At 46.9% G+C, this 142,755-nt stretch overlaps 3 protein-coding genes and 1 long non-coding RNA gene across 8 annotated transcripts in view; 2 read left to right on the top strand and 2 right to left on the bottom strand.

The window, feature by feature from the left end:
- Positions 1-535, bottom strand: part of CWC15 (CWC15 spliceosome associated protein homolog) — a 16,163-nt gene extending 15,628 nt beyond the window's left edge. The window contains exon 1 of one of the 3 annotated variants that reach the window (XM_040544210.1): positions 454-535. The gene's annotated coding sequence lies outside the window, so the exon portion shown is untranslated. Of the gene's footprint in view, positions 1-300 lie in introns of all 3 variants that reach the window. The other 2 variants (XM_040544212.1, XM_040544211.1) reach the window with 2 other exon arrangements.
- Positions 536-15,838: 15,303 nt separating this feature from the next.
- ENDOD1 (endonuclease domain containing 1) lies at positions 15,839-26,617 on the top strand. The gene is made up of 2 exons (XM_040544209.1): positions 15,839-17,251; positions 23,422-26,617. Exons 1-2 carry the CDS (start codon positions 16,907-16,909, stop codon positions 24,553-24,555), a joined length of 1,479 nt encoding a protein of 492 aa, XP_040400143.1. The 5' UTR covers positions 15,839-16,906; the 3' UTR covers positions 24,556-26,617.
- A 6,092-nt stretch (positions 26,618-32,709) lies between these two features.
- SESN3 (sestrin 3) lies at positions 32,710-78,174 on the bottom strand. 3 transcript variants are annotated; one of them, XM_040544206.1, is made up of 11 exons: positions 77,874-78,150; positions 53,596-53,661; positions 50,409-50,606; positions 49,481-49,663; positions 48,855-49,091; positions 47,155-47,323; positions 44,803-44,918; positions 42,022-42,212; positions 41,464-41,608; positions 40,543-40,665; positions 32,710-40,281 (listed from the first exon to the last, which is right to left on the bottom strand). In XM_040544206.1, the coding sequence occupies exons 1-10, from the start codon at positions 78,009-78,011 to the stop codon at positions 40,579-40,581; spliced, it is 1,530 nt and encodes a 509-aa protein (XP_040400140.1). In that variant the 5' UTR covers positions 78,012-78,150; the 3' UTR covers positions 32,710-40,281; positions 40,543-40,578. The 3 variants fall into 3 exon arrangements, with proteins under 3 accessions (XP_040400140.1, XP_040400142.1, XP_040400141.1); XM_040544208.1 differs by adding an exon at positions 75,101-76,314 and having other exon boundaries at positions 32,710-40,665; positions 77,874-77,957; XM_040544207.1 differs by having other exon boundaries at positions 32,710-40,665; positions 47,155-47,302; positions 77,874-78,174.
- On the top strand, positions 53,680-78,421 carry LOC121063617. The gene is made up of 3 exons (XR_005816094.1): positions 53,680-56,009; positions 59,253-59,256; positions 78,408-78,421. It is a non-coding gene; the product is annotated as an uncharacterized LOC121063617 (long non-coding RNA).
- Positions 78,422-142,755: the final 64,334 nt, after the last annotated feature.

Raw genomic sequence — 142,755 nt, 5'->3', positions numbered from 1 at the left:
TTAGGTCCTGTCTGTGCTAACTCTGTGTAAGGGGGATCTGTGCGCTCAGGTGAAGGACCAGGCCCAACCCGGAGCCCCAGCACCCCCCAGCAATCACCCCTGCTCCTTCCCGACCCCAGCCCGCATTTACCTTGGCCTTAAAAGCCCCACACCCCACCCGAACCCTCGGGGGCCGCCCGATCTCGGCAGGTTTTAGGATCGCAGCACTGGAGAAGCCGCCTCAGGGCCCACAGCAAGGCAGGGCCGCCACGCTGCCTTCCTCAGCTCCCTCCCAACCCAAGCGGCAACGAGGGGGCTTACCCCGATGTTAGGATGCCCCAGAGCCCTCCCGGCCCCTCACAGCCCCTCAGTGCCCCTCTCACAGCGCGGCCTCCTCTCGCAGCGCGGCCCGGCCCTACGCCGCCGCCATCATCCCGCCCAGCGCCCAGCAGGCGGAGCGCCCGGGGGCCCTACCATAGAGACGGCCCCGTCCGCCATCATGGCTGCGCGGGGCAGGGGCACGCCCCAAAATGGCGCCGCGGCGTGTCCAGCAGTGGAGCCCGCTGTCCTCGGCGCTGGTCCTTTGCCGGCTGTTCCTCGTTTATACGCGAGTTCACAAATACAAAGTACAGAAACAGCTACGGGAGTGGTAAAACCTTCCAGTTCTTCCCTTTGTTCAGCCGTGTGCATCGGCAACGTTAGCCTCAGCCTGCCATTCAGCAGTCTCCCCCCTTACAAATCCCCTCAAACTGCCGTGTTTTCACTGCTGTCCACCCAAATCCACTTGAACTGCTCTGTTTTCACTGCTGTCCTGTAAAAGTACCCTCAAACTGGTGTGTTTTCACTGCTGTCCCCCCAAAAATAACCTCAAACTGATGTGTTTTCGCTGCTGTCCCCCCAGAATACCCTCAAACTGGTGTGTTTTCACTGCTGTCCCCTAAGAATACCCTCAAACTGGTGTGTTTTCACTGCTGTCCCCTAAAAATACCTCCCAAAAAGCCAAAGTGTGAATGAGTATCATTCAGTTATTAAACACAGTTTCTCTCTTGTGCTTGCCCTTGCTTTTAAATTGCATCTGGTTGCTAAACCTTTGTGAATCACATGAGGATATGTGAAATAAAAGGTTCTTTTTTGTATCTCGAGACCTCATAAATGTATATAAATGTCTGAGGGGAGCGTGTCAAGAGGATGGAGGTGGTCTCTATTCAGTTGTGCTCAGTGACAAGATGAGAAGCAAGGAGCACAAAGTGAAGCACAGGAGGTTCTGGATTAATGTGAGGGGGCACTCCTTTACTGTGAGGGTGATAAAGGACTGGGACAGGCTGCCCAGAGAGGTCGTGGGGTGTCCTGCTCTGGAGATATCCCAAACCCGCCTGGATGCCATCCTGCGCAATGTGCTCTAGGTGATCCTGCTCGGCAGAGGGTTGGACTGGGGGATCTCCAGAGGTCCCTTCCAACCTCGGCCGTTCTGTGATTCTGTGATTCTGTGATCTGCAAATTAACACGGAAACTTTCCTGAGCTACTCTTCACCCAGTATGTAATTTAGAAGAGAGCCCGCAAGAGGTCCCCAAAGACATTGCTATGCAGAGAGCTACAGCAACTGATGCAAACGACAGCCTGTAGGCAGCAAGCCATCAACGAAAGCACTTGGAAGAAGTGGGCCCTCCTTGTACAAAGAAACCACGTCCTGTTCTTAGTTTGTATGAGAAGAATTTATAAACCAGCTCCGAGTCACACTGAACCTCGAGGAAGTCCGTGTTGTTTCCATTTGGATTGGAAGACACGTCTAGGGACAGCAGGAAAACACTCCCAATTGAGTACCCTGCCTCTGGGAATTTTGCTTTGATGAGTCTCTTTGTCTAAAGAGGTGCAAGGCATGTTTATTTACATTGTCTTTTATTATTTTTTGGGTTGGTTATTTCTTCAGAGTTTGTCACGTACAGTGTTGCTCCAGTCCACTTTCCCCTTTGCATTTCCAGTACTTAGAAAATGACAGACTGGCAGCTATCCTTTTGGCTGGCAGCAAAGAAAATTTTCTACTCCTTCTTGACAATGGTAGAAGTTTTACATAGGTTATTTTAGGCAACTTGGCAAAAGTTTTAAACTTCAATCAGCACATGTAGGTAGTAACGATAATTGCTGTGTCACTTTGTATGTCAATACTCAAGCATCCACAACTGCATTTTCTTATCTCCAATCCTCAGTCCACATGCCTGGTTTGCTATTGATTTCTCTACAGGCAGCTTAGACTCAAGACCAAACCTCTCAGAGTGGTCTGGCTTCCCAGTTGGGCAGTCAGGAATTCAGTGATGTCAGTCAGCAGACTACAGATCACAGCAACCTGAAATCAGTGCGTCATCCTGTGATGGTGGGTGTTATTCATAAATTTATAAATATCTATCTATGGACTTCAAATCAGAAGGAACTGCTGAGCTAATGTGACCACCTTGATGCAGCAGAATGTTGCATTCTCCTCTGTTACCTGTCCTGAGGGCAGAGGCTACTGTTTGGTTGTAATGATCTGTCAGAAGGTATCAAGTCCTGTTTTAAAGACTTCAAGCACTGAAGAGACTTCTCTTGCTGTCGGGTATTAGTAAACGGCAAGAATCATCTAACCATCTGGGTAGGGGATTACTTGAAGATGAGAGCTAAAAAATTGGCACAATCCATGCTCTGGATAGATACAATAATTCTTTAAATAAAGGAATGGCTTTTCTTCCCTTTTTTTTTTTTTTTTTTTTTTTTTTGGCCTTTGGCCAAATTGTTCCCCACAACCCTGAGGTGCTTCCTCCCAGCTTGTGTATATAGATGTGAATTACAAATAGCTGTGGGTGCATTTTGTGGTCAAGGGTCTGGATTCCTTAGAAGACTTGGGCAGTGAAGAAGGACACCAGGAGAGATGAGGTGCTTGAGTCCAGATTCCTGAAAATCCCTCCTCTGCAGCAACACTGAACCTTCACAGGTCCACAACTTTTGATTTTAAACATCTCTAAATAACTATTTTTTATTATTTCTTTATTTATAATTATTAAAGATCTCTCAGTAATCATCGGATAAAAGCTGCCTGCACACTCGAGCTGGGGAATATATCTTATTTTTGTTAGGTGATGGTGTGAGCAGGATGCTAAACTTCTAAGACCTGAACTATTTCCAAACAAGTTCAAGATTGGCCAAAACTCCATATGCTTACAGAATCACAGAGTGGTTGAGGTTGGAAGGGACCCCTGGAGGTCATCTGGTATAACTCCTGTTCAAGCAGGGCCACCTGGAGCTGGTCCTGGGCTTGCCCCTTTTTCTTGCACTGGTGAAGGTCCTCACAGGGCAGTCCCTCTGCTGCATTCCCCTGAGCTCCTGGGATGAAGCATGCATGTCTGCATGAATTGTTGGGACACAGTGACATGAACCCTGTCTTGGGTTGTCACAGCACAGAGAGAGGGATGGAGAGAAGGAAAGCAAACTTGGGGGGTTCTCCTCTCATAGCTCCTCCCATCCCACAAGGACAGGAATAGAAGATTAATTGAGAAAGAGAGTATGTATGTAGAAGGGAGCACCAGTCAGTTCACTGGTATGGCCGCTTGTCTGCAGGTGGGAATTCCTGGACTCCAGGCCCTGTTTACAGCATTATGCATCAAAGCACTGTCAGATAAGGTAAACAACCAGACAATGACAAAATCCCAGGTCTTCCCCCTTTCTGTGCCTGCTTCAATCACAGACCAGCTCAAGACCATAGCTTTCTTTCTTCCCGTGTCACATTGAGCCTCAGACTTCTCTGCACACAGTAATTTACATTGCGGATTTGGTTATTCCTCTGTTGAGCATTTTGGCTGTGGCAACTCTCAGGAAGAGATTCTGTATTGCATGGGTAACATGAAAAGCAGGAAAATTCACAACTTCCCTTAATAATTTCCTCAAGTGATTAATTATCCTCGCAGTTTAAAATGGCACCTCATTTGTTTTTAATTTCAGTTTGCTTGGCTGTATTCCCAACCATGAGTGCCTGCTGTGTTTTTCTCTGGTAATGTGGAAAGCCCATTTTCTCCCTAGGTATTTACACTTTGCAATCTAGTTTTGCAACTACCTTTGCATAAGGAAAGCTGACTGGCCTCTTCTAGTCCCTTCCTTCTTCCCACCAGTTAATTGCCAGCTCTTTTTTGCTCTGTGCCCAATTTATCAACATCAGAAGTATAAGAACTATTTCAACCTTGGCCCCAAAAAGGTGAACTAGAGAGATAAGATCACTTTCCTCCCCCAGCTTTCTACACAGTAGTTGTTTATATACCCAAGGATCTCACTGGCTTTTCTTCCCACATCACTACACCGGGTGCCTGAGTGCAGATGCATGGCCTTAGTGATTCTTAAATCCTTCCCAGGGCTGCTGCTTTCATCATTAAAAATTTGCATGCAGTCTTTGATTCGAGATGAATAGACTTGTTTGGTTGTGTTAAGTGCATCTAGCTTGAAAAGAAATCCCTGCTGGTGTCACTGGCATGGTCTCTTAGTCACCATCCCAAATTCTTTATGGTACATGTATGGTACATGTTTTTAGGGTGATTTTATACTTACTTGCAGATCACTGGTGCAAATGCAGAGTAGCAGAGACCACTACACCAGTTCCTCTGGGGTTCTGTTAGAACCCCCTGCTTTTGGAGATGTCTCAGGGTCTGACACACTTGGAAAGGGATCTAACTCCTACCGCACAGTGCCTATTTTGTAATAATGACACTACAGAGCAGACATTTCATAAGCTCTTATCATGTTACATTAACAGGGCAACTTTACCAACCAAGCTCCTGCTTCTGATGAAGAATGACAGTTCCCCAGGATCCACAGCATTCTGGTCTCTGGAGCTTCTCCCGTGTTCAAAGATGTATTAATGTTCACACCAGGAGACCAATATTCTCTGGTTATCTCGGTGCTCCAGGATGCATGTACTTTAGCAAGTATGAGTTCCTCCTAAATGCTGGTCTTTCTCTGAGCGTACTGAAGGGCTGCAGAATACATCACTTCCTAAAGGAGAACAGAAACACTTACAGAAACCTTGTGCCTGTTTGGAAACTTAATAATGTTTTTCTCATCAACTTCTTGGCCTATAACATTAGGAAGATCTCTTATATTCCTAATGGACATTAAAAACTCCCTCTTAGCCTTGCCAAGGCAGGGATTTTTCCCCCCATTTCCTGTGTTATTTTTCTGTTCTTTTAAGCTTCTCATTTATACTCTTTGCTATCTCTTTCCCCTTTCTTCCATTTGTAACATTACTTCTATTTTTAACTGTTGCTTTTCACTGACTTTTTCTGACTTTTTCACTGACTGGGAACTTAGGCAAGGCAATATTCTTCCCTGATCCCTGGGTCTCGTGCTGTAGGCTCTGAGGCCATCCTCTGCCCACCCTGAAGCACAGCATCAGGGCTGTATGTATGATCTGTGCTTTTAAAGCAGTGTGGGACTGCAAACAGTGCACGAGCATGTTTCCTGAGCAGGGCAGAGATTCAGTGCCCGAATGGAAATTTCTGTGCTGGAATTTTTCCCTTGCCTCCCTTCCTGTAAGAGCTTGTCTTTTGCTGTCCAGAGTGTGGATTGCATGGCTCAGAAACTTGATTTCTGCTTAGTAGGGGCCACAGCACATTTCCTCCCTGGGGACGAGTGTGCTTTGAAGGATCAGGCCTCCCACTGGGCCAGCGATGTCAGAAGGGATCGTCAGGAGTGGCGGCTTAGCGCAGGAATGCTCAGCATCCAAACTGCAGCCTTAAAAGCAGTTGGTGAGGAGTTGCTGTTTCCTTGATTGGGAAAAGAACAGAGGTCTGGCAGGGCTGTGACTCAGTCAGTGAGTCAGCGCAGGGCTGCTTTCCGATGAGGACATCTCGCAGGGTTAGCTCTCCGTCACACCCTCTCCTGCTCCGGTGCCATAAAACCCTTGTGCTGCTGTGAAACCCTTGTGCTACTGCTTCTCCACACGCTCACGGAGTCATCCTGTCCCTGAACCTCCTCCCTTCTGCCTCCCACCCCACTGGCCCTGTGCCGGTTTGCTTCTGTGCTCAATTGCATACCCTGCACTGCTGACTCCCATTGCTCCTTCAGGTTCAGGGTGGCATAACCAGGTGTCAATGGCTTTGCACTGAGGAAGAGACCTTGTAACTTGTTCACTACAGAGAGAAAATCCCAAGAACTGGCAGGAATCCCCTGCAAGAAAAGGCACAGGGTGAGCACTTGATCTAGACCATCTCCGAGGTGTGACCACCTTCATCTAACACTGCAGGCTCTGAAATGGGCTGGAGCTGCGCTCAAAGTCTGACACAGTGGCTTTGAGTGTGCTGTTTGAGACTTATGTGGCAAGAGTTTGGTAGTGGGGGGGCTGGGAGAGTTGGGGAGGCTGCAGGGGTGGCCTCTATGAGCAAAGCCCAGCAGCTGCCCCAGGTCAGATCAGAGCCAGCTCCAGACGGCTCCAAAAGGGACCCGCTGCTGGCCAGAGCCGAGCCATGAGTGAGGCTGGTTAGGCCTCTGGCAGAGCAGATTGAAAGAAGGGGAAATCTGCTGTGCTACAGCAGCTGGGAGAGAGGGGTGAGAGCTGAGAGAGAAGCAGCCCTGCAGCCCCCAAGGTGAGTGCAGCAGGAGGGCAGGAGGTGCTCCAGGCACGCAGCACAAGTTCCCCTGCGGCCCGTGGAGAGGCCCCTGGTGGAGCAGGCTGTCCCCCTGCAGCCCATGGGTCCCACATGGAGCAGATCTCCACGCTGCAGCCCGTGGAGGAGCCCCCGGTGGAGCAGGTGGATGTGGCCTGGAGGAGGCTGCGGCCCATGGAGAGCCCCCGCAGGAGCAGGCCCCGGGCCGGAGCTGCAGCCCGTGGAGAGGAGCCCACGCAGGAGCAGGGGGTCTGGGGGGAGCTGCCGCCCGTGGGGGACCCGTGCTGGAGCAGTTTGCTGCTGGGGGATGGACCCCGTGGTACGGAGCCGTGTGGGAGCAGTTCTTGAAGAGCTGCAGCCTGTGGGCAGCCCCCGCAGGCTCAGTTCGGGAAGGATGGCATCCCGTGGGAGGGACCCCGCGTGGAGCAGGGGCAGAGAGTGACCGTGAAGGAGCGGCGGAGACGAAGCGTCAGGGACTGACCGCAGCCCCCATTCCCTGTTCCCCTGCGCTTCTTGTAGGGGAGGACATGGAATAGGGTGGATGGGGTGAAGGTGGTTTTAGGTAGCTTTTAGTTCTCACTGCTCTAGTCTGTTAGCAATAGGCAGCAAATTACATTCATCTTCATTATGATGAGTCTGTTTTGCCTGTGATGGTGACAGGTAAGTAATCTCCCTGTCCTTATCTGAACTCACGAGCTTTTCTCATCATATTTTCCTTTCATCATATGTTCCTTTGAGGAGAGGCTGTGAGTGAGCAGCGTGGTGGTGCTGAGCTGCCCATCGGTTGGAACCACCACACATGCCTCCTGTTTGCTGCCTCTTCCACTCTCTGCCTCCCCGTGCATACAGCTCCCTGCTGAGATCCCAGTGCACTTCCCACCCGAGACGTGATGTCAACCGAAAGGCACTCAGCAATGAAGGGAGGGAGGGAGGGTGCTGGGAGCACGGGTGACACTGAGGAGCACACAGCTCGTGCCTCTTGGCCTCGGTCTTGGATGCATGCTCATTCCTGTGGAAGCTGCCTTGTTTCTACAAAATCGAATGTTTTCTTTGAGCTTGGACAAAGCAATTAATTTTAGCCATGTGATATTTACATACAGATGAGCAGCCAGGCCATACCTCTGTCTATGGCTGCATCTAGCATTAGGCAAAAATATCCCGCTGTTTGATTCATTAACCAAACAGCTCCACTAATAGCTAAGCTAATTTTATCCTTTTCTCGGCGCTGGCTGACAATGACAGTCACGGCCTGTCGGGGAGGACCATAAGTACCGCTGTTCCCAGACTCAAAAACTGGCATTTTATTGCCCAGCCAGAAGGCAGGGGCTGCCACCCACGCACCACTGTGGCCTATCTTCAGATTTCCTCTCTTTCTGTCCTTTCTGTGTAGACATAGTACAAAGGAAACCAGTGAAATACCCCACAAGCCACATTATCAGGCAGGATGGCGTGGCTCTGTAAAAGCCAGGCGCAGCTATAGCTTCCAGTAACAGCTCTGCATCAGGAACTAGTACCTATATTGTGTGACAAGTTTTGTCTGTTTTAGCTCCTCATCAATATTTATCGAGTCCTCGGTTTATGTGCTGTTCTTCCCTACCTTTAGACGCTTAAGTGTTGGGTAGGATTACTCTTACAGGGCTCCAGGCTAAGTGCATAACTAGTCTAAGCAAATCCTTAAGGCTCCTTTTCTGTCCAGTGGGCAGTGACATGGAGATCTGGAAGGTATCAACCAGCAGCGAGCCCTCTTCACCTGTAAGAACCCACCTTTAGCTCCTGAACCAACACTCCGCAAAGTGTTTGTCCAGTCCTGAGGCACTGCGGGGTCTGGAGGAGTCTCAAATACCCGTGTTGTTCCTTTTGGGTATGAGCAGAAGCCAGCTCACTCCCATCCAACTGGAAACAAAGAACAACAGCTTGGAAAACTTCTATGATTCTATGAAAACAATGCAATCTTGACACAGAAGTGGGAACCACCAGGTTGATTCTCCATTAGCTGTTGGCTCACAGTATTTTAGCTGCTGGGGCCTCAGGGGAGCCCTTTGCTTATGGGGACTTGCAGAGAGCAGAAGAGAAGGAAACTCGTATTTTCTCCCCAGCATGGCTCCTAGTTTGGGGACCTTGAAAAAGTAACCCCCTCTGCTCAGGTCCTGCACATTTCCTTCTTTATAAAAGGATGGATAACGGACCAAAGGCTTTTGCTTTGAGACCTACAGATGCAACATCCCATATAGCAGCATCATATGAAATTTGATTTCCTGTATTACGAAGCCCAGAGGGCTTTCATAGAATCAGTCACAGAAAGGTTTGGGCTGGAAGGGACCTTAAAGCCCACCCAGCTCCACCCCCCTGCCATGGGCAGGGACACCTCCCACCAGACCAGGTTGCCCAAAGCCCCATCCAGCCTGGCCTTGAACACCTCCAGGGATGGGGCATCCACAGCTTCTCTGGGCAGCCTGTGCCAGGGCCTCATCGCCCTCTGAGGGAAGAATTTCCTCCTTATATCCAATCTAAATCTCCCCTCTTTTAGTTTAAAGCCATTCCCCCCTTTAAAGCCTGCACCCCCTGACCAAGAGTCCCTCCCCAGCTTTCCTGTAGCCCCCTTTAGGTACTGGCAGGCCACTGTAAGGTCTCCCCGGAGCCTTCTCTTCTCCAGGCTGAACAACCCCAACTCCCTCAGCCTGTCTTCACAGGCAGAGGTGCCCAGCCCTCTGATCATCCTTGTGGCCCTCCTCTGGACCTGCTTCAACAGATCCATGTCCTTCTTGTGCTGGAGGACCCAGAGCTGAGAGCAGCACTCCAGGTGGGGCCTCACGAGGGCACTTTGCCTTGTAGCTTTACCATCAGAGCCGTAACTTCTGGTGGAGCCAGGCCTGACACTGAGCCTTGCTGTGGGACCCAGACTCGGGGTGAAGCAGCCTTCTCCTACAAGATCAGTTACAGACCATGACTGAAGCCTTGCCTGGCAGAGATGAGCCTGGCACTGTTTGTTCCTCTCCTGTGTTTTGATCCGTATTTTTTGGAGGGGTGGGCATTGTTCAGGTGAAGTTTGAGCAGTTTGTGTTAGTTAGGAGCATCAAACCCAGGTTAGCAGGGTTGGCTGGGGGGGATTTGTGGTGGCCAGTTGCTTCAGCAGAGGGCTGAGCCCCGCAGGGGCATGAGCGGCCTCCGAGCAGCCTTCCTGCAGAAGTGGAGGTGCCTGAGCAGGGCGCTGCACACAGACATGGCAGTGTCTCACTTGTCTCGGCAAGACGCTGCCTGTTTCGTATCATCACTGCTGAGCAGCGGCGACTGAAACTGAGCTTTGTGCTCGCCTCCCTTTCCTGTTCTCCCTGGCCCGCAGCGCGATGGGCTCGTGCTGCTCAGACGCCAAAGCACACACGAAGCGGCTGCACCCCGTCGCTCCCCTCCATCCCTGCATTAGCATGCCCGTAGTAACTTCATCTCGCCATCCTCGTGGACAAAATGTGAAGTAGGGGTAGAGGAGGAGTAGCCCAGTCCTGTGCAGGGTGCCGCATCCAGCTGGAGGGGAATTCCCCCACAGCTGCAGGGGGGGCACCGACCAGCTGGTGCCGCGGACGTGGGGCTGCGCAGGAATGTTTGGAGCGTGGTGAATGTGCTTTCTGCATTGTTCCCGTCTCTCCCCGCTTCAACTTCTCATTCTCCGCTCTGTCCAGAGCCTGCCTACTCCCGACTGCTTCTTTGCCAGCTGCAAGCCGCATAATCTGTGCTAGACGGGCTCACAGTGTTAAAGTCCCCTAGAGAGGTACTGCGCTGCCTTGTGCTCCATCACTGGGATTGAGGTGAGAGCCCAGCTGTGGGGCCTGCTGCCCACGGCCAGCGTGGCAGCTCTGAGACCAGATGTTCTCCAGGAGGTTCCTGTCCCTGGACCTGGAGAGCAGCACGCCATGGCACAGGCACAGAGGGTGATGCTCAAAGGGACTGCAACGGTCCGGGCTGGGCCGTGAGTCTCTCCCTCCTGTGCTTTAACTGCAGAATTTAAGTGCAGAAGGTGTTTTGCCTTTGGATTTTGTGGATAGGTGACTTTATGCACAGCCGAGCGGCAGGAGCAATTGCTCAGGGCAGCAGGACGGTGACTGGAGCACTAGGATGGGAGCAGGACTGCTGACCCCAAGCCCTTCCTGCCTCCTGGTGGAGGAGGGACTGCAACCTCGGTCTCCTGGCTGCTGCTGCTGAGGTTAGGAGAGCAGGAACAAACTGAGCTACGCTGTGTGCCTGCACCAGGAGGGGAGTCATGGCTGCAAAGCTTGAGGATAAGCAGGATTTCCATGCTCTTTCTGAAGTATGGCACCTGGACACAGCCACAATGGGTTAAAAGCACCTCCCAAGAAAGTCAAAACAGTCAAAGTAATCAATTACAGTTACGTAGCAGATCCCAGAAGAGAGGTTGCAAAGCCCACCTCTTCTTTTAAGCTGATTTAAAATCACAAGTTTGCCAGGTCTGCTCTCCAGAGACCTAGAACATTGCACTTGTAATTTAACCTGCGATCCCAATCAGCCACCCATTTACTTAAAGCACAAATTTAATACTAGTACTTCCTTCCACCCTGTTGTCAGTTATTGTGCCTAAAAGCACTGCTGCTTTTGTTTTTAAGGGGAAGAGCCATGGCCTGGCCGTAGCACACGTGCTGTCGTGGACACACGGACAGCAGAAGCTCTGCTGTGTACTCAGGGCAGCGACGGGATCCCGGGGCTGGTGGCTGTGCTCTTCGCATTTGAATCTGTCCCAAGGCAGTATTGGCCAAGAGCAGCACGGTCAGAAGTAACTTGTGGAAAATATGATATTACATATACGCCTAGCAGCAGTCTCTAGGTGTATTTTAGCAACGAGGTGCGGATAAGGACCTCCTTGCCTTCCCTACCATGGCCGTCTTTAAGGAGGTGAGTTCCTGCAGAGGCAGGAATGTGTCACAGTCTGTCCAAGCTTTGTCTGACCAGCTGTAGCCATCCTGGGTTCCCTTCACAGCCAGTGCAGAGCTTTGTCTCAGGGATGCCATCTCATCCTCACGTAGCCACATGGGATGAGTCCCCACATCCTTGCAGTGCCTGTTTCTCTGTGTAGACTGAAGGAGTTGCTCCATCTCCATCGTTTATCCATGAAGGCAGGTGAGGAAAACCCCACCGACTGGCCCCGCAGGGCACACAAAGCTATAACTGTGTCCCCCCATCTCGTAGTGCTGCCTGGCCAAGCCTTTAATGCAGAATATCTCACTCCTCCTCCCACCGCTCAGTTCCCAAACATTGCTGTTGGAGACAGGCAGCCCTGGGTGCGGCTGCTCTCTTGCCTCCTGATTAAAGCTGGGTCCTGCCAGCAGGTTTGGCTTTCTCAGGGATTATGGCTTTCTCATTCCCTCTTCGGAGATGATGCAAGCGCAACAAGCCTGTACCTAAATTCGGTCCCACCCATGAGTCTTCTGCCAGCACAGACTGCAAGGCATAGCCACGGCTTGTTCTCAGGCAGCACCTGGCACAGGTCTCAGCACGGCCTGAACCACACAGTGCCTGGAAAATATCAGATACTGACAATTAGTAAGTAATAATACCTAGAAGAAAAGCATGCAAGTGACTGACTTCCCTGTCCAAAGCAAATTTAAGGTGTGAAGGACCTATTGTGGCTATGACAAAATGACAGTCTGTAAAGCAAAGGTCATACAAGGCATTGTTTCTTTCTCTCTTGATTTAAAGAATTGAAGTGTTGGAGTTTTCAGCACATCTCTAAATAACTCAATCCAATAGTTAAACATTCACACTGTTAAAAAGACTGACTTGTGCTGTCTAACTGTGGCTGTCACACACAGGATCATTTTTGTGCTTGTTTCTAACAGTCTGGGGATTATCACAGACTCATAAAATCACTTAGGTTGGAAAAGGCCTTGAGGATCATTACATCCAACCATCACCCTGACCTGCCGAGTCCCACCACTAAACCATGTCCCTTAGTGCCACGTCCACACTTCTCTTACATACCTCTGGGGATGGGGACTCCACCACTTCCCTGGGCAGCCCATTCCAATGCTTGACCACCTTTTCCATGAAAAAATCTTGCCTAAAGTCCAGTCTAAACCTCCCCCGGCACAACTTGAGACTGTTTCCTCGCATCCTATCACTTTTCACCTGAGAAAAGAGACCAGCACCCCTCCCACTGCAACCTCCTTTCAGGTAGCTGTAGAGAGCCATCACGTCTCCCCTCAGCCTCCTCTTCTCCAGACGAAACAACCCCAGTTCCCTCAGCCACTCCTCATAACTCCTGTTTTCTCGTCCCTTCAGTTGAAGAGATATTTTGAGTCTGAAGGCTGTGATAAGGTGCTAAAGGATGTACCTTCTGGATTTCATTAGTTATATCCAGTACTTATGCAATGCATTAAAGATTCCTGGTTTGGTCCTGTCAGGACCAGACTCCCGCTGTGCAAGCTTTTCTACAGACCTAGAACTGGTCCCTGCCCTAAGAGGGACGCTATAGTTTAAGAACCAGGTCAGCACCCCTGGTGGTTCAGGGGGTTTGGTGGCCTCTTGCTGGCCCACCCTGTTCTGTAAGCATCACGGCAGAAGGAGAGCAATGAAGCAGCTCTCAGTGATGCTGCTTCTTCACCAGCATGAAGGGCACCATGGGGAAGGCGGGAAGGTGTCTGGGTGAACATCTAAGAAGTAGAATCACAGAATCAGAGAATGGTTTGGGTTCGGAGGGACCTTAAAGCCCACCCAGTCCCACCCCTCTGCCATGGGCAGGGACACCTCCCACCAGACCAGGTTGCCCAAAGCCCCATCCAGCCTGGCCTTGAACGCCTCCAGGGATGGGGCATCCACAGCTTCTCTGGGCAGCCTGGGCCAGGGCCTCACCACCCTCTGAGTGAAGAATTTCTTCCTAATATCTAATCTAAACCTCCCCTCTTTTAGTTTAAAACCATTCCCCCTTGTCCTATCACTATCTACCCAAGTTGCTCTCCATCTCCTTTATAATCTGGAGAGTAGGCAGCAGAAACTGTCAAAAAGACCTGGTTTAAAGTGGGACTTAAAATTGCAACAATGCGCTGCTAACACAGACCCTAAACACAAGTCCCTAAAGAGTTTATTTTCCTTCTGCATCCTCTCCCTCCCATCAATGAATCTCTTAGTTTTAGCCAGAAAACATTTTCGCTCCTGCTTTTCTCCCTAGCTCAGCACTGGGCTTCTTTCCCAGACTGAGTTTTGAAGCTAATTTTAAAAAGAGACTCCATCCCCATGAGACAAGGAAGAGACAGAAGTGCTCTCTGAGATGCCGTGGCGTGTCTGCTGGGACTGCCTTGCTCCAAGCCAAATCTTCGGCAGCGGTGTCTCCACTGAATCAAATGGTGTTGCTTCCAGCAGGACCGTTTGCCCTCGGAGTCACTTTCTTCTTTATTTTCTTCCCAGAAGAACAGGACAGCCACATACAGCACCCGGAGGTCATGGCAGGAGGCAGGAGATCCAGCCTGGAGAAATATTTAGAGTCGAGTATGTTTTGAAAGACCAGCCTAGAAGGGTCGAGCATGTGAAGAGAAAGGAGTTATTTGCAGCAAGTCCAGTGTCAACCATGTGAACAGAGAGACCGGGCCACCAGGCAGACAACCCTGGTGGCTTCTTGTTGCTACAGGGTTTGGATGCTGGCATGGTTTTTAGGTTCGTTTTGCACATAGAGATATTGAGCTTGGTGCTTGAGACCCTTGGGGAGGAGGTCATCCTCATTAGGGTAATAAAGATGGATGAAAGCTGCTTTTCACTTTCCTTTCCCCCTTCTTCTCATGTTCTTCTCATTTTCTTCTCGCAGAAGGAGACTTCTTTCCTCAGCAGTCTCTTATCTCTTCACTTGACCTGTCCTATTCTCCAGTTTTATGCAATGCAATTGGGGCAATTATTTCGCCCCAATCTCCTCCTTCTCCCCCCTCCCAAACATTGGTAGAGCCTCACCTTTTTTTTCGTGCCCTTTCCTCTCTCCAGTCTCTCTGTCTTAAATCTCTTCTCCCCCATGCACCTTCTGGTACGCCTTGCCAATTCAGTGTGCAGGGAATCTCTTGTGTGCAGCCTTTCCTCTCCTCCCACACACCTTCTCCTGCTGCTGAGACATCGCTTTTCTTCCCTTTAACCACATCACCTGCCTCTTTGCATCTTCCACGCATCTTCTGCGGGCTCCCTCTTCTCCATCACATCAAACACAAGCGTTTGCCTTCACTGCCAGCCCTCTTGGGCTTATTGTAGTGTCACCCCTTGGTCTGTGTTGGGTTTCACATTGATGGTCTTCATGGGAAAGGAGATCCCAAGCTCTCTTCGGGCTGAGCCAAGGGCTACCTATTTGCTGGTAGATAGAAAAAAAGGCAGGTGTAGCCCAGCCTCACATCCTGAAAGGAAAGAAAGGTCCAGAAAAGCAGATAAGGGACCCTTGAGGCTAGGAAGGCAGTCTGGGGCTGTGCATCCCGGTGAGGTTGAGGTGCCCTTGGAGGCAGGAGGCAGATGTGCAGGTCCAGGAGAGAGGCAGGATGTCCCTGTTTGCTGGTGGGAGTCATCCATCTGCTCGGCGTGCTGCTTGCTGTCATGCCCGTCTCGAGACACCTCAAGCTGCTTTCCACTGCCTTGGGACCGTGCCTAGCTTGGGATAATGCAGAGCAGTCCTGGAGTGGGATATTTAAAAGCATTGCCTCACTTTCACCGGGCTTACCGCATGTGTGAAAATATTTTCTTCTGCTGATAATTGCAAGCCAGAGTTCAGATAAACATCAAATAGTTCAGGTTTAGCTTCAGTTTTCAATTTCCCAGGAGCTTTTTTTTTACATTCGGGAAAACGAAATGTTCAGCCTGCCCTTTGGAGCTGCTGTGTTCTGGCTGGGCTGCGTCTGTGTTTTCATTCCCATCATCTTTCCTGCACATGACTAACTCTTTCTGCCAGGGCTGGGTGACCAGGCATCTGCCTGCAAACCAAACAAGCCACTTACTCCATTTCCTGCCATTCCCCAGCCTGTCCAGCCCGCCTCTGTCTCCCCCAGCTGATAACATCACAAAAAATGGCACTGACGTACTTCCTCGCCGTGCTACTTAAGTCATCCCCCAGTGCAGGAATGAGAGTCTTAGAGCCCGGATTATTTTTAGCACTTTTACAGGCTCCTTCTCTGACCTTGGGCAGGAGCTTTAGCAACCCTCCGTCCCGTTGCGTCACATACAATATGGGCTATATTTGCAATATAGCCTCATTTGCAGCTGAGAGCTGATTGAACGTGGGGACTGTTGCTTGGAAATCGCTGTAATGATATGAGACAGCTTTGTCTGAAAACAACCTGTGAGCTTTCAGCACCTCGTATTTTTAAGGTGCTGTTGGCAATACATCTGATCATATTTAACTACTAGGGTGGGAAACTGCACATTTTCTTGACCCTGAGGAAATGCTGTGCAGCCTTCTTTCCATCCCCACTATTGTGAGAGCATTAATTTTCCCAGTCACCGAAGTAATACAGCCTTTTGCCCAGAAGAAGTCCGGTATATGGCAGGTGATAGCTCTGCTGACCGTAAACTTGAGCAGTGTTTTCATTCCCTTTAGACAGATTTTTTTTTGGTCAGTTCTATGTTTGGTCAGGCATCCAGAGATGGCTGTGACTGGGGCGTGTGATCCAAGGGTCTCTGCCTTTCTGCCTCCCCCAGGGCAGGTTCTGCCAAGGTGTGCTGATGCTGCTCTGCAGGAGGATTTCGGATGCCCCATCCAGCTCCAGGAGAGTGCCATTCCCAGGCTCCTGTGTAGCACAGTGCTGGCAGCAATAGCGATGATAGACACCCCAAGAAGGGGCAAAGTGCATTCCCAGCACCATTAGTAACCTGCTGCCTCTCTCTTTCCTCTCCTCTCCCTTCCTCCCACTCCCTCGGCCAGGCTCGTGGCTGGGCAGAGCAGCCCACACCTTCTTCTGGGCGGTGGATCCGACTTTGCAGCATCCCCCCTGGCAGCCCCAGGAAGATTTCTGGCTGCGTCAGCCAAAATTCCTCCCGGGGACTGTGCTGCAATGCAGACACCACACCCCGCTGGTGCTGCTCAGCTTCCGACCGGCACCGCCGAGGGCTTTCCTCCTCCTCCTCCCTATTAGCCCCGATGATTTTGGGTTGGCCGGCATCACCTCCTCGGGACCGCGGTGCCCGCAGCGGGTGTCGGTGAGGCATCGCTGGCATTCGGCGGTGCGGCTGCTGCCTGCAGAAGCGCTCGCTCCCCGCAGGGACCCACGGGTTTCAGATTTCATTTCCCTCGCACGCTACACCCCAATTCCAGACCCTTTCTGGCTCCGCCGTTGCATGGACGCAGAGCATGGGTCCTTCGCCGTATCCAGCGCAAACAGAGAGCTCCAGGGAGTGGACCATGAAGACGTCAATTTTATTTTGGCTTTGCATCTCAGTTTTCCCCGGCTTTTCCCAGGGCAGAGTCGTTGGAGAGGACGAGGCTGGTTTTGCTGAGTGTAACGTGTTTTTCCCCGGACAAGTCCCACCAGAAGGATTCACTGAGCCCTTCCACGTGAAAATCTGTCAGCAGTACAACAGGGAGCCGCGCTTTGCAACTCTCTACAGTACCAAGGACAAAATCCCTCTTTATTCAGCTTTTAAATACACAAAAGCAGCCCAAAACGAGGAGGAGAGCTGGCTGGTCGAGCCACAGGTAAGTCAGTGTTTCCTTCGCTGTAAATCAAATGTTTTCTGGGCACATTTCCTGGTGTGCAGCTGTTAGCAGGGGGGAGGATTTTAACAAAAGATCCCGGAGCTCCATGGATATTTGTGACCCCCCCCCTTTGGATATTAATTTCCCATGAGCAGAACTTAGATATTTTAGTGCTTGGAACTGAAGAAACAAACAGTTCCTGGTCCCACGGAGCTTGTCAGGAGAGCTGTGAGGCTTTTGGGTGTGAAACGCAGCGCGGGGGCAAGGAAAGCCACCCCTGCGCTAGATGTCCCTCTGCCCTGCCTCGCTGGCCGGGTGGCACTGCCGGTGGGTGACGGGGTTAAACATCTCAGTGCCAAGCTGAAGTTTGCTCTGCTGCCAGCCCGATCCCGGTGCTGATAAGAGCTGTTTAGCCTCACGGCGCGGACAAAGTGTGTGCTTGTGGCTCACCACCTTGACTCGCAGTGTTACAGTGTGCCTCGGCTGCAGATTTGGGCAGGGAAGGGAGGTGCCGTGTCCCGCAGCCAGGTGTGTGGTGCAACCCGAGTGTTGCTGCAGCCTCGGTGGGGTTTGTCTCCCCTGGCATTCACCGTGTTCAAGCGGCTCCATGAGTCTGTTATATTTAAAAGAAACCCTTAAAAAATTGCTGGTTCCTTATGGGAACAAGTATGCCTCACCTGAACTCTTCCTTAACTATTTTTTCCCTACACTTCAAAATTTCTAGCAGTGATTGTTTTGTAGCACCCTAGCTGAGCTCAGAGCCGAGGCAGGTGCAGGGTGAGGGCAGGGTGCTGAGCTGGGTGCTGGGGTGTGGGCGCTGTATGCAGGCAGGATGGGAGACCCCCCCCCCCCTTGTCCCAGGAGAGTGGCTGTCATGCTGGTGGCCCCCATTTGGGTGATGAGACACCAGGACCAGAAGGTAAGGGGAAGGGGAGACTGAGAGCTGGTGTCCCTGTCCTCACCTCAGACTCACCTCAGGGCTAGGCTGGTGTGCTCTCCTTCCACCATGCGTATGCCTGTGAGAGGTGTCCCCTTGCCCTTTGGAGACAGAAGATAGATTTTAGCAGACTGCTGTTATGGAGATGAGGAAGGGTGAGGAGTTTTTAGAGCACAAACTGCACCTAGCCGAGTGAGCAACTGCTGTCAGAGTGGAGACAGCGAGGCAAGGTGGCCAAGATGGCGTCCTTGAGGGCCATCGTCACCTCTGGCCACCATGCCTCCTCCGGCTCCTCACGGCCTGACTCACTGACCTGCTCGGGCAGCCTTCCAGCGGCTGGCAGTCCTGTCACCGCACCTTCCCTGCCCGCTTCTCCAGCACCTCCTTTGTCCTGCTCACCTGGCCCTCACGCCTTGACCACCTTGTGGTTGTCCCTGCTAATGCTCCTGAGCCCCAAACCTTGTGTTTCTTGCCTCAAAAACTTGCCTCAGCCCCAGAAACAATTTTCTCAGCTCTACGTCCTATGAAGACAGGCTGAGGGAGTTGGGGTTGTTCAGCCTGGAGAAGAGAAGGCTCTGGGGAGACCTTACAGCGGCCTGCCAGTACCTAAGGGGGGCTACAGGAAAGCTGGGGAGGGACTCTTGGTCAGGGGGTGCAGGCTTTAAAGGGGGGAATGGCTTTAAACTAAAAGAGGGGAGATTTAGATTGGATATAAGGAGGAAATTCTTTACTCTGAGGGTGGTGAGGCCCTGGCCCAGGCTGCCCAGAGAAGCTGTGGATGCCCCATCCCTGGAGGTGCTCAAGGCCAGGCTGGATGGGGCTTTGGGCAACCTGGTCTGGTGGGAGGTGTCCCTGCCCATGGCAGGGGGGTGGAGCTGGGCGGGCTTTAAGGTCCCTTCCAGGCCAACCCATTCTGTGGTTCTATTCTGTGATTCTACCTTGAATTGCTGTGGCTTCTCACCAGTACAGCCCTGTGGGATGTTCCTAGCTGGCACTCATCTGTGCTGATCAGTGACAGTGTGAGATAGCTGAGAGCTTTGAGAACTTTTCTTGCATGGAGCAAGCTGCTCTCAGCTGTGCTAAACAGAAAAAAATCTCCTGGACTCTCTCACCTCCCTCCTTCCTCCTTCCTGTTGTTTTCTGAGTAATTTGTTTGCTTGTTTTGTTCTTTTTTGACACAAATGCATCCTTTAACTGACACCATGGCGCACATTTGAAGGGATGCTCCACATTTTCCCTTGTCTGATTCCTGATTAAGATGTAGATCTGTACTGGGGAACAGTGAGCTCCAGGTGAAAGAAGCCTCAGCGAGTGAAACGAGATATGGTCTTGGACTATGGTGAAGCTAAGGAAAGATCCCAGTATGGGCAGCTTGCAGGAGGCTGCACTGTGGATGGGGACATCACTGAGCCCCGTGTCTGAAAGCCCCTGTGCCACATCAGGTGGCTTTACTGGGGAAAGAGGGAGGACAGAGCAAAGATCATCTCCCTCCTGCCTACCCAAATCCCCCACGGGAGCCAGTTTCATGGTGGTTTTGATCAACAGCGTGTAGTGGAGAACTTGTCCCTTGCTAACTCAATGCTGAACGCCTTATGGGGCTGCAGACTCCCCCAGGTAAAGGCTGGAGGGGGAGGAAGGAAGGCTGGGACAAGGCTGTCAGCTGGTGGGACAGGGCTCTTGTGTTCTTTCTGGCTCAGAGGGACCGTGCCTTAGGTGTGCAGCAAGGCTCAGGTCAACACTGATGCAGGAGGGGAAAGTGGAGAACAGATTTTGTACTTATCACGTGCATTCCTATCAAGGCTAAGCCAGGTAATGAAGAAAGGTCAGCTGGTCCCTAAAGGGAACTCTTCACAACATGGGCTCTGCAGCAAGGCCCCGAAAGATTACACTGTCTGTTTTCTGCATAACTTCCTCGTTGAGACAGGGATAGCCGGGTACAAACAGGCTGAACTGTGCAGTGACATGCGCTTATTTCTGTGTGCATGCACACCCACACGCAGCGATACAGCAAGCAGGAGGAAATCACTATAAAAATGCTCTCTGCATGCTGGTGAGTGACTCAGGGTTGTCATGTGCTTTTTTTTGTTGTTTTTATAACAGATCGTGATCTATGTTGTGAGGGCACTGTCTCGCTCCCTGTATGCCTACCTCCTCAGGAATGCGTGTACCAGAAACAAATGCCAAATGTAGCACCGAGGTAGTCATCGGATGAGAAATAAGAGGAATGTCAGCTACACCCAGTGCTGATTGGCAGCTGGAAACAGTGAATTAATCCAGGAACCAGGACTGTTGAAAAATGAGAGGCCAGGAGTGTCCTGATGAGCAGGACACTGATGGGAAGCCCCCAGGCTTTGGTCCCCAAACCTGCTCTATTGCTGACTTGTTAGGGTTAAGAGCAAGCCACTACGGTGGCTTTCACCTTGTCATGTTTTGGTCTTCTGAAGGATGACCAGGTCAGAGTCTTGGCTTGAGAGAGATGGAGAACACAGGAGTTGCTTTTCCTCTCCCAAAATAGGACAGGCTGGGTGAGTCGCCTTGTGTTTCCATCTGATTGACGATTTCCATCAGCCAGAGGACCAAGGTGGGATTTGCATCACCCAGCCATAGCTACATCTGAGCTTTCCTCTCAGCCTTGGCAGACCATCCAGAGAAGCAGGTGCTCCTGGAGCCACCCATGAGCGTCCTGCAACAGAGCCCTCAGCATGAGGTTCACCCCCTTCTGCAAAATGGCAACCCCCACTTTACGAGGCACATTTAATATTGATAGGTGCTTGGACTCGATTCTGCACAGGTGCTTGGATGCATAATTTATTTTTACATCCCCCTGGGAATGAGGTGTTTACTGTCTGCTTGGATCTTGCCCCGAGCTCTCGCAGGGTATTTCAGCAGGTGGATTGCGGCCGGCTCCGTGGACACAGCTAGGCTCTTGCTGCGACACAACCCAAAGGCTTTTTGGAGCAGTGAGGAGAGGCAGCTTGCGTGCAGGTTAGATACAGCGCAGGAGCCGGCATGCCTTTGGGGCTGAGTTACAGGAGGCACGAAGCACTCAGCAATGCGTGAGTGATTACAAACCACACTGTGAGTTATTATAAGCACCAGCGCGCGGTGATGTCAGAGCCGTACGCATGCACACAGCCACATTTTTTGTGTTCTTTCCTAACTGCGCCCAAACAATCCCAGTGGTATGTGCAAATCCCTGCAGCCGAACAGGTAACCGGGCACATATTTGCTTGATAGGCACCTCCAGGAATGCATGCATCAGCTCCTCACCAGAGAAATTCAAGTCTACGCCATCTGCTGCTTGCAGGCTGGGATTCCCTGCAAGGAGGCAGAGCTGAGCGGTCTCAGCTCTCCATGTTGGGGGTACAGCACCTTGGTTCGTCGTCCCCTTCTTGACAGACTAAATGCCCTTCAGGCTGTCAAAAAGGCTGCAGGGTCCTGAGCAGGAAAGGGGCTGCAGCACTGCAATGGGAGCAAGAAGGGACGAGAGTTCTCACCCTGAAAGGGTGTTAGGCTCAGAAGGGGGCACAACCCTGTGATCTTATCGAGACAGGGAGGGTGGCAGGGAGGGCCTGTGATCCTGTGGTGTGCAAGGCAGCAAAACGTCTGCCCAGCTGCAGCCCAGAAGCTCTAGGGCGAGCTTGTGGTGCCTGAGCAAGGGGTGCGGAGTAAGGCAGAAGGCTTTTTAAGTGCTGCCTTCAGAGAAAGCTAAGACTTGTGCATCCGCACGTAGGAAGCCTCCCAGTCCCGAAGCAATAAGCATCGGCTGTTTCAAAACGAAGCAAGAACCCTCCTAGCAGGCAGCCGGGGGTAATGCAGCCCTGTGAAACGGCTTGTGTCGGCACCGTGACCGGCCCTGCTGCAGAGGCGGCCCTGAGGCCAGCCTGCAGGGGCTTGCCTGATGCGAGAAGCGACCGAACCACGGTTTGTACAGCGAGGATGAGGGATGGCTGCCTACACTGAGCGCAGAGTGCAGGGGAGGTGATGCAGGAGCTGTGGCACCGAGAAGGTGCCAGCGCCGTGTAAGTTTAAAGGACGTAAGTAGTGGACATCTGTCCAGCTGCAGGAGAGCCAAGGGACCAGGAAGGATGATGGGGGTGATTCAAGGTAGAATATGAACTTTTTGCCCTATATGTCTCCAAAATATGTATTATGTAGTGCAGTGAACAGACTAGAGGCCAGGAGCAAAGAGAACAACTTAATCGGGCCAGCACAATGTTGGGAGCAGAAACAGAGACAGCAAGAGGCGGTGACTGCCGGAGCCCGCCTGCCACCCCTGAGTTGCTACCAGCACGCTCACCCTCTAATGTGGGGAAGAAAAAGGCAATCTGGAGAGGCTGCGGTGTCGAGAGGAGTGACTAAGGAGCAGGCAGAGCTGCGGCCACCTGAGAAAGCCCTGAGCACGCCGCGGTGCCCAAAATCTCCTGCTCCCACCGCTTATTACCTCCTGGCCCAGCTGCGTGCAAGGCGCCAGGAGGGGTTGTTACCGCCTCGGGGTCTGGCGGGTGGGAAGGACAGACACAGACACATAGCACGGATTCCACTGAGGACCTGCGGTGACAGTGTCCTCGCCCACGTGATGCTGGGAGGTCATTAAAGACGAGGTTCAGACTGCTAATGATAAGCCCTGAGCTCGCTGGCACGTCTGCGGTCAAGGCAGTGAAATTCAGGTCACCCGCCACCGTGTCCGACCTATTCTATGAGTGCAGAGAGGTAAATGCCTTCTCTAGGCATCCTACATGTCGTGGATTTTTTCCTTCATTGCTCAGATTTGATAGTTCTGGGACTCTGGGTGGCTTGTTGGAATTAAAAGTGCTGCAGTGCTTGGAGGTGTGACCACCTTAGGAGGTGAGAACATGGCTCTAAATCAAGCCATCTGTTAAAAATCCCTTCCAGGTTTTCCCTTAGCCATACCAAACATCTCTTCTAGAAAAAAAACAACACAAGTTGGAGGCTTAGTGGAGGGTGGCTGGTGAGATGCTGGAGGCTGCCCTGTGCTGCAGGCCAGACTGGAGAGCTGCGACCAGCCCTGGCTGCCTAAATGCATTTGGCAGGACAACGAAGCGCAGTGTATGCTGCCCTGAGCAGCTGCAAGGACAATGAGGAAGGATCTCAGGGTGTGATCCGTAGCGCGTAGTAGCAGCCCTCATGGAAAAGACACTTCAAGGCTCATTTTACACTGTGTTTTAGGAAGGCAACTTGCACGCACCAACTCTTCTCTCTGCCATTTCAGATAGACGACCCAGACAACGACCAGCACGAGATGGTGCTCGAAGCTGATCTCGTTGGCGCGGTGGCCAACCTTGGTGCCAACCAAGCCCTGACCTCAGACTACGTGGGCTCTGGTTACGAGCGAGGGCTGCTGAACCCCAGCCTGCTCAACGAGGAAGACTTCCAGATGGCCACCTACACGCTCACGAACGCCGTCCCCCTGAGTCCCTCTCTGAGCAAAACCTGGCACAGAGACATCGGGAGGGTGGTGGAGCAAGCCCTGGCCCCTCACTGTTCCAAGAAGGACCATCTGTATCTCCTTGCGGGTGCGATTCCTTCCAGCGTCCGGGTCAAAGGCAAGGTGTCGGTGCCCGAGGCGCTGTGGCTGGCAGCGTGCTGTGACGCTGCGGAGGGGTGGTCTCTAGGGCTGGTGAAAAAAATCAGCGATGAAAACAGTTTGGCAGACCTCACGGTGGGCGAGCTGGAGAAGCAGCTCCTAGCAGGGGTTGACCTCTTCAAGGGCAACTGTGGAGAAGACACCAAAAACAAGGAGAAAGTGGAAGCAATACTGCAAGCTGTCGGTCAGATCCGGTCCGGGGGACAAGTAGGAACGAATGAAAACCAGGAATCCAAGGAGAGTGGCTTGGTGAGAAAAGTGGCTGGCATCATTGCCACCCCTTTCATCAAACTTCTGGAACTCCTCATCTACCTGTTTGTGGAGCTGGTGAAATATACGTTTTATTTCCTGTGGCTTGTTATCAAGCGGGTTGGCAGCACTGTTCTGGACGGAGTCTACAGCCTGTGGAACGGGGTGGTGTCCTACCTCAAAGCCATCAGCATGGTGCTCATCGGCATCCCCTACGACTTGGGAAGGGTTGTCACCAACATCTTCCTGGGCTTTCTGGAAATCGTTCAAGACGTGGCGTTCCTCACCTACAGGATTCTGCGCATCCCCGTGGGGTTTGTCCTCCACCTCGCTGCTTTCCCGTACTACTCCATCTGTGCCATCCCCTCTGTCCTCAAAGACCTGGCCGCCGGGATCGGTGGCACCTTCTCGCTGGCCGTTGATGCCACAGCCACTCTTCTGCACGGCTTTTATTACGTGGCTAGCCACATAGCCAAACGGTTTGTCCCTAAAGGCTCCTCAGGTGACTGACGGGGGTAGAAATCAAGGCTGCAAAGACATAAAGTGAAAGAGGAGCTTTAAGATACGTGGCCAAACGCTGTCAATTTCGTTCTGGTATTTATTGTAGTGACGTTAATAATAATGAACCAACCGGGGAGTAACAGGGAGGGCTGAGGTAACTTTGTCAGGGGACACCACCACTGCAACTCAAACTCTGTCTATTTTAAAGCATTCGGATCCTGTCGGTGCGGGTCACAAAGTTTCTGTGGTTTGCAGATACCAAGCTGCTTCCTCTGGGGGATGCTCTCTAAGCGTGGCACGAGGCTGTTGCTTTCCCACTGAGATAGCACCGAGACTTATGCGCCCCTGCAGAAGCACATCCCGTGGGGTGGAGGTTCTCGTCTGGGGAGGAATTCAGTTTCTGAAGCCTGCAGAAGGGAAAAGGAGAGCAGGGTGCAGGGGTTAGGGGTTGGGCAGCGGGGAGGGAAGGGGGCTGGGTCCTGCTGCTGGTCGCACTGCTCGCTTCTCTGGGTCCTGTCGGTGGAGCCCAAGGAGGAATTTGGCTGGGTGTGCTTCGTAGCTCCTGGGCCTTGGCCCTTCAAGGCAGCTGAAACCATGCGGATCTTGCTGTGAGGAAACACCAGCTTCTAGTTCTTTCCTACAGGGGGAAAACATTTCCCCTTCGCCATACCAAGCTCTCTTCCCCAGAGCTGTTCCTCGCTCCCTGGTGACCACTGAAGATCTCAGCCCCAATTCCTCGCCCTGGCCGCTGGGCTCCAAAGCCTGGTAGAACCTCGTGGGTCATCATTTTGGCTTTGAGTCAACCCCATCTGTCAGTGACCAGCCTGTCCTGCCTCTGTTCAGGGCTATCAGTTCATCCAACACACAACAACACCTCCGTGCTGCAGGATTGTGCCCAGGCGGGGAATTGGAAATGTTGTGGCTATCCTGCTTAGGCGTGTTGTGAAAGTCCAGCTCAGATGGAGAAAGTGGTCCTCCCGTGCTTTTCTGCAGGACAGAAGAAAAGTGGCTCTGCATTTCTCAGCAGCCTGGCTCGGTGGCAGCGGTGATGTCCTTTCCAAAAGGCACCTGGGGAACATGGGACAGGCGATGAGCAGGGAGCATGGGGGGAGTTTTGCAGCTTGTTGCCCAAAGCCCCATCCAGCCTGGCCTTGAGCACCTCCAGGGATGGGGCATCCACAGCTTCTCTGGGCAGCCTGGGCCAGGGCCTCACTGCCCTCTGAGTGAAGGATTTCTCCCCCCCTAAGGTGGCTGGGGGCAGAGGACAACTCGTCATCGCCCCCTCCAAGCACCCCACGAAAGGATTGCTTTAAGGAGGAAAGGTGGCCTCCCGGCAAGCGGCGCTGGCTTCCTTCACGAGGAAAGGCAACTTTTTTGTGCTGATCAGGGTCTAATCAGGTAAAGTCAGCAATATTTGACAAATCCCTCCTTCGTCTTGAATCTGTCACTAGAGGGATTTGGATTCAAGGGGCACGGCCGCAGCTCCCGGCAGAGAGGCAGCAACCCGCCCTGCATCCAGACCCAACTCCGCATCTAACACGCAAACGCAACCCAAGCTGCCCCCCCACGTGCCCCTCTCGTGCCTTATGCATGGCCTGTGGCCTGCCCGAGCCGTGCCTGGCGCGAGGGCGATGCCCAGCACACCGGGACGTCGGCGTAGCCACATCTCCACCACCATTGCCACCCAGCCCAGCGAGGTTCAGGCCAGCCCACGGGCACGTCTCCGCGCTGCAGCCTGGTTGCGGGGCGGGCAGCCCCTTCCACCCAGGAGGCTGCAGCACCGGAGGATTTGAGCCGACGCGGGGCTGTTTTAAAACGGTCTGAACACGCTCAGATTTCAACCGTGACGAACCCTAACCAGCACAGGTCGTTTTTCTTCTCTGCTGCATGTCTGAGCAGGCAGTGGGAAATCTGCCTGAAACACCCAGTAATTGTTACAGAACAAGCAACATCCTGCTACAGACTATTGCTTCAGATTATTCTTATCTGGGCATGATTTATGGCTTGTGAGCTTTACTCTGTCCTAGGAAATGTATGGCTTTAACAAAATAAAAGTTACTTTTCCAAAGAAGGACTGGTATCACATTTCTGTCCCAGTTGCAAACAAGATAATGCAGCCCAGCGAGCTCTGGCTAATCAGGAAAGTAAGAGCAGCATAGTTGCTCTTTGTTAAGGCCTGACATCTGATATTAATGGCCCTTTTCTACTTTTAAAACACCTTTGCATTTTCAAAAACGCATTCGTTAGGCTACGGAGTATGTAGGTAAGAGCTGGGGGTTGCAGGCGACAGATTCAGCTCTGTATGTGCCAAAGGAGCTGTGTGCTCAGACAGGTTGGCATGAGGTGGGACAGGACAGGAGCAGGAAAGGAGCTTTCCACGTGCAGGAACAGGGGCAGGATCTGCGTGGCGAGTGGCTCCCTCTGCCCACGTTGGCTGGGGCTTGCGGCAGCAGAAGAAAAGGGGGAGACTGGTCCTCAGTGGCTGCACCTGGGCAGGTCACCTTGGCTGTTTTGCAGCTGGTAGGGAGAAAAACTCACTTTTGTGGGATGCTGCTTACTTGGCCAGTATGAGCAGATCTTTAGAAGAAGACCTGTTACCCCCTAGGAGTAGCTGCTCTCCTCCACCGGCCACGGAAAGCCGGGGGTGAGTAAGCGAGGTGTGGGCACCTGCTTAGCGCAGATGCTTCAGTGCACAGAAGAGGAGCCCTCAGCCACAGGTGGACCAGGAGGCAAAGGGCTGACCCTCCTTATCTTTACGGGGATGATTACGGGCTGGGAGTCACTCACAGGACAGGGAAGGTGATGTGAAATGATCTCGCCTCAACCAGATCACCCAGCCCTTCAGCACAGGAGCTTCTGCGCACCCCAAGGTGACCCTTACCGCAGTTATCTTCGCTCTGGGGTTGGGCCCAGAGAAATGAGCCATGCCCTATAAGCACAGCAGCCCTGGCAGCACGACTCACAGCCCCCAGCACTGGGCTCAGGTCCTCCCAGTCCCACCTTGGTGCCATTGTACATTTTGGAGCTGCTCGTCTCTGCACAGACCTCCAGTGCTTCCTCTGCAGACAGGGGCTGCTGCAGCTCAGAAGGGAACCGAGCGGGAACCGAGCCCTGCTTGTTCACAAGTTCTCTCTCCAGCTTAGGCAGTGCCAGCAAATGAAAAAGGTATCGGAAAATACCTACAAGCATAACTTGTTTGGCCAGGAAGGATTGCCTGGGAGCATAAAGTGCAAGGCGTGCCTGCGGTGTGCGCGATTGCGATACCCCACAATTGGCACGGCGTGATTTCTCTCCTCTGCACAGCCTCGGACCTGCTTTGATTCGCGAACGTGTCTCACACTGGGTAACATCTGCCACTGATTTCAGCAGAAATGGTGTTTTCAGCCAAGCAGAAAGGCCTGCAGGTTTCCCAGTGGCGTTAGTGTTGCAGCTGGCTGGAAAATCTCCAGGGAAATAGATTGTCAGAAAGGGATGATTTATCAAACAGGATATATATTATATATATATATATATATATTTTTTTTTTTTTTTTTCACAGCAATTTGTCTTTTCTAGTGGAAAAGGCGTTTCAGGTCCAGCTTGGAAGAAGGACCAGAAACATCCGAGAGCAGCGCGCGGTCTGGATTTGAAGTGTAGATGTGGACGTTGAGCACTCTCTCCTGCCTAAAGGCAAGCCTGGCATGTGAACATGGCTGTCTCCAGCCCAGAGGGGTGCCCACCTTACCTTCTCTCTCATTTTCTTCCATTTTTAAGTGTGAAAAAACCTGTTTCCTTTCCAAAAGTGCTGAAATTGTGACCATTTTCCTGAGAGGCAGATAACCTTTTCCACCCTGCTCTTGTGAACAGAGCCCAGCCCGGCATATCCCCAGGGCCAGCAGCAAGGTCACCTGCAAAGCTGAAGCTTCAAGTTCTGCCGTTGATAATTTATCTTATTGATAAATTCATGTTTTAAATTGATTTAACATGGTGGAGAACGGTATTTAGGGCAGATGTCACTGTGTGTTTTCTGCTGTGATAGTGTAGGTGTTTCCGAACCTCCTGGAGCCTGCTGGTAGAAATGGTTGGGGACCAGAGCCAGTGGGTGGGCTGGGGGAGCAGCAGGAGCTCCTTGCTCCAAGGGGAAGGACAGCAGACGGGTGGGATGTTTCAGACCCAGTGGATAGTAGCTAAAAAGTGAGCAGTAATGACTGAGAAGTGGTCTCTGCTCGGTGCTGATGCCAACAAGCTGCTGAAATGAGCGGAGCAGCCACGGAGGGGTGACGTGACAGGCTCAAGAAGCCATTGCTGCCTGGATTTATCCCGCCCAAGCATGGGCAATAAAATCTCTTACCTGTGTGCCTCCATTCAGTGCCTCATTCGCTAGGCTTTAACCTCAGCCAGAAGCCTAAAGCTGCGGCCTGTGAAGCCCAGTTTGGGGCTGGTGGCTGAGGGGACTCGTCCCAACCACTGAGACCTCGGAGGTGCCCCTTGCCGCAGACCCCACAGGGTACAGGAGGGGTGGGCAAGTGCACCTCCAGCCCTGCAAGTTGGCCTGGCTTGTGTGGAGTGAGGAGCTAAGAAATAGTTGGAGAAATGTGACCTCAGCATGAGCGTGGCCAGAAATGGAGTCCAGTAATTTTATCCATCCCCACGTCCTGTAATGCCGCAGATCACCTCCCCCCAAGCCGTCAGAATGAGATTTTGTGGGTTGGGATGTGTCTGAGAACCTGGTGACTGTCCTTTATTTCCCTCAGTAATCAAAGTCTTCTCCATCAGCCGGTCTCAGCTGTGAGCAGATGCAGATGCTCAGCACCAAGCACATGCCAGCAAAATGCCCTGGCACCTGCTGGGACACCCTGGGGCACAGCAGCGAGGTTCTGCACCTCCATGGCTGTGGTAATTTGCACCCAGGTCTACTAATTAGAGCTAGTAAGGATTTCTCCATCTCAGCTTCTTCTGTTCTTATAGAAAATCCCCTTTCTGCAAATATTACACTTTTCTTGCTTTGTTTTTCTTTTTCAGTATACATACATTAAAAAATGGGGGTTAATTTAAATCTAATAAAAATGTTTTCAATAGATCTTCTCAACATCACTGTGCTGTATCCATCCTCCCACTCTACTCTGCCCTGGTCAGGCCTCACCTGGAGTACTGTGTCCAGTTCTGGGCTCCCCAGTACAAAAAAGACAGGGATCTCCTGGAAAGAGTCACAAAGATGATACGGGGCCTGGAGCATCTTCCCTATGAGGAAAGGCTGAGAGACATGGGTCTGTTCAGCCTCGAGAAGGGAAGACTGAGAGGGCATCTCATCAGTGTTTACAGATTTCTTCAGTGTGGGAGACAGAAGGATTTGGCCAACCTCTTTTCAGTGGTTTGTGGGGACAGGACAAGGGGCAGTGGCCACAAGATGGAGCACAGGAAGTTCCACACCAACATGCGGAAGAACTTCTTCACGGTGAGGGTGACGGAGCACTGGGACAGGCTGCCCAGGGAGGTTGTGGAGTCTCCTTCTCTGGAGATATTCAAGGCCCGTCTGGACGCCTACCTGGGCAACCTGCTCTAGGAAACCTGCTTTGGCAGGGGGGTTGGACCCGATGATCTCTGGAGGTCCCTCCCAACCCCTGCAATTCTGTGATTCTGTATTGCAGGTGTGAGCAGGAGTTTAATCTTCTGTAAGGTGAATGCTGCAACCCAACAGTATTTCCCATGACGCGTGGGGTGGAGGAGGATCAGGCTCCCCCAGAAGATGATTCAGTGCAGAGCTCACCCTCTGGTGGAGTCTGCTGTCTCTCCCGTGTAGCAGAGGAGCCATAAGAGATTAGTTAGGTCATGTAGCAAGGCAAATTACACGTCTATACTCAGACGGTGTAATGTCCCCAGCCCAGCTCTTCTGCTGGAGGTTTTGGTGTGTCATGAGAGGCACCAGGCCCTGAGGACAGCATGGCAGAGTAGGCCTGGGCTGAAGCTGGCCCTCTTCTGTGGGGTCACTCCCTGCAACAGAAACTGGGGTCATGACTACTAAAACACTTCAGTTTCAGCTGTTACTTATTTTTATTTTATTATTTTATTATTTTATTTTATTTTATTTTATTTTATTTTATTTTATTTTATTTTATTATTTAATTTTATTTTCTACTCACCAGCCCCAGCCAGGAAGGGAAGGAGGGCTTTTCCCCTTTGGAAAAGCAGCTTCCTGCAGGTCAGGGATATTCAAGCTTTGCTCAGAAGGCCTGATGAAAGCCAGAGCACAAAAAGCACACATGGGTAGCTTTTAGCTATGCAGGAAATATATATCCTGTGATTTTCTTCTTTTATACATTGAAAAGCACAAAACCCCACAAAAACAGGCGTATTTACACGAGCTAGTTAGTGTGATGGATGAGGCCATTTATAACAACTCCAATCCTGTCTTGCATCTGCAGAGCCTCCGCTCTGCTCTCCAAGCATCTCACCAGGTTGCTGAGCCACGATCAAACTGAAAGTTATCGGGGGGAATAAATAAATGTGTGTGCTCACACTTGGCCTACCGGTTGGGCTGCTTTGGGTTGCAGTATTGAAGTCATGGGCTGGTGGCTGCACTTCAGTCCATTAGCTGCCCTACAAAGGGTCTGAGGCTGGTCACCAGTTCCTCCCAGTGCCTCAGAGCGAAGAACCCAAGGCCGTGCTGGGAAGAGACCTAGGAGACCCCAGTAAAAGATGAGATTGAGCCCACCCAATCTTACAGATGTGACCTGACTGCAAATTGCCAGCAGGGCAGGAGAGGTGATCCTTCCCCTCTGCGCAGCATCGGTGAGGCCTCACCTCAAGTCCTGTGTCCGGTTCTGGCCTTCCCAGTACAAGAGAGGCCTGGACATACTGGTGAGTGTCCAGCAGAGGGCCACCGAGATGATGAAGGGCCTGGAGCATCTCTCCTGTGAGAAGAGATTGAGAGAGCTGGGGTTGTTCAGCCTGGAGAAGAGGAGGCCCAGGGGAATCTCATCAGTGTCTGTAAATACCTGAAGGAGGGTGCACAGGGGATGGAGCCAGGCTCTTGTCAGTGGTGCCCAGTGCCAGGACAACAGGCAATGGGCACAAAATGGAGCAGAGGTTCCCTCTGAACACCATGAGATGCTTCTTTACTCTGTGGATCAACGCCCAGCATCGTGTCCAGGAGGTTTTGAAGACCTCCAAGGAGACCCCAGAAACTCTCTGTACAACCTGTGCCAGGGCTCTGCCACACGCCCAGCACAGAAGTGCTGCCTGGTGCTCAGAGGGAGCCTCCTGGGTGCCTGGTTGTGCCCAATGCCTCCTGTTCTGTTACTGGGCCTCCGACTGTCACATACTACTTCTAACAGAGCTGGAAATATTATTTATTTATTGATTTATTTATTTGGGAGGGGGTGTTCCAGTGAAGGGGTTAGTAATGGAAATGAAGAAGATCCCTGGGCACAGTGAGGTGAGGACAGCCCATCTGAGTTTCCCACAGCTGGAACAGAACGTACACCAACCGTGATACACAAAAGAGATACCAAAAATGCTCCACAGCTTGTATTAACCAGTTTTATCTTTAGGACAAAGGGAGGGTGAAATAGTGGTGTAATTTGGCTGCAATGCAAGCTTTGCATTGCTATCACCCTCAGCACCCACATGATTTTCCTCCTTTGCCTTTCCTTCATGGTTTTGTGGACTTCTGCTCTGGGCTTGCCCACGGCTCCCTAGAAAAGGGAGGGGGCAGCTCCTGGTGCACCCACTCCCTGCACCTTTTACTTCCAGAAAAAGCAAAATCAGGGTGTTGTGTTTGAAATTACATTTTCTCCAGTGATCAGTGTTAAAGAACAAAGATTGAGACGTCCAGAAAGGCCCAAATCTACCCCATTTAACAAGCTCCCCTGCACCACAATCCCCGGGCTTACGGCAGGAAGAGCAGGTTGGCGCCTTTCTGGGACACACCATGACATCCATCGGATCGTGATGTCCATCTGGTCACAAAGTCCATCGCCCCAGTCCTGATCACTGACAACTACGTATTGAAAAGACATCACCTTCAGCAAATGTTGTAGATTTTTCAGGACCTGTGTTTGCAATACAGACCTGGACTAAAGACCAGCACAAGTGCATGGATGAGAAGGACACTTCAGGACCGGAGCTCTTCCCAAAACACAGCGTGCTCTGCTGCACGTGGTAAATAACGGACTGAACAAGAGCCATGTTTTATCAGTTTTATTTAACCAATGAAATTTCTACTGATAACAATGAAAGTAATTTCAGCAAGTATAAATGCGATACAGTTTTAAACAAACCCCATTGTTCCGTACCTATAAATAGATTTTTCAAAACCTCATAAAAAGTGCAGATTTATGAATTGCTGTTAAAATGTTAATACACGATTCCTTTGTTTAAAAATGCGTTTTTGTCTCTTAACTCACAAAAAAAAAGTTCCTTCTGCATCTGTTCAGATAAATTCAAGTCGGGTAACTTAAAAACTAGAAAAAAAAAAAAGTCACACACAAAATAAAGAGATCCATCCCACTAGGTCAGTCTGTTCTCTGCAAAAAAAAAAAAAGAAAAAAAAAAGAAAAAAATACCAATCAGCCATCAACAGAAAAAAAACAAATGGTGAAAGCTGCTGTGGACACCCACAGTTAACTCCTAGCAGCTGCCTTGCTGCAGGCAAACCTCCCACGAAAGCACGGACCCTGCGAGCTGTCCCCGTGGCTGAGGGCAGGCGGTGGCCCACAGGACAGCGTGGGTGACGTGTCCCTGTGCCACCCTCGCCTGGCAGCGAGCAGAGCCGCAGGGGACACGTGGGAGGGAGCAGCAGGATCAGAGCTCTGTCTTTCCTCCTCCGTCCTGAAATGCCCCTGCAGCAAAGGGGACAAAGGTGGCAGTGGCCAGGCCGCACTGGGCCGTGGTCCGATTTATTCCCTCTGCAGAGGGCGAGAGCTGCAATCCTGGGGCGGTGGGCACGTCCCGACAGGAGGCTCAGACCCACGACTGTCTTTGGAGAAGCCACGAACTCCTACCCCTAACGAGCCAGGTTTTGTGGACGTCAAATCAGGCTAATTTGGGTACGTGAGGGAGGCCTGGAAGCCACGGGCCGCAGACACACTGTGCCCGCCATCCAAGTGCTGGGTGCCTGTCTGCCTGCCTCTCCTCGCCAGCAAGGCTCAGGTGAAGCTGGTGTTTCTGCGTGTGCACCCATGTGTGTGTGTGTGTATGTGTCAGAGGGCAGCACACATGCACAGAGGCGAGGAGGTCGCAATGCTTCGCACCAGGGCCCGGGCAGCGCTGGAGGCGGACGGCGGACATGTCAGGGCTGCCCGCGCTGCCAGCCCTCCTCCCCGTACCTACAGTGGTATTTTATCTACAGCAGGGTCTGTTTAGCAAGAGCGGTTTAAAGTGGCTATGTTTATCAAGTTTGCTACTTTATGAAGTAAAAACAAAACCAAAAAAACGGAAAAAAACAAAACCAAAAACAGAAAACCCAACAACTATAAATACAAAGACTCTCACTCACCAGACGCTTGCAGCCTGTGTGAATCATAAACTGCATCAATATTCTGTTAAAAAGCTTATTCTACTTAAAACTATACATAGTACAAGAGATTGAAAAGTGGCAGTCGTGTACGGCCGCACTGCCTGCCCACGGTGGCCCTCAGTCAGGTGCTTCATAGAAATCAAGGAGTTACAGTAACAAAGCACGGGACTGCAAAGCCCATCACAGCTTCTGATTACACTGCATACAAAGTACCAAGGGAAACACAAAAAAGAACTGGTGTTAATACTGATGAATTAAAGAGTAACTATAAAGATCAAAACAGACGTTCACAGCATGCTACATATATTGCTCACAAACTTTTTTCTTTTTTTTTTTTTTTTAAGAAAAAAGGCTAATACAAAACAAGAAGTTGGCAGTCTGATTTTCAGTTATGTCAGAAAGATGAAGCGTATACATTCATTACGTAGCTTTCCAGCAAAAGGGTAAAACTGAGAGATTTCAAGTTTACAAAATTCCTATTTTTTCTTTAAGCTACCGTTTATATCCAGTTCCGGCCAATAGTCGTGAAATATTGGTGGCTGCAGAGTCCAAGGGCTGTAGCCTAATTATTTTTGTTTCCCTACAGGAACGTTTCTTTGCCTCGGGTGCTGGCGGGGCCGCCGCTCACCTCGCAGGTGGACAGGGAGGGAAGCGAAAAGGAAGGCTGGTTTGCATCTGGCGGCACAACATGAGCATGGAGTGGCAAATGAGGAACACGCTTTCGGTGGCGTGTGTCTGCTGGCACTGTCCCCCCGGCCCCTCGGCTGGGACAGCTGGGAATTCACCCCTTCTGCCTGAAAATCCCCTTCAAAGAGCTGGTGGAGGAGACAACGTGCTTCAACGGCAGCATGCTTTACGCAGCTGCAAGGGGAAGGCCCCCTTCCCCTCCTCCGTCCCCGGAGTAAGAAAAGGGAAGCTTTCCAGAGCAGCTTGGGGTTTCATCTTTGAGGAAATCTTGGGTGCAGGTGTTCCCTACCGCCTCCCCTACACACAGACGTGCACAAGGACCTTTGGGACACAACAGTGCAGCTTCTCCAACCGGCCAAAATGCCAACTCCCCCCTACGCTGGTTGCGTCCCCCCGAGAAAGCCCGTTGTCTTCTCCTGCTGCTTACTGCACAAGTTGCTGCCCACTTTCAGTATATTCATCGGCGTCTTAAATACTGGCTCTAACTATGGCCGAGAACAAGGGCAGAATTCAGATCCCTGCTTTCCACGAGCTCTGCTGAACACCCAAATGTGTCTACGTCTCAAGCAACCACGAAGTTTGCCTTTGGAGTTATCCCCTGAATACATGAAAAACCAAACCCATTTGTTCGGAAGGCTGTCTGACTACAGGGAACCCGAGGAGCAGCCCCAAAAAAATGACCCTGTGGGCTCCTGCCCTTCTCCCACCCACTCTGCACATGAGGGTCTCGAAATTCCCCACTACAATTCCCTGTAAGAAGCCTGCACAGCTAAAAGGCTCAAGCAAGGGGAGTGTTGCCAAAGAAAGCATTTTGTTAGTGGATCCACTGGATTATTACTGTAATTCCAGCGATGGAACATGACACGCTACTAGCAATCGCTACTTAAATGTTTTAAGTAAGTACTAAGTGTCATACTTTACACCAGATTTAGCATTTTCCTGCCCAGAAATAACCCAATACTGGAATTAAGTGTTTCTGAACAGGAGAAAGATTCTCTGAGCTCAGTAACGAATGGTAATCTAGGAACTTAACACTGTTTTAGGAGGTTATGGTGAAGAGGCTGCCTCTGCAAGACTGCTAGGGTTGTGAGCTGGGATGACAGGCAGTGCGTGATGTGGGGTGGCAGGCTGGACAATGACAGTTTTGGCCCCTAGCGAGCAGCAGAAGGGTTAAATGTCTGCAAGAGAGGCCTGATGTGTGTTTAGAGAGCAGCTGCATGACTGCGTGGCAAGAAAACTTGCTCTAAGAGAGAAATTAACACTGTTCAAGATGCCCCTGAAGTTTCCTTGTGCTGCTTTGCTCCTTTCATGTCCCACACCCATGAACTATGCAGTAGGTATGAAATGTCAAATTCGTTCTCGATTGGAAATAAAAAGCTTCACTTATAATTTCCCAATGTGAAAAAGCTGGCGGGTGCATCTCTTTAGACAATCACACGTGCCGGGGACATTAGGGAGAATAAATCTGAAGTTCAGATGGGGAAAACTGACATTTTTGTCCAGCTCTTGGAATGATAGTTAACGGCAAGCCAATTCTAGCAGCTTTATATTCAGAGCAGTTCTGGGAAAGTTCATTTACTATGAATTCCCCCCACCCCCCAAACCCTTTTGTGCAACATCACCTCTTATTTATAGGACAAGGATCTGAACGCCTAAGGAAAATATCTGAAAAAAAAATCAGTTTTAATCAAGAAGATTTGGAATATATCCGTCTGGCCAAAACTTTCGTCCTGGCACAAGCTATCCACTTGCTAATCCCAATAAATCTTTTCTGCCAGCAGAGGTTAAATAATCCAGTTCTTCTAAAAGGGAGCCCGAACTCTGGAATAGGAGCCTGAAATGCATGTCAATGTGCATGGAAAACACACATGCATGAGAAACATCGAGAACCTGTTCTGCAAGAGCAGCAGCTTACAGTTTAACCTCTTTTCAAAAGATTTCTCCGAGTCTATATTAAGTCCCCCAAACAACCCATTTCATTAACAATCGCTGCAAATCACATGGATCTGCTACATATTATTCCTTTAATCTCTATGGAAACTGCTTTTATTCTATTGAATTTAGGTGATTAAGTATCTTTAAAAATCTGACTCAAAAATGCAAGTGGGCACCTTGTAGGGTTTTGCTGAATGCCTAGCTGATTAAATTCCCATTGAAATTCAGGCAACTAACTGCTTTTCCCAAATCCCATGAAAGCATCTATCAGCATTGCTACGAACAAAAATACTATTGAAGAATCTGGTGCTTTGACCTTCTGCACTCAAGTAAGAGAGAAGCAAAATGTTTTCCTTTTTGTTCTGTTCTAATCTGTTCTAAATTTATACAGAGGCCTACTAGGTTTCTAATTGTTTATAATCATGGATTTTCCTGTGCTTTAAGATTTCTTTAATGCATAGGAAGAGCTGATGTGGCAATTTGCTAGTTCTTAAAGCTGAAAGTACACCCTTTTCATTTTAATGAAGTTTTTGGGACAAAGTATGCATGTTTCAGTTCAGTCTTATGAACAGTTAAATACAAACCCATCTACAGCTTACCCAAATTCTCATAGGGTACCTCAACGCTAGTTTTAGTAGCTAAGCGTACAAATTCTACCTTAGTTCAAAATGGTTTCTGTTCCAACGTGATGACACTCCTGTGATTATCAGCTGCAGGCGGAGTATTCTGGGAAATGCAAATGCTTTCTCCAACTGGTATCTTTTTCACTTCTCTTCATTACTAAAAAAATGGAGCGATTTCCATACAGCGAGAATACACACTATCAGAACACACATTTTACAGTGATTCTGCAGTGATAAGAAGCTGTCCCTGCTCAAAGCTCTGTTCCCTACTTACAGCATTTCCTGTGCTAGCTAATTAATTTGTACCTAACAAGCTTTCTCGTCAGTAGACAGGAGACTGCACACTTTGTTTGTGTGTTGGTCACAGCTGGGATTTTGTGGACTAACATTGATGCTGGTAAATATCAATTCCAATAAAGGAAAACAGAGGGAGAGTATCTACGCTTCCAATGACTACGGTACTCTTCAGGATAAAATTAATGATCAAAGTGTGAAGATTCACATTCATGAGTGCTTTAAAAATGTAAAAATTCCAAGAACACTTGCACATTACCATTTGGCACAGCGTGAGCCTAAAGCGTGCATAAAGCATATGGTATAGCTGTATGACTTTAAAGACCTATTCTGAACAAACATCTAGTAAAAATCATAAATTTGAGTATAAAAACTAGGCTATAAATTGTTACACTGTAAATGCAATACTTTGAAAAAAAAATGCCACATGGAAAATATCTCCAAAAGTTTCAAGTTTGCATTTAATATTAAAGGAAAAAAAAAGTAATAGCAAACTACTTGCACAATGACATTTCCTATGGTGGAATGTCTTGCAGGCCATATGTGACTTGATATGGCACCTTTAAAAAAAAAATTACTGATTTACTACAAATTTTATGAAGCAATCCATTTATGGTTTCTGTATTTCAAATCTGCTCGTGTACTTTGCTCTGAAGGCATTTGAGCTGGCAAGTATATTTCATAAGGAAAGAAGTAAAGGCACTCATGTTTCCAAACATAAAACTCAACCTATTCTAAGAGTCTTTGCATTTCTGAAGGGAAACTAAGTGGTCCTATTAGTTACCCAAATCTAGTTTCACCTCCTTTCCAGAGCTCAGCTGTGCTTCTTGAGAACTACTTGACTTCTCAAAGCAAAGGAATTTAAAGTAGTACTGTACGGTTCCCACCACTTGAAAAAAAAGCAAAAGTATTGCATGAAAAGTCCTCTCAGCAGAACTGTTTTATGCACAAAAACCAATCGGTATGGCCACTACATTTACAACAGGGAGGAAAAAGAACTATAACAACTTAGAAAGTTAATCTAAGTTCACACGTATCAGTGTCTCAACACTTCTGAGAAATCTTTGCAGTTAGCTATTGAAGATAAATAAATCTGATGTTTTACCCCGTGCTCTCTCTAGAAGACAGTCTGATGCTGTCTAGAGGGTACTTTTCCAAGTAGCCAACATTACATTAAATTAAAGAAAAATTAATGATTTTTCCTCAAAGGTTTTTCACATGCAGAATCTGCAGTCTGAAAGTGCAGAGAAGTGTACAATCATTTAGCTTTCCAATCTGGAACAGACAGATTAAGCGAAAAATCCAACATGCGAAGTCACAGCAAAGTATCAGGAAAAGGCAAGAAAACTAACTTAAAGCATAGTGGTCCATGATTTTGCCAATGGAAAGTGTTAAAGTATGACTGGTAATATTACCATTTTCCAAAAACTATTCTGAAATCATCAATGGAAAAAAATCTTGTATTATCTTCTACAATCCAATGGAATATTAAAAATAAACCTATCCAGTTAGTTTTGCACGTATGCAACAGAAACAAAGGCCACCCTCCTCAAAGCACTACGAAAGGTCCAAACCAACAGACAAAAGTTTAAGCAGTGACAACTTGCATCCTTCTGGGTAAGCTTAAGCATCTCTTTAGGCACTTCACTGGTTCATTAAATGCAATACAAAATAAAGCTATAAATATCAACATTTTGTGCTCTTAAAATTAGTCAAAAGCAACAGAAAACAGCACAAAAGTGTGACATTTTTGGCAGCTTATTTCTTCCCTTCCCCAATATTACCAGTTGTCCAAGAATGCTTTGTTTTGGGGATGCTTTGGCATCTCAGTATCAGGTTGTCTTAAGCCATAAAAACTAAAACAAAACTGCTAGGCCTTAGACAATAAAGAAATTTGGTTTCAAAATTTCTTTATGGCTATATAAAAAGGACACTTTAGCAGTGACACAATAGGGAAAAAAGCTTGCTTTCTTTTTAAATATTGCACTTTTCTTTTGTTCACCCACACTAATGCATAGAAACTTTTAAACTTTGAATATTAAGACTTCATGCTATGAAGAAGTTATGGGAAATAAATTTCTGCACATCCAATATGAAAGAACAGATATGCTAGCCTTCCTTTACTTTCCTTACTTAGAACATCGAGAAAGAAGAGAGTGCAAAAAACCCACAACCCTATTTTTGGTCAGCCTGTGTATCAACTTTATAGGTGCCAACTAAACAAACTGCAACATGGGATGAGCATGGATATTGTAAAGACAACTGAGGGTGACTGTCGGTAAAACAAGATTATGCATGATTGAGACACGGTAAGTGTAGCTGAAATGGCAAATTGTGAGGGCTCTTCTCTTGGGAAGAGGCATCATAAAGCAGATGAATTTTGCACTTCAGTAGCATGCTGTAGAATTTGTCACGATTAATTTCACATTAAAGTGTGGTCAATGTTTGCATCCACATTTCACATCACCTTCAATTGCTGTAGTAAGACAGTGACTGGCAAGCAGTCTCCAGGAGACACAGAAGAATCCAGTGGGCAATTCAATGCAACACAGCGTGTGCGTCTCTGTCAGAGTTATGACATGGTGGTACGTTCTCGGAACAGGCAGAACCGATCTTCTGGTGGACTCCACTAATCTGAAAAATGATTGCTTGGAAAAGAAGTCTCTAAGCACTTCACTCCGGTGCTTAAAGAACAAAGCGCTAGAATCGAATATAATAAAAAGAGTTTTAGGATTCTGACCACTGTGCAGAAATCCAACCGGAAACAATGCAGAGTAGTGCTCCTCAGTGTTACTTTTGTTATCATTAGTAATGTTAAGCATCAAGAAAATAAAACACGTCATTGCACATTACAGCCGTCGAGAAACACGGCTAAACTTTGACACTAGAGAATTTGAATAACCTGATGCTACATCACAAACAGCTTCTGGCGTGTATCTATTTCAAAAGGTCTTTACATACTCGGTAAAATTCCTTTACTCCCTCCCAGTGACTGCTTCAGGTTAAGTGACGAGTTATGGCACGAAGGGCATACAGAAGTTCTGCTTGCATACGAGCTTCCATTAGAAGTAGATTTACGTGAACCTGTTAAAATTAAATCAGACATTCAATTTACCTTGGAATGCAACATCATTTATTCATTTATGCTAACATTCATAACCTTTAGTAAAGTAACGTGGCATGAAATCATGTAATTTCTCCCTGTACCCTGCTGCAAGGCTCCTGTTCCTTTTGGGAAACCTGTCCAACACCAGACAATGTTGTAGGACTGCAAGGAACTACCCTCACCTGCTTTAAGAAATCTTCCATCCCAGAAGTCCCAACAAAACCACTTCTGTATCCTAATGGTACTAATTCTTCATGAATTATATTTTGTTTTGTTTACTACCACCTGTGATCACCACACAGGAGCACAGAACAAGGAACAGTTCATATGCCAGACAGGCTAGCAGGCACATGAACACTGAACCCTTGTCAGGAAGCATTTAACTTAGATATCTGAAGACACGCTGACATTTTTATTGATGAAAAACACCATGAAGATTGTATTTGTATGGAATAAGCACTTTTTTGATCCACAGATCCAAAGTATCAGCATGGTTAACTGCTTCTGTATTCCCAAGTTTATCCACTTTTCTATTACAGCTGTCAGTTCAATTTTACAGAGAAGTCACTCAAAATAAAAAAGAGAAGAATCAGTATTTCCAGTACACTAAGAAGTACTTTTGTAAGATTGATATTTAATGAATTAAATTAACCTCGCTTGTTCTTCTCTTGTTAAAAACAATGTGACAGATACAGCCATTTTTAGGAGTCAAAATATTTTCATTTTTAAACCACACGTGGGTCTCTGTGAAGCCAGTCTGGCTATGAAACACGTACCTTCTCCGAGTGCTTGAACTGACGCCAGTAACTATCGTACATGCGCTTGGTAGTTCTCTCCGGGTAGCAGGTCACTGTCTTTATGTAAACCTTCAGGCTGCGTTCAAGTAGCTGATTAACTTCTCCATAATCATAGTCATCATACCTAAAGAACACAGGCAATCACTCTGTTGGATATAAGTTTTTAAAAGCACGGTCTTTTGTAGCATTAATTTCTTAAGCATTTGTTATATAAGCTGGAATAAAACCTGCTAACAGAGGAAAGGCTTAGTACTGGGATGCTATTTTTTTCTGAACAGAGAATACAGACTTGCTTCAGGGAAGACATTTCTGTAACAACTTCCATTCTGATTCATACTCATTTTCTTCACTGGAAGTGAAAGCTGTACTGATGTAACAGCAAAAAAACCCACCGCTCTAACTTTTGAACTGAGCTACTACCTCCATGTTTAAACCGGAGTCTAAGTCTAACTTCTCACACAGTTAATTAGTTAATTTTTCATCTGGTATTTCCACAGTCTTAAATGCACTCCTTAGCCAGGGGGTTTTCTCCCATACCTGATTCCGTACATACAGTGGACATAGTTAAATAAAGCTCTTCTAAGAGTAGTTGTATCAACATCTTCATGTGTTGCCATAGTGTTATACGTGAGGTTATACACCATCCGAAACTTCTCATCGAGGAGATGCCCAATATCAGAATAAAGCCTGTTTACAAGGGAAAAGCCATGATTTTCCCAAGTATAGTCCTGCAGGAGAGGAAAGAAACATACAAATACACAAGTGAAGTGAAGTTCCTACTCCATCCTCTCTATAGCTCAATAGTTTTTGTTGTATACTAGTTATAACTTTTCTCTCCTCAAGGAATTTGTATTTTGAATCCTTCATTTATATCACCTTCTCCATTCCCCCAGGTTTCCTGGCAGTGAATGTCACATCGCAACATTACATCATTAGCCTACATGAGGAAAAAAAAAAAAAAAACAAGCTTATTCTGAAGTGTTGAGGCAATTTTCCACTTTTTGCTCTGCTGATTTGACCGGTGTCATTCTGAGTGGGATGGGCTTTTAAGTTTCCAGATGTATTCCTCTTGGAGGCTTTGATGCTTCACTTTAAGAAGAGGTGGAATATGTGCTTTCACCCAGGACGGACATTCGGTAAAGTGCTGAAAAGTCCTTGAACAAAGTAATAAAATCCAGGATGCTTTGGTCTTAAACAAGCACCCGGACTGCAAAGGAAAAAGCACGCCTGCTCACGTCAGGAATGGGAAATCTTTGCAAAGTGGTGGCATGGCATCAACAGCAGAGGAGAATGACCCTGCTTCAGAGCAGCACACAAGCACCCTCCATGCTGCAGTTACACAAAACGTGTTAGTTTGCCCACATCCTTGGCAAGTGTTCAATCCCTCAGCCACATACCCTCGTTACAACCAAGGGCATCATCTCATGTTTGTCTGTTTTTTTTTTTTTGTGGATGCCCCATCCCTGGAGATGTTCCAGGCCAGGCTGGATGGGGCTTTGGGCAACCTGGTCTGGTGGGAGGTGTCCCTGCCCATGGCAGGGGGGTGGAGCTGGGTGGGCTTTATGGTCTCTTCCAACGCAAACCATTCTATGATTCTATGATCTCCATGTCTTTTTCTGCGTAAGACTGTTTTCAAGAAGTACCCGTGGGCAAAGGCTCTTACCCACGTGTTATAGAGCTCATCCATTGGACTGAACCCAATTGCTTAGGATTTGGGGAATATTATCAAGGACAACATTCAGCTGCTTAAAAGAGGAATTAAGTGACATCTGAAATGCCCCACAACATCACATTTGGCTCTTAGCTGCTGGTCCAAACTACCATAAAAAGCTTGTGAGCTATGCCGGATCTACCAGCCTTGCAAAGGTGTGCAGGACACCCAGGGGGCATCATAAAAGCCCCTGAAAACAGAAGCCCCAGGATGGGGAAAGCAGTGTTTACGAACAACATAGTTGATTCATACCAACCACGGAAAAGGAAAACCAAAAAGTTGAAAGACATTCTGTTGTGCGTGAAATACCTCTTCCTATTGCTGAATTTAAACCCGCAGAGACAAACGATAGTCTTGCTTCAACAGACTAAGGATTGAATTTATTGCAGAGTTTTGGGATGATACTTCAATTTAAGCAGCATTAATAGCAGAGTATCTGGGAGGCTGGGGGTATATACATCTCACTGCTCGAGAGTAGGACACACTAATAAAGTTAAATTACTAAGGTGACTCCTTTGAATGGAGGCCAGAAGCTGTTCTGTTTATTTAAGAGCAGAGACATTTTAGTTCCAATTTCAACTTCTGTTGAGCTTTTTTCCATGGGAGCCTGCTGCTCCTAAAGTAGTTAAGCAGCATTGATTTACAGGCTCTGACTCTGCCTTTCTCTTTTTGGCAATATCTACCTACCTCAGGCTCATATAAAGACCACAGAGTAAATTATCCAGATCAGCAACGGCTGCTATATAGATAAATACATTTCCTGAAAGTGATCACAGATTCTTTATTTTTCAGCCTTAGGTACGTCCTCTGACCATCGAGTTTTCCAGAACCTAATGTGTTTTACTTGAAGTTCCCAGTTTTGGTTTAAGATTTACTCCATTATTTACAATTTATCTGTAACTGCTAACTAATCTACTCTATAACCTGGAACAGAATTACCTAGAGTGTCCCTGATGTTACATATTATGAAGAGGTTTGTGACTCTGGTCATGGATGAAGATGCCAACATGTGAGACAATGTATAAACAAAAGGACAATTCTTTCAACAGCATTAAAATATATATGTATACATGAAGAACCAAAAACTTCAGTGTTGCAGTAATCATATTTAAGAATTCCTTTTCTTTCCAGACATTCAAAGTCCAGTGATACAGTGTGTACATAGGAATGACTCACTGAACTGCTCTCACAGACATATATGCAACTATTTATTGATAACCACGGGACAGAGAACACTTGATAAAAATGGCAGGAATAAGGTGTTCTTTCAATAGGTTTTTTTTTCACATTTGGAAGGACAGAAAAAAATTCTCTCTTTTCTTTCACTTTCATTCCATATTGATTGATGCGCTTTACAGTTTTCAAATATTAATCCTGGTAACGAGTCTCCTAGAACGAGACTGAAAGCTAAATATCCCCTTGTTTGAGATTTATGAATAGTAAAAGAATCTTCTCTGGTAAATTTATAGAAGCTTGCAAGTTATTTAATGTACCACAGCAAGGAAACGCACATGCAACAAACACGTCCCACTACAACTACTTTACACTCTGTCCTGTAATGACATATACATACACTCTTTGAGTGATGCACTTTAAAGAGATGCTACCTGAGCTCTGAATGTTGGCAGATGGTCTTCTCCTCGCCTTGCGAAGTCTTTGTACCCAAACCCAGGATCTTCAATATAGCGGGAGACATCTGTGGAAACTATTTCATCGTCAAATGCTGTAGAAAACAAAAACAAAAACAAAAACAAAACAGCAAAATGCTTTGCTTTAGGCAAGCACAGGAGTTAGTACTGACTTCCAACTACCATTCTACTGCTGGACTAGAGAACAACTAAAAAAATTGTGCAAAGGAAAAGAAAGGTATGAAGGAAGGAAAAAAATCAATCCCAATCTACTTGTATAGGATCCATCCTTTTCATCAAGCCAACTAAATGTCAGCCTACACCAGACATCTAAGATATTTCTGCAAAATAGGCTATATTTCTGGAGGTGTGCTTCTCTCTCTGTTGACTCCTGAAGAAGGCTAGATATCATAGAGTCATATCCTAAATCAGGCAAGATGAGTCTTGTTAGAAAAGTTATTATGCTAGGATAAGAAATAGAAAAACCGTACCCTTGACAACGTGATTGTTATGCTGAACAGGTATGGTGTCCAGAATTACACCAGCTCTGTTCTGTAACCCAGAATATGAGCAACAAGAAAGCAATGCTACACTCCGCTTGTAAGTATCAACTAAAAATTACATGAAAGCAAAGAGGTCTACAGAACATCAGGCTGAAATTTCGCCAGAAGCTCTAGTAACTAAGCATCTTCAAAGAGCTCCAAAACGTGTCTCTAAGCAAGCGCAGGTTTTCTATCAGGAATCAATCTTTCCCTCCTGAATAAACAGGTGGCTCGATTGTGTAACTACCTTTGCAGAAGTTGACTACTGCATAGCTGACTGCATTTGACCCTGATGCTAAAACCCTGGCTTGCTTCCACATGCATCGACAGAACAGTTGCCATATGTCCACTGTTAGCACCTTAAAAAGTCAGTTAATCTAAGAATTGCAGAAGTGCTTTATCTCCTCCTTGCCTCATTAAACAATCAAAACATAACTGCGTAGGAAGAAGCTTGCACAGCATCTGCTACAGTGAGTCCTCAGTGAAGAATGAAAAACCTGCACGCACACACTCCTCTCCCCTGGCAATGGCTGGATTTCATGGAAGGGTAAAGGCACAACGCATACAGACTCCTCGGCTCAAACTCAGCAAAAGGAAAAAAAAAAAAGGGAGGAAAGTCAACAAGGCTATCAGCAACCACATCAACAAAACCCTCCTGGCCCAAACAACACCTCGTGCCTATAAGCTTGACGTTGCAGACTTACGGAAGTCCTGATTTGATAATGGAACTGCAATGAGCGTTGGTTTATCTACAACACTGAGACTGTCTGACCAAATTAAAACAGACTGAAAATGGACAATGCCAATTTTAAAAAAATCCAACAATGATGTTGCTGGATGTGTTTTCTTTCAGAGATTTTACTAATACTTAGTAATCCACAAAACAATCTTCGCTGATTCATAGCACGTTCCTCCTCCCTTTTGGGGTTGGTGCACAAAAATTTTAATACCTTCAAACGTGTTTGGTTTGGCTTATAGTCTGAATAACAAGAATTGATTAACCTGTAGTGTGTAGCTTCAACTTTCTTATTAGATTTTCTCTGAAGCTACTAATAACACATATTGATGCCCTAAATTCACAAAGAACAGTGTTCATGTGATGTGTGGCATTTTATGGGTCATTCCTTAAGAAGATAAAAACTACGAGCTTCAGGTAACCTCTAATATGAGGAGATGATCTGAGATTCTGATTGGATTAACAATATTGGTTGAAACAATTTCTTTGGAAAAAACAACTTGCTGGCTGTATGAAACATTTCATTGCATGGTTTGTTAGAGATGAAGGCCTTCAGAGTGTATGAAAAACACTGGAAAAGAATCTTTTGGCTCAGAATTTTGAACAATACTTAAGAATAAATTGAATGCTAAGAAATCTCTGACATAGTACAGGTAATGGAAAAGCACAGCAGTATGATCGCTCAAAACAGCAAGTCGTCGATTCGTTGATGTCCCTTCCAGGCATGAATGAATTAATTTGAATATACAGAGCACGCAAAGAAAGAGGAATTTACACACACCTTCTTAAAGAAGTCTACAGGCATCTCAGGCTTTTTTTTTTTTCTTTTTTCTTTTATAACACAGAAAAGCTAAATTTCAAGAAACAAAATGGATGTTGGTATTTGCCCATCCAGAAATGTAAAGGAGATGAAGCAGGTCACTCTTACTATATCCTTACTAAGCCGAGAGACAGAATAAAAAAATGGACAGAAGGAGTTGTAGTCATTGAACTGGAGTCAGTGTTTAGTTCTTGCAAAGCACAAACAAAACACAACTGGAAAAGCACAAATACCTCCACTAATTACTAGCAGGCTCTCCTTCTTTTCCTTCTCAAAGCGAGTGTCCATTTCTTCCTGAGAGGCTTCTTCATCCTCTTTATCTTCTTGTAGCCTCTTCATCCTCTCCATTAAGGCCTCCAGCTCACTTAAAGAATCGGCAATCTGCAAAAACACCATGACATTCTGCAAAATTAGAAGATAGACAACATGTGTCATCTTCAGATATCATGCTCAACAATGAATGTTCTCAAAAAAAAAAAAAAAGATAGCAGCAAACGTAAGAAGTCAAGCCAGAATGCATTTTGTCACAGAGAGCACAGACAAACAGCTGTAAGAAAGTCAGAAGAAGGGAGGTGGTGTTACTTTCATCTATCACGCTACACTACTGCAGCAAGATGAACAGCAAAAGGGGTGGTGTTTGAATGTGTAAACCGCTTAAAACATATGTTCCACCATAAAGACTGCTTGGGAAAATCCATTTACGTGCCCCATGTGTATCAGAAAACAACTTTTAACTTGAAGATACCTTTATTCAGTATACCGGTAATGCTAAGTACCTTACTGAAGAGATACAGCATAACATTGTAATACAGGAACACAACCTGAGACAGAAAATCAGCATTTTCTTTTTCTTTCCATTTACTTTCATTACATGTTCTCAAAACACCCATCGTGTAGACTTTTTTTTTCTTGCTTTTGTGCAGAAAACAGGCCTCTTTACTAGAAATACATCAAAGTTTGGGCTCTGTGATCTCTATTTGCAATTCACATTTTTCATAAGGTAAATTGTTAGGTCTTCCTTTTCCATCTTCTCCTTTTGATTCTGATCTTCTGCTCACAGATATAAATGCTTTATTGTGTACCATTCACTGCTTAACAAGCAGCACGCAGTCTGCAGCAGCCTTTTGCCTGCTACAAATGCAGAATAAGACATCCCAGTGATTTAAGCTAGCGTGTCCTGCAACCCAGAAACCTCAGATGCAGTAATTGAACTGATGGATCACATGCTCACGCTGTAAGCTGCCTGCTAATTTTTACAAATGTATCTAGTGACTCTGCTCATAATCCCTATCTTCCATCAAAGGAGATAAGGCTAATTCAGCAATCGGTATTAATTCAAGGACTTTTCTTCAAAGGCGCTTTCAGAAAAAAATCCACATTTAAGTTAATTAGCTAGTAATCAAAGTCCTCTGTTGGCTGATTCAAGACCAGAACACCCGCATGAAAAACAAAGCCATTTTATTTCAGACATTTCCTCTCATCTACATGGAAACGCCTCAAAATTGACCTGTTTTGTGATTGAAGGCCTTGAAGTCAAAATGAATATTGTGACCTCTGTTTTTTTTTTCCATTTCTTCTTTCATTCCACACGATAAGAACACGGATGACACAATGCTCCAGTCAGTGATACACTATCTGCAGACACTGGGACTTTAAGCTTTCAACTGGAAGCAAAGTTTTAGTCTTGCTCAATGAGTTGTGAGATTAGCTATTAAAATCACATTACTCTGACTATCATCCTCCATTTCACTGTGGTTTTGAAATGGATTACACGGCAAGCTGTTGTAGCTAATGTAAGAGTTACCAGACCCAAGCATTCCAGTAAAGTAGACAAAAACTTTCAAGCTACCCTGAAATTTAAACAGGAAAGAATGGAAGAAAGCTTTCTAATGCAAAACAGAGGCAAGCAAAAGAACCTTCTTGCAACACTAACCCCAAAGTTGCTACTTGTGAGGGATGCATTTTCTATGTTGTTGTCATTGGCAAGATCACAGACACAGAAGTTGTTGACTGCTATAAGTCTGACTCCATTAGATGTATCCGGATCTCTCTCTGGATTAATGCCACTACCAAATACAAAACTTGCCAAGGCATGATAATGTGCCAACAGGACAACAGCATGCACCAGTTCAGGAAGAGACCAATTATTTTCCCCAGTCTTGACAAGTTTCTGAAATGAGAATAAAAAAAGTGTAAATATAAAATTTATTTTGGCCCCAGCTTTTGTATAAGAATGCTATATGTATTTTTAAAAGGGATCAATTCCTTTCCTCCAATAACACCGTATTCCTCTTGCACACAAACTCTCACTAGATAAAAAAAGAGAAACCTAATATATTATCTTTTTTCTATTGGGGTTATCATAGTCAATGCCATTCCTAAAAAATAAATCTTGATGCCTTTGTCACAAAGAAGAATTTATTGGCTTATTCAATGCTCTAGTACTTCCCTGAATTTTTTAACTCAAGGTAATGAAGCCTAACCGGACAGTAGAGTAGTTCTTAGCAGTTCTCACTATCGGACATTTACTGCTATTACAAGGCACGATTTAACAGGTACCTGAATGTGCTCTTTTGTGATCAGCCAGGGTCGGTGTGCAAGGAGTTTGTTTATTTCGTTCAGATTTTTCAGTCTTTGGGGAATGTATTCTAAACCGTTCAACCATTCTGCAATCCCGCCAGTCTTCAAAAACTCATCAACGTGCATATTTATTAGGTAGGAACACTGATGTCTGGCAGCTGCCTAAAATAATTAAACACAGAGGGAAAAGGTCAGCACATTAGCATGTAATCTGGTTTTGTTGCAGGTGGAAGCAGGATATTAACACAAAACAAAAATAAATTTAGTTGCAAAAGGCCATGTTTTATATTGTAAAGCTCTACACTGGAGGGAGGGTTCTCCACTAGGAATAAGTGGATTACTCTGAATCGCAGAATCTAATTGAGGTTGGAAGGCATCTCTAGAGAACGTCTGGTCCAACCTCATCATACAGTAGGGCTGACTTGGATCAGGTTGCTCAGAGCCTTGTCCAGACAAAATGTCCATCCTTGGAGATCACACAGCCTCTCTTGGTCCTCGTTGCGATGTCTGAGCATCCTCATGGTAAGAACCGTTTTCCACGCGCCCACCTGGAATTTGTTGTGACTTCAGACAGTTGCATCTCACCCTGCTGCTGTGCGCTGATGGTTAAATGCCCAGAAGTAAGGTGACAGAGTTTTAACAGCTCTTTGTAAAACCTCATTCTCATGGGCATGTGAGAAGTGCATCCCTCCAAGGAATGTACACTTTGCCCATCTCCCTTCTCACTGAAAACCTTATAGCAAGGCATGCTTTATTCTGATAAAAATCAACCCGAAAAATTCACACCCTGTCAAAATATCACACTGGTCTCTTCTTTCTAAAGTCTTCCTTTTTCCTTTTTTTTTTTTTTTTCCCACATAAGAAAGTCAAGTTCACAGGAGAAAATATACAGCCTGTTGGTACATACCATTATAGCAATGTAGTGCCTATAGGGCAAAGGAAGGGGCCCATCCATGCGCAACATGTAGAACTGGCTGCGGAGGAAAGACTCCAGGTACTGAGTATGGATACTCATGACTTGCGTGATGTTGTCCAGGCGACCAGATGTAGAGTATTCTTCCACAAGAAGATTAGTACGTTCATCCAAACCATTTGCTTGCATAACCTTCAAAATAAGGTGGACAAATTTAACAGAAAAAGAGATTTTATCCAATTTTAGCCCTGAAGAGAAACATATTGCATTATGAAAGGTTTGCTTGTGTAAAAAACTTGCAGCTAATTCTGGAGATCCGGATGTATATATGTAAATACACGGGCCTGTTTGCATGTGAATATGCACATACAGATGCTATTTGTATACTGGGAACTGAAGAACACTTTACACTGTATCTCTGTTATTTTAATATGTTTCTACAAAAAAACAAAAACATTTTTCTGTAGAGCTTTCCAAAAAGGCTAAACTCTCAGATGCTTAAAAGTCAAATTTGTATGGAGATCTGTAAGGAAGCAAAAGCTAAACTGAAGGTAAAGTCATTATGGATGTCAGCCTGTATAGACACACACCACCCAAGCATTCAGCCCTAAAAACAATTTCAAAATTAATGGAGAGGAACGGAGTTATGTAACCAAATTATAGAAACAGTTTGGCAATCTACTACTTCTGTGTTCATATAATTGAAGAGGAGATCAAATGCTAATTTATCCATAACATTCAAGTATTATTTAGAATAGGAATTTAACGTTTTCTTTAAACAAAAGCTGTTCATTAATTATTCCAGCCGATCCAAATCTTGGGCACAAGATGAAATGAAGCAGTACGAGTAAGTAGCTCTTGAATTGCAAGCCCTGACACAGAATTAGTGCTATTACTCAGTGTTTATCAGCAAGAACAGCCATTCTAAACATGTTCACCATTGAAGCTACAAGCAAAAGGCTAAAATAGCTATTCTGAAACTGCACAGTATCGGACCAGCAAACGCTGTGAAATGGGAAAGCATTTCAGCTAGTTCACTGCACATGAAGATAGGAAGTGCCTAAAACCAAGAAGACAACCCTTGCTGAGCTATTTTATTTAAAGTATGTTTTCCTTCTTTATGATAGGTTGATGAATATACTGTGTTTTAAATCTTTTTCCATCAAATCTCGTTTATATGCAAAGAAACATGAACAACATGAACTCCCTTTTCATTTTTCACCACTGCAGTTCCCTGTTTTAATTTGTGGGCCCAGACAGAAAGAGAAGACACAGTCAGGCAGCCTCATAAATTTTACATGTGTTGCTCTTCACTATTTACAGCTTTTCTTTGTTTTGTACCAAAAATGATGCCTCTTCAGTTTTCTTTAGGAACGATTTTACCAACAGAACTTTATTCATACATTAGAAATCATTCTATCTCACTCACTATTACATATCCATCATTCCACTCTAAGGCGTCCCCTGTATTTTTAAGCAAGTTTATTTTCCAGGTATTCAAGATATGTCTGTCTCATTTAGTAGTTTCTTGGGAAAATTCCACATTTCAGTCCCACTGAGAAGAAATTCTGCTGGCAGAATTGAAATATAATCCTGTAGGACTGCGCTGTTGCTATGTGAGGCACAGCAATATGCAGCATTATTGCTTCTGAGATTTATCTCCACCTATACTACTATCCTCTTCATACTGTGTATGTACTTCCTCCTGATTTATTACCATCCATGGATTTACAAAAACACTTTTTTATTCTGCTTGTAAAGCCTTATGGCACTTTTAACAGGAAGCTTTACAATTAATTTGTTGTGACTCTGTCCATATTCTTTTCATTATGAAAATAAAGCAGGCTTTGATAACAGCAATGTTCCTAGCAAGATTTGTGAGACACTGAATGTGTGATCTATCTCTAGCTACATCCTTCCTATCCACTACATTACTTAATGCCAAGGTATAGGGGGAAAAAAGTAGTTGTCTGCTAAACGAACAATATTTAACATTGGTTTGTGACACTGCCTAACTGTTTCATTCCTACAGGTGGAGGTTCCACCCCTGGTAGCTGCTGAGGTTACTCCTTCTGAAGGCTCAGTGCTTTCCTTGTGCACCGTTAGCTAGCACTTTTTTCCAAGTGCATTGGTTGTGAAATAAATTCATTAAGAATCCTCTCAAAACGTTATATTTTAACATTTTAATTACATTCATTTTTCTCATTTTTGTGTTATCACTATCTTAATGAGAAAAATCAAGTCATTATGAGGTTCAGCATCTCAAGTTCATGTTTTATACACAAGTGAAGTCCTTCTCACAAGTCTGGCTGGCTGCAACTCATTCTGCTCCCCCTTTCTCAAGTCTACAAGGTTCATTTTGATATCTTTTTTTTGCTTTTTGTTTCTTGATGCCAGGCTTTAAACTGACTCTGTTTGGTTTTAGTTTCAAGTCTTCACAGTGTATAAACAGAGACTCAAAGGACAGATATCTTATCTTTCAGAAATTTCTTTTTGGTCCTTCTAGCATGTGACTTATCTGCCTTTAGTAGCTACTCAAAAGCAAAACAAAAAAGGCCCTGGTTTTATAGTCTGCCATCCTAAACAATTCATCAATCAATAAATAATACTCTGGGAAGATTAACATCAGGGTAAAAGAACTACAGCAAAGGGAAGTTTCTATTTACTGTAGCAAGGTGCAAACCAAGGCTTAAGTTGAACATTAAATCATGCACAGAAATCTCGAGTCTGAAGTCAAACTGTTCCTTTCGACCATAAATTCTCTTAAAGAGCCGCAGTTATAGTCTAAGAAGTTAGTAATATTTTTAGGTTCACTCAGACTGAAGGTCAGAGACTGCCCTGAGAGCTATATAACCGTACTGCTGCAGTACCAAGTAGGTCTCCCCTCAGGCCTGACATCAGGAGTAAGAACTGATCATCCCCCACAAAAAGAGCAGAGCCAGCACTCACAACTGTCTCAGGGAGCGTGGACAACTGAGAGCAAGACCACTGGCAGCACTCATATGAAAGGACAGCACGGTTCTTATCCACTGGAGCTTGCTCTGGATAAACCATTGCTTGTGCTGACAACGGGACTCATCCAGGTATTTACCACTGGGCAAGCAAGATGTAAAACTGCCCTCCAGTGTTTCCGTTTAAAAAAAAAAAAAGCTTCCACACAACCAGCTCAGCTAAAACTTACTTCGTTCTCTGGTATAAAGGCACTTGGTCCTCTTGTTAACGGTGGAGAAACTTGGACTCTTTTTTCCTGCAAAACAGACACATAATTCTATCAGCATGAGGAATAACACATTAACTCGCCTTATCTTGCAAGATTAGATCTTAAAAGCCTTGACTTGGTTCTCTTCCCAAGGCCACCTGCATGTTTTACAGCCCAGTGAACAGGTGAAGTCATCACACCACGATGCCTTTGCATCTCCTGTGTTTTGCTCGAAAGAACTGTATGAATTTTGGCAAGGGACAAGACAAAAAAATAATAAAAATTTGATCCTGATTATTTTATAGGTTGGGTTAAAGATACGTGGACAACAGCAATCAAAAATGTGGCACAATGCTAAAACTGGCAATTTACTAGACTGAAGTTCTGAAAGCAGAGGGGAGAAAAAAAAACTATCACCACCACTATGTGCACAAAGCCCACACTTGGGAAATTATAATCAAAAAGTTGTTTTTCCATTATGAGAATCTAATTAGATTCTAAGTGTTTCGAGGAGTACAAGCACTTTGTGTGCCAAATCCCGTCTTGAAAAGCCCATTCCCCCCCCCACATATGCACCAGCAAGACCCAGTTAAAGACTCCTTTCAAAGAAAAAGACAAAAAGACTACGTTGCTCAGCTGCCAAGCCCAGGAAAGGATAAAACATGCAATACAGATCTTGATGTGCCAACCACAGCTAGAAAAATGGCCAGAGCCTAAAAATTATTAAATTCCCTTTGATGATGTTATTTTAAGCACATGATAGGCAGGTAGTGTAACAAGAGCCAGAGTACTTTTTGATTTATCAGGGATACGAAATTGAACTAAGAAAAGCTATGGAGGCTTCCACACTGTTGCCATTGACAGAGAGAAGGTGAGAAGGGACCTGGAGAGGTTTCCTGGCTCTCTGACCCACCTGGAGGGAAGAGGAGCCCTTCCAGCATCACTCCTGACCAACATCCACCTAACGTGCTCCTGAAGACCCTGAGACAGCGGTTCCTCTGTCTCCCCAGGTTTCTCAGCTCAGTGACTAACTCCTCTGATCACTACAAAGTTTTCCTAACGTCTCATCTAAATTCCCCTTACAGTAATTTAAAACAGCTACTTCTTGCCTTCCTTCTTTTCCTCTTTCCAGCTATATTCCACATATCTGGAAACTATCGCTGCGCATTTTTTTAAGGTCACTAATGACAATGCAGTGCAAGCAATTCTTAATAAGTTACCCATCAACAGCAGTATCAGATTTGCATGCCAAATATTTCATGCCCCTAACGTAAAAGTCTGAGGTTTTCCATAACGAATGACCCTTAAATACCTCAATGACTCTACCAGGCAGGCTTACGTTTAATGGCCATGTACACAAAGACCAGCGTGGGTCTGAGAGCGAGCGTGCCACCGATTTCCACACAGGAACATGAAGATGCTAGAAATGCGTAACAACTGCTCTGTGTCTTAAAAACATCCTGTCCTTTTTAAAATTAGATTATGAAAAAACATGCAAAAAACAGCAGTGATTATTCAGGAAAGATGTTCCAAAACAAACTCTCTCGACAATTAAATTTGTTACTTTGGAATAATTAGCTGTTAAATGATGAAGAATGTACTCATGCGTGCTTTCACTTATTTTCTGAAATGAGCTGAATCCACTGCATAAAAACAAGGAGACAACTCACTGTGACCACTGCCTGCTGTCACAACCCTACGGCACTGCAACATACTCCTTATGAATCACGTATATGCAGTCTGAAGTCATGAAAAAAGTACAGGGACTGGATAACTGCCTGTGCAACCCCTTCTCCATATAGCTGTTCGAGGCTCGGATATGTACAATTCTGCTAGCAGTCAGTCACCTTTATCACCCTTCGAAAAAAGAAATCTTTTCCAAATTACTTTCAATGTTGTGTATTTCTTGTTTTAGGAGGGTTATTTGCATATTAGACTTTGAAAGCCTTCAGTTCATACCAAATATCTGGAGGAAACAGCATGTGTGAGGGAGACGATTTGGACAGCTGCAAACCTTTAGCCTTTGGCATAAGGGCACATCGAAAGCAGAGCTGAACCACTGCTTCCACCAGTATGCTCACTGAATTATACCCCGCTCTGCCCAGCTGCCCATCTAGGCCAGACTGGGGCAAAAAGCAGCATTATTATCCCACTTTTGGTGGGCTATGGCCCCCACCCCCTATGTTCCCCATTCAACATGGCTGCCTCAACCCTTCAGGTAAGTTACTGGAGGAGTATACTATTCGCTTCCACCAACAGAAAAGTTTATTTTGCCTTCATGCCAAAGCTTCTGGTCTACTAAAACGAGTTAAAACGAGCTTGTTCTTAGGATGCTATTAATAAAAACACGGGAAGTTTGCACGCACTCAGTAAGATAACGTTGTTTTTGTCGAAGTGTAGATAAAAACCACTGCTCCTGGGCATGCTGTATATGGAGCAGGGATCTAAGACCTACCCAAGGACTCAAACATGAAAAGCTACACACAGGAATTAGAAAGCAACAGTTTAGATATACGGTCCTTCATGATGAGAAGTTCTCACAAAACCTTTTTTTTTTGTTTCCCAAGAAAGCTGCTTCAATTTCCTGCTCAACTCGTCCTTGCAGGTTACGCTGGCTGTTGCATACTAAGTCAAGCAGGGTCCCAAATATCTTGTTCAAAATTGGATTCTTATGCTAAATGACTGAACCAAGGAACAGGTTGCTCAGCAACTGAAATACCATACGCACATCCACAAGCCATTTCTGCTTCATGTTCCTCCATCAACGCATTGCTGGAGTATGAATAAGTGATCTCAAAAGGTTTGTAACCAACTCCATTTACATTAAGAGTCTTTTCTGGGGGTGCTGATTAGGAAAGAGAATGATAATGAAGAGCTTTAAAGATAAGCAGAGAGAAGCAGGCCAGGGAAGGTTACTGGCAGAGGGAGCCCACTTCACGCCAAGGTGCAACCTCCACAGCAGCACGCTGCGGTGTGATGGACAGACAAACCTACGTGTCAGCCCTGAGGAAATTTTATCCATGACTTGCTTTCTGTCCTTAAGCTGTACTTGGAACAGTGTCATGAGCTAAATATTGGGAATTTAAGGATTGTGAAGCGGAACTATTTTCCATGTGAATGTCTAATTTGCACTCAGCAGTGAGAAACATCTTCCTCCTTGGATGTGTTCTGCCAAAGCACCCCAAAGCCAAAAGCTGTACCTTGTGACAGGACAAGAGGCAATGGGCACAAACTGGCACCCAGGAAGCTCCCTCTGACCACCAGGCGGCACTTCTGTGCTGTGATGGAGCACTGGCACAGGTTGCCCAGAGAGGCTGTGAGGTCTCCTCCTTGGGATCTTCAAAACCTCATGGACATGGTGCTGGGCAGCCTGCTCTGGGTGTCCCTGCTTGAGCAGGGGTTGAACCAGATAGACCCAGAGGTCCCTTCCAACCTCATTCCTTCTGTGATTCTATCATCTCAAAGGTTTACTTTAGTTACCGTGGTGACCTCACACCTTCCCTCAAGAACCAAGGAGACACTGGGACATGGCGGTGAGGACAGGGCAGCCGGAGCCCCTTGGCTGACAGCAAGGCCCTGAGCCACATGTGGTAGCTGGGAGCAAGGCCGGCCTGCAGCAGCTTTCCTGCTGGAGGCTGAAGTTTAGAGAAATAAAGTTTCTTCCTCTTCGCTATCACATGAGTCACCATGTCCTGAGGCTGTAAAGAAATGACTATTTTTAGCAAGCTGTAAAAAGAGGCTAATTTTATTTGAAGCAGATGAAAATGGAGCTGTAATCTGGAAGGGCTGATCAAGCAGCTGGTTTAGAAAGCACATTTTTAATATCCATGAACACAGAAAGCGCAGGCAAGCAGAAAGCTGCTGGAGCGATTCGGGTGTATGGAGGCTTCTCACAGAAGTAGTGCATGTGAGCTAATTCATCCTGCACTTCGCATCAAGATGGTCATGCTGTGAGTGGGGAAAAAAAATCACTGGAAAGAAACATTTTGTACCTCAAGAGGGAATTCTGTGAGCTGTGGCGATGCGGCCACTTGGGTCCTCCTGGGTCCCAGAACAGTGCAAGCAGCACAGAAAGGCTGGTGACGGGCTCAGAGTCACTACTTCCACAAAAATCCCAACCACAAGAAAGACACCACGATAATAAATAGCACTAGATCAAATATAAGTCCTAAGGGCATCCCAAAATCAGTTTCTGCTGAGGAGTAAACTTTTTTCCCCTAAATAAGCAGGAATTTCTTCAGGGGAACGGTTATGCATAAGTATTTCCTATTTATTATATTTACTGATTTTCCCTAATACTCCTCCCCAAGACATGGAAAATGGGTTTTATTTGTGACTTTAAGCCGCGCTCATGCTGAGGTTACATTTCCCCAACTATTTCTTAGGCCCTCATTATTATCTATTTAAAAGAAAGTCATTACAAGCCCTCCCATCTCCAAGCGCGGTCCTGCTGCACGATACCCAGGTTGTCTGCTGTTCTGCTTCACACCTTCTCTCCGAGGTTTCCAAGGCGTAAATACCATTCACCCTCCACTTTATTACTCTGCTTTTCTGCTGCTTTATGACACTTCTTCCTCAGATATTTCTCTCTGCCAAGGCCATTCCCTGACCTTGCACAGAACGTGCATTTGGAATAGGAAAGTCCCTACAGTCTTCCTACTGCACAGAAGGGCAAAGAGTTAATTAAATCTCTGCAAGTTCAGCAGACTTCATCTACTCCCTTTAAGCATTTGGTTGTATTTATGGTTTTTCCTCCTGTTTTTGATTTTTTTTCCCTCTTGTTTGTATTTTACTGGTACTTTGTGTAAATCATTTCTGTATACCTGCAAGTTCCCAGCATAGGATATTATAAATGCTCCTAGTTTAGGATTATTTGCCTATTCATGTTTTATTGTCTCCCTATCAGAAAATCATCAGAAGCATATGTATTTTTAATTCAATTTACTAAATTGCCTCTTAAGCTCCACTACACTCCATAAAAACTTACTTATGTACACACATAAATCTTTGCAATTTAGCATGCTGAGAAATGTTTTCATTAGATATCCAACATCTGCCCTTTAAGAATTTCTTGCAGCTACTCTATCCTGTGAATGTTACATTCAGTTACAACAAAAACCTGTACTGTCACTGTTGCTCTGTTGTACTACTGTAACCATGTTCTGCACTTGTCTCTGCTTGCAATTTAAAAGGAACAATACGCTAAAAAAAATGTGATAATCAGGGAAGTGACATGCTTGACTTTTTAAACTGAAGAATAAAGGTTTACTCCATATTTTCTTTGACAATTTGACATTGTCCAATCAAGAGTCTATCTTGTTTTCTCTCTGAGATCTTGAAGGAAGAAGGAATATATATTCTCATTACTCAATCTCAATAGATACTATTCAGAAGGTTGCTCTCTGAAAGGAAAATAATTTAGTTGGTAATCTTCCAGTAGTGCTATAGCTCCATCTTCCAAGCACCAAGACTTGCTGCTCTAAAAAGTAATCATTTACAGTATTAATAACATGCTTCAACTCCTGGTCAGCACTTGAAGAAGTTCACCAACTCAATTTTTGACTAATAGGAGTTTTCTGATCGCTTCCCATGCTCAAATTTTTTATTATTAGTCACTCAGAGTCTGAGATGTACTGCAGGTACGTTACCCAGCCACAAACTTATTTCCTTCTTTCTTGATAGAAGAATCTTTAACCTTCTCTTGTATTATAATCTACAAGCAATTTTGCTACCATCTAGCATTTCTAAGGAACTTTGCTATTTAAATTCAGTGATATCTCTCTTCATAAATACACATTATTCTGCATCTGCAGAAACAACCAAGAGCTGAGTCCTTCATTGGGACACCTACGCTGAGGTGCCTCCATTTCAGCAAGGAGCCTTAACTCCTTTTCCAGCAGAGTGAGAACAAGGTGAAGAAGCATTAAAAAGCAGAGATGAGGGCCACTAAAGACTGCCTGCAGCTTCCCACTTGGCACCCAGCCACCTTCCCAAAAGGGCACAGGCTTCCCACACGTCTCTATAGTATCAGCTAGTCCCTATAGATGCCCTGGATACCCTCAAGCATCCTAAATTGTACCTAATGCCTATGTTGAGCATTGTGGCCCAGCCCATGGAGTGCAGTTCAGGTTAAACCTGTGAACCAGGTTATCTGATGGGCTTTGTCAGCTGCACCAGGCATTTGGACACTGAGGGTGAGTGTGGGGAACTGGGTTCAGGGCTCCCTATCTGTGGCTGAATCACCCCAAAGGCATCGATTTCAGCCCAGTCTCAGATTTATCTTACAATTCTTCAAAATGGAAATACACTGGTTAAATCTCAGATTTCATGCTGCAGAACCCTACTATCGAGCCTGGCACACACAAACACATTTTAGTTCATGTGGCATAGGCAGCATTATTTGCTGCTCCTGGTTAGGACCTTACCTCCAAACTGGATCCTACTGCCCCCCCTATTACTGCTTACTGAATGCATTTCCACTTTTGGTTCTTGGATGCTGGGAGAAGGGTCCATCTCCACGTGCTCTGACCACAGCCAAATGCTCCGGGTTTCAGCAATACCTAACACAATTTCAGGGCTATACTGCTTATTCTGTCCTCACAGAAAAAAAAAAAAAAAAAAAAAAGTTATCTGAACACTGACTGTGTCCTAGCTTCCACTATCATTCAAAGCCATCCTTGTTTATTTCTACCTATGCCAAGTTTCATTTTAATTTATCCACCTAACTGTCAGAAGAACAGTTCAGAAATGTGGCAGCAGTTTATGACATGTCCAATTCATTTCAAGTGGAAACTTTAATACTTCTCATAAATTTATAGAGGCCTAATATAATATTGAAAACTACACAGAGTCTTGCTGACTAGACGGAAAGATGGACACAGTTTACTTGTCTTCACATTTCAGGGCTCCTGGGAGATTCTGACTGACAAGGACAAAAAAGCTTATACACCAAAGCTGTGAAATTTTGGAATTTATTGGCAAACATTCATTGATGTATCATTTTTAATGAAATAAAATCTGTTTACGGTCTTTAAGGTGATAAATCAGAAGTTTTGCAGCTTCAGAAGATATCTGCAAGTCATTTCAAATTAAATTTTGTTGCAATTTCAAAAATGTGGATGCACATTAGAAGCATAAACTTGCTGTTCTCTTTCTCAAAGCTATTTATGTAAAGGAAAAAAAAAAAGAAACCAAGCCAAAAGCAAAAACATGAAGAGGAGTAATTTAAGTAATACACAACACTATTTGCTGACAGTGCAAAACTCGTCTTTAGGACTGAGCCCTTCCTAAAATGGGTTAAACCAAGGACATATGTCCAGAAGTAATAGAAGAGATGTTCACAGCAAACAATGTCAAAATGTTAGGGTTCACGAAGTAAAAGTCCTGGCCTACAGTCGTTTGTTAACAGTACTTCAAGTGGTTTTGCAATGCTTTCTTCCTCTTAACAGACTGTACAACTCCAAAAAAGCAAACTAAGCGATAAAGATAAAAATTAGCAGAGGAAGTCAAACTGTAGGATTTTTTTTTTCTTATGGAACGGCATTTCAAAATATTTAAAAATCACTTTTAATGTTAAGAATTCAGCATCTTTGTGCCTAACAGCTGATGAAGTGGTGCAAGGAGCTGGGAAGAGAGCCAGTGCAGTACAATTGATGTGGAGCTTTTGCTTTGGTAACAGGTTACAGCCCTTTTGGATTTCACACAATAAAAGGAAGCCTATCCCAAGTTCCCATCCCTCAACCAGCTATTAACAACACAATCCACGCTAATTAGAAACTAAAGGGCAGCAATTTCTACCCAACCCAAGATGGATGGCCAAGCAGCAGAAGTCCAAGAGCAGTTCCTCAGTCTTTGAAAGATATCCGGCACGCTCAACCTACAGGAGAAAAACTCAGAAGTGAACACACAGTAACTGGCAGAAAAGCCTCTCTCCTTTTTCATGAAGAAAACCTACCTACATCCTCTTCTAGTCCCACTTGTGTTGTACCACCCTCTCCACCCTATAGTTTCCAAATTATTTGCAGCTACTAACCGAAACTAACATTCAACTAAAACTGGAAGCAGACAGGCAAGGACTGCAAGTCAAACATCAGATTGATGTGTTTGCTGCAAAACATTTATTTAAGAAGCCAAACCAAGAACAGATATGAATGTATCATGCAGAAATCACACCTGTTACTTAACTGCAATATAATTGAAGTACAAAGTACAGCTACCTGAGAAAGTAAGCCTCCTGACCGGGAAAATGAAAACTCTTCATGAGAAGATTTGCTCAACTAAAGGTGGCAACAACTAAGCCTAAACATTGATTATTAACACACGAAAAGGATGAGAGACAAACAGCCATTTCTTCTGTTTACTTGTTGCTAGAGAATCACTTCCATCTAATTTAATCCAAAACTCAAAGCCTAAGTTCTTATCCATGCCCCAATCGCTATCAAAAATCATGGGTGAAATTCAACTGACCAAACACTGACACCCGAATCAGAGTTAGCCAACTAACAACCAAAAAAAGAAAGCCGGTGTCCAGCTCAAGATGAAATGAATTGTGCCATAGCAAGGCTTGTTTTCCCCATGCAGATGAACAGGAATCCGTGGGATACCAGGTCAGATGACATGATCTGATGCTAGGCAAGACCTGTACTGCTGCAAGACAACAAATAGTCTACTTCAGCCTCCAGAAGAAATGAGTAAATACAACGAGAGACAAACAAAGCTTCTTGTTTATCAGTCCCTGGAGCAGACAAGGCAACCTCGCCTCCTGCCCTCCCTGCACACCCAAAGCTAACACTGGAGGTTTGTATGGTCCCCAGGAAATGCCCTCAGGACAGAAGATGTTCTTGTGATTGTCGGGATGACTCAAAATCCTACGAGCATGGCAGAAGAGCATTTTCTGTTTCAATAGCATCAGATATCAAGGGCAAAAGTTACAGTGAAAAACTCCAGCGTTTTAAGCTGGGACTTGTTTTATCTGTGCCTTGGCCCACTGCCACCTTCAGAATTAGCCCGAGTCTGACATCCCGAGACAGAGCACCATTATGGGAGCTTGGAGAACGCGGCGTTTAGCCTCTGAATTGGTAAAACGGCATCAGGTCAACCTGCTTCAGCAGCAGCTGGGCCGGTGATGCCGATAACGAGTCTCAGAAGCAGCATGGCACAGCCTGTCACCTGCTGCCATGGCTTGCCCAAGCGTGGCCTACCCAGGCGGGCCGGTCCCGCATGAGGCCACCATCTTCTTGTGGAGAGCAGGCAGCGACCGTGGCCAGGGGCACAACCGACCTCTGGTAGAAGGCACAGATAAACAGTGGCTGCTTTGGCAGGCCTGAATTAATTAAACCTAAACATTTATTACACTGATAGCACGACCTCTTTACCACACAGTAACTGAATAGTTAAATACTTCAGTTCGTAAATGTGCACACAGTTATTGGGCACACTGCCAATTGGAGAGGCATAACTGGGGGATATTAAAAAAAAAAAAAAAGAGAGAGAGAGAAAGACCCCTAGGGTTATGTAAATCCATCATGTATCCCTGGCAGAACTGCTTCCTAAGAATGCTCCACTGAATTTTTAATAGAAGTATTGTCTGAAAATACATGCCTTGTAAGCAAGCAAAATTGAATGGTATTCATCCATACTGTAAATGCGTAACAGCGTCCTTCTACTGTGAAGGAAGTGGCTGATTTTTTTAAACTCTATTTCAAATATGCTGTTTGAAATATAAGATTAATATAACAGCAGTAAACATCAAAATGCTCCAACAATGTATTTTAAAGAAAACCTGTAACAGATTCCATTGCAATCTATGCTGGAACATCTTCAAGTGCTACAGTATTCCAGCAGAGATCATCCCCACCAAGGATTTGCAGGAAGGTGCACTTAACTGCAAGCTACTATAAAAGCAGACTGGGAGAATTGTTTAAACAGAGGCTGGCACCGAGGCTGCATTCTCTCACCTCTCCTCTTTGGCAATGCCGCCACATTCATTATGACAAAGCACAGAGACAAAAAATCAGGCACTGCATGCCTTGAAACATAAAGGCTTAGATTTTTACCAAGGATAAGACTCTGAAGGTTATGTCTGCACTGCAGTCACTAGAGCAACTGCAGCTCTTCCAGAAATAGTTAAAGGTAGCTTTAAAGAAGTCTCTGGCTGGCAGCTCCTTGGGCAGGTGGGCACGTGGAGCTCAGCTGCTCAACCTGCTCGAAAAACCAGACAAATGTTAAATCAGTTGCTGCCCAGCTTTTGGTTTAACTGATGAAGCTAGACAGTTTGGACAGAAAATAATCATTCAGAGATTTGCTCATGGCAAGTATAACAAGTTCTATCTTTGCACTTTAATGGAAAAAATAACAATAATTTCCTCCTCTGATTAGAATCTCAATCCCCCCACAGTTGCAGGGGAGGAAGCTGGGCTCTGACCCCCATACCACCTCACTGAAATTATTTCCTTCCCAGCTTCAACCACTCGTATGATAGACTATCTGCAGAAAGAAGGCTGCACTGGCCACACCAGTAGCGTGATGGCTGCTGTGTTTGTCAAGCAGCGTTCATTACCTGCAGGATATCACTAATGCTTCTTTGTGGCATCTCAAGGAGATGGTAAAATTGCAGAAGCCCCATACTACAAAAATAAGCCCATCATGTACCCCTGCTAATGCTCTCCCTCCATAAGCCTGTGTTCTTGCAGTATTTTCAGCTGGATAAAAACTACTACTGAGCAAATAAATGGTGTCCCAGAATACGTTGCTGCAGAAAAATGCTTTCAAGCACCTTTCACTTACCAGGTACTAAATAAAACCAAATTCTATTCTGAGACATAGGAAAGTCACACAGATGGCAGAACCATGGTTTTTCTAACTGCTTTTTTCCACACATTTCATGTACGAAATGATCACACGGGTTATTTTAAATCTTTGTGCAGGAACTATCTTAAGACTTATGGAAGTAACTCGCCAAAATTCAGAAAAACAAACCTTCTCATCCAGATCATTAAAAACAGAGGAAGACGTGCTCAGCTCAGTGCTAGTGCCTCCACAACTAACTTTCTGCCATCTTTTTCACACAGGATTACAGTAGCTTGGGTCTTGGAAAGCAACTCTGAACTGTTGAGCTTGCTGTCAGAAGCACGTCAAGATATTTTAATTTACGGCCTCCTGGCTGTCACAGTCCACAAATAGCATGGAACACTTCCAATAAAAGGATTAGGAACTGAGTAGTGAGTGACAAGGCCAGACAAAGCTACTAAACCCCTTCCAAAATGTGCAACTAAGCTGTGGAAATCCTTGTCATAAGATGTTGGGGACACCTGGAGTTTATGTGTGTTCAGAAGGAAAGTGTTGGAGCTCATGGAAGAGACATGCATGAATGGTTATTAAATATGGAGAAACCAGCCCCAGCTCAGGAAGTTTTCAAGTTGCAAATACTTAGAGACTGGGAGGTAGCTCCAAGGGGACGTCACCATGAACTTGCTCAGATATATTTTCCAATATGGGTATGAATTGGCATCACCCGAACAAAGAGAAGCATTTTAGCTACACAGGACTGTTGCAGAAAACAAAAAGGTCCTGCTACTCCAGTCTAAAGGATGCAGCCCACATCAGACAGCTACTCAGCTGCCTGGGTGAGCACATTATTGGGCTATCTATTCAACACAGATGGTATTGCATCATATACTTTGTAATTTTGAGCACCTTACACTTTAATTGTTTAATAATACTGGTTTTAGGAAGGAAATATCTATTCCCTTTTTTGAATGTGCCCTATCAGAAATTACATCCATTTAGGTCTGAAAAAAGGAAAAAGCCCCGAAGAGTTAAAACATGAAGACAACATAAGTATGTACCCTCCCTACTCATTTATGGGGAAAGGATGTTTGTTTAGATCCATATGTACCTGGAAGAATATAAGCAGGCATTGGCTGCGCTACCTCATCATGAAGATCTTCACCTAAGCTGTTCACATCAAAATTCAAGCCAACATAAAAATATTATAATATGATGCTGACACAAGGCTTCTAGTTTACAGGAAAGAGAACTTGTGGCCATGGGTCCTTAAAATTCCACTCAATGAAATGTTAACATGACCCACAGAATTTCAGAAGTTAATCCACTGCAAAGCTTTCGTAACAATGGGAAACCCCCTCAGCACAAGTTTCTCAGCTGAATGCTCATTTACAATTGATGACTGTTGAGCATCTTTGTTACAATTCAAATAACATAAGAAACACTGATGCTGTTCTCCCTGCTCTGTCTGGAAAAGGATAGTCCCTCTGGAGGTCCAACACGAACAATGTCCTCCTGCTTTAAGAGAAGCATGTTTTTTTTTGCCATTTTTATTCGGTCGGTGACTCAAACAGAAAGAACGTGCCAGATGAAAAATAAAATCTCCCTGACTAACGTGCTTTACCTCTAGCCTAAAGGTACAGTTTCCAAGAGCAAGCACCTTGCTGTCTAAGCCAGGGGCTTAAGCCTTTTTTTCGTTAATTGACTCCTAAGCATTTTTCAGAAGGAGGTGTTATCTACACCACGCATACATTTACTGGAATAAGTTTTCTTACACAAGTTTCCGGAGACTCCTTAAAAGAAGTCCAGAGAAAAGTTATGGGTGCCAGGGCCACAGATGGAAAACCACAGGTGAGCCCTTGTGGTTCTTCACCTGATAGGAAATCCTAACGTAGTCGTCAATCAGAACAAATTATTTCTCCAAAGAGAAAGACTGGAGATTGTTTTACAATAAGCAAGGAGCTGACACACCAACCACTTCGTGCTTGATTAGGCTGGGAGAGGTTTGGACAGGAGACCGACAGAGGAAAGGCCTCATCTTGGTAGCATAAATGAAAGCCACTGACTTACTGGAATGACCACAACAATACTTGCAGTCAAGCAGTTTCTTCCTCTTTCTTCCCATTTTTTTTTTAAATGAATATTATTTTGCATCTTAATCTAAGTCTTACCCAAGTGAGTCACTGCCAAGATACCATCGCTGAACTACGCTGACTTAACGTGGCTGAGCTGGTGGCAGCAAAGACCTATGGTACACAGCTGGTATTTTCCTGCCAAAGAGATGCTGGTTTTTAAAAATGAAGATTCATAACTTGTATAGAAGATGTACCGTGTGTAAATACAAGCACATGTCCCGTGCGGCCCAGCAGATTGGCAGGGCTTCAGATTTACTGCCAACCTCAGCGCTGCCGGGCTCCACCGTCTCCTCAGACTACTGCCCACACTTTTACTAAGAGGACTTTTGGCTATATTTTAATGACTAAATGACTACAAAAAAAAATCACCAGCAAGTGCTACAGAAATAATAAAAGCACTTATTTTATACCCTGCCTGGATAACCTCTCCTGCAGCAACGCAAGAGTGGTTAACACGCACTGCCTACTTCCACCCTCCGTCACATTCCAGCCTACTCGTCCTTTTTCTGTATGAAGGAACCAAATCCAAATGAAAACCCTTTTATTGGAATAGGCCCAGCTCCTACGAGACAGATTCACAGTCTTTATTTGCACCCAGCTTAGCTCTGTACGGACAGAAATTAAGACTGTGCAATGGGTACTCTAAGTTTTCTGCAAAATATGAACCGAAGCCATAGACCTAGCTTCTAAAACAAGAATTACTCACGTTGGATGGCTGGATGCTGCCTGTAAGTATTCATGAGGCACAGCTTAACCCAAAGGAGTGTCCCATATGAAACAGCAACAGCACTGGATAGTCAAACTGCTTTTGCTTGTACTGCAAGTTTCTGTTGGATAAATAGGTCAAGTAACTACAGCTTTATCTACTATCTTCTGCATAAGTGACCTAAGGAACAGGGGCACAGAGGGAGACCTTCCTTCCACCTCCATTCCCATTCTGCTTTTCAGAGCAAAGACAGCTCCAGCATGGCCAACGACCGCTCTTGTTCCACTTATTCTCTGCTCGTGTGTAACAAGTACAAACTCCCGTCTCCCCAGAAGAACTACAACATGGGCTGCAGGTTCCTTCATCCTTTAATTATGCTACAGATGACCTTTTCAACCAACACACCCTTTCTTCCAACTACTTTTGAAGCACCCGTGTTGAAGACGGACAATGAGTTTTAAATTGCTGGAATAAAAGTCACTTATCTCAAAGCAGGTTCTACTTACACGATCCCCAATGTTACTGCCTTGTCCATTTTTCCCCCAGTAATATCCTGCGGGCAAAATCTGAACTACTAATGTAATTGAACAGTTTGTTTGGGTTTTCTGGAAGGAGCATAAGATGAAAAAAAAATATTCTGGAGTCTCCTGAAGCACTAAAACAGCATAAACCAGTTGCAGCTTTTTCGGTTCAACGCCCTTCCAATGGATTTGTTGAAAAGTGGAGATTGCAAAAAGTGAAAATACTGAAGTCCACAACGGTGGAGAAAACAGGTAATAAAGAACTACAAGGAAGAATACAAAATGCTATATGTGATTCTAGTTCAAATGCATTAGAGCTTGTCTTCTGTAAGCTGATCGGTCAAAATGAACTGTTGTTGACTAATGGAGATCATGCACCTGAAGTGTTGTTTTCACGTGTTTCCTACCACGAAAAGTCTGGAAGTTTCTACTGCAGGATGTGAATGAAGAGTCCTGATTCAGACTTCTCCAGCAGTAGTGCTCTTGAACGAGAACTATATCCAGCTGAGTTAAAGAGGGTCTAAAATATGGGTGCTACAACAGCTGCCATGGCACCCAGCAGTTGTTTCTGTCAAGCCTTTGCATGACACAGAACAAGCTGGCTCGTAACGGGGAGAGCGCTGGGGTAGTTCTGTAACTTTAATCTTCATTCACAGTGTGCTTTTACCAGCTCATTACTTCACAAGAATAGCAATAGCTGTAGAGTCTTAGCAGCATGCTTCCACATCATCTGCATGTTATACCACAGGTATTGCGTATGCGTACAGCCATGCTCAAGCCTACCTTACAGTCAGTAACATTGGTGTTTCCACATACACAGTTTCCTTAATTTTCTAATTCTACCCTAGTTATTGCAGCGAGGCAACGAACGCTCAGCAGATAATCAAATCCTGATGCTGATTTCCTGGGAGGGTCAAGGTTCACTCCGCCTGCTGAACAGCCAGGGGGTATTTGCATGCAGGCAGCACAGTTGATTTCAAGACACAAAACATATTGTAGTAAAGCAACATTTCAAGTGTTCTTCCACCCTGGATGAGATCCAACTGGTGTCAGGTAGAGTATTTAGACAGCGTGTAGGCGCTCCATTTCATTAGAGGGCTAATCAAATTTCTAAACGCTAGAACAAATTACTATTTCCACACCTCTAATCAGCAGTGAGGGTGCTTTACTGAGAAGAATGTCAGTCAACTTGGAGGGATTTTTTTTTATTTTTTTTAAGTTAATAGAGATAATTACATTAAAACAGATTTAGAACCATATGGCCAAAACACCTCCAGATATATTTAGCCAATAATATAACTATATTCCCTTCACCACATGCTAAAGCAGAAGATATTAAACATATTTACAAGCACAAGCTATTAAATTAAGTTCACTGCTGTTAAGATAGTGCCTTATTAAATAATTTTAACTGCACAATTCATATAGGAGAGAGAACATATGCTGGCTTTCAATCTTTTTGTCAGTATCAGCAAGAGCAAATCCAATGCCGTAATAGCCCAGAGACAGATAAAAAATGATTTTGAGTAAGAAACCCTGTACTGCTCTAAGAATGGTTTACAGCAGGACAGCTAGCACTTCTTCCTACCATCGATATAACTCTGACTTTGGTTTTGTGGAATTGCTCAGCAGCACAAGTTCTTAATTCCCAAGTTACCTCTAAGTCAACATTTTCACGTGCAAATGAACATTAAATGTGTAAGTGAGAAGGCGTCTTTGCAGTCATTCCTCTCTTCTCAGGAAGAATTTAATTGATCTTTTAGAGTTAGCTGATGCTTTTAGAAGAATTTACAGTCCTCTCTGCTTTGCTGTCAAAACTAAGTTCAAATTTAATAGTCTTTTAAGCAGATACACAATTATGTATTTTGATTGTGCAGTGCAGTAACTGAGATATACTGAATGTATTTATGAGTTTATTGTTCACTCTGAATAGATGAAAAGCTGGGTTGAAAGTCACCTTTTGCTTTTCCTCCAATCGCCTTCTGCACCTTTAGAGATAATAGAGAGCTATGGTTCCACATAATTGTCAGGAATGTGGATTTCCTGGCTTTCCTATATGTGAACCTAACACTTGTGTATGTTTGAAAATTTAAACCACAACTCTAAGGGTGGTCCACGCGCTGACCACACAATATGGAGCAAGTCCACAAGGAACTTACTCATTGTGTGACACAGGGTTATTTATCCCCTTCGGTTCCAGCCTACTTCTAAGAAACGAAGCTGGGAATACTTCATATTTCTCTAAAATTATTTTTTTCCACGCACTGCGCTGAGTAAAGGGATCGCAGGTAGCCTCAAACTGTGTTACCAGGTTCATTAGGTTGGATGCTAAGCCCAGAATCCATTAGAAATCCATTGCTGGTCTGTGAAAACAAGATGCTTACCCTTGAGAGAAATACGAGAGAGCCGTTAACAAGAAAGAAAACAGACGTTTAATCAGGAGATTGTACCTATCTATTTATCTTACTCTAATTCAGATAACCAGGGACGTTCAGGAAAGATTTATGGCACCTTTTGAGATTAAGAACACCGATTTCTGTCTCTGGCCCTGAGTACCATCATTTACTCCCTGCTCAGCCCCTCCCTACCTTGCATCTGGTCAAGCCCGCAGTTGTCACAAGCACTATGCCCTAGAAGAAAAAAGCCTACGCTTCAAAACATCTACCTCTCAATTTAAATAAGATGTGAGAATGAAGATAATTGAATATATCAATGGTTGATACAGTCTATACCAAGAACAAAGCCATTAGTTTCTCAGCATCCTAAACATGCAATAAGAATTCTCATCTACAGTGGTGTTCTGCCCCAGCTGGTAGTTATCCGATGTCTGATACGCAGGAAGTATCCTACAATAAAAGTGTGAAGCCAGTGGTTAGGAGAGACATTTGGAATTAATAGTCCTTGATCAGGGCCTCCCCTGTATTATCTGTAACACTGGTTTGCCCAGGGTGTCGTACAGAGAACCCCATACGACAGGGTTGAATACTTGAAATATCCCCAATGCCTTCAACGGACTGACTGATAAACGGGACTTTTGTATGTGGAGAATATCCCTACCTCCCTGGAAGGGCAGTTCACAAAATATTTGGCTCATCTGCATTATACGCTCCCTATAGCTTCTACTTAACACAGACTACCAGGCTGGCTTGCAGAGAAAACAACGGAAAGGATCTCCGCATACAAACAGGAACACCTGCAAAGAACAGAGAAATTAAACAGGGTAAATTATTTCCATCCAGGCTTTTCCGAAGCTGACAACGTGCAATTTCTCATTAACCAAGGCCTCCCTCCTGACAACCTGAATCTCTTTTCTACTGCAAACACCCCTCTCCCCCCAGCCTATCCTGACCCACTTACACAGAAGCCAATGCTCAGTCTGGCCAAGCAAACCACGCCTGTGATCCATTCTTACTCTCCAGCCCTGGAAATGGAAATCTGATAATAAGATCTCCAGACAAACTCCCCTAGCTAAGCAAAACCAGGGGAGAATTACACCAATATCTTCTCTCTCAAATCTTCCTAGCCAGGAAAAAAAAAAATAGTTCAAATACAGAACCGAGCGAGTATCAACATCTCCCTCGCCAACGTGGGAGAGGCGAAAAACCAAGGATGCTTAACGAACCATCTCTTTTTTTTTCAGATTTCAAAACATCGTCATTTAAAGAGACATGAAATTTGAAGCACTAATTAAGTAATATGCATAAATTTAAAGCAAATGCGCGCAGAATCCACATCTCCAAACCACAGCCTGCGATTTGGCTAATGCAATGCACCGCTCCTACCAGCAGCAGTAAGTCTTAATAGAGGACAACCTCCACGCTTGGCTAACTCACTCTGAACATTAAACCTCAAGGTTTCTTTTGAAGAAAAATCCTCCTCCCCATTTTTTTTCCCCTCCTGCCTCCACTAGTTCCCTGTAATTCAGGGAATACATTTTCTTTCCTTTTTTTAAATAAAAGCGACTATTTCAAATGAGCAGGGTTGCTGCCAAGCTTGTCATTGCAAAACATGGTCCTCCACTGGAGGTTTGCTTCACTCATGTCACTGTCATTACAGGTCTAATGAAAATCTCTCTTCTCATTTTCAGCACATGAGACTAGAAAGGTATGAGGAATATGTTTTACATTACCATTTAAGATACAAGTGGAGGAACACTCAATACCAGCAGAAATGCTAAAACAGCAATAGCGCTCTCCGATTCCAGACACCAAAGCCAATAATTAACACAGGGAGCCAGGAAAACAATTACTTAAAAGGGTCAGACTCTAAAAAGATATGAATTACTTGCAAGATTTGCAAGGATGGAGAAGGAGAGAAAACAGAGTCATCACCGGGTTTTCAGTGCATATATTCCACAGGAAAGGATCCTGGTTTCTAAGTTTTGTTTTGAGTGTGTTTTGTTGTTGTTCGCTTTGGTTTTAAGCCAGATAAAGAAGAACAACTGATGAAGGTGAGGGTCTTGTTAAGATTTTGGCCCCTCAGAGGCCACATTCCCCACCTCTTCCCCAGCAGAGCATGCAGAAGCAGCTCCAGCGCTGGGGACAGGAGGACAGGAGGGACAGGAGGACAACCCCGGCAGCACGCAGAGTGCCTCAGACAACAGAAAGTTGCTAAAATTGGATGCGATAAAACCAGAGTTAGCTCTCCGTGCCGAGGTTTGCAAATCCCTTTGAGAACCCCTTCAGAGAGAGGCCCACCGGAGACCTGAAGTTATCCAGGCAACTGCGAACGGAGGCAGCTGCAGAGCGACGGGACTATTACCGAGAGCAGCTAGAACTGCCGAGGATGCTGTTTGATTTTACAAAGTAAGCTTCTCTGCCCCAGCCAAGCCTGACGATCAGACCTCCGAGGCCAACCACAGCACACCAGGCGATAACGCGCCGTGGAAAACCTGCGGGGCTCTTCCAGCAGAGGCACGGCAGCTTTAGTTTGCATATGCTCAGAATACATTGAACCGGGGTGGCTTTCTTTAAAATATTCGAGACGTCCTTGAGAGGCCTTTTGATTTCCACAGAACAGGTACCAGCATCTCCATGCACCTCCATGACTCACGGTGACACACATTTTCGCTTACACAGCCTTATGAGACCTGACATTAGACTATTTTTGGTTCACTTTTGGGCTACTTTCTTACTCACCCACGTAGAACAATCAAGTGAATGAAAGCGTCTCTTCTCTTTCTCTCTTTTTTTTTGACGTGACCTCAGCTCACTGAGTCTAGGCCAGTGCTGTTGTAAGCACTGCATCATCTGATGACATTCACAACTCCTTCTATCTTAAAAGTATTTTTGAAATGTATTTTCAAGTGTATTTTTGACAGCTCTAGACCTAGAACAAACTCTTCCAGAACCTCACCACTCTGGACACTTAATTTTCCAGCCTAAACGTGTATTTACGACCCTTTTATATCCATCTGCTCTTCAGCTTATTTCTCCTCGCTGGCTCTTGCCATCTGATATATTTATAGACACCAATCACATCCCCTCTCGGCCTTTCTTTCTGCGGGATTAGAAAAGCAAACTCTTTTAGGTTCTTTTTGTGAAACAAGCATCTAACCAGCTCACCTCTGTGCCTGTTGAGCTTAGAGCCATCCTTCCCGGCCTCCCTGCTCCCCGGCTGCAGGGTGACTGGAGCTGGGGGTCCTCCTGCACACCGAGACCCTTCTCCTCGCTGCTGCTCTTCCCAAAATTTGTCAGTAACAAACAGCAGAAAACCCACTGGAAGTCCCCTCTCGTCGTGGCCCGCCACCGTCCGCCCCCCAGGTCCCGATTAGGACATTCTGTGCCAGTAAATCCCAAAGCTTGCTTTCAGCTGACTTACTGCTGAAGCAAAAAATTCAGCCTGTGGCATTGTCTCAGACATTCAATGAAAAAAAACAAACTTGTTTTAGTCAATATATAGCTTTCAGAAGAGGACACTACAGATCTTACCCGCAGAAGACTACTACTTAGCTTATCGCGACCTACTTTGGGTTGTATCATACATATTTTTCATTTATCTGTATGCTTTTCCTTCTACATTTGTTTTAGTACCTCGTCTAGCATTGAGACTCGCGTTAAAGAAGGATCCTGGCGTGGGGGATGAGGAGCACGGAAATTCTGCCCATCACATTCAGCGCTATTTCCCTGTCACAGGATCACCCTGATTTAACAGCTCTGTGAAAAACCAGGAACAGATTTGGGATTTCACACAGTTTTTCCAGGATACCAGCATGGAGATGGGCTCAGGCCTGCTGGGTTGTCTGAGCTGGCTTCACCTCATCAGGCCAAGAGTAAGGGATGCTCAAAATCATCCATTTTGTCATTGCTCCCCTATGTCCCCCGCTGAAATCTAGCACAAAACAAATGTTTACTTCTGGAACTAAACTTATTTTCTTTTCTATCCTATCGACCTGTTCTTACACACACGAAAAAAAAAGACCCTTTTACTTCATAAGCATTGCAATTTGCAACTAAGCTGCAACAGTTGGCAAATCCTCCCTGCTCCTACATTTCCTGGCGTATCAGGATTTTTCCATCCCCTGAAGAGTCTTTGCTTTCTGCTGAAAGCCTTCCTGAGGCAGTTATTTGTCCAAAGGAATACTCAGCCCCTCCTCTGTGTGCTCTTCTGGCTGGCTCGCGATGTGGATTTCTTTTTGGTACGAGAACCTGGGATTTCAGACAAGCTCCAGCCCCCATCAGGTCTGTGCCCCTGAGCTCCCCAGCCCAGGGGACTTCCTCACCCACACCCAGTGGAGGATTTTCCACCTCTAGGTCTGGAGAACAGGCCCTAGCGATGGCAGCAACGCTCAGCCACCTCTGTGCAATACTTGGCTCCAGCACTCACACGACACTTTAAGCGCTTTTGCCTCCCAATATGCCGAAAACACTGCATTTCGGTTAAAAAGCACACCTATCAGGCCCACAAACTGGAACTACGGATCTAGTTTTGCTCACTCTTCCATTTATTTCAAGCTGAATCAAAGCATTTGCCTTGGTTGTCTTTTCCACAGGCTGACTCGCAGAACCTAGAACAGCATCGCCTACTTCTGGCTGCCAGTCCTTGCTTTAGCTCTCACGGCCACGTCCATCTCAGCCCTCCTGGTCAGCAGCGATTGCTCTGCAAGGGTACCTGCCTATCTGAAGGGTCCTGTAACAATAAATCCAGTTGGAAAATTTTAATTTCTGTTACGAAAAATCCTCCTCGTAGGCATATGTAACTATCGGATCCTTACCCAGGCACTAGCACTACCCTAGCAGAACTTTTTGCAGCACAAAGTAACTTTGGTTAATCTGAAGTTAGCTGAAACCCGAACGGCCGCACCTGGCTTTTCCTGTTTCCCTGCTGAACGAGAAACTTACCTTCGCCTGTGAGCATCCCAAATCTGCTAGGCTATTTCCAGTTTCGTTACAGGGCAGGGAGCAGCAGCCTTGTTTTGCCCCCTGCGACATTTGCCAACAGCGCTGCCGACGCTGCAAGCATTCGAGTGCCTTCAGCTCAAGCCTTAAGACTGAGGAGGGCAGAAGAGATTCAGCACGTTTGAAGACCAATCATTCTCCCAGCGTATTATCACATGAGCATTAAAAAAAAAAAAAAAAGCCATCAAAAGAACAGATGAGGCAGCACTTATCTGAAGATTATTACTCGGAGACTCAGGTCGCACTCACGTCTCACTTCCACCAAGCCTACCCCCCCCCCCCCCCCCCCGCCCCGTTTTCTACTTGTTTGCTTGCCAGTGAAGTGCAAAAGGTTAAAATTTACACTGATTTCATTAGCCCGACTTTTAAATGACTACAGATGGAGCCAGCAGCTTTATACTTCTGTTTATTGCCCAGCCTAGGAAAAACAGATGCAACGATGCCCGAGTGCAAGCACAAAACACCTACAAGAGATCGGCTGGGTTTCATGGGCTGCTGTTAGGTTTCTCTTCTCTTTCCACAATTTTGCAACAGAAGTAGTTCAACGGACCATAGACAAACCAGGACAGCAGTGAGTTGCCTTCAAGAGACCCATCTGGGCTCCTCTGCTTTACCATACAACCACCATCCCCCCTAAATAGCTAAAAACCACATCTAATCTGAGAAAGTTTCCTATTAGCAGGGAAGTAAAACCTAATCCTGCCCCCCCACCCCAATGCTAAAGCGGTATAAAAGGACCTCCCCAGCACGATGAGGCTACAGCTTCAAAAAAAAAAAAAAAAAAAGACCAACTCAATAATTTAAATTTAATTTTAGGTATAGAAGCGCTGCCAAGCACCAGTTTATTTGTCAACAAAACATTCTGATTATTTGGCAGAACAAAGCCCGCTCCCTCCCTGCTCTCTCCACAGACACATTTGGCACCGGATAATTTGTGTGTCTTCAGACGTATGTCAAGTCTGAAGCTGTTTCAGGCTTTAACCCCGGAGAACTCTCTTTTTAAGCACTCGTTCCCCCTGAACGCAGCAGCGAGCTGCCGCCGAGGAGGGACGGGATGCTGGAAGGAAACGGTTAAGAGGCAGGCGCTGCTGATGTGCACTTCTCTGATCCACTGCATTTCTCGCAAGCTGAGCTCAGAGCCCAGCACCAAGTATCAGCTGTAACATGATCCAAGAGTTTATGGAAAAAATAACTGCGCATACCAAGCATGCACATTTAATAAGATTTTGTTTCCATTAAAATATCCGAGAAACATGATTTTTTTTTTTTTTTTTTTTTTTAAGATCTACTTCTCCCTCCGACCGAGATGGAAGGTTTCTCCTCCCCCCTGCCTCTAGACACACACCTCCTTTCCAAAAACCAAACCCTTAAAAAAAAAAAAAAAAAAGCAGTCCTACTGCAGGGAAGAGAGGCTTGAAAAACAACTTTGATTGGCACTTGGCCTGACCCACAGAGGAAGAAAAACAGTTTTTGGACAAAGAGCGCAAATATTTGAGCTCGGTGACTTCGAGGCTTTCTTAGCGTTGATGAGAACGAAGCCGGTGGTGCAAAAGGGGATCGGGAGGGACTGGATTAAAGGACGGCATCGTCGCCTTCATCCCGGGCTCCGGGACTGGCGTTTGCACAGCTCAGCAATTTTAATTCATTTGCGCTGGACAAACAAAAAGCACCTCAGCGAGCTCCCAGCTCCGCAGATGGCCAGCGGAGGTGGCGATGCGGCGGGCCCCCTCCGCGGGGCCCTTAATAACTGCACGGGCGGGCTGGGGGGGCTTTTCCCCCCCATTTTATTTTATTTTTTTAATCAGCTGGGATTTCGGAACCTCTCCTGAGCCATACTGCTGCTCGGGGCTCTGCTGCGGAGCAACTTTCCCAGCGGGGCTGGGTGCGGGGTGACCCCCGGCAGCCCCCCCCCGGCCCCTAGAGCCACCGGGGACCCCCGTGGGATGGGGTTTGGTGGGTAAGGAGTGGGGGTGGCAGGGCCCACCTGCAGCTACACCCCGGGGGCCCTGATACCCCTACACCCAGCTGGGGCCCCCCTTCACCCACAGGGAGCCCCTAGACCTTGCCTGGGGGGGGGTTCCCCAGGCCTTCATCTAGGGGGGTGCCCCCAATTCCTAGTGGGGTGCCCCCCCCCAATGCCTAGTGGGGTCTGCCTCTAGAGACTGCTGGGGTTCTCCCCCAGAGCTTAGCGGGGTCCCCCCCTAAAGCATAGTGGGGTCCACCTCTAAAGACTGGTGGGGTTCCCCCCCAAAGATTAGTGGGGTCCTCCTCAAAGTCTAGTGGGGTCTTTTCATACAGATTAGCAGGGTCATCCCCCCAAAGCCTATTGGGGTGCTCCCCCAAACTCTATCAGGGTCCCCCCCCATGCTTAGTAGGGTCTCCCCCTAAAGCCTAATGGGGTCTTCCCCCCAAATTCTATTAGGGGTCCCCCTCAAAGACTATTGGGGTCTCCCTCCAGCACCTAGAGGGGTCCTCCCCAATGCCTAGGGGGATCCCCCCCCCTAAAGCCTAGCGGGGTCCTTCCCCCAAATCCTAGTGGGGTACAACCCCAAATCCTAATAGGATCTCCCCCAAATCCTAACGGGGTCCCCCCCCAAATCCTAGTGGGGTCCCCCCCCCAAATCTTAGTGGGGTCCCCCAAATCCTCCCCACCCCCCCCTACTCCCCAGACCCCCAACCTCTCCCTCCCCCCCCCCCCCCCCACCCACCCCCGTACCTGTCTGGGCACCTTGCGGCAGTTCCCGCACACCCGGTACTGCCCGGCGGCGGAGGCGGCTCCCCCCCCACCACCACCACCGCCGCCACCGCCGCCGCCGCCGCCACCCGCGAGGGAAGCGGCGCTGCCCCTCTTCATGCTGCCGGGGGGCGGCGGGGCGGGGGCCGCGCGCCGCTCAGCAGCAGCAGCAGCAGCAGCGGCAGCAGCGGGAGCAGCGCGAGCAGCGCGAGCAGCGCGCGCAGCGCGAGCAGCAGCAGCAGCAGCAGCAGGAGCCGCAGCCGCCGGCCGCCCCCATCGCCCGGCCGCGGCCCCCCAGCGCCCCGCCGCCGGGCCGCTGCCCCCCGCGCACACCCCCCCCGAAGCTCTCCGCCAATCGGCGCCGCCCGCCCCGCCCACCGCCCGGCAGGCCGGCCAATGGAAAGCGCCCCCCCCGCCGCCGCCGGCCAATGGGATGAGGCTTCGGCCGTTGCCATCTCCGGGCAGCCTGAAGGTAAAAAAAAAAAAAAAAAAAAAAAAAAAAAGGGGAGGGGAGAGGGGGCGGGGCGAGGCCGCGTCTCCGGGCAGCGTTGGGGAGAGGGGAAGGGCCGGGGGCGGGGCCGGGGGTTGGGAGAGCCAATCGGGGAGGGGAGGGGAGGGGAGGGATGCAAATGAGGAGAGGGAGGCTCCGCCCCCTCCCCGGGGCTGTGGGGGGGCGCGGAGGGGAAGGGGGGGGGGGGGGTCCCTGTCTGTGTGTCCGTGTGTGGTGTCCGTGTGTCTGTCTGTGTGGGGTCAGTCGGGTTTATCCGGCTCCACACTACCGCACGGGGCTGTAGGGTGCCATTAGGGGACAGGAGAAGCCGTCGTCTGCTGGGGTAGCTGGGGTGCAGACCCCTTTTGAGGCACAACCCGCCTTTTGGGGTGCCAAACCCCTTATGGGGCACAACCCCCTTTTGGGATACAAACCCGTTTGGGGGCACAAATCCCCTTTTGGGGCACAAACCCCTTTTAGGGCACAAATTCCTTTTGAGGCACAGACCCCCTTTGAGGCACAACCCCCTTTTGAGCCACAAATCCCCTTTCGGGGCACAAACCCCTTTATGGGGCACAAACCCTCTTTTGGGGTGCCAAACTGCTTTTGAGGCACAAACCCCCTTTTGAGGTGCCAAACCCCCTTTTGTGACACAAAACCCTTTTGAGGCACAAACCCCCTTTTGGAGCACAAATCCCTTCGTGGGGCACAACCTCCCTTTTGGGACACAAACCCCTTTTAGGGCACAAATCCCTTTACACAGACCCCTTTTGAAGGACAAACCCCCTTTTGGGGCACAAACCCCATTTTGGGGCACAACCCCACATTTGGGGCACAACCCCCTTTTGTGGCATAAATCCCTTTTGGGGCAAAAAAACCCTTTTGGGGCAAAAAAACCCTTTTGGGGTACAACCCCCTTTTGGGACACAAAACCCTTTTGGGACACAACCCCCTTTTGAGGCACAACCCCGTTTTGGGGTGCTAACCTCTCTCGTACATCGTGGCATCGCTGAAGTTTCCCTTCTCGTACGCCCTTTAGGTTTGTGGCACGCGCACCTGGGCGTTAATGCGAGCAGCCCCACAGACGCCCATAGCCCCGCTCAATAAAAGTTTACGCATTAAATATCGGGCGCTCCGTAATGCCTATCTTGAAAGATTATGGTAAGGAGGATTTCACCGTGTTATGGGAACTGAACATTACAGCCCGCTGAAGTTTCTAAGAAGATTTACGATGTTGCACGCATTGTTTTCAAGATTTCTCCTGGCAAAATAGCTGCAGATTGCCTGCTCGGGAGCTGTGATCTGCTTTGTCTGCTTTTATCCATGGGAATACCTTCTGTTTTTGCAAAACGAAGCATTGTGTAATTCAGTCAACTGGCTGGGCTAAAAAGGGCACGATGAAATTAGCAATTTACATCTCTTAAGCTTAAGGAGATTAACTGAACCCAGCTCCGGCTGTCTTCGAGAACTCCCGAAAAGTTTCTCCGAGCAAACTTCTCCACCGAAAGCAAAACCAAACCCACAGCAGCATCCTCTGCCTCTGCCACCAGTTTCCGAAGGAATCTGTACCTGAAGCAGAGCTGCTTTCAGCAGGCAGGCAGGCAGGCAGACCGAGCCTAGTCAGCTCAGCGTGGAAAGCATCCAAACACCACGGTCACAGGCAATAACGCACGGCGCTTGGAATAGTAAATAAATGTGAGAGTATTCGTTTTTCCCAAGCAGTATAACAGAAATGGCATCCCGACGTGAGAAACCCCTGTTTACCCGAGCACAGGTACTCGCCGTGCTGTGTTTGCATCCCACATGCTGCAGCACGGCGCTGTTACAGCCCAGGAGACAAAGGGAAGCCAAACAGGTTAGTTTCCACCGTCTAATCTGAATGCAAAGCTAAAATGTAAGTAAACAACACGAAGGATGTAAATGGCTTTTTATTTAGTGCTGAACTCCATTACAATGTTATCTGAGCGAGAAGTTTTAAAGCAAATGGTAGAGGAGCAGAGTTACTGCCACAAGCAGCAGAGCTGACTCCTTAGCACACGTAAGATCACTTCATTTGCTGTCAACGTGCCAGCTTCAAAACTCAAACACATCGGTGAGGCTAGTAGCAGGCGAGTTTGAAGCACAAGGAAGAGAATGGGTTTGATTGAGTTAATATTTAACGTTGGGACATTGGCAAATATTCAGATTTCAATAACAGCATTAATTTCTTTTATTCCCACAGCGGCGAGTAGCCATGACTGGGCATATTCAGAAGCATGGCTGGGTCCCATTCCTCCGCGCTGAAATTACTCCCACCTTGAGTGACAACTTCGGAGCTTTAGCAAAGCCCGTTAAAAATGGGAACATTTTCCATTCGCCAAGTGTGCGAGTTAGGCTGACTTGTAAGGCGGCTTAAATTTGGAGAAATTGGATATCTAGTCTCTGTTCCGCCACAGACGTCTTGTGAAAGGAGGCGGGATGTATGTGCCCAGATCCCTGAAGTATTCAGTGGACTAACTCTCGCTTAAACCATAAACACTTAAATACCATTGTGGCTCTCAGTCTTGCCTTTCAGTGCTGTAGCGTCTGAGAGCTGTCAAGAGAAACATAAGCCTTGAAAGCCTTTCATTGTTTTTGGAAACAATACAGCGAATGGAAGTTGGCTTAAATCTTTTCCTGCACCCCCAAGAAATCTCTTGGATATCTTTTCTGAAGCTCATTTTTTCCTCTCTGTTTTCCCCAAATGTTTTAATGCCTAATGAAAATGAGAAACACACTTAGCAGAGCCAAATGCAGTGCGCATCCAGTACCAGACAATCGGTGCGCAGAGAAAATTTCAAAAATTTTACGATTCCCGAAGTCTTTGTCCAGGTGCAGTGTTTTGAAATGAATTGTTGGGATCCATGTGTAAAATGTGTAAAACGCCGTGTATGTGCCCAGCTTACACCATCTGCAAAGTCCTGCTGCCCGCAAAGACGTGTGCGTGTGTGCGGCCGATTTTAAACCCTCAGCTTGTTCCATTTCAAGCTAAACAAGTGCGTAAGTTCTGCAGAATAAAAGCCTTTCTTTGTACAGACTGACTTCTTGGTGAGCATGGCCACGTTCTTGAAAGTCCTCCTTGTGAATCTATTTCTCAAAAGAAGTATTACAAAAAGTATTCGGTGCTCCCTTCACAAGCGTCTGGCAGCTTTTAGGATCCGGCCGTACATCCCTTGCCATCCAAAACTGTGCGTTCCCTTCAGTTTTTGCCCAGATACTGAATGGAAAGGGAAAGCAGAATCCTGAAACGAAGAGGTAATTTAATTACAAGCAGCCTGGCATGTTGACCTGCCCAGAAATGTTAAGAAGGTGGTGAATTCTGTAAACACCACCAGTCCTTTATGCTGAGATCACCTAAAGAGGCTGCCAGTTATTGCCATGTATGGGAAAGGGGGGGATTTTTTTCCTGACGGTATGGAGCACGCTGGCTTCAGACCATCACAGAGACCATCACAGCCCTCCAGACGGATTGCTGACCTGCCGAGAGAGACCTGGTTTAAACAGACTTTTATCACCAACAACCGTAACTTTTGCAAAGTTTAGGAGACAAACAGTAATACAACACAAGGGAGGAACACACTTCCAGAGGAAGTAGGGATTTCTCCGCCTTCTGAAGGAATCGGATGCATTTTTGGTGTTTCTGAATGAGCACTTACACCGTGGTGTGATACTAGCTTTGAGCTCATGCTGCGGCTGCGGCTGCCGTATTTCTGCCTGGACCTTCCTAAGGAGAAAGTTGAGAGCTGTATGGTGCATCTCCGCTGCCTTCCGGCAAGAATCACACCCAGCTGCTGTCAGCTGAAAACCAAGCTGGTAAATCAGATGCTGATCGGCTGTGTCCTGGAAACGTCTGCCTGGCCACAGTGCTCATGCAGATGCTCCAGAAGTGCTCAGTAGGTCCACACGGTTCTTCCCTAAGACATGACCGTGCCATAAAAGTGTGCAGTGCTTTCATTGTCCATACCTTAATGCAAAAGCTTGATGCTTCTTGGTTGGATTGGCAAGATCAGTGCTGTAAAATTGAACTAGTTTCGCAGTGAATGTGTTTGCAATTCACAGACCTCCAGCAGCTTGGGGAGAGGGGAAAGGAGGGGGCAGCTGCCACGCAGTAGCTCCGAATGGATTGCTGCAGGACTAGAAGTCCCATACGAAATTAAAAGATCCTCAAATTGTGTTCAGAAAAAAAATAATCAGGAAAAAGAGGGCACGTGAGCACCTAACTATGGAGCCTCACCCACTCTCCCTATCTGACTGAAGCTATAAAGCGCGGTGCGAGCGTGAGACAGGTGATTGGCACATGTCACAAGCCTCACATTTCATGGGTCCATGAATCATTCAGGAAAGCCGTACGAAACACGGGTAGATAGGAAAATTGATGTAGTTTCTCAAAGGCCAGAAAAGGCAGCACGTTCCCAGCACGTCGAACAAGTGACAGCCCTGCATTCATTACCAGCAGGTTTAGGGCGCCCATTTAGCATTGCTTGCGCTTGATTTGTGTTACGTTGTTAGAGGAAGCAGATAAAGTTTGTGCCCCGACACTATGAAATGACTTCCCATCCTTAAAATTACGCATGCTAATTTGCAAAATGAGTGCTCGGGTAATTACCTGAGACAGTCAGATGTGACAGTCTGTGGAATTCTTCCTTGAGGGTGGGGGCGCACACCTTCTGACTCGCAGCATTTAAACCCTGTATAGATAAAGCACTCAACATTATGTTTATCATAAGAAGCAATCACGGCCTGGCCCAGGAGAGCTGAGCTCCCTGCCTTAATAGGCCTTTTTCATATCTAATTTCTTTGATGGTTACGTAACTCTAAAAAACATTAAATCACCACCCAAACAAGAAGTCCCTTCTCCTCTCTCTCTTTATGTTCTTCTGTGGTTTGCATGATAAATCGCTAAATATATTTCAGCATGTTGTTTACTTCACTTCAACCTTCTGAGACCACACTGGCCAGCGTTGTGAGACTGTAAATAGGGATCATCTGGAAAAAATAGATTTTGCATCAAGTAAGCTTTGGAAGTATTCAAGTTAACTTTAGAGGTATTTTGGCTCATACAATTTTTGGGAGTGATGCAGCAGGGAAATTAAAAAAAAAAAGGCTGAAAAGCGGGGTGAAGGTAGCTTCGCTAGTGGTCTTACCCCTCGATTCAGGAGAATTATAAATAATTCTGTGTAATGTATTCATGTTAGCATTGGGATAGTCCTGCTGAGCAGATTTAATGACCGCAGCAGGACTAGCTTTGGTGATAGAAGCACCTATCCCCTCTCCAGCCATGGCGATGCCGTGCAAGTTGTCGGAGCACGCACTGAACCCCGCAAGCAAATGCTGGCAAACAGCTAGTGATCCACCAGGATTTTGTTACTTCCCTGAAGATGCCACCTGACTGTTGACTTCAGACTCAAACATCTCTAGTCTTGAGTGCGTTGTTTTGTACCCCTGAATGTGGTCCGCAGTTGGGACATCTCGGAGCCGGAGGTGCTGTGGGTCTGGGCTCCCTCGGCCCCCAACTACATCGCCCGGTACTGGAGCATGCAGCTTAGCCCCAGGAAGAATTTAGGCTGGTGGCAACCACCTCGAGCCCTCCTTTTGCAGCCAGGCTACCGTGAAGCTGAGTTCAAAAGCCAAGGAGCCAAAAAGAGGGCACGCAAGAGGGAGCTGACCCGGATGCCTGCTGGTTGCGGGGTGAGCTGGAAATGGAGGTCTTGCTGCCTGTTTCCTTCCACTGCTTTGGCTCGGTTCTGTGCCTGGCCAGTGCAAACTGCACAAATGTCTTTGTCTAGCTGAGAAAAAATAAAATTTCTCAAGCAACAGAACTTGTCTGTTCCTCTTTTGCAAATGAAACACATGGTACGGCATGATGCCACGTTAAGGATAGAGCTGATCAGTGAAATTAGCTTCCTGTATTCACTGACAATGTTATGACTTTCATTATTTTCACAACAAATGCAAAACTCAGCAGCTTTTGGGATATGGCACATAATTTAGGTCCATTTCCCATTGAAGCCCCCGAGATATGAACATAAGCATGTTGGAAGATCAGGCTGAGTTATGACACAGTTTTATTCTTTGTTTCTGGACAAAGAAGAGCTGAAGTGCTGAAAGATTCGCATCTGTTACGAAGTTGGCTTATTTTGATTTTAAAATGTTTTTACCCTGTTTCATTATTTTTCTGAGGGTTACACCCTGACAAAGCAGGGTGTCAGTGGAAGCGGGGTCTTCTCAGAAGGTACCATGTTTAAAAGCAATTAGGTGTGTGAGCGAAGGCACTTAGCACATGGGATCTTCCCCAGCAAAACAGGCTCCGCATTGAAGGCTCGTTTGCATGGCGTTTCTCCTTTCATCGAACACCATCGCCGGGATGCCAAGAACATTCTTGGACAGAAGAAGTCCCAAATCCTGCAATTCAGCCGCAAACAAACACCGCTCCGGGGGAAGCGGCTGCGTGCCTCAGTCGTGCAAACCCGCGCACCTTGGCACCTCCGCCTCCCCTCCTGCGAGGCCGGGCAGTGCCTCCGGTCATGTACAAAAAGGCAGGAACCAGACCGGGCCCGGCCATCTGGTGCTGCAGAGCGAGAGGAAAGGAGCCACAGCTTCTGCTGCTTCCCTGGACCAGCACCAGCCAGCTCCTCTCCTCCCCTGTCTCCTCCAGCCTTGTCCGCTGCCCGGTGGAAACGGCTGACTCCTGCTTCCAGGTTTGCCTTTGAAGAGACTCTGCCCTATTTCAGCCCGGCTTTGCAGAAGGCACGAGCTCTGTTTGTGATGCCGTGAGAAGGGAAAGGGAGGGTGCAAGCAGCTCGCCTCGTTCTGCTGGCAAAGCCCTGGCAGCCACAGCTTCAGCAGCGGCGCATCAGGAAACGGTGGAACCTGGCTCCTGTTTGGGCGAATACATGCATAATAACTTTGCGTCTTGCTTTGCTAACTGCCGGCTACGCCTGATCTCACCGAACCTCAGGCACGCAGACCAGGATAATTCCCCTTGCTACAGAAGCATTTTTATTGATACAGATACAGGAAAATGCTGGACAGCGGGATCACAGAAACAGCTGGTTTGTAAGCAGATGATGCCCTTCGTGCAGCACAGGAGAACGATCTGAGATGGAAAACATTAAAGGATTGTATTTCCACAGCAAGGTCATGTTTTAAGAATTTTATTCGTCCTCATTTCTATTAAAATGTCCTTTTACAGGGAGAAATAACTTCTTTTAGTTATGTTATATTGCTCTTGAAACTTAACTTTCCTCTGGCGGGGCTCTATAAATCACTGGAAATCATGGATTTTCTTATAAATGGGTTACAGATCCACTTACATTTTTGTGTTATTTGGCTCCTTCAATTCAGAAACAGTATGGGTCAGATTCTTCCCTGGCAGAGCTCCATCCCCAGTATTCTTATTTGGAGAACGCTGGGCCGAAGCCCTGCTCTCTGTTTTGTCGAACGACACTGAGAGCCATGCCGCTGCAATCGCTGCAGTCACGTATCATTAACACCGCCGTACTGCCGGACAGAATGCAGCCCTCTGTTTAAATATCACTTTGATCGAGTGAAATAAGGAAAATATTGCTGAATGTAGTCTTAAGCACGTTACTTGTTCTGCGGGAAGATCTCTCGCTCTTGGCTTAGCTTATTTCAGGAAAAAGAGCGTACCTTTAGGTGAAATAAGACTCAACAGGAGTCAGTGAGACCCAACGTACTGCGGTATTAATAAACATATATTTGTGCTGAAGCATGCTAAGCCATAAGGGCTGGATATAAATATCAATGTCTATTGAATTTCTGGAAGAGATGGCTGGCGGTAAGCACGCTCGATGCCGTTCAGCAATATGCAACCCCTCTTTACACAGAGGCTATTCATAGGCACGTTCCTGCTGGTGGGCAGGGAATTTGCCTCTTCCCAGCCAGTTTATGAAAAGCAAATTTCCCCCCCGTAGTTCCCCGGCAGGGGATTTAGATTCCCTTCAAGTTAAGCAGCCGCGATGTGCTACTGTGCAAGCGGTGGGTCAGACAAAAGTGCAGGAGATGGAGCTCCCCGCAGCCTGCCATGGGACAAGGGCAGTGCTTCGTAAAGGCAGAGGTTGTCCTGGCACCTTGAGCGAGGGGCAGCGATGTCTCCCCGCGACAAAACACGCCCTGCACCCATTCGATCAGCAAATGTGTCACGGGCGGCGGGGGCAAGTCATCCTGCAACAGAAGGATGTGGTTTGTAAGCGGTGCCTGCAGTATGACTAAGCGAGGGGAGGCAGAAGAAAGTGACTGGGAGCTGTTTGTCCGTGCGGTGGGTGGCTCGCGAGCCTGCCAGGTCATTTCCTCGGTTGTGTTCTGAGCCACCGGGGGCAGCTGCTGGCAAAGCGTCACCAACCTGCTTGGCTGCGGGTGGGAGAGAGGGGTGTCAGGCACGTCTTGGGGTTGGCAGAGCCACAGCTATCTGCCCCAAAGCAGGGCTGCAGCCCTAATTTGTAGTTCTCTCAGACTGGGTCCTCCCGTCCCACCCCTGGACTTGTTTTGGAGGTCTTCAAGCTCTATGTGGTTGTAACGGGCAAGGTGAGGCACTGGAGAATTAGACCCCTTCTGCCTCCTGCTCCCCCCTTTCAGGGCTTTTTAGACTTGGGCTTCCTGAAGTACGTGAGATCCATTCACGAAAGGTGCCGAGGAGTGAAAATAAAAGTCAGAAAGTTGAGTTATCTCGGGAGTTATCAAGAACAGTGTCTACCGCTCGATAAGCTGCAGAGAAAGTAAAACCGGAAAATGCTCAAATTGAGGACAAAGCTGATGTGACTGCTGAGCTCCTGATAATGGCATCACTGGGAAGGGCTCAGCACAGCGTATCTGAAGTCATCTGAGCGACTGACGGAAAAACATTTGATTCTTCTCACCACGAAAGGCAGTGCAATAGTCCTAGCGTGATCTCATTTTCTTCTGCTATCAACGCTTCCCTGCGGTTCGAGCTGGAGTGATTAGCCAAGGCAGGATGTCCTAGGAGAGGTAAAAGGCCTGGTGGGACATTGGTCATCTAATTAGCTGCCACTCTCATTAGTGCGGGGGAAAAGCTGTGTCAGATTTTCCCTCTCCCTCAGTGGTTGCATCCATCCTTGAAAGCAGTTGCTGCTATCAAAAGAGGAGAATACTTCTTGGGACAACGAAAACCAAAGGCAACGTGCACCTAGCAGTGTCCTGAGCAGCACCGAGAGACTTGTGTGCACTTGTATAAATATGCGTTGGAGGTGAGAAATCCCCAAATGGTTATATTTAATTTTTCTTTGCATTTCTCGTAATGCCTTTTGCCCATGGAGATCCTGGAGTCTGGAGTGGTGAGACTCTTCCCTTAGATTAAGGAGGAAAATTGGAAAACCAGCCGACCCTGCAGAGGCGAGGACGGGCTGGCTGCAGTCGAAACCGCGCTGCACAGCGAGTCAGATCACAGCAGTGAATCCGAATGACAGAGCCAGACATCTTAAACAAACCCAGAGCTGCTTCCAGGTCTCCCGTGGCTCAGCGGTGTGGCCCCGGCTCCGGTCACCCCTCGGCAAGCAGGAGGCCTGCCGGTGAGGGCGGAGGTTGGGCAAGTGCAAGGGTTTAGGCTTCTGGCTGGTGAATATGGGGCCATCGAGCCGCAGATGAGAAAGAGCAATACCGAAACTGGGTCCGGGACAATCGCTACCAGGAAGGTGAAACCAGCAGCGAGGGCATCAGCCCTGAAACGAAGCAGCGAGTCAGGGAGGCACGTCGGCTTCAGGCACCCGGGAACAAAAGGCCGTTTCATGAGGACGATGCCCTGGGAGCTGAGCTGCTGGGGGGAGGAGGGCAGAAATCAAAAACGAAGGTGGATGGATATCAGTGGACAGGGCGACTCCGAAGGCTGCCAGTCCTCCCAGCCCAGATGAATGGTTTCTTTCTATTTACGTAGATCCCTTTGCAGAAAAACACCATGAGCGTGACCTAAGCGGAGTCACAGACCTTTTGGCGCCTGGGCCCGTTCCCTCCTCCCACTCTGACAAGCAGGGCCAGAGCCCAGTGGCGAAAGTCATCCCGATGGCCCTGCCCGAGGCACCCCACACTGTGCCCTGCCGTGGCACCCCATAACATGCCCCCCAAGGCTGCTCCCTGCCCTGCTTTGCCTTTGCTTTCTCCCTGTGGCTTGCAGGGAGGACACGTGGGGGACATGTCCCCGCTGCCCACCCGTGCCACCGAGCTCATCCCTGCCCTGTGCCATCACCCACATGCCTCTGCCCGTTTGCAGCACGGCCCCATCCAGCAATTCCCCTTCAAAGGCCGCTGCCCTTGTTGAAACCACACTCATTATTTTGCTTCTTTGTGTGGGATGAAGGGGCTACACCCCCATCCCCACTTCAAGAAGCGGGATTCGGGCGAGCCATAAAACCATAAATTTTGGACAAGGCCTCCTGCTGTTGCCCATCTTGGCGGGGCCACAAGGACATGGCCCATGCAGGTGACACAAGGTGAGGCACAGACCCCTTGTCCCCCACGTCCCCCGTCCCGCACCCCCCGCGTCCCCGCTTTTCTACCCGGCAACAGGCTGACGTCACGGCGCGGCACAGCCAATGGGGCGGCGTGGGGCGGCGCGGGGCCGAGCGCCGTGGGCAGCCCACGCGGGACCGAAAAGCCACTTGGCAGCAGAGATGCTCTTTGGCTAAGGGTGTTGCACGGGACATCCTGGCAGTGTTGCAAAATGGTCGTTTACAAGGGTTATTTATGGAGATTTGGGCTATTAACACAGCCACTGCGATAAGAAGTCCTTATTTCTGCTGTTGTGAATGAAGCAGGTCCTCGGATGGCAAGCTTATTTGAAACGTACAGAAAGGAGCAGGGTGATCGAGTGGCTGCTTTTCATGAGCATGTGCAACAGGCAGCACTTGGCTGTGGGCCACGCTGGTGGGCACCTGGTCACCTCTGCTGCGGCTTTGGAAGTGCAGAGGATGGTGAGGGACACCAGCGGGCTCCCAAAGTATTGAGTGGTTGCTGCGATTCCACTGCTCCCCTCCTACGTTTGTCTATCACAGAAGAATAATATAGGCAAAAAAGAAAAGCAACTTTAAAATTGAATTTTAAAAGTTCAGGCTTTTTTTTTTTTTTTTTTTCCAAAAGCCAACCTCCTCTGTGGCACATACCCTCCTTTTGCCATGTCTTTCAAAATGCCTCTGCCCCCTTGCTGTTCCTTGAGCCCAATTTCTCGGCTTATTTTGGTGTGAGGAGCACAGGGGGTGAGCAATGAGGGAAGAGGCGTGTTCTTCCCTGTAGTTCGGTGCGTGTTGGCGCAGCGTCACCAGCAGCTCTTGGGCAGGGCTGGGAATTCCTGCACTCATCCTTTGAAATCCTGAGAGGTCAGGGGCATAGCTCAGGTACGTGGGTTATGTAGGATGAGTCTAAACTCTCGAGTATGTCAGTATTCAGAGTTTACTGGGCCTGAGCTGTACATTCCCCCACTAGCCTAGGCATCAGTATCCATGCTAATACTATGGAGTTGTCCTGTGCCCTCCCTGGTGCTGCAGTCAGCATGGTCTGGGGACATCCCTTGGTTCCTATGTTGTTCCACTGCCAAGTCCTGATCCCCAGTAGCATACAGCACGTAAGGAATCACCAAGTCTCCCCAGGGCTCTGGGCAGTTCAGTCCCTAATACTCAATAAACACAGGCACTTGAGGCCGCCATTGATAGCCTCTCCCCAGCCCTGGGCCTAGGGCAAGAAGATAACCCAAGTCTTGTTTGGTGTCCAGGTCTTGGTGCTGGTGAAGTCTTGATGTAAGCTGGAGAAAGCAGGAGACACACTGCAGTGGGGACTACTTTGGTAGGCATTTAATGCCCTGTGCCTCAGTGGCCCTGCTTCAGAAAGGAGGTTGTGCAGGTTGGTAATGTGGAGATGATCGGTCTGGGTTTTAGCAGACAGAAACAGAACAGGAAGGGTAGCAATGAGTCCCAGACCTCTGTCCTTTCAGCTCTGAAGGGAGCTGAAATCCTCCATCAGCATGATGTTTGCCCCCCACAGCTGGCCTGCCTGCCCCAGCCCTGGAGGAGGCAGCTCCTGTGGAGCACACCCCTCCCAGACTGGAGACCCTCCTGTCCGTCCTCCCATTTCCAGCTCTGAGCACTAATTCCCGTCCCTTTTGTGATCCCGGAACAGCCCTTTGTCAACCGGAGTGATTATTTATACAGACAAATGAAGTTAGGAAAGAGCTTGATATCTTTTAAATTACATCTGCTGAAATCTGCCCACAAGGGACACGTTGGAGAGAAAGCCCCAGAGAACCTTTGGCTCTCAGCACAGAGCTCTTCCACCACAGCTACCCCTTGAGCCGTAACTCAGGGCCCTCATAACTTCATGAGGAGAAGCCCCTGCCCTCCTACACCTCGTCACCCTTCGTCCAGCTTGCCCCATGTCTGTGACACAGCTGGTGCTCCAGCTACCGCAGCCTGCAGTGACTGATGGGCCGAGGTCCATGTAAGGCCCAGGATTTGCTTCTCTTTGTGTTTTGATTCTTGTTTGTACGTTTGTTTTTCCTTACATTTGCAGAGTATCTAGCATTCTTCTCAGGTCAGCAAAAAAACTTTCAGGTGACCTTTGCTTGGTCTGATTCAAGACCTAGATGTGGGACTAATTTTTGAGGCAGCTCCAGCAGTGTCCAGTAAATCATTTAGTTCCTGCAGGCTGATCATCCTCAGCTCAGATATACGCCAGTAGGCCAGAAGAGAGAGAGGAAAACAAACAAACAACCCCCCCACACACACATACACACACCAAAGTGAATATAACAGAAGTGAGAGCAATGTGGAAAAATAAAGGTTCTAATTTAGTTTCAAACATTGTTGGTATTTTGGAGACAACCTGAAGATGACCAGGTTGTACTCTTGCAGTATGTGAGATCCTATTAAACTCTGTTCATATTTTATTAATGCCAAAGAGCCTCAAATGAAAATGGAGGCTTATTTTTTTTATGTGGTTTTCAGACCTTGAGGTTTCTCTGTGCTGTTTCCTTGTCGTGTGTTTCTAGGGTGGCATGCTGTAACCCAAGGTGCCCATGCCACCAGGTGGATGTTCCTGCTCTCCCTTGGTGCCAGTGTGGGCATGTGGCTGCACCAATGGTGACCTGACCCAGCCGAAGACAGAGCCCTGTCCCAGCTGTCTGCCTAGTCAGAAAAGCAGCACTTACCACGTCTATCTCGGCTAATTTGAGTGAAATTCATGTGTATTGTACCTTATCCCTTTGTTTTGCTCCAACCTGCACAAATTCCTGTGAAGTCTGAGGCATGGCTGAGACCTGACTTTCCGAAGTGACGAGTACCAGCAAGTTCAGCTGCTGCTTGGTGGATTTGGGAGTGCTGGATGTCTGGGAAATTGTAGGCAGAGAAGTAGGAGTCATGTCACCTAGCTTTGATCATCCAAAAGCCAGGTGCCACATTTCGGCTGCTCGCGTTCTCTGGCCACCCCCCGAGCCAGGGGCCCTCCCTCAGCAGATGTTTTGTCTCATCTGTTTGAGACACTGTGGACGGGGAGAGGCACTGCTTCTCCCCGCTGGCTTGAGAGGGCTCGTGACTGAGGACTTCCAGCAGTGCTTGCCTCTGTCCCCAGTTAGGGAGGGACATTGTGTGGCTCTCAGGACAGGTGCTCCGCTTTTCGGCCGGGCCACGCCAGGGAAGGGAGAACAACACTGTGGGGCTGTGCCGGCCACAGTGGGGTTGCAGACCTGGGAAACTGAGCTGGCTTTGTGCTGACGTGAAAACAAAATCTGCTCTGTTGTTCACTGCGAGGGATCGCATGGGCTGTTCTCTGCCTGCCTTCACGGAGCAGATGCAAGGCCTCCATTTTCTGCTCACCTTACAGGAGGGCTGAAGATAAACATCTGCAGTTTCCTGGGCTGAGAGTGCTAAAAGCAAATGCCACCCCTGCTCAGCTTTTCAGATGGTTGACTAAGCACTTTAAAGGTCCAAGTTATATTTGGAAATGAAAAGATCTTTGTCCCAAACAGAATATAGCTTGTGCGCTGCTGAGACCGACAGTCACTAAAAGCAAGCACATCTGCTGATGCAACTTAATTGCTGTTTTGATTGCCCAGCCATGACGGGGCATAAAAATATTGTCTGCCTACAAAAAAAGAATGAAACCTCACTTGGCCATTTTGTGCCCAAATACCTTGGCATCCAGCCCTGCAGAGCTAGAGTTGGGCAATCTGAATTCAAAAATTCCCCAGTGGAACCAGCTCCGAACAATACAAAGCTGTGCCTGTCTGCCTGGGTGGACTATTTTCATGGCTCTGAATAAAAACCATGTCTGGAGCACTGCACGTTTCTGCAGGGGCTGTGCACGCAGGCAGGCACGCTGCCCTGTGCCTGGGAGTTTTCTGATGGAAGCAGGCAGAGGATGGGTCCCTGCTGAAGGCCAGGCTCTGGAGACTCGCAGGCTTTCTGCTTGCCTGTGGACAAGTCCCGGATCCTTGCAAAATGCTGCTAGGAACATTTCTGAAGAAACACGACAGGGCTGAAGCTAATCTCTAATTAGGAGAGACCACATCTGCTTACTGAGGAGCTTTTGGGCCCGTCTTGCTCCAGCACTGCCCACTGTGGGAAATGAGAGAGCGACCTTCTCAGCCGCGGGTGTCAATCAGAAGGACATATCTTTCACTTGATTCTGATCAAAACCAGGCATTGCACCTGACTGTTGTCTACCAGCATGAGTTTTTACCAAGTTATACCGGTATGACCACAGCTATTGTCTTGCTGTCCTCCCTGCTCCCTGCCTGTGCAACCTGGCCATTGCTCAGCCCCAGGTGCCATGCGACAGCCCCAGCCAGCCAGATTGGGATGGAGTGGGGACCCCACCACGACCAGCACAGCACAGTAGGATCCTGCTCCAGTGCAAGCTTTGTGGGCCAAATCCTGCCTCCTGCCTTCCAGCTTACCCAAATTTGCCTGGCTGTAAGAAGTAAATACTTGGGTAGGAGTAAGCTGTGGAGGGAAAGATAAAAGATTGATCTTTCCCTCCCATTAAAAGGGTTATTGATTGAGCTACCCATTTAATTGCAGCCTGTCTCCAGCCTGCTCCTCCACTGCTTTTGCATTTTTCTTCTCCCATAGTGGATCCTTTCAAGTCTTTCTTTAAAGAGGGAACCAAGTGCTTTCAGGCAGCTGTCAGCCCAGCCCTGTAGCAGTGAAGGGCTCCTGGATGCTCCCTGGCCACGCTTGGTGCTGCATCTTGCAAAATCCCCGAGATCCACCCCTCCCTCAACACAAAAACCCCAGACCAGCTTAAAAAATACCAGACTTTTGTTGTTGTTTCGTATTTGGGGTTTCTTAAGTTCCCCATGACGACCAGCAGGTTTCACATACTCAGTGAGTACGTGCACTGGCGCCAGCTCTTGCATGGCTCTGACAGCAGCATCCCATTGAAAACACTCGGGCTTTGCAGCCACCTGATCACCAGCTGAGAAGTGCATGGGAAAGGCAGGCTGCTCCTTCTCACAACCTGTTAGGCAGACCTGGGCACTGCAAAGGTGGAGTCTAAAATCAGTTCTGAATTGCAGATTTTTCCTAAACTATGGGAATGTGTAATCCTGTAGTCAAAATTGTTGATGCTGCTTCCACCGTGTCTCCAGGCTGCCATAACCACACTCTGCTCACCTGCATGGGTTCTCTTTGGCTTGTCCTCATCAGTGCCCTGGTCCCACGTAGAGGCTGGCTGAGGCTGACCTGTGCCCCCCAGCCCAGAGGAAGCAGGGACCTGCCTTTGACCATTGTAGGTCTGATAAAAGAAAAGAGAACTTTGTTTTACTGAGTAGCCTTTCCTGATGGCCACGAGGAATGAGAGGGATTGACAGAATTAACAGCTTGTGGTGCCCCACCAAGAGCCCTTTGGGAGGCTGTGTGGGGAGTGGAACCCTTTGGGGAGATCTCCCAGAGAACAAGAGCAGAGCTGCTGAGGAGAAGATCATGGAATCATAGAATATCTTGAGTTGGAAGGGACCCATGAGGATCGTCAGGTGCAACTCGTGACTCCACACAGAGCAACCTGAGTTAAACCATATATCTAAGAGCATTGCCCAAACGCTTCTTGAACACCAAGTGGCTTGGTACTGTGACCACATCCCTGGGGAGCCTGTTCCAGTGCCCGAGCACCCTCTCGATGGAGAACTTTTTATTAATATCCAATCTGAACTTCCCCTGAAGCAGCTTTAAGCCATTCCCCCATGTCCTATCTATCACTGGTCATCAGAGAGAAGAGATGGGAGAGGTCACACCCATTCCCAGTTCAAGTGACACCTCCCCATTAGCAGAAGTTAATCAGTAGTTTGAGCAGATGGATCTATGCTTAATTCCATGCTCAGCTCCAGAGCTGAGACCTAAATAATTATAACTATTATTGTTATTGTTAATAATATAATAAAATCAAAAATATTTACTCCAAAAGAAAGCAAAACTTAGAAATGGCAAAGTTTCAAAAGTCATCTGTGAAAACTTTAAGGCAGGATTTTGTGCCAACCATTTGCAAGCATCCCCAATATTCCCAGTGCCATAGGGAGGATGGGTACCTCAGCATTGCAGCCCAGGGATCGTTCACCTTTGCTGGGTTCTTTCATTGCAGTAGCTGGAAGCCCTGGGAATTTGCTGGACCGATGAGCCGCATGCCTGGGATTCAGCAGGGCAAACTGCCAGGGGTAGTGTGCGTGAGCCGACAAGAAACAAGGAGACCCACCTGGCAAGTGGGGGCTGCACTGGAAACCTGCCTGGTTTCTGTCAGAGCATTGTCAAAATCATCCCATTCCCAGTGTTTTCTTTGTGTCAGATCAGCATTTTCAGGGAAGAAAAAAGAAAAAAAAAACAAACCTCATTTGGAAAGCTTGCAGCCAGCATTCAGCCCGATAGCAGTACGCTCCTGGCAATAGCAAGTCTCTAAAAGGAGGTTTTAAAGCCAGCTCTGCATTTTAGACAGGACTGTAGTGAGACTGAGGAAGGTGAAGCAGATCAAAGGCGTTTTGTTCCACAATCTGATCCCAAAACAAAATGCTATAGATGATAGTCACTAGGATTCAGCAATGACCTTTTAAGCCAAAGGCACCTTATTGATGCCCTCAAAGCAAAATCAGTCCACCTTCCTCAAATGCAATGCTAACTCGGGGACCTGGTACTTCTGCACCAGCCATTACCCACCACAGTGGATGAAGATGCAAAATGTAAGCCTGCTCAGTGAGGTTCTTCCAAAATCTACAGCATCTCAAAACCACCTCCAGTGCACACTCCACCAAAGAAAATGAGGACTGTGTTGCCTTATGAATTTGTCCTGCCACCAATCAGTCTTATCCACAAAAAAGCAATCCCTTCCTCCTTACAGGCACCTGGCTTTGCTGTGCGATCAAGACCATCCAGACTTACCAGTCTATCTAAAACCAGAAGAAACCTCCGCTCAGGATTCTGGGTAGCAAAAAGAACACAGCCTTAGCATGAATGGAAAACAGGTGGTTTATACAGCGATGCACCTCAGCTCCTAAACACTGAGGTTGATGCATGATGTAAGATCCAGTTTCCTATACTCCGCTCCCAACCCAAAAAGGAGATCTGAACACTCAGCTGCTGGCAATCGCTGAGACATAGCTGCTTTGATAAACAGCAAATTTCCAGCTACCTCCTCAGTTCCATCATTTCCAGGCAGGCTGCACGTGCCGGGACTGAGCATGTCCAACATCACTGCACTGGATGAGAACTGATCTGATGGTGCACATGGGCAAATGACACGCTAAACCCAGTGTCATTTTGTGATGAAGTAGACATTTTCTCTCCTATCCAACAAGAATCTTCTCTCCATGATCAGTACACCCTCCTCTTCTGCCTGCTGGCCTTTAAGTCATGGTATACTGTTGTATCCAATATTATTCTCATGCATGGGTAACCAACTACATTTATTTGTTGGGCTACAGGTGGCTGATTTTCCTACCAACAGAACATTTATTGCAGTTAACTAGGATCTTTGGGTGACATTTATATGGCCCAGCTTAAACATCTATGGACACATCTATGTCTGAGCCGATTACCCTCGGCTCCTCACATAGCTGTTGGGAGAAACCAGCGGTTTTGGGATGTAATGCAGCTGGTTTATTTTAAACCTGTTATTTAGGATGACTTGAATTGAAACACCCAGAGTGATCTAGGTCTCTAGGTGAACCTCATCAATGTGTCCCAACACTCTGAGATACTGAGAAGATGAACTGAAAAGGGTCAAAATTAAACTCTTGTCCAGGATCTGTATTATCTCTGCTGTTTGTCATTACCTAATCTCAGGATGCCACAGGGACTGAGGACACCAGATTCCTGTATGGATGGGTCCCTGTTATTGCACCAGTGATGGCAGCCACTGAGGACATGCAGCTATCAGGCAGAGAAATATTTCATGGAAGTATTACAATGAGATCAGACGAGGGCCACGAGGATGATCAAAGTGCTGGAGCACCTCTCCTGTGAAGACAGGCTGAGGGAGTTGGGGTTGTTCAGCCTGGAGAAGAGAAGGCTCTGGGGAGACCTTACAGCGGCCTGCCAGTACCTAAAGGGGGCTACAGGAAAGCTGGGGAGGGACTCTTCGTCAGGGGGTGCAGTGATAGGACATGGGGGGATGGATTTAAACTACAAGAGGGTAGGTTTAGATTAGATGTAAGGAGGAAATTCTTCACTCAGAGGGCAGTGAGGCCCTGGCCCAGGCTGCCCAGAGAAGCTGTGGATGCCCCATCCCTGGAGGTGCTCAAGGCCAGGCTGGATGGGGCTTTGGGCAACCTGGTGTGGTGGGGGGTGTCCCTGCCCGTGGTGGGAGGTGTCCCTGCCCATGGCAGGGGGGTGGAGCTGGGTGGGCTTTAAGGTCCCTTCCAACCCAAACCATGTTGTGGCTCTATGAGTCTACAAGTGAGTAACGAGAGTGACCTCCTAGCACCATACCAGAAAAGCACTCATATTTCCTGCCCAGCTCCTGCTCTTTGTCTAACACTGAAGTGCTTTGCAGATATTATTCTACAGCCCCTCTTATGTCCTTCTCAAATCCCATTTCTCACTATGGCCACGTGAGGAGAAACATTAACGCAGTCACTCCCCAAGCCAGTCACTGGCTGACACCTAAGCCCTGTTTCCAGTCTCAGCAGTGAGGAGAAACTCCAAACTCTTCATTCTCACCCTGTCAGGGGTTTCACCCATTCACAACAGAAAGCCCTTCATCTACCCTTTCCCCATCATAAGACCACATTTAAAGAAAGAGAAGACTCCTTGTGTATATAGAAGGCTCCCTAGGGTCTAGCAGTATGTGCTGCTCCTGTTCCTGAAGCTGCTCTTTCTCTCCCAGAAAGCAGACTGTATGGATCACAGTAGGAGATTCAGCACTTAATGAAGTCTTATTCTTCCTGGTTGCTCACACAGCAGGACCATCACAGTCTATCACACAACTAAATCTCTCGACATAAGCAGTAGATGATGAATGGGAGAGAGGAAATTTTACAGCCAGGGAGGTATGAAGGGAAGTCCACGTCCTAGATCTGAGTGCCCACGGACTGAGGAACAACTTTACTCACAAGACTGGTGGTAGGTGGGGAGCAGCCAAAAGCAAGAGCAGGTCCTGAGCTGGTTGCTCAGCCTCCATCACCTGGGAACGATCCCTCTTGCGATCCTTTTACTAGTAATCCTCTCTGTTAGCAACAGGCAGGGTCTGCTGTGTAAGGTGAAATAGACTTAAAAATCCAACCTGGTATGGATGCAGATGAAAAGCCGGGCATTTTTTCATCACAGCTGCCACCTATTTGATTTCTTGCAGAAGTCTTACAGAATATCAGAGCTGAGTCATTCCTACGGTACATGGCCAAGCTAACATTTTGTAGGGATATGTTTGGGGAGGGGAGTGGGAGTAGGGGGAGAGGGGGATAATCATACTTCATAATTTCTCATCTTCCAAAATAATCTGTTTTCTAAATGCATTGCTAAATCCTTGTGCTAGCAATCTACCATCTGCTTCTTCTTTCAACACACCCACTATGTCGTCTGCTGTCTTGTTATACTGCCAAAACTCTATATACTGCGGGTAGAAGAGAGTCTGTACTTTTAGCTGCTTTTCTTAGGTCACGGGGAGAAAAAAACCCTTTGTGATGAGCACCAAACAGAAGTGAGCGCATTGCCGTGCAGCTTGCCCTTCTCCTGCAAGCTGTGATGTAATTGCAGCAGCAAACTGGCAACTAAATTTTATCCCTCTGATTCCAGGCAGGGGCTCTGGTAACACCCTCCAGCATCAACTCGAGCTGGAATGTTTTGGGTAATCTCCGGAATGCCTCAATAGAATTATAAATCCATAAATCAAAGCAGTCATTATGTATTTGAATAATATGTGGATCAAAGTCTCAGATTGAGGGCCCCTTTGTTCCCATGCTCTTTTTATATCTTACTCAGTGAGCATCTATTCAATGAGAAACAATTACTGTGAATTTAGAGCAAAAACATACAGTGCTAATGGAGCTCTGAAGACCTCAGCTGGCAAAGTATTTAAGCGTATGCTTAATTTTAAGCACATGAGTGGTAAGATCGGAGTTACACGCAAAAGAGTGGCGTTTGATTCCGCAATCCACCGAATCAGTATCTAAATTTAAGTTATCGACCTCTCAAAATTGAGTCTTTTGGAAAATAAGTCATCTTTACTCTCCCACCCAAACACTTTCCTTGCAGCTTTCCATCCCTGAGGTCTGTGCGGATGCGGCATTAAATTCTGCTCGTCCTACTCTGGTGGTGGGTCTGTCTTCAGCAGAAGCAATTAAGGAAGAAGGAGACAAGGGCCGCTATCAAATTAAACAGTGCAACTACCCTGGGAAATACGACTGCTTATTTTTTGCCAAAGGGAAGCTGAGTCAGAGCAGCCAAGTGAGTTACAGTGTGAAGGGGATCAGTCAGTGGCGTGGCAGACGCAGGACAGGAGTGCTGGATCACTGAATGCCACCACCAGAGACAGCAGCCCAAAGCCTCCTGCCTCCAGCCTGGGGTAATCCCAGCAAGCCCAGGGCTCCTTTTCCCTCTGGAAAGACATTTAGGGAGGGGGGGGTTAAAGGCAGGGTTTACAACAGTGTGCTGGGAAGCCTCAGAAAAGCGGTACAGGTGAATACAGGTTGTGACTTCACATCCCAGAAAGACCAGAGGAGCGCTGATGGATCTGGAGGGCCTGTTCACACAGCTGTGCTAATGCTTGCTAGGCAGTATCGAGGCCAACGAGGGAAGGATTAGAGATGCATTTTGTTTACACACCAGGAAGCAGGAAAATCCTCTGGCTTTAAACTACCTGTGCCAAACTCCCGACGAAACAAACCGGTCCGGAGCAGCTCCCTTTGATGCCCTCCAACGCTGGGATGCAGCAGAGCCTCAAGCTGGCTTGCTCAGCTGGAGAGGAAAGACGTGGACCTCCGGCTGCAGTGCTGGAGATGCTGCCTGAGGGCACTTCCAGCTGCCCAGGGGTCAGCTCCGTGCTTCAGCCAGGCTTGGTCCCCAGCAGGAAGCCTCCCCTGTGCAACTTGTCCTTTCAGAGAATCATTAAGGTTGGAAAAGAAATTCTTTCCCTAAGGTTGGAAAAGAAATCTCTTTCGCACTGTAGAAAGCAGGTATTGTGAAACACTCATCGAGGCAATCAGGAGCACAAAGGAGGATTGCTTACAAGGTGAAAATAAAGTTATTTTAAAAGATAGATGTTGCAAGAGGCTGCTAGACTGCGTAAATGGCACTGAGAAAGGCTCCTGCTGCTGAGCAAATGAACCATGGTTTTGCACCACAATCCACTGGGTTGAATGGGAAAGGCTGCCTGGAACTGAAACCTTTCCAAACGGAGGGAGTAAGAGATGGAGAATCTTCTTCGCTAGAGAGCAAGACCATTTTGCTCCCGCTTCAACACACACGCTCGCATATACTTAACTTCAGCATGTTCTTAACCCTTACTGGCTTTCAAAGCAGCCAAATCCTAGACTCTCTGATTCTATTAAAAAGTAATAAAACCACCACCAACAAAACCCAATTGCTTATATATCAGCTCCAAAATTTCCTGCCACATTTCTCATAGAAATGCCAGACCAAATATGAGCCCCAAACTGGGCAGCAAACAAGAAACACTTTCTAGACTTGTGGTCGATGAACATCCTGCAGGCTGTCATGTTTTGTCTTACAGGAACCTCCGGGTGCAGATGCTGCTGGGCACCTCTCCTGGTGGACATGATTAAACTCTGATGAAAATAATGGTAAAGACTTATTCAGGTCAGCTACTGTAATTTGAGAAAATGCTGTTTATGTCCGAGCTCTTTTTTCCCTTGTACATGTTTCCCCCTCTCTAAATGCTCTTCAGTTTGGCCCCAACTGAGTCACAGATCAAAGCATTTCAGCTTTTGAGGCCAAATTGCAATTTATAATGTCTGTGGTTTTAGCTAATCTGTCTCTGTGTCATCTCATTTTAAATCAACAGAAAGCAGCACAAAATAACTCATTTCAGTACGCCCTGCTGAACCAAGGATTTTAACTCGGGCATCCTCTTACCAGTTCTCCCCGCAGGTAAACGGGGTTTTCTTGCTTGATGTGCGGGTGCTTTGTTCCTATTGTAGACATCAGTTTTGTAAACAACTTGTGCTCCACTGAGGTGAAACAACTGCATCTCTAAACCCCAGCTAAGACTCTGGTTTGTTTCCCTTCTTAAATTTTTAACTGTATCAAAGGGTAGCTTAATGCTGTAAAGAGCCTTTCATTTTTAATTAAGCAATGAAGGTCCTCATCACGAACCCACTTGAACAGCCTGGGTTTAAAAGTTCAATTCATGCTGCAGCCTTCTTTATTCTTCGCAGCAAAGACCGTGGCAAACAGAGGGTGATTTGAGTGGAAACCCAGCTCCCCGGCTGCTGAAATCCCTGCTGTGTGAAGCCTTGTTTTGTGCTGATGCTGCTGCCCTGACAACAAAGGGGATCCACCAAAGTAGCGTTAGGATGAGTCACCCCAGGGTGCATCACCCATCCACAAGCCAGCGGGGACATCTGAGCACATCTCCCTTGGCCCCACACGCTCTCTGCTGGGCTCTCTCCTGTCTCTCCACGTTCCCCTAAGTCTTGCTGCGTGCCACTATAAGCGACAAGAAAATACACCCTAGTGAATCTAGCGTCCTACTAAAATTTCACCTGTTCATCTCACCTTCTTCTCCCTTTTCTTGCAGTCTAGCACAGGCTTTAAGGCCAAGCATGGGCTGGCTGGCTCGCTGCTCCTGTATCCCGCTTTGAGCCCGTGGGAGAGGTGATGTGGCACACGCTGGATGGTCGCTGCAACAACCGCCAGCGACTGCTGTGTTGTCATACCCTGGGAAAGACGGAGACAGAGACATGGACTGCTGGTGTGGAAGCTACCAATTAATGCTGTTGGAGCAGATCTCCTTGAGGAACAAGTAACGCATGAAGCTCCTGCTAATGCCAACCTGGCTTTTGTTTGGGATTGCCTAACTGATGAATAATGCAAGAGTCCAGCCTGCTCCTTTCTTTATTTAACCGCATCGCTCTTCAAAACAAAGCCAACCAAAACCCAGGCAAACAAATATCCCTTCAGAACAAGCAAACAACATCTGACCTTAAAGCGTGGCTCTGCTGTGTAATGTATGCTGCAGAAAAACACTTTATGCTCATGGATGCACAGGGAGGGAAGCACGGCTTTCTGCAGCCAGAGCAGAAGTCCACCCAGCTCAGACCCGGCACACACTGGTCAATAACAGGCAATTAAGGAAAGATGCAAATTGTCTCCTCAAGGGCAGTCTGAGATCTTCCTGGCCTGGAAGTTACGTGCAGAACATTACTTTCAGCAGTTCTCAGCAGATTTGTCCTCTATGAATTTGTCTACACTTTTGGCCTTCACAACATCTTATGCCACCGAGTCCCCCAACTTAATTTCGTGTTGAGTGAAAAAGTACATCCACTTGTTTGTTGTAAATCTGCAACATGTTTGTTTTGAAGGTCAGTCTGGGTTCTGGACTGTCACAGATCAAATATAGCGAAAGCTAAAAAAAATAAATTGAATTTTCAGAGCTATTATTTACACACAGATCCTATTCTCCTCAAAATATGACCCAATTTCTTTTCACTTCAGTTGAGTAAGTTAATACTGAGGCTACGTGACCAAAAATTGCTCTTTTATGTTTGACTGTCTAGAGACCGAATCCTGTGCAGGACCTTGTGGATTTTGGTGCTGCAGTCCTGTCCTCGGGGAGTTTTGGGTGCAGAAGATAAGGGTCTCTGAGGAGGAAGGTAAAGCAGGGCTCCCTGACAGGAGCAGAGGTGAATGCTTTGGAGCAGCTCTTTGCTCTGTTGTTGACTCAAACTCTTGAGTCATTTGGTTCCTACATCAATGGAGACTGACCACCTTCTCCCAGTAAAGGGCACCAAGACCATACTGCAAACAGAAGCTGCATGCCACAGCCCCTTGGTCCCCCTTTGGTTTCTCAGCCATGAACACATCTTCCCATCTTCCCCTCCCAGTGGCCCACTGATCGCGTCCCCAGACTCACTGCCCCCGTTAGCTGAAAGACCTTCCCTGCTCTTCCCTGCTCACTCTTCTCTCACCCTTATATCTGTACTAGTCTCCAGACCCCATCCTCCTCTGAAAACGTGTCCTAAACTGCTTGTGATCCTAGTGGAAATCGTAAATATAAAAAACAAAAGACCAAATTGGCGTCCTGCAGTGACCACACCAGCTCATGTCCTCCAGAGAAACGTCTGCCCAGGTCCTCTCGGTGGCACAGACTTTGCAGTTTGTGGGGCAGCTCGGGCAAGCTCATAATGTCCATGCTCGTAGGAGTAAGGAGAGTTTGTGTCATTGTACTCAGAACGGAGACACGAATTAGACCATGTCAGCAGTACTGCGCTTAAAAGTTGGGGTGTATCTTGGGAAGGTATCCAGTTCATCCAGTTCGGCAGGGGTTAGGGGTGTGGGGGAGGAAGACAAGCGCTCCGCAAGGAAAGGCTAGCCTACCTTTGAGTGTGTTTTACTGAAAAAGAGCAAGTTGCACTCTCCCGGTCAGGCAGAAAAGGAAATGAAAGCTGTGCAAGATGGAGGGGTTCCTTGCATCGCTTTAATCCTTGCCACCCTTGGCTGGTGGAAGTGCACTGCCCTGAGGCACAGCCAGTTTGCACATACCCAGTCTTCTCTTCAGGTCTGACTGTCATGGTTTTACACCCTGAATATAGACTGGAATCAAAAACAGAATTCAAAGAAAACAGAGTTAAAGCAGCTCAATCTCAACAAGCTTAGTCCTGCCCTACAGAAGGCAGTGCCAAAATACCTCTTGATATCTTTTTTGAGGTTTGCACGTTACCATATCCTGTATGGTTCTCCAGTATTGTATCTGGGTGGGTACCAGGGCCCCCATCTCATACACCAAGGCCCAGTGCTCATACAAAAACAGGTATGCACTGACACAGTGGGGCAGAGAGGCTGCCCAGCGTGCCCAGTATCCCATCACTGGGAGAGGCTGCCGCTGGCTCTGTTCAAGCGCCGGACTTGGTAGCAGGAGGTGGCAACACCCAAGAAGGGCAGAATGGGGAGCGCGCACCGAAGTAATGGTTAAGGCTGGAGAGAGGGCAATTGTAGGAGCCCGAGGACAGGGCAGAGAGGAGAATAATCCTGGAGAAGGGTGGAAGAGCCAAGGAGTGAAGCAGGAGCAGGGAGGCAGCTTCTGCTGAGGATGGGCGAGGCGACGGCGGTGCAGGAGGCCTGCCGGTGCCCGTGGCACATGGGACATTTTCCCCTTTTCTCAAGGGGAATTTTCCTTAGCACACAGTGCTAGATCTGATCAGAGGTTCTTATAACCATGTTTCCTCCTTCTTCTCCCCCTTTTCACAGAAAATGGTTGTGACCTTCTATATTTTCTCAAAAGCAACAAGAGACATTTTCAAATGGTTGATATATTTGGAATTGGAAAGTTGGATTTTCCCTTTCAAATGAGCTGTTGATTTGGAACATATTGTCTGACTTCCAAAATCTTCAGCTACTGGCTGACAAACCACAGCTAACTGTTGTGTGCTGGGAATGGGGACAGAAGAGACACCCCAAAAGTGACATCTGAACATGGACAGGTAGCCGAGCTCCTTTCACATCACTGGGGAGAAGCAGACAGTTTGAGGGTACAACTCACCTGCATAGGTTGTATACATTGCCCTTTGGTGGGGCCTATTTCTGCAGAGTTTAATGGTGTCTAAACAGCTAGCTCTCATGTAAATGGACATTTGTTGCATTCAACTCAAGCTATGGAGAGGAAATGCACTCCAAGAATCCCAAATATTTGGCTCTAAGTTGAGTTTTGAGACGCTTTTCCAAGTTGACCTGTCAAGGCATACCCTGAAACCAGGATTTTTACTTTAGTTAAGTCCAGTCCTTGGAGCATCTTCCGTGTTGTTTAGTACAGTCCCATCAAATTTCTCCACCATCTGGATGAAAGATGTAGTTATGTTGGTACAATTCACATAAACATAATTATGATCAGTATTAAAGAAATAATTTTCCATTTTCCATTAAGCCAGTATGAATTAATTGCTCATATTTATACTTTTTTTTTTTTTTTTTGAGATTTTGATCTTTTCTCCTCGTTTGGGACAAAGTAATGTTATCATGCCTTTGCCACTTCTGCAGGAAAAGAAATAACACTCTTTCCACGTCTACCTGAGCTTGGCAGCAATATCCTGAGGTGGCGGCTGTTTATATTTGCTAGTAATTGCAGTTGTTCCACTAATTGCAGGTTGTGTACTTATCAATAAAACAGTTTTATGATTTTTAATCCTGCTAAGTTTGTTGACATAATGCTATCTCAAAGTTGTACAGGCCGTTTAAGCCATTGTGCAAATAAATTCCTTTGAATAATGCCATCTTCTTTGTTTCAACAAATTTCCTTTGCTGCTTGAATGGTAAGCAAAGCCCAGCGTGTGATACAGATACTGCTGGAAAAACAGAAACCATTTCAGAGTGGTACCTGGCCCATGAGAACACGGGAAACATTGGTTTTGATGATAAATGGAAAAAAAGCACCTGGGGAACCTGTACAGTAGATCACTCATTGCCGACCAAGTTACCTATGATTTTACCTGTGAAAAACTCTACCTCTGATCATCTTCCTTTCTTTATTTTCTTCTTGTCATATCCTTATAGAGAGTGCTTAGAAGAAAACAGACAAAAAAAAAATGAACAGTACAATACCTGTAACGTGATTTTGGGTTTCTAAATAGCTGTTCCTTGCAGTTGTGTGTGACTGGCACCATACCCAGACTGGGTGCTTTCATGTCAGTAGCACGTTGAGCTCATCCCTGGGTGGCTGCAGGTAATTTTGATGCTTCCTGAGCAGCTCTTGCTGCGCCTGTGGCAATGCTTTTACATTTTATTGAGGCAGACTCTGCCTCTAATGGCCTTTGAAAAGGAATATTTCTGTTCTGTGATGGGATACAGTGAGCAAGGAGGATGTACTTTAATCTGTAGTACTAGACCTAGGAGGAAAGCCCTAGGTGGATGGGATGCTTCCTTTAGGAAAGCCTATTTTTGCTACCCCATCTTTTAGCAGAAGGCTAAAAGATGCTCCTTGTGCTGGCCAGCCTGCTGGGTGGCTGTGAGCTGCCACTGTCCCACACCTGCCGTAGTTTCCCCATTCGTGAGTGGGGCAAATCCTCCTGAAGTGCTTTCAGGCCTCCTGATGGAAGCATGACGTGAGCCCTGCAGTATGGTGAGGTCTGTGCCTGCTGCTGTGCATCCAGCTTTGTTAGCAAGCTCCGAAGTCAGCATTTATCATCTGTACTTCAGCAACACGCTGAGCTCCTCCAAAGCCAGGCATCCCTTGTCCTACGTGCTCTGTGAGGATGGGCTGCCTCCTTTAAAAGTCTGTAAATCCCATCAATTTTGGCAGCAATACATCATTTTACATCATTTGCAGATTTCTCTCTCTGCTACTGTTCCTCTGCGGAGCCCATGCACCTCAGAAGGTGTTGATGAGGATGCAAGGTGGCCATCCCCTGCTTCTGGTCCCTTTGTGGGTCACTGCTCTGAACTAGGCATTGAGGAAAGGCCACCTTAGGAGTATGGAAGGTTACCATAGGAGTGCGGGGTGGTTGTGCCTCCTCCCCAGGCAGAAATCCAGGTGGAGATGATGATCCCGTGAGAATAAACAGGAGGTAGATCCCAGATGCAAGAGATGGGAACAAGAAGCAAGACATTCAAGGTCTGGTACTTCCCAACTCACCAATGTAGCTAGAACCAGTTGCCACGGCCAGCCAAGGAGCAGGATTTATAGTGGTGAGCAGCCCTAGTGATTTCTGAGCCATTGCAACTTGGGCAGATACATGGAACACTTGGAGAAGTTCAGGGTGGTCCACAGCAATGTATCAAACTGAATTTAGTCACCAATTTTGCAGCCTTCGTTCCAGCCTTGACAACCTAATCCAAAAGTCAATGAAATCAGTACAAGGATTTCCGCTAATTCTGGGGGACTTCAGACCAGACCCACAAGGAGTGTTTCATGCTTGCTTTTCCTTCCTCACGTTGCATGCCATGTCCCTCAGTAATGCCAATAACATGTTTTTTGATGCCTCTCAACCAGCCAAATTCCCAATGTTTGGAAGAAGCCCCCAACACCAGGTCTCTAGAGTCCCTCTAAGTTTACTTTGCATCTCCTCAGACTCCTTGTTGTTCCATTTATTTCTGCCTCTTCCTCCCCTGCACCCAGTGCTTTTTATATCTTCTGTAAACATGTTGGCTCTAAACACACCCAAAATGTAGCAGCAGGCACATTCTGCCCATACCTTCACACAAGGAGGCTGCAGGAGAGCAGAGAGAGCAGGAACTAAAAAGAAAAACAATCTGGGTATGTGGGCTGGCTTTTGTGCTTTGAAAGTTTTTTTTTTTTTTTAATTATTTTTATTTTTTGACTTGTATGTATTGTAGTTTTCCAGATCATTTTCTGGAAGCTTGTCATACAAGGTGCTCTTGTATCAGGTTCAGTTGGGAAGGTTTTGGTGGTAGGGTAGTGGGGGTGCAGGGGTGCCCTCTGTGAGCAGAGCCCAGCAGCTGCCCCAGGTCAGACCAGAGCCAGCTCCAGAAGGCTCCAAAAGGGACCTGCTGCTGGCCAGAGCCGAGCCATGAGTGACGCTGGGTGGGCCTCTGCGAGAGCAGATTGAAGGAAGGGGAAATCTGCTGTGCTACAGCAGCTGGGAGAGAGGGGTAGGAGCTGAGAGAGAAGCAGCCCTGCGGCCCCCAAGGTGAGTGCAGCAGGAGGGCAGGAGGTGCTCCAGGCACGCAGCACAAGTTCCCCTGCGGCCCGTGGAGAGGCCCCTGGGGGAGCAGGCTGTCCCCCTGCAGCCCATGGGTCCCACATGGAGCAGATCTCCATGCTGCAGCCCGTGGAGGAGCCCCCGGTGGAGCAGGTGGATGTGGCCTGGAGGAGGCTGTGGCCCATGGAGAGCCCCCGCAGGAGCAGGCCCCGGGCCAGAGCTGCAGCCTGTGGAGAGGAGCCCACGCAGGAGCAGGGGGTCTGGGGGGAGCTGCCGCCCGTGGGGGACCCGTGCTGGAGCGGTTTGCTCCTGGGGGATGGACCCCGTGGTACAGAGCTGTGTGGGAGCAGTTCTTGAAGAGCTGCTGGGGAGGGGGGAGGGGGAAGAAGGTGGATGGGGGGGATGGTGTTTTTAGGTTGCTTTCAGTTCTACCTGCTCTAGTCTGTTAGTAAAAGGCAATAAATTACCTTAACCTCTGTTATTCTGAGTCTGTTTTGCCCATGATGGTAACTGGGGAGTGATCTCCCTATCCTTAGCTCAAGCCTTTTTTCATCATATTTTCTCCCCCTGTTCTTTTGAGAAGGGGCAGTGAGAGATGGGAGCTCACTGATGGAGCTGAGCTGCCCGTCTGTGAAACCACCACGGGTTCTTGCTCCTTGCATCATGATTGCAGAGTTTGTGTATGAATTCATGCTAAGTGCCCAAGAAGTGCTAAAGCTCAGTTTCTATGTCCACCAATGGACATACAATCCATTCTATGCATAATGAAAGAAGCTGCACCAAGACCTACAATGCTTAACCTAGTTTTTATTCATCCCACTTCGATCAAGGCCTCTGGAAGGTCAATGGCTCTTTTAAAAGTAAGGAAAATGTGGACAGACGCCCAGGCTCTATCCTGCTGACAGTGCACTTCTCTGACACATGCATAGTGCGCTGCTGAAACACTGATAGTGGTTTTTCACAGAGGTCTGCAATCTATTATACACCACTTACTGGTTCGAGTCAATGTATCAGCCGATCCAAGGCTAAGCAGACCATAAAAAATTATGAAATATTTGGCTAGATAGCAATGATCCTTTTAACCAGCAACGTGAATGTATGACATTATATACACACATAAAAGCACATGTACATGCACGCACACACACAATCTGGGGCAGTGATCCTGACAAATGGATCGTGCACCTTTGACCACCTCCGCCGCACTAATCCATCTCTTCAGGGCGCTCCAAAACCTCCCCGTGGCTGCCAGCAGCCGCTGTTCCTTGAAGCGAAGTCAACCTGCCGCAGAACTGCTTCCCTCCTTTCCCCCGGTGGGAAATTCCTTTCTCACCCCCCCCTATAATTACCCATAGAAATGCAGGCTAGACGGTATTGTGTCCTGGGCCAAAAGCGAGTTTGAGGTCCGATTATTGTGTGACCGTGCAGGACTGAAAAAAGGAATTTTATATGAATGGTAAAGCAAAATTCTCAGCTTTCTTATGGGACCACCAGCATCTTCTTTGACTGGCAAATTGAGACCTAGCAGGCTTTAAAGTAATGAGCGTTGTAGCTCCAGAAAACCTCCTTCAGATGATTTTTAGAGATGTTTACAATTCATTATTGGTGTATTTTTTTATTTTTTAATTTTTTTTTAGTCCTGTGCAGTCAACCTTATGGAAACAAAGATTTAGCACTACACAGAAGGGGCTAAATAAGAAATGTCTGATGTTGACATTATCCAGTCCAACTGAATAGCTGAAGAGATTTCCTCTTGTGGATGGAAGATGTGCAAAATCTGTATCAGAGTTGAGGTGCATAAGGCAGTATTGGCCCCTTTTAGGGTGCCTTGCATCAGCTGGTTAGTGTCTTAGCCAAGGGTTTCCACATACTTCAAGAGACTGTGGATCCAGACCTTGCTTTGTCATTCATAGCCCATGCTATGAAGTGTTTTTGTCAATAAAGCCCTTGTGCTTGCCTCTCGCTGCCAGCTGAGTACATTGGACTGCAGGCTTTGGGACTGCAGAACTGATGTTCATCTTGTGTCTGCTTCATTAGTTCACCTACTGGCAGTTGCTGTGCTGAGATCACTGGTTTTTCCCGTTCTGTATTTTTAGCTTTGTGTGCTGCTTTCAGCATACAGATTATCAGAGCCCTGATCACTGCATTTTGTACTTTATCAAGACCTTATTTTGCTCATCATGAAAAGCTAGTTGCAGCCAACAGAGCAGGAGGGAAATTTCATTTCTCTCTTTTCTCTTTCATAAACATGCGTATGTGTTTCAGGTACGTAGGCAAGCACGTAACACTTAGCAAAATGACTAGTGCGAATGCTGCCGTTTCCAATGGGAGGCTGCTAGCATGCACGTTTAAGATCTTTAGAAATTTCTAAAGTCAAAACAGATTCAACATAGCATTAGGTTGTGAGGTGACAGAGAACATCAGATCTGCAGTTTGCACATGAGCCCATGTCTGGATTTAGGATTGTGGGTCCACTTCTCTTTGTCCTTCCTCCAAATCAACACCAATGGATGTGTGGGAGACAGCTCAAAATTTTATTGATTAAAGTTGTACTATCTGCTGCCTTAAAGCCTCAGCTCCTGGAGCCATGTAATTCTGCATTAATATCAAAGATTGTGTTTTAAGGGAACATCTAATTTTTAAAGTTGAGGAGAAAGCTTACAAATGAAGTGAGGAGCTCTAAAAGCTTGGACGTCAGCAAGCAAATGAAGACATACATACATTTCCTATTAAAAAGAACTGAATGATATAACTCTTGGCTGGTGGCCATGAAGCTGCTCTCAGTGTTATTTCCGTCTGCTAGGGCCAGGATTGAATGCACAGGGCATGTCTGCTCTCTGCAGTGAACTAACGAGGGCTTCAGTGGTGAATCCACACAGCACACCCAGCTCAGACCTGGCTGGGGGTCTGGCCGGCGAAGCTGGGTGGCTCCTGGGCCAGAGCGGCATTGTCAAGAGCGCGTCCTCTGGTATTCCCTTGTCAAGGTGATGCTGAAACTGCTCAGCAGCAGCTGGGGCACCAGGTGGTCTCTGTTCACAAAGGTAAAGCACTGCATATGAATCCCACATGTGTGAACAAGCAAGGTTATCCTGGATCCATGGTGCTCTTTCCAGTCATGACCATGGGGACCTGGTGCTGAGGCTCAAAGGTGTGTGACGTGGCAGAGTGCTGGCTGTGCTGAGCAGAGAGACTGTGGTCAGCCCATCCAAGCATCACTGGGAGAGGAAGAATTCCACCAAAGGGCTCCTTTTCCCTTTTTTTGCTAAAGGAATATTTCTTGTACCTCCTTGCTTTTGAGTGTGGGCTTTGGTTTAACCACAGAAATGAATATTTCCCCAAATGCTTGCCCTTTGTTGAACAGTTTCCCCTTCTCATACCTCCTTTATAACATGCCTGGAGCCATTTGCATGAACTCAGCAATTTATTCCCATCCTGTTGAAGGTAAAAGTTGCAAATGTCAACTCATATTTGACTTCTTGGCCAATTGCTGGACTTCAGGAATTCGTTCTCTCAGTGTGAAGCAGGCTCTTGGAGAAGAAAAAGTAGATAGAAAGTGAGCAAAATAGAGTTGTACAAGAGGTTTTGTAATCAACTTTTTTTTTTTTTTTTTAATCAAGATTAGATTAAGCCAATAGCACATTGTGAAGCTGGTGTACTATAAGAGAAGTAGTCCTATGAGAGTTGTCTAAAGCAGGTGGGATTGATCACCTTCCAAATGTACTTGTCAGTCTTCATCAGAGATCCAGAGAACCTGGACAACTAACTTACACTGAGTACTAAGTCGTGATCAGATTGCCTAAAAGCAGCATCTCAGTGGGCTGTGGAGGAATTGGGATACCCGACTCATGTGTGCCCCTTACATGGCAGACACGCTTGTGCACATACCCGATTCTGCAACTGAACCCCATTGCTAACTTTCAGATGATGAAAGCTGAAATTTATCCCACCTTAGAAATAGATATTTATCCTAAAAATCCCATTGTAATTCACTGAATCCATTGAATTTCTAGCTCTCCATGTTTCTTTAAGTGCTTTGAGAAGGAAGGGAGTTATTACTGATCAGCCAAGCCTTACCTTGTCGTTAGCTGCAGTTCAGGTTACACCTACAAACCCCAGTGCTCACATAATTGGATAACAGTCATCTGCTGGGTTTGTCAATTAAGAGACTGTGAAGCTTAGAAAGAATATCAAGAATCTGATCTCCTGCGTAACACAGGTCTTACTGCAAGCTCTGACCACTCGTTGAAGCCAGAGTCTGTAAAGCTGTGATGCCCATGAATCAACCAGAAATAGGGCATGACTTTTAGCAAAAAGCAAGAACCCTGACTTTAAATTAGCCTTTGACAGAGAATTCTCAGTAGCAATTTGTGAGTAGTTCCAATGATTAATCCTTTCACTATTAAAATTCGTCTTCTTTCTACTCCAAGTTTGTCAAATGTCAGTTCATAGACATTAGAGCACATTGTAGGTTTGTCCCTGAGAACAGTGAACCCTTTATTGTCCCCGTTCCTGCATGGGAGGAACTTACCAGGTATCATCAAGGCCCTGCTTAATCCCTTTTCCTATAGCCTGGAAAGATCTAACCTCAAGTCTTCAACCAATTCTTTTGGTCGTCCTCAGAGTTTTTTTCTGAACACTCTCCAATCATATGAAATTCCTCCTAAAATGTGGTCACCAAAGCTGACAGTCAAGCCAGAGACAGTATAATCTCTGGACTCCAGCTCAGCATTTCTGTGTTTCTTCAATCACTTTGGCTTCATTTGCTTTTGGCTGCAACTTTTTATTTATTCATCTGTGGTCTTAGTCGTTGTTTCCCATAGCATCCCCCTGCCCATAAGTGGAACCACTTGTTTTTGTTGTTAGATATTTACTCTGTCAGTGATGTGCTGGCCTTCTTAGTTGCTGTTTCTTCTATATTTATACGATGAACTTTATTAAATATATTTTCTTTCTGGGTCATGGTTAAAAATGTTAAATAACACAAGTTCAAGACAAAGGTTTAGGACCTTATGGAATCCTGTTGGTGAGCTTCCACAGTTAAACTTACATTTGAAACTTGTCGTTGCTGTCATTTAACCCATGTTCAACCATGTGCTGTGCTGTTTTTCCCATTGTGTCTGAGTCAAAATGGCACGTATAAGCAATTCAGATGCTCTCTGGGAATCTCTCAGATGAGCACTATGGCCTTTACCAACCAAACTTGGAATTTCAACAATAGTAAGTTATATCCTGTTATAATATTTTACATGCCAGTATCCTGACAGAAGTAGAAAAAAACATAAACTGCCCTTCCCTATCCTGTAGCTTTTCTTTTCCTTTTCAATGAGAGCAGTCTGGTTCCTTTTCTTCTGTAAGACCAACACATAGAAGACACAGTTCCAAGTGACCTGCCACATTTTTCTGTTGCAAACTCTCCCACCTTCGTGATCTGGCTGCTAACACCCTTCCACACTGTGAAAATAGTCATTTCCAGAGCACACCGTACCCAGATCCACAATGGAAACCTTACCACCACGTATGTAAAAGACAGTGGCTGTGGTTGGGGTGCTTGGTGCTGGTCTCAGCAGTGCTGCTATTTTTTTTTTCTTGTTTCCTGCTGGGCCAAAGGTGCCTGATGCCTTCATGAAGTCCCCACTCCTGCGAAGAACTTCTCCTAGGGATGCTTTGCTGCGACAGCTCGATCGGCATCACTGCTGCGCGTTTGGGTAGTCACAGCAAGCGCCTGCCTAGCTGCTTTACTCTGACTCCATGCCGAGTTAATCATTGCTTAACAGCCCTGTGGAAATGCAGCGCGTTGTGAGAGCAAGTGGTGTTATCATAATTAAATCAGTGTTAGACCAGAGCCCTGCTTGAATTTACGGCACTGTGCTAAAACATGCGAAGAGGACCATCACAAAAGAGGCTGGACTTCTGGCATACGCTCAGTTTTTAGGAGGACAGGAGGCATAGCAGTGCTTTGGTAAGGTAGTTTGAGTAATATGTAGGATTATGGAAGTGGGGGGATAGAAAGAATACAAAATATCAGTATTATTCTACTACCTCCCTACATCATCTCAGCTCCCAGCCAGCAAAATCACTCAAGTTGAGGCATCGATACCAAGTTTAATTTGACAAAGAACATAGGTTAAAACCAAAAACAAACAAACCCAAAACCAACATGTACTGTATGTGCAGTAAATTACTAAAAGGAGAAGGAAAATGGCAGCAAAAAGGTACAAGATATAAGGATTATTATTGCAATTGAGAATAATAAGCAGGGAACAACAACAACAACAAAAGGTTAAAGTAATGCAGACAATCCATAGTTTGTTTTAAAACCCTGAAATTGTATTTTTGAGTATTTTTGGTCCTGTGAGCCAGCTGGGCAGCTGGGTATTTTACAAATCACAGTCTGAATGTGAGAAAACAGTGTAGTGATGCAGTGCCATTACAGTCATCTGCTTCTGCTCACATGCTTTTACCATAAGGCTCCTACTGTACTGTGAATCCTCGCTGGATCAGCAGTGAGCATCGCTATCTTCAGACTGTTTACTGCAGCTTCTGAATATTGTAAATTCTGCAGGCTTGCAGGAGTGGTGCCAGAGGCTCTAGGAGTCTGGGCTTGGTTAAAATTTGTGGTGAAGGGACGGGAGAAAGGAAAGAAAAGGGAGATCTCCATCTGGGGTGAATTAGGATAGTGCTGCACCGATCTGCAGCAGCTGAAGACCACTTTAAGAAAAAGGAATACGCTGAGAGCTCAGGGAGGTTTGCACAGTGGGTCCCTGTGGAATAGCCAGGCAGGTGATGCTTTCACCCTTTGGTTTGGTTTAGCTGAGAAAGCTGAGTGAAGTTCATGGGTTTATTCTGGTTTTATTTCTAGCTCCCCACTGGTACTGATAGAGCAGTGGCTAGAAAAAAGTTCTACTTGTAAGCCAGTTACTTGCTTTATTCCAGGTGTGTGTTTGGACTGCCCCATCTGAGGTGGGGTAGGGTAAGAAAAAGGCAGTTCAAGGCGGGTGATGTATTTTTCCTGGCTTTAGAAAGAAAGAAGTAATTGGCAAAGTTTTGGGGAATTTCAAATATTGCAAACCCTTGGACATTCTTACCTGGAGTTTGGTTTGCAGTCATTTTGACTTTTAAAGGAAAATAATAAAAATACTAAAATGGGCTATAATCCCATGTTCTGTCTTTTTTCTGCCTTTTATTTTATTTTATTTTATTTTATTTTATTTTATTTATTTTTTTCAGATACACTCACCATAACCTTTATGCTATCAAGGGCAGCTTGAATTTTCCAAGACTTTAAGGTAGTCCTGGAGCAAGTCTGAGTTCTGGTATCCCCTCCCATTTATGTGCACTGGGGGCTGAGGTGGCTGCAGCTTGGGAAACATTTGCGGTTTAAAGAGCTTCGTGCATTTTATGAACAGCTGCTCCCCTTGCAACCAGGAGGACACCTTTGCAGAACAGGTGCAGCAATGGGATAGTTCTGCTGTCCAGAACAGGTAATTCGGGATGGCCATCCTCCAGCTGGATGTCTCTGAAAGTCTACTGCAGTGGTTCCCAGCTTTATGAGAAATCAGGTAGTCACTTACAGGTGTTTTCAAAGATTTCCATTTTGTCTGGGGTAATCCGTGACCATCCCAACCCTGCAGAATCTAATCCCATTCCTAACGATCAGTCTCAGTTACACCAAGGGCATCGTAGGGGTATTCCAGAGTTACAGCAGTGCAACCGAGAACAAAGCCTTGCTGAAATATGCAGTCAATTCAGTTTCATATCTACTGCCACTTGGAGTGGATGGGTCTCGTTAGGTAGCTAAGCTCAACAGGTACACAAAGTTGAGCTTGCAAACCAGCACTCACAAACTCTGTCCTTCCTGGCAATGTGTCCAGACTTGGTCCAGCATCTCAAGAGGATGTAGACTCAGCAAGACTACTGTATTTCAGCAGCTGCAGTATTTTCTTGTGGTCACCAATGGCTTATATGAAGGGGAATTTTAAGATTATAGTTGGAATGCTTCAAGTAGGATTCATCAGCCTGTTTCTCTATGTCTCCTGAGATGCTATCCCAATAAATATGACAACCAAATCTGGAGTGATTTGGTGAGCCCAGGTCTCAGCTTAAAGCTTCTCTGAGTTTCTACAGAGCTGAACTGGGTATCCATGTTGGAGGCTATTTTCTCTCAGGGTGACTTCCCACTAGCTGGTTGCACCTAAGACCTGATGCTGGTTTCAGCGGTCACCAAAGGCACCTTTTTCTTAGCTAATCTTTCACTGGTGTCACATGCACTTGTATAACAGAACTTTATTTTTCTTTATTTTTCTTCTTAATTTTTACTACTGAACTACCTTATTAGGCATTTCTAAATGTAGAGCTTTTATATATCATCACGGACACATTAACAAGTGTGTGCATCTGGCCTAAATTAGACCACCTATGAAGGTGGCCTACAAAATCTAGATATTACCAGAGGAAACATTGGAAAAGGCAGTTTACTACCAAGAAGAGAAACATTTTAAAGCCAGCCCACCAGCGAAGAGACCCTGGCAGCCCATAAAGAATTCTTCAACAGAGAGTGGAAAGTGCATATGAAGGACAGATATTGATCCCAGTTCTACCAAAAGTAATTAGCTGTGTAGACCTCGGGGTATTTACCCTAACGTTACAGTTGTGGGGCTGAGTGAGACACGGACAGAAGGCAAGATGCAGTTCTGAGGCCATGTGAACCCATTGCAGATATAAGCTGAAATTTTGCCTGCAAGAGAAAACCACTAGAAAAATTAGAAAAAAAAAATAAAAAATAAACCTTCAAGAAACTTTTTGAGAGCATTTAAAGCCTGTGTCTCTCTGCTAGCAGTAGCAGGCTGTAACAAATGTAAAGATTTGTGGCTGCATATAATACTCCAAAAAATAAAGGAAATGAAAGTAAAGATGCATACATTTAAAGTATTTCCTATTTCCTCTCTACAGAGCTGAGAAGTCCTGATGCTTACCTTGCATACCAGAGCAGAAGGACCACATGCCGTCCTACATAAACACTGCCAGTCCAAGTCTGGGTTTACAGAGTTCAGGTTTGGCTCAAGAAATTAAGACTGCCTGCAGCCCTGTGCTTTCCCACTTGGCTGTATCACCAGTGTGCAAAGCTAAATAGGAATAACAACTCCCACAAACAAGTTTTTATCTCTGTGCTACTGAAAAGAGTGTATTATGTTATGGCAACCTGAGAACATAAACTGAGGATCTTAGCGCACACTGCCAATGTTTTTGTAGACTGCAGCTAGAGATCCCGTTACATGTCTGGTATTCCTTCAGCTAAATCATCACAGAGGATCTGGTGCTTAGTGCTTAGCTATTACTGCTGCTTTTAAAGCTATTTAATTGGCGGAATGTTTGGAATATGGTTTGAGGTTGGTGCGTTCTTCCTCTGTGTGGGATGAACGCAGAGTGGTCCAGCAGCGGTGGTGGGAAGAACAACAAAAGTCCTTGGGGAATCCCTACTTTGATCTTCTGTGGGTGTCTGAGTGCCTCATCCTACATACTCTGATGGTGATGGTGCTCTTGGGTCCCCCATTAGCTTCCTGTGAATCCCTCAGGACAGAGGCGAGGTGCCAGTGGCCAAGAGGCACAGGAGCTGGCATGGCAGTCTGCTCATGTAGTCCAAGTGGTTGTTGAGGTCAGAGGGGCTTTGGGCCATTAGCATCACCCTGGACACTCACTCTTGTCATCTTCATGAACATTTAGGCTCCCCCACTCTGTGATTGTGGCACAGGTGAGGAAAAAAACTTACTTAAGCTCCTTCAGGGGAAGGCGTAAGACAGCCTGCTAGGCAGAATCCACCATGAGAAAAGTTTATTTCTAAGCCTTCTCAGCCAGTAGTTTGTCTATACCAAATGCCTGATAAGTCAAAAGGATATCCCAAGCCTGGGAGTCTAACGAGCTGGTGTGGTGAAGACATGCTGGCACCTGAGGAGAGAAGCGGTTACCCTCCTGTCCGGCCGCTTCGGACCGTCCAGTCCAGGCTCTGTGCCGCAGCGGCCTGCGGTGACCACGGGCGCGAATCAAGATGAAGGGCCGAGCTCACAGCCCCGGGGCGAGGGCAGGAGCCACGCTGCCATGGAGGTGTGGGGATCGCTCTGGCTGACTCACTGCCTTGTGCTTGTGCACGGTCCTGGACGAGAGGCGCTTGCTTCCCCTCATGCTTCTCCGAAACCCCACAGCCTGCTGGTAAGGATGGTGCCACACAAGCAGGCTGTTCCTCTGCTCCTCGCACTGTGGCCCTCTGCTCCAGCCAGAATGGTGTGTGTCTGTTGGCTCTAAGTAGTGGTAATACAGAGGATAGCCCATGGGGACAAGGGTGGGACTGAAAGTACATTCGTTTTACTAGTTCTGCTTCAGCAAATACCAGTTCTTAGCGAGGAATACGAAACAAGAAACAGACAAGTGCTTTCATTTCAGCAGTTACTGGACTTGCCTATCTTTAATAGCCACCTACAGCCTTCTCTGCTCCCAGTTTTAGCTTGCTGAAGACACAGGCTGAAGGGTGCTATGGCCTTGTTGGCATCACTAAACTACACAGCTCAGCCTGGAGACTGCCCCAGTGAGAGGGAAGGAAGAGAGCTTCCATATCCCTGGTGACAAGGCCACCACCCCACACTGAGCTGCTTGGCAAGCAAGGGTTTGCGAGTGGGACTTTGGCCAGGGAAAGGTGCGAGGCCACCCCATGATCTTCCATCTCCCTTTGCCCTGGTATCTCACAGCAGCCTTCATCTTGCTTAAGTCTAACAAACAGATAGTGTCAAGGAACTGGAGGTAAGCAGGGAAGATGCAAATAGGACCATGTCACCAAATTGAAAGAAGAAAGATGAAATCTGTTAAGCCCACCCACAAAAACTGTCCCTGCTTTGTGCCACGAGACGTTATGAAAGGAACTTGAAGAACAGACCAAGTAGAAACCACCAGTGCCACCATCTTGCAGTTTACACAAGGTCCTGGTGCAGATCCCAGCTCCCTCACTGGCTTTTTCTTTCTGTGATAACCCCAGCTAAATATATGGATATAAATCCCTCCATGTTGAAAGAAAAAAAAAATAATGAAACTGGATCCCTGCTTTGCTGTCATTCAGCCATACATTTCCTTCCAGGGTTTAGAGAGCAAGAGAAGCCCATCTCCTTCCACAGATGGCTCACATAAGGGAAAAGGCATACAAGTAAGCCCAGTCTGAAATATTGCCTGCAGTTAATATTGACTGTGGCCCTCTCTGAAATCAGTTTCCTGTGAGATATGACAGCAAAATTTGCTCTCAGTGTGTGAACTCCAAGTTCTATCAACTTTTAGATATTTCTTTAAATGTTATCCTCCTAAGCCTTGGCAGGAAAACATGCACTGCTTATTGCCATCAGCTTCAGTCAAACAGGGGCTACCTTGCTTGATCACATAGGCAGGCAGAATTTAGCTGTTTCAGATATTTTACTTGCCTGTGCTAGATTTTTCATCAGTGTGCACTGCACAGCAAACACTGGAAATAATACTTGTTTGAGAGCTTGGAAATCTCCCAGGTTGATTGTATGAAATTACACACAGGAACACAGGAAAATCTTAGAATAATTGGTGCAAGACCTCCCCAAACTGGTCTCGGAGCTGCTTTTGCCCTTGGGTTTTAACTCCCAGCTGAGATGCATGGTGCGAGCTCAGAATCAGTTTTTCTCCAGTGAAAGGTCCCCAAGCTCCTGTTTGCAGAGCTCGGGTCACACTGGCAGCCCTATCTACATTTGGGTGCTGATTGCTGCCCAGAAATTGCTTCAGAGCTTCGTTAACATGACGAAGGAAAAAGCAGCACAGGGCATATGAACAAGGTCAGGATGCTGAGCTCCCCATGGCTGTCCCATGAAGGGACAGAAGAAACCCATTCATCTGCTCTCACTGCTGATGAGGACCTTTTCCACCACAGCATGAGAAACGCAGCCACTTGCCAGGTAGGCGACACCTTCAGCTAATTGATATAAAATAAATTTGGTCCTGTTAAGAAAAAGAGAAAATTAAAATCTTTGTGCATTGCTTCCCTAGCTTTGCTGTTTGTGTTTGCAGGACACGGAGGAGGAGGAGGAGAGCTGTGGGTCTCAGATGTGGTGTGCTATTCCTCCGGGCCCCATCCGGACCCTGCTCTGTGCAGCAGTGCCTATCACTGAACAAAGCAATCCCCAATATCATGTTTGGAAGTGAAGGTCAGCTAATTGGCCTTAAAGCTCATCTAGCCTTTTTTTTTTTTTAAAGTTTAGTCATTTGTGTGTCCTGGGCCACTGAGTTAATTACCTTGCTGCTGCTTATTGAGGCCGGTTACTTATAACGGGGTATAGCATGCCTGGCTTGTTATGATTTCTGTTTCATTTGCCTGGGTGGAGGTTTCTGGCTTTTTGTGCCTTTTCGTGCTGAGCACAACGGCCAGCCAGGACCCTCCATTTCTCCTGGTGAGGGGTCTTTCCCATGCTTAGTTTTCTTTCTGATAAACTGAACAGCCTGACACTCACATAATTCTCGCTGCAGGAATTTCTCCTTACCCTTGCATTGTTTGGGTGAGTATTTTCTGCTGCCTCTACGATTTTTCAAAAGCCCTTTTAAAAAGTTGACAATTAACTGGAATATAGCTTTATGGTTTTGGTCTCATCAAATCTGTGTGAAGAGGTGGAATCACCTTCCTTATTGGAATCATCATGCTCCTGTTTAAATATCCGAAGGTCATGCAAACCCTCTTGCTATGGGCTTCGGGAGATGCTCTTCAGCTCTGGCTCTAAATCATCTTAGCTTTACGCCAGGCACAGGCAAACACAAATCAGGCTTTATTAACACGTATTTTGTTTGGATGGATCCTGATTGCCTTGTGTAATGGTCTCATCATTATTCGCTATTCTGGCTGTATTAGGACCACCCACAGACCTTATCAGTGGTGACTTTAGGGCTCATTCCAGATGGCTAATGGCCCTAGCAGGCCACCAGCAACACGTCCACCCTACTTTGTGAGCAGGGCCCATTAGGTGCTGGCAGACCCATTCAACACACTCTGCTGCTGTGTGCTGAGATGCGTTCAGTGGGGTGCTGGTGGTGGCACTGTCCACTGACAAACCTCTCCAAATGAGTTCAGAGGCTGATTCTCTTTGGGAAGTGCTGCAAAGCTTTCTGCTCCCAAAAGGCCTTTCAATGCCAAAGCTGGGCACTCTTGCTTCAAAACCCCAACTTCTTCTGCAAGAAAGGATTTCCCCCACGTCAGTCAAAAATGCAAGCACAAATTATTTTAAAAAGAAATCCCTGTCGTGTGTGGAAATCTGCCCCCCTGAAAGGGTAGAAACACTGGAAACACCATGCCGGTTATTTTTATTGATTTCAAGTGACAGACAGTCAGCAAAGGCACAAATGTCAGCAGTAAGTACGAAGAGACCAAATCTAAGCTAAGATTCAGTAAGAAATGCAACTTGGGAAGAACTGCTGCCTGCACTGGAGGAGCAGGAGAGCACCTGGCAGCCCCAGGCTGAAGCTGAACACGGGTGAAGCTCTGGCTCACAGCCTCTGGGTGTGCAGAGACCTGAGCTCAGCTCTCCCTTGGTGGTGGGCAGGCATGGAGCCTGGAGGGGTGCCAGCATTGCCAGCAGCATCTGGGGATGCTCTAGGCCACGAGGAACGTCCTGGTTCATGCAGGAGACACACTGAGCCCACCAAGGACACAGCAACCCCCCGAGGATGACGTGGGAATGTGTATGAGCCACGAAGGTACGATCATGCCCCAGCACCGCAGACATTCTGCATGTCAGATCAAAAAATAAGAGGGCTCTGAGGAAAAATCTGGGAAAAGGAGGGCTGTGCCGAGCAGCAGTTATTTTGGAAAAAGCAGTTTCTGGAAGCTCCTCTCTGCAGAAGGGAGCTCTCTTGCTCTCTGCTGAGCGCTGCTCTGGTGCGCCAGGGAGTGGGCAGGGAGAGTGGGCGGCCGGTGTAAAGAGCTGAGCGCATCTTATAGCAAATTATCTGCAGGCTTCAGGTGAGATGTCGATCAGAAAGTATCGCGGAGCAGGAGCTGTTTCTCATATTTAGATAACCGAGGCTTGATGTGGGATTTTATGAGGTTTCTGTACTGTAAGCGGAGCACCTGGTTCCCACTAAGGAAAGACTGTAAAAAACAGAAGTAAAACCTCCCCAGTGGGGTTGTGAAGTGTTTATATCAGGCTGGTACCATTTTGGTCCTTCCAGGCTTTGTGCTATGCAAGGCACAGAGAATTCAGTGGAAAATCCAACAGCTTTCAGCTAAAATTTTGTTGAGTCATGTTAGACCTACAGCCATAACTGATCCATGGGAAAAATCTGGCTTGCTTTTGCCTTCATCCAAATGTTAATTTGCTTCCTTCTTTCTTCTGGGGAGTGGGAAACTTAAGTCAATGGTCTTTCTAGGTATTTTGACCCATTCCTTGTACTGTGGGTAGAGCATCGTGTCTCAGAAATCCCAGCAAGCTACCCCATATATTATGGAGAAACAACTTCTGGCCTTCAAGAAATACTTCTTTGTATGCCAGTCTTTTTAGACCACTGAGGACATCAGGTTGTCCACAGAAAAGGACCATATCAGCTTCACGGCATTGTCAGTTGGCAAGAAGGAAGACTTGCTGATTAAACATTTTGAAGGTTGATGTTATTCCTAGATCTCAAATGTTTTGGATTCAATGTCCTAAGCAACTACATACAAAAGCACTGCTCACTACAATAAAAGGAAATTATAAACACCTCAGGAAATTGGAAGAACATCCAGGTTTTCAAAGCAAGGCCCGAGCAAAGAGAGAAAGGAAAAGAGAACACATTCAAATTAAGGCATGAAGCTGTTGGGTCTTGGCATTGTCTGGATGGAGCAAGGGGGCTGGGTAGGGACCCGAAGGTCTCCGGGTCTGCCACCAATTGTCTGGCTGACCTTGGGCCAGCGCCTGCCCCTCTGCTTCCCTTCCTTGTTCAAAGAGACAGGGCTATCTTTCACAAATATTTGCCTAGGTAATGCCTACCACCAGGAATCAAATGTCGAACTTGCCCCTCGTTCTTCTTGTTTGAAGTCTGAAGGTGTTATTTCCTCTCTCAAAGTGCAGCACGCAGGGCTCACTGTCCTGCGGGCAGCACCAGGGGACACTAAAAGGCATCATGCTTAATCAGTGGCCATCTAAACTACATCTCATGTTTTTTTCTAGCCTTGTCTCTGAGGTATCAGGGTAAGTGGGAGGTCGAACAAGCCTTCTCCAGTGGCTGAGGTCTTGGTGGGAGCTGCCTGTCACAGTTACAAACTCCTTTCGGCATTCTGCTCTCCCAGCAAGGCTGGAAAGCTATACCTGGCATGTGCCCCTTGGCATTTGTCATCTTACTCCAAAGCATTCTCTTTTCTCTGAAGAGCCCAAACCTTGTGGAGTATCCATCAGTGGCATTTTGCCTGAGCAAGGCTAGCAGGATCAGGCCACATGACACCAACATGAAGGAACAGCTTCTCTGTGATCTGGAAAACTGATCTGGTGATGCCACTGGCTGAAACGCCATCTGGAATGGCTTCCCTGGTGGGGAGGGAGTATCGCATGTCCTGTGGGAAGGATACAAACATTGCCCAGTTGTCAATCAGCCGAGCTGGATCATTTACTCATTCTGGTGCAACTTATCCTCCGAAAGAGAAACCAAACGCTGTGCAGAAACACTGCAACAGAAAGAGACGAGGCTGTTTTTTTAGGCAATGTCCATGAGTAAAACTGTTTTTGCATGTGAGCTACCACTGAACTTTAGAAATTTTGTCCATCAGGTGAGAATTCTGGAAATGATCCTACTGAAGAGGCTCTGATCTGTAATGTCATCATGTGAATGGTCTGACTTTGAGATGCACTGAGTACCCGGTACCTCCTGGGCTATTCTTAGCACTTCTGAGAAACTCAGCCACCATCTAGGTGGGTTTCTGTTTTAGGAAGACAGTAAAAAGAACGGTCGAAATCACAGTCCACTTGCTCAGCAGTTAGCATAGTGCTTAGTTTACCTACCTTATAAAAGCTAAGGCCCGGAGTTAGTTGTAGTCTGGTGGAGGCTACTGTCTGTGTCCTCAGCTAAGGTAAATTGGAAACCTGTGGCTTTTCACCAGCTCATGACAATGAAAGATCTGCCTCCAGGTTCTCATCTAGAGATGATTACACACACGTCATTACACACGCTGTTTTTAAATACAACCTCCAAACTGTATCACATCAGCTGTCTCAAACTTTAACCTTGCGGTCTGATTTGAGTAGCTGCAGATTGTTCGGGACATGCTCCAGGGTGTGTTACAGCTGATGCTAGTTACACTTTGTGTTTAAGCCATCCTTCCTACATGTACAGAGATAATTTACTTATCCTAAGATGTGTCTCTAAGTAGTAAGGCTGCACGGTGGTGAGGAAGTCTCTCTGATCCTGGTAGCGTCAGGCAATGCAGAAGGTACACAGATGCACTTATGCCAGACTTACCCCATTATAAATCCACATGGGATTAATCTTGATTTATAGCTCAGCAAATGGTATCAAAGTCAAGCTCCTGCTCTGTCTTGCTTGTGGTTATAAGATTCGGGTTTGCATCTCCTTGTGAACTTTAACCTCTAAAGATTTACTCATCATTATTATTTTGCTTTTCCTGTGCATTTTTTTTCCCCGAAAATTAATCCAAAGGGTTGCCAATTTCTTTTAAATGCTGAAAATGACCTTGCTTATTCTGATGGGCTCTGAACAATGGTACACCCTGTCTTGCACTCATTCTCCATCCTAGGGCTGTGAGTCATTACAGTTATGAAAGACAGAACATTGAGTCACTGGCTGTCAAACTTCTCTGTGGTGAGGGATGGAGTCTTTCAAGAGCCCCTCTCCTGGTAATCATTACTCTTCTGTATTTACATGGCAGTAGGACCCTGATCCCAAGCCGGAGCCAAGGCTCTGTTCATGAAGTGCAGTGCAAACACACTCGTGTTACCATAGTTGTCGCCCTAACAAGCAAATATGGGACCAATTTGGGACTATTGACATCTAGAGAAACTTTCTTTCAAGGGTCTTTACAGATACTGGTTAATTAAACCTTGCAGGAGTTGCATCTGTTAGCAGAGAGCCAGCGTGCAGAGCAGGGCCGGTCATTGCAACCCTGACCTGGATTGGCTTTTGCTGTTCCAAGTCCCTGTGTGTCCCACCACATATTTCCTATGGGACCTTGCGTAAGTCTTCAGAAGGTGTTGGGCACCCAAATACCCCTGAAATCTTAGGTGTGCCTCACAGTCATCTCTGGAGGGGAATATCAACATTGCCCCTTTCACAGCCTGGGTGAGAAGAAGCACGTGTTCAGTGGCAGGGAAAGCCTGAAAGTGAAAGGGTTTCTGGCAAATAGAAACTGCGATGATATGGTTTGAGGTCACTAACGACATTCCTGGTGAGACCAAGCTGAGGCCATAGGACCTGAGATCCTGGTCAGTCCCACATGTCTGTCTGTCTGTCTGCCTCTGACTGGTCCCATCCAGGCACCTTGCAGGGCACGTAAGGCCCTGTGCATGGGGGTGCCAGGCACACAAATGGCTTTGGCTCCTGATGGTCAGGCCCAAATGTGCACCATGTTGGAAACTCACCTGGGAGGTGGCAAGATTTTCCAGCATCAGCAAGAGGGCCAGGGCTAGGACCACTCTGCCCTCTCTCAGATTGGTGTCACCATGCACCTTTCCCAATGCAGGGCACCTCTCTGCCCCCTCTGGAATATGTGCCTGCAGGGCCATACCTGAAGAACTTCCTCCTCTCCCATCCCAGGACCCAGCAGTGAGGTTGTTCCCAGATGGAGCATGACCCATGAAGGTATGAAAGCCCTTCCCCAAGTCCCTTCTGCACGTCCCAGCAGTGACACCAGCTGAAGTTTGTCACAGCAGCATCTCACATGGCTTGCAGCATCTCCCACCCTGTCCCCTCTTCAGGCAAATTGAGGTTTACGTTGCTGTTTGCTGGATCCAGTTCTGTGCCTAATCCTTCCTGCTCTGTGCCCAGACCCAGTGGACCAAGTACAAGCTGCAGTGATGCTGCTTCAAGGTTTGTACAAGTGCAGACTCAAAGTCTGAAGCACCAAGCTGTTCGAATTTCTCCGGATGGGTTTTTCATTTCATTTTGCATTAGTGCCCCAGGAGCTGCTGATGCAGGAGGGAACAAAACCCCTTCACAACTGCCTCTCGTCAGCCAGATATTCGCAGACCTTTCTCAGCTTTGCTCTGACTCTGCTGACGCTGGTGCCAAATAGCAGAAATTCCCCGTGTGCTGGCAGAAATGCAGCTTTCTGCACAAGGTATCGCTGCGGAGAGTCCATTGCTCAGCTCTTTCAGACACCTCATTCCAGCCCCATCATTCTTTAATGACTTATACTAATATTAATAATATTCTTTTGGGTAAAGTGAAATACATTTTAACAAGTTGTATCTGCTGCCCTCTGGGTCGGATATGTGATCCCTGACAATTTTTGCAGTGACAGAGAGCATGACCAGAGGAGCCCTGTGTATAACTGAGTCTGTTCCTTTTTTAATATCCACACGATGGTTGTCTTCTTCAGTTGACACAAAAAGCTACACTGCAGTGACAGACCTTTGCATCTCCATGATGAATGTGTCACCCTGCATCACACCAACCTCAGGCTTTTGCTAACATCCCCTTAAGAAACCTTGCTCAAAGTCCACGGTGAGTAGAAGATTATCATTCGAACACACATCGCTGTGTCACTGAAGGATGGCTTTAAAAAAACACTGACCAATAAAGCTTGTCTGAACAATTTGCAATTAATAGTCAGAGCAACTGGAAAGAGAAGAACTACCCTGCGTAGGCAGCTGTGGGGGCTCCTTCCAGGAAGGTGGGTTTCTCTGCTTGGCTCTCCTATGCCCACCTTGTGTTTTCTGCCTTATTTCAGATGAGCATGAACCTGGATTGAGTTGTCCAGGCTGAGATGTTCAGGGTTCCTCAGCCCCACCCCAGCCCTGAGGATGTGGGCTTCTGAAAGGGTCTTGCATTGTGCACCTGGAGGCAAAGTCAAGTGAGAATCCTTGATTACCACGCTCAGTACTGATGATATTTAATGGAGGGGACATGTAATCATTTAACCCTCTGACATAACACATATGCCTCTGCTCGGAGTTCAGGATACAGCAGTGCTATTTCTTGGTAAGGATGAAGGAAGTTGAAGGAAGTGCTAGAAAATAAACCTCCTTGCAGTGTCTGCAAGTAGGTGAAGAAGTGTTCATTCTGGAAGTTTGTAGTTAAGGCAGTAGAAGATGCAGGTGGTAGGCGTGTTATGGCAAAGGTTTCTTCAGATTCTAACTGGACAGCAAATTAAATTAAAAAACAGAGCGACTGGAGGTAGCAGGCCTATAATTAAGTGGATGGGTGGATGCATGGCTTATCTGCTAACTTACCAACATTAAAGAACCCCCTGAAACCACATTAAAAAGTGTGCATGGTTGAACTTAATTGCTCTTCTTCTGTCTTGTAGTTGGTGAAATTAAAGGGAATTTTGGCCTTACGGAAAAAAAAAAAGGTGTAATTCTGGAAGAGAACTGTCTGTCAGTGTTTTGAAGTTTTATTGCAAAACACGTAAGAAATATTCATCCCTAGTTGGATAAATAGAACATTCTAATACAGGGCAGCACGATGTGTAAATGTTACACAATAAGTAGGGCCTAGCTCTGCGTAATCGAGTTCACATGAGAACCCCTGTAAGACCACTGGCTTTGTCAGGACTTCTGACACGTATATTCTTTTGCACCAGCTTGCATCATTCCCAACAATTTTACGGGAGCTAGCCCATCGGTAATTATTCTCCCGGCCTTCTGGAGCTCGGGGTTTGGTTGCCAGGCTGATGTCCTCCCTTGCCCTCCCCGCCGCGCACCGAGGGAGGGCAGGCCACGGCCTTGCGGCTGTGCGGGGCCTGCGACGTGCCCGGGGGGCTGCGGGAGGCTGAGCCAGCAGCAGAAGGCAGCTGCTGGGCAGCACAGCGAGGAGATGATGATTTTTGAGCCTGGGGATTGGGATTTAAGCTCTGAGCTTCGGCGAGCGTCCGGCGCTTGCTGGCTGCGCCGCAGGAAACACAGTTGCAAACGAGAGAAAAATCCAAGCGAGGCATGGGGAGGTTGATCCTCGCTCCCCTCTCCTGAGTGAAAAGACACACTTTTCCTAGGTTGTTTTTATTTTATTTTTTTTTGGCAGGGGGGCTCAGTTTTCATCCCCACAGAAATGAGCTGTTAACCCTTTCTTGACTGCACTACCCTTAATTTCTCATAAACTCACCACCTCCTGACTTTTCTACCTTTCCTATCATCCTATCCCCCCACCTGCTGTGAGAGTACAACTAAAACAATAAAAACAAACCAAAAATAAGTGCACCTTTAGTGTTACATTTATGAGGCCTTTAGGAACTAAGAAACAGCGTCACACAGAAGCTTGCCTGAGTAATTTTCTTCAGACTACAACACAGAAGAAGGTCTTTCCATGCTATAAGGGGCACGTGAAAGGCACGCTTCCCTCTTCTCCTTTTTATTGCACACCATGCAAGAGTCCTGAGTCTGAATCAAATTCTCCGTGACCCAGCTCTAAACGTCCCACTCACCGAGCCTAAACCTCTTTACATTCCTCCACTCTGATCCGTTAATCCCCCATAAATCACCACCGTTTCGCGGCGGACTCAAGCCAGGTCTAAGATTTATACGGAAAGGACCTGTCCTGTCCCAGCAGCCTTAACCCGAGTCAAGCTGGGTGGGTGCTAGGGGTTGGCAGAAACAGGAGGAGCTGTGGCACGATGGGAACTGCCTGGCCTGAGAGACCAAACTGTTTGCTTTGCAGCTGATCGAGGATTTAGGGCTGCAAACGGGAATGTTTCTGAGCCCGTTTCCATCAGCACGATCTCAGCAGGGATCTACTGGATTTTGTCAAGCTGCATTTTGTCAAGCTGTGCGGGTTGTGCACACTTAGTGCCTGATCCGGGCCGGTGGCTTGGCCTGTCAGATCGTGGCTTGGGATTTCCCAGACCAAGACGTGCCCACACAGCCTGCCTGGCTCTGGGGGTTGGTTTTTGGAGAGCTTGGAGGGCTCAGTCCTTTGGTGCTTGGTGCCCTTCCCTTGTCCCCAGCCTCCTCTCCTGAGGCTGTGCTAAGACCCCGCTGGGTTTCCCCCATGAGGCCTCCAGGACCTCCTCCGGCCCAGCTCCAAGGTGTTTCTGCTGGTCCTTGCACTCACTGCTCTCTTCCCTTCGATTGCCACGAAGGTTTGCTTCGTTTAACAGGACCATGACCAAAGAGAGGAGCTTGGACTCCTCTGCTCTCCACATCAGGGGTGGGTTACCCCATGACAGGCAGGGGCATGAGCTCCAAAGGCTGTTCCCATGTTGCAAAGCAGCTAAAATCCTGCCAGCCCATCGATGGAAACAGTTAATGCACACAGAGGGAACACTCTTGCTCTTTTCATTTAATTACACCGGTAGCTGAATCAGCTTTTCTACTCAAGGTAGCCTGAGAATATTGTGCCAGACCTGACACCAGGGACCTTGCACCACAGATCACGTTATGTGGACATAAAGATTAGCCAGTGTGTCCTGAGCAGGGGCATCTCCATCATTTCTGCCATGGCTGTCTGGGCACAGTGCTGAGCAACCCACTCTGGGTGTCCCTGCCTGAGCAGAGCTTGGAACAGGTGGATCCAGAGGTCCCTTCCCACCTCAACCACTCTGTGACACTGTGATTCTGCATCCACAGGGATGCCAGCAGCCAAACTCCTGCCAGCAAATGCTCACATGGATGCGTTTGGTGTGTGATAAAAGGCATATTTTGGATGAACTTTTAGCGTTCTCGGAAACTGAATGGGGCTATTCAGGGCCTATCTGCCCAGACACACAGAGCTTGTCTGGTGCAGGACTTTGATGCTGGTTTAAGTTGCATCTATGTGGTGGGAGTCGAGCTGGCTGGGCTGGAGCTGGCAAGATGTGGTAGTGGAGACGTGGCATTAAGCAATGCATCAGCAGCCACCAGCTGTTCCCAAGATGTGCATCTTCATTTTATCCCATGAAGGGTATAAATAATAATTTTAAAAAGCCACCTGTGCATGAACCACTGGGGTTGAATCTCTCTCTCCTTTTGGCAGTGTGTGTTGTGCTGTCTCCCTAGCCTCATCCAGGCTGACCTTTACACTTGGAGCAAACAAAAAGATGGCTTTTGCTTGGGATTTTCATTGATGTGACTGGTCAGAGTGTGAAGGATGACCCAGAAACATTCCTCTGTGAGTTTTGTGACTTTAAAACCTTGAGCATGATCCACAACTGGTGTCAAAAGAGAGGTGAAAGGGAAGAAAAGGCACCTGTAACCTGGGGCTCCATGGCTGGAGTCTCCCCACTCCAGGGCGGTATCAGAGGACTTCAGAAAACCATCCCTTCTCCTGATTACACCAGTACCCCACCAGGCCGAGCAACTCTGACATGCCTGCCAGATAAATAGTGGCAACAGCTGTCCCAAACACCCCATGCACAGCTCAGCTGTGGTGGCTGGGCCACGGTGCCTGTCAGGGCTGCTGGTCCAGTGCTAATGCCATTTATTTTAGCGAAGACACAGTTACAGCTCCTATTCTACTCCTTGTGCAGCAGCCCAGCTCTCATTTGGCATGAGTTCCTACCTGGAGGCAGAATTTCACATCCTGCTCTAGAATTTTGGTTGCTCCTAGTTAAATACCCAGAACAGTTCTTCTTTTTGAGCTGTGAGCCAATGATGGTATGTTTCAGAAATGCACCAGCATTCAACATTTGTTCTGCTTTAGGAATTGCTTCTCCTGGCTCTGTGGATAGATCAGCTCAGAAAAATGCAACTTAGCTACCCTTTCCATACCACTCTTGCCCCTGTTCTCCTTGCTTTGGCAGGTTGGCCTTTCAGTTCAAACTCTGCTCTAGTTCCGCCAAATCACTTTATTCTCATTGTAATGAATGAAATCTCTCTCTCTCTTTTTTATTTTTATTTTTTTTTTCCCCAGTGCTTGTTAACAGTGACAATATTGGATGACAATATCGATGGGCTCCTGGTGAAAATGCTTTGCTGGGTGAGGCTGAATGCAGTGGAGTGAGGAGGAAGAGCAGAAACACTGGAGGTGAGGAAGAGCCAGAGAAGCAGTGGCAAGGAAGCACTCCTGGGCTGCTGGCTGGCCAGACCAAGGCTGGGAACTCTGAGCACAGAAGCATGTTCAGTTCACGCTGTGTGTTGGGAAACAGGGGCCTTTTATGTTCCTGGTAAATAAGCAGCGTGTGTCACATATTGTGCAACTCCATCATCCATTTGTTCTAAAAGAAAAAAAAAATAATAGACAGAAAATCACAAGCTGCTTTGTTTGCAAGATGAAATAACTGCATGATACACCAGGCTAGCAAGCCTTTTAAGATAGCACAGGTTTTAAACCTGCTTTGCAGCAGACAAAAACCTCCGTGTATGAACGAAGCATCTGGATTTCAGCCCAGGCTTCCTTGCTCTGCGTCCGGGGTGCTGTCACACACTGTGCTGTACCCTGCACTCCAGATGTGTGCACAGCGAGCTGCAGCGGGAGCTATGCTCCCAGGAGCCACCATGGGAGGCACTATTACTGCAGTATCCGTCCCGTTACCTCCCGCTCTGATGGCCAAGGACAGTGGTGAGGACAGCGTGTCGCCTGCAAGATACACAGTACCTGCAGATACACCAAATGGCTCCAGAAACCTGTTTTCTGGGAATGATCAGAGTATGAGCATATCTGGGAACTAAGTCCCTGAGGATTTCCAAAGGAGGACCAAGCCACCCACACTTCTCAAGGCCAAATGACCCCAAAGTGGAGCCAGCTGAGTGCCTTTTTCACACCTCTTTAATAGTAAAGATGTCCAAGTTCTATTATATATATTACCGTAGCTCCTTTAGATTTAATTTAAGCTACATGACCTTGCATTTGGAGAGCCTGCCCTTGTCTGTAATCTAATCAGCTCAGTCAAGAGGAATAGTTGGACAAGGATGAATGTGGGCCCAGGAGCCAGAAATTAGATTGTGTGCAATTGCATCTGTGGATTTATAGCAGAAATTTACAGCAGGAGGGGGTGATTTTTATCTTCTCAAGTGCCCAACAGGAGGGAAAGTTAATGGCTGCCACATTTATTGCATGAAATCTGCAAAGACTCGTGGAGTTTTGTCATTAGACGGACAGAACAGGGATCCATGAGTCAATGAATTGGTTAATACACAAGTGGGAGAAAAAGCTTGCTAAACCATTCCTTCTTGGTCAGTAGGATGGTGTTGTGATGAAAGCCATAAACAAGAGTGCAGGGACATGTGAAGGATGGTTTTGCACCCTCTGAGCTCACCAAAACGAAGCTTCCCAACACACAGGTTGCACGCTGATGCTGATGCTGCTCCAAACCACTTCAGCACCTTCAGCCCACCGGGGACTTCAGGCTGCTCAGACCTCGCCAACGGGCCCTGCTCCCCTCCCTCTGCCTTATCAGCGTTACCCCATCCTCCTGCCCTGGGCCTTGTTTCCCTGGCACAGGCTGCAGGGAAGATGCTTGCACCCACTGCAGTCTCAAATGCCAAATTCAAATCATTCCCCTTCCTTGTTGGGCTAGGTGCTGCACAAATCACCAAAAATAATAATTAAACAAACAAACAAAAAGCCAAACCCAACCCAAACCAACACCAACAAAAAAAAAAATAGATCCTGTGCCAAGAGCTGAAACGTAAGGCCAGACAGTGGGGGACACACAGAGGGAGATGGGGAGACACAAAGAAGGACTGGGGTGATGTTGTTTTAATGTAGTCCATGCAGGCTAAAAGACGTTTGGGTTTGTGTATGAACTGCACAAAAAGTTTGTTTGTGCTGGCATAAGAGCCCCAAATCATTACATTTGTACTTCCCGCTCCGGGTAGTAATATTTTTTAATATAAAATTAAGCAAATGTTTTGGTTTAAGTCACAAAGCCCAAGTCTATTCACATTCGGGTTTGGGAAACCTTTATAAAAACAGCATAACGCAAAACTGCATCTGAACTGCTTGGCAGCCTGCCTTTAATGGCAACCAGGAGGTCTATTGTTGTGAATTAGTTATTTGGTGGAATCTGAAAGTGTGACAAAATAATGACAAGAGGCTTTTTTTTTTTTAATTTGTAGAAGGTAAGAGCTCGTAGTTAGGAGCAGGAAGATGTTGTACAGTGTTAGAGCAGAGATTGCACCAAGAGAGATGCAAATGTGGGAACCTGGCTGATGGGGGAGTGAGAACAAGGAGGAAAACATGTAACAGGGGGCCAAAACAGAGCAGTGGTCAGTGCCGGAAAGACTTGTGATAATGAGGGATTTCTTTGTGCTATTATATGGAAATCTCTTGTACCACCTCGTAACGGCATGAGGGAGAAATCAGAGACAACTGCAGGAAAGGGCCAGTCTGATGGGCCAAAAAAAGACTTCCCCTGCTGTGGCTGTACGGGAACGCTCTGCTTCCCCTTCGGACCCGGAGGGCATTGTTAGCCCGAGCCACGGTCCTGGTGGAGGAAGGGAGCCCAAGAAATAATGAGCTCAAACGAAGGGGCAGTTGGCGCGATATCACCATTATTGGAGGAAATAATGTGATATGAAGATTAGCACATGGGATAATAAATGTTACATATAGCAGCGTTTTATGGTCCGCTCTGTGTTGCTTAACATTATTAGTCATTCTGTGTCAGGCGCTATTAAACCGGATTGTAAAAGGAGGCCCTTCGCCTTGCTCCAGCGTTGGCGGCTTTGGTGTATTGTTAAGCTTTACAGTCTCCGTGTCTCCGTGCATAATGTAACACTTACTGGTTTGAACTGTAATTCAGTTTTATAATCTTTTACTACTGTGAGACATTGTCCCTTACGGAATTCCCATAACCTCAAACTCAATTTTCTCATAAAACCAAACCAAAACAGTTGTTTCCCCATGCTTTATAATTTAGGGTAGCGTACTGCCTCTGTGCAGGGCCTGGACATCTCAGGATCATCTTGTTCCTGCAGACGAAGAAACTACGTTTTCCTTTGATGTCTGGAGTGGGAAGGGAGCAGGACTCCGCTGGTGACTGCAGCAGCACAGTTGGGTGACATCGGTCCTTGTGCGGGTCTATGGGATCCTGCACATCCCGTTGCCCACAAGGACTCAAATGGGACCCCATGCTGCGACCAACCTTGTGAGATTCCTCCAGTCCATCACAAGGTCAGACACGGTTCTAGTCCTGTGCAAAGGCTAGAGTCTGGGGAGGTACAAAATTTGGTTAGAAACTTACTAATCCGTGCCACATAGGTATGAAGATAATGACAGCATAGAAATATTGTGCATTTTTAAATGAAGGATAAAATCTGCCTTTTATGAAAAATAAACTAGAATAGCAGGTTGAGTCCTTTTTCAGCTGTGGCCTTTGGGAAAATTTGCATCTTAAAATAGTACAATCTCAAGTTAAACGTGTCTAATACCTGCCCCTCTGGCAGCCCTGCTTTGGGGTGTGTGGGCTCTCTGGTCCCACTCCAGACCCACGCTGAGCCACATCCTGGAGCAGTCACCATCCACATGTAGAGGAGATTTGTGTTTATCTGTCCCATTTGCTGCCACCCTCAGTTTTCCCCCAAGACCCATGCTTCTGGCAAATGCACTGCTCTCTCTGCTGTTATCCTGGGACAAGGTGCAAGGCATACCTACTGTCCAGTGAGCCAGGAGCTGAGCTTGGCTCCCTTCCACCTTGCGAAATCTGTGCCAAGGAAGGAATTTTTTGAGCGCATCAAGTTTTATTTGTCTAAAAAAAAAAAAAAATCTAAGGAGTCTTTATTTATGTTTGTGAGTGCCACCAACAGGCACCGTGTCTATTGGATGTTTACCTCTCTGCTGGGGGAGCGTATTGATGAGATGCCAGGGTCTGGTGAGGATGGGACGTGCCTTGTGGTGTACAAATCTCAGCACCCTGGAGCACGGCAGTGGGTCCCAGCTCACCCCACAGCTCCCCAGGCTGCTGCAAGGCATCCCTGGGCTCCAGCTGGGTCTGCAGAGGGAGCAGGGATAGAGACGGGGTTTTATTTGTTTGGGAAGCACTCAAACACCATGGAGATGAAGGCCACATAAGCACCTAGGTAAACAGAAAAGACTTTGCGAACAGCAAGCAGTAATGTCTGATGAGTCATTCTGCTGCCCTGCAGTGTTGTTATCACTTTTACATTGTGCAATCAAAGGCTATGAAGTTGGCAATAAAAGTAATGAGCGATGAGATGAATCAATCTCTGCCTGGTTACGCCGAGGACTGCCGTTCCTTATAGACACTCAGCGAAACGTAGGGGGCTGCTTTCAAAGCCAAATTCCCGATTATCAAATTTCTTTGAGCTGCGAGGAGGAGACTCAAATCTCGATTGGGATGCCTCAACATGGACGTCTCCTTAATTAAAACGGTATCCACTATTTACCTAAATAATCTCTCCTCCTGTTCCTTCATGACAGTATGCCTAAGGGTTGGTGAATCACAGGAAGAGACCACCTAATTCATTCACCACTATGGTATGTAGAGCCTGAAAGTGCTGTAGGCTACCAGCTCCTCACCTCCACATAATGAGCTGTAACTCAATATATGTAAGCAGCCATAGGGGATGTTCTTCACTTATCTGGCTCTTAAAATACAAGATGCAAGGTAGGCATTAAAGGATAAAAACTCTAGATAAAACGGGGTGCCTCTTCCTCCACCTTTTCACCATTTTAAGTACTGACCCAGAGATGAACTCCATTTCAGTGCGGAAGAGTCTCTGCCCATATCCACTTGTCTTTGCATGTTGGGGTTTTGGATGGGATTCGTGATGAAAGAGCCCATTTCTGTCAAAGAAGCTGTGCTTCCTGCATATTTCTGGTTCTTACTGAAAGTTTTCTTTTCCTGTGGGATTTCTTGAGCTGTGCTTCAAATTCAGGTATTCAGCTTCGTTCCAGGTAAACATGCAAGCAGTGGGATCAGAATTCAGCTTCACGCTTTTGGAGAATCAACAGCTATTTATCGTAATAAATGTCATTTTCAGTAAAGAGAATCCAAACCCAAATTTCTGTGTCCAAACTCTGGAAATTTTCATTTGTATCCAGCCTTTGTACTGGCTGGCTCTCACTGCCATGGCAATTGGAGAAATTCAGCTCTGAATCCAGGCATAAGGTCTGTGGTTTGGGCCCATCCTACGTTGTTAGTCATGTCCTCATCGCATCACTGCTTCTATTTAGTCACTCCCATTTGGAGCACGGATTTCACATATCGGTCTCCATCTCTTATCCCAATTTCTAATGACTCTACCCCACCAAGGGCTCCAACCTAAATTACTTCCCAACATACATATCTGTTCACGTCCCTCTGAGCAGCTCTCTTCTAAATAGCCTGTCCTCTTCCCCACGAGCCATCTCCAGCTGTTCCCTTCAGGGCAACTCTGCATGTGCACAAAGAACAGGGTGGGCTTCAGCTCCTTTTCTCTGCCTCAAGTCACTCCGTCTTTACAGATGGAGACTTTCTTCTCTCTCTATCCAGCCATCCATGGTTACACTCTTTGATTCCTTTTAATCCATGCTTTCTTAGCTCACCTACATGAGGATTCTCCATGTGCTGCTCCACAACTCTGTACACGAGCACACTTCTTTCTTCCCCCATACCCACAATTCCCCTAAGTGCCAGCAGTCGGCTGGGGAGTGGGGTGGGGAGCAGGGTTTTCCATTTCTTGATCTGTCTTTTCGAATTGAAAAATATATGAGAAATATTTAGCCAGCCGCAGAAGAACTCTCTGCAGACTGGTGGAATTACATATTGGATACAAAATGAATCTCGGTTCATGAAGGAAAGGTTTTATGTGTCCAGTAAAAAACACAGACGTTCCTCCAGCAAAGCTCGGTATCACTGGATTCTTTATCAGCAGATAGAAAACACATGTGCCTTTCTATTGGCAGGAAGTCATAAGATCCAGTATTTTTGTCTCTAGTAGCTGAAAGAGCAGCACTTCTTTGTGTTTACAACCCCCTAATGCAACCTATAACTGGCTCCAGGACCCCAAGCCAGGCAGTGGGAGTGGGGAGGTCATTGCGTATCACAGAGCACTCAATGGATCCTTTCAGAAGCTGGAAGGACCAGAAGATGCTTCAGCAAAATCCGTCTTGACTTCATGGATGTTTGGTGGAATAACCGTGAAGCCTTTTTATTGTTATTATTTTATTTCGATGCTTGCTAACCATTTCTTTTTCTCTTTGGCTTAATTTAAAATCAAGAATAAAGCACAAAAAATTCTCCCAGAAAGAGGCCTTTTAAGATAATGGGAGATGATTGCAGCAGGGAAGTCAATTCAGAAAGGTTGTCTTTAACCTCAGACAAAATTAACTGCACAAGAGAGACTCTGCGGTTCGGTGCATGGGCAGCTGAACTTTTTACCTTTCATTTGGCCGTACCAGTCACTACTGAAAGTCACTGGAGCTCATTTTATCTACCTTTGGCTATTTAAAATTAGCTGTCTAGCCTATGATTTCTAAGGCGTTTGGGCTTCCACTTCAGGCGATGGAGAATGGCACCTTGAAAGGACAAATCAGCCTAGAAGTCTCAGAGCCTACCTAAACTGCTTTCTGGAGGTAACCACAAATTGTCTATAGAGGAACCCAAAATTACTAGTTTAGCCTTGATCTCTAGTTTTCAGATGGCTTAAATTTAACGTAATAAATTTTATTCAAATTGTCCAGACCTGTAGTGACCAAAAGCCTCTGCCTCTTATGGCTGTTTTGGTGGCTTTGAACTGGCAAGTGCTGCAGTGGATCCCATCGTAAAAGTACGTCTTTGATGCTGGTCCTAGCTGGGCTGCACGGACGCTGAACTAACTCTTTTTCTGTGAATAAGGTCCTGCTGTGCCAGGGCTGAGGCACAGGCTGGCACTGGAGCACCTTCTGCCCTGCCATCACAATTCGGCAGATGTTGGATTTGGATGCTGATGCTGCCTTAGATGCTGTAAAGCCATGTCTTCAGACACACTTCTTATGCAAAGTCAGCAAAAGTCTCTAGCTTTCTAAGAAGCTATCTAAAAAGAAAGCAGAAGAAAACTAAAAAAATTAAGAAAAAAAAAATAAAGAGAAAGACACAGAGAGAGGATAGGGTCATGTGTTCTCTCGGGTCCTTTCATAGCACTGCTACTGAGAAGACAGACATGATTCACATACTTGCTGGGGACAGTTCCCTCATCCCCATGGTGGGATCTCAGACAATTTCTCACTTGCTAATACAAAATTCTCCCCAGTGGCCCCTGCAAGATGGAAATGCGCTGGGACACAAAGGCGTGGGGTGTGCTGTGCTTCATTCCCGGGCTCTGGGACCCCAACCATCCACACCACATGGCTGTCCGTTCACCCTCTGGTTCCCACGGGGAGCAAACCACTGGTTCTGTCCCCATGAAAACACTCAGAGGACAGCTTGGACCAGGAGCGTAGGTGCACGCCAGACACACCAACCTGTGGATGGTGAGGGTTACTTCCCCAGCACGGACAACCACTGATGGGAAGATACCACCACATCACAAACCCTCAGCGGTGTATTCACCTTTGCGTGGCGTGGGCTGAAGGAGAGCCACGTCGTTGGCCAAAAAGTCTTTGGCAGCCAACATGCACAGGCTCGGGCATCTCTCAGGCTGCTCATTGTGCGCCTTCGCAGCTGCCCTTCCCTGGCACGGAGCCCGCGCCCTCCTCAAATAAACAGCTTTGTAAAGAGAGCTGGAGCAGCAGCACCAGAGAGAAGCGTCGAGGGAAGCAGCAAGTAGCAACAGAGGCTGCAGAGAGACGAACCCGCTAACCACCATCAGTAGATAAAAGGAGATGTTTTCTTCATCGTGTCAACTGTGTAAATAGCTCCATTGTCACTGGGGTATTATTTGTGTAATCCCTTGGAGTGAACGCTGTTTCAAATCTGCTTGTTTTCACATGCAGCCACACTTCCTGCTGCTGCTCTCAGCGCTGCAGTGCGCAGACTTGCCAACAACCCCATTTCAGGAGTGTCAAGTCCTCCCCAAACCAGGTTTTTTCCCCCTCCTGGTTGGTCTCAGCCAGGCAGGAGTGGGTTATCTGCAAAGACACGGCCAGCTCAGCCGCTCTCCTGCAGTGCCGTGCCGCAAAGATGGGCTGGCAGGATCCAGCTCCTTGGGGACGTGTTGCAGGGGAGATCCTTGTCCCCTGGCAGCCTGGAAGCTGTCACTTTTGACCGTGCTGCCCCATCCTTCTTGGTGCTGCCTTGGGGCAGATGGGCTGAGGGATTCTGGACCAGCTCGGGGTGTCCCCTGCTTCTCTCTTTCGAGTGATGCCTCCTCTTACTGTATCCCTCCCACAGAAAGGGAAATCCCATCCGTGATGGATCTGGTCCTTGTTATACGCCTACCCCATTCCACGGGGATCAGCACTGGGGAGCAGGGAAGATCCTTAATGCTGAGTTGTAATTTTGCAGCAAATATTGCTGTTTTAGTGGCAGAGGCACAAATCTGAGTGGCAACCACCGATTCAAACAACAAAGTCAATATGATGTCAATAAAAAAAGACACTTATAAGAAAATTAGCATACATTTCATAAAGGACTTTTTTAAATGTAATGTTGTTAAACCAGAGGAGGCGCCTTGTGCAACTAAAACTTAGTTTACATTTACTTACCGGAACTTGCTGGGGATACAAAGACCTGTGTACCACTGGTAGGAACCAATTTTAGAAGACAAAGTTTGAACAGTGCAACTATATATAATATATAAGCAACTATATATATATATATATGAATAGCAAGCAAATCAACACACACTTTTATGTGGAGGTGAAGCAAGCAGATACTAAGGTATCTGCAGATCTTAAGGTATCTGCATTGGTACTTGACCCATTAAATTTACACAAGGATAACAGGCTTTGTCTGTCTTATCTTCAGGCTGGGGGACAGCAGAGATCACCTGCTGCAAGGAGAGGTGGGATTTACAGGCTGAATGACAGGGAATTACGGACACCATAGGGTGGTCTTGGGAGCACCTGGGGCATCTGGCCTCTTCTAGACCACCCCAGCAGGACACAACCCCGGCCCCGTGTTGGCAGGGAGGCTCTGGCAGCGACACATGCCCCAGGTCTGGGAAACCACAACGGGTGCACGGCTGTTCCCCATGTGCCCTGCCTGGGTCACCCACCTCCTCCAAGCGGTGGGAATGTCCTGAGGGTATTGTCATGGTGGCTAGCTTATGGGGCACTCTTTAAGACAGATATTTTCCTGGTAGTGTCTTTGGGGAAGCGTGTGTGCTCTGCAATACCCCAAATGACGCTGCGTGTAATAGGTGGCATCCCGCTCCCAAAGGAGGCATCCTTCCTGCCATGTCTGAGGGACCTCAGAAGGGGTTCCTAATTGGATCCATGCATGCTCTCCCCCAAGGCACTCTGACACTCTTCAAACCCACTCACTCACCTCGTGGATCATTAAAACCCTTTGCTACTGACAGTGCTACTCCCAGAAGGTTTCTTTGATGTCTGTTTGGATATAAGTCCTAAATTATTTTATAAATAAACATCTGGATGGAATTAAAAATAAATCTCATAAAAATAAATCCTGTTTGCAGGCACAAAACTGCTTTTGAGCAAAATTTTACAGTTTTCTCCCCCACAAAACCAGAGCTGGAAAAAACCCCCTTCACTAGTCTCTGTTTTCCATTTAGCGCTCAGCTACAGGCTCAGAAGTGTCAGGTTCGTCCTTCGTGCAGACATGTTGAGAAGGCTTACTGCTATGTGCTGTGGCACGACTGCTCCGAGCAACAAATCCAAACCCTTTTCCCCATTTGAGCCACAGTGAGCAACCCGGGATGCTTGTGTGAGCTGGAAATGGGCTCCTGAGCCTCTCCCCTTTTGCAGCAGCAGCAGTCAGCTGGAGGCATGAAGCAAGCATCCACCTCTGACGGCGAGACCTCTGCCACCCCACGCAGAGTGCAGGAGTCACGCAGTTGGCTCCCTGCACACCGTCTCTCGTAGAGGAGGTCGTCCCATCCCTCTGCAGTGCGTTGCTGGAGCCTTTCTCTTGCTCTGCGACTCCATGTGCTCCACAGCTGGTTGGCAGATCATCCACAGACAAGCAGCCTCTGGCGCATGGTCTTTCAGAGCGGAAGAAAGTGGCCAGAGGGACAATATCCATCAAGGGGCATTGGGCTTGCAATGAGCCCTGAGAGAGGGGCCATTCCCCAGCCAAGTGCTATGGCTCTTCTCCTCTGTATGACCCAGCAGGCTGTAAATGTCCCTCAGCCTGTGACAGGTCCTGGCACTCACTTCTGAGATGGAGAAGAATTTGCTGCGGAGTTTTCCGCGATCTCCATGGAGTACTTGAGATAACACGCCGAAGACAGAAATCCCTTCTGAAGGCATATGGTCTTCATAAGCACCTTGAGGTCCACAGAGCTGCCTGGCAGAGGAAAGGGAAAGTGGAAATAGAGAGGAACACAAATGTCTGCATGCCTGGTGGTCTCTGCCTCGCATCCAAATGAGTCAACTCCATCCTTGAGGCAGGACAAGGCTGCTCCATTGCCAAAGACTTCCCTCCCATGTCCCAGCTCCACACACCTCCTCTCCCATGAGTGGTCCTTTGGGAGGTCAGTGACCATCACTGCCACTTCACTGCTTGCTTGGCATCAATCAGTGTGCTGAGCTGCTCCGAAACCAGCTGTCTTATTTACTCACGCTCTTCATTTCACATGCTCAGGCACATCTTCCTGACAGCGTTTGTTGTCCCTCTTCTGTTATTTTAATCTGGAAAGAAGGAGATCAAGCATTATCCATTTACCAGCTTTTCTACAGAGCATAAGCATTCCTTGGGTTTTTCCTCAGGGACCCATTATTCAAGAACACTGTAGTTCTTTCAGTCTATTTCCGCAAATCCTCTTGAAAAGAGTGTCTGAGTTAACAGTGTTGCCAATATCAAGCTTTCAAGAATAATGAGCCAGGCCTCCAAAGTCATGAGATTAGTTTTAAAATAGAGTGTTTTGTGCTTTTTTTTTTTTTTTTAATAAAAACAAGCATTAAAATTTGGCATTCGTTTTATTTACTTTTTATTTCTAAATCTTTGGCATATGTTCAAGTCACACTTTCAAGCTTTTCCCCCATAACTGTTAAAAAGCAGAAGCTGACACTCTGAGGAGCTGACTCCCCAGGCTCAGAGAGCTGGGACTTGTGAAACTTGAATTCAGGGACCATCACGATAAAATTGCAAAAGCTGGCACCACTGAGCTTTACGGAGTATGGTAAAAACTGACTGGTAGGAATATCATGATTTTGACTTCAGTTTGCACTTAAACCTCTCTGATCTTTAGGCTCAATCCACCTTTATTCTCTGAAGACCATCTACCCTAACTGGCCTAACCCTTTATATTAAGAGTATTCGTATTCTAGCCCATATGCATTTTATAAGCTTTATTTATCCCTCCAAAGCCCAGGGGCAAGTATCTGTCTTTCTCTGCTCTGCACAATGGTATTTTGAGTAGCTATCAGGTCCAGATTGTTGGACAACTCATGTGAGGTGAAGAAACTTAGACCCCTTCTGACCAAAGGTGCCTGTTTACAAAGAGGGTTTCTAAGCTCCAGTTGTTGGTGGTGAAGATGAGGGTTCAAGCCACTAGCCCACACATAGACAACTGAAGCGCTCTGGATAGCCATAACCTACCCCACCTCTGTGAGCAGCTCCAGAAGGCAACACTCTTCCATTAGTCCTCTGCTCATCCTCTGCTCATCTGTTAGTCCTCTTCCATCAGTCCTCTGTTGACTGGTGGCCCCAGGTGTGCCTGGGTGTCTCACCTGGTACCTGCCACCAAATGTGGACAGCAAACAGAGCCCCGGGCCAGGAGGTCACCGAGCTGGTGAGCTCAGTAGAGTCGAAATGCTGCTCAGCTGATGAGATGTAGGTGCTCACCTGGGTCTCACTAACACGTCTGCAATGTGAATCAGACGTTGCTGTTACACACGGTCAGTGCTTTAAATTCAATTTCCAAGGTGAGTAGAGCTGAAGTAGCAGAGCTGTTTCTTGTCTGAACTCCTCTCAGTGGTGGTTCTCTTGGCAGTGCTGTGCAGAGAAG

Source organism: Cygnus olor, chromosome 1 (assembly GCF_009769625.2).
Source record: "Cygnus olor isolate bCygOlo1 chromosome 1, bCygOlo1.pri.v2, whole genome shotgun sequence".
Classification (NCBI taxonomy): Eukaryota; Metazoa; Chordata; class Aves; order Anseriformes; family Anatidae; genus Cygnus; species Cygnus olor.
This window is presented reverse-complemented; position numbering and strand designations above follow the sequence as displayed.

What these genes read in the sequence shown, in the direction of transcription:
- SESN3 (XM_040544206.1), bottom strand. Translation starts at nt 78,011, where the DNA reads ATGAAGAGGGGCAGCGCCGCTTCCCTCGCGGGTGGCGGCGGCGGCGGC. An exon ending in TCACAAAAGAGCACATTCAG is followed by an intron (nt 49,092 to 49,480) that starts GTACCTGTTAAA and finishes TTCTCATTTCAG; the next exon opens with AAACTTGTCAAGACTGGGGA. An exon ending in CCTGCTAGTAATTAGTGGAG is followed by an intron (nt 44,919 to 47,154) that starts GTATTTGTGCTT and finishes TGTTTTCTACAG; the next exon opens with CATTTGACGATGAAATAGTT.
- ENDOD1 (XM_040544209.1), top strand. Translation starts at nt 16,907, where the DNA reads ATGGGTCCTTCGCCGTATCCAGCGCAAACAGAGAGCTCCAGGGAGTGG. An exon ending in GCTGGCTGGTCGAGCCACAG is followed by an intron (nt 17,252 to 23,421) that starts GTAAGTCAGTGT and finishes CTGCCATTTCAG; the next exon opens with ATAGACGACCCAGACAACGA.